Here is a 116,119-nt window from a genome sequence, read left to right as displayed (position 1 = left end):
CTTCTGACCTCCTGAACTGTAAGAGAATTAATTAGTGTTGTTTTAAGTCATTAAGTTTGTGGTAATTTGTTATGGTGACAACAGGGAACTAATACAGCCTCCCCTTGTGTAGACCCCTTCCAAGACCCTGGAAGTATGTTCACATGGTCAGTTGTTTGTGTAAAGCTTGCAAAATTAAAATATTTTCACTATAATTGATTAAGGCTGCTGTCTCTTTGCACTCGGACTTCCCAAGACCCTCTTCTCCTCTGGCTGAGTAGCGTGGAGCGGTTACAGACCTTTTTGGGCTCTAGCTAAGCGGAAATGCAGTTGGATATACTTTGGTTTGTGTTTAGTTGGACATGTTCCTGTGGTTCATGGTCACTTGCATGCAGCATTGCGTTATTGCTGGAGTGTGGTGATGGCTTCCATGAACTCCCCCAATGCCCACTGTGTTAAAGTCCACAGGTGTGGTGGCGTGAAGGAGTCATAGAATATGGTAGCATGCAGTTCATTCCCTTAATCCCAGCAGAGGAAAAGCTGTCTGCACAGTCCCTACATTTTTTCAGATCAAACAAAAGCAGTAATTCATGAAGATGGAGAGATACATTTGAATAGGCTCTCAGATTGTTTGATAAACCAATTAATGAAGAGGAGTGAATCATATGAACACATTGGGAAAAGGTTCAAATCCTTTGCTGATTTGACATAATTTACAGGCATCAATAAAAATATTATAAACTCAACACACAACCACAAGGAGGACATCCATAACAAATCGGTTAATGTCATCGATTTTAAGAGTATTTAATATTTGTGATTAGTCACTGCACAAGCAAATGTGAAATGCCCTGAAATCTTATAATTCTTATATGAAAGAAATTGGATAGTTTTCTCAAATTTGACAATAATCCTAAACATTTACATGACATTTGCAAGAACAAACTGTTAGACTGATTAATAGGCCTTGAATGAATAGACATGAGCTATCCTAGAGAGTGGCTTGGTTGGGTAAGTATGCTCAAATTCAGAAGAAGTGATCACTGTGCAGAGGAAGTCTTGGCTGTAGGTCCAGAGTTGGTAAACTTAAAAAAACAAAAAGTTTCCAGTAAATGAACTTCCCGCCACCCCATCACCCACTATATTTTTAGGGATTTTTTCTTCTTCTTCTTTCTCCCCAGACCCCCCTAGTATATAGTTGTATATTCTAGCTGTAGGTCCTTCTGGTTGTGCTACGTGAGATGCTGCCTCAGCATGGACTGATGAGCAGTGCCACGTCTGGGCCGGGGATCCGAACCAGAGAACCTGTGGGCCGCCAAAGCCAAGCCATGAACTTAATCAACCACTGGGCCACAGGCTGGCCCCTATATTTTTAGTTTTGACTCTATACATGCTGCATTTAGTCTGGGAATCCTAAAAAGTGGGATGTAAATATTGAAACCATTTTTGAAAAAAACTCAAGGTCATATTTTAGAATTAGAGTAGTCAGTCATTAGTTGCGATTACTAATAAATCAACTTGGCTTATACAGAAGACGTAGCGACCACCAACCAACCATTAATTGATGCCTATAGCTCTTAATAACACTGTCCTTGCCTTTGAAGCCTTCCTTTACCTGACGAGGAGGGATGTATATTTAGAAAAGGGCATGAAAAGTGCAAAATGCTCCTGGACTCAGACGGCAGAAACCTCTTTTAGGTCGTTTTTCCCTACTCCCCATGCCGCAGTTTTGCATCAGCCTAATTCAGACCCCACTCGTAGGAGTTTCCGATTCAGAGCTGGCCCAGCCGCCGTGCGGGCCGCCCGCCTCCAGGGGGCGCTCCGCCGCCGCCGCGTGAGGCCGCTCTGGCCCAGCGGGGGCTCCGCTGGTCTCGGTGGCGGGCCCCTCACCTCCGCCCGTCGCCGCCGCCGCCGCCCCCGCTGGGAAGGTACTGCAGCTGTCGCCTCTGCTCGGCCGACTCGAAGGTACCTGGGACGGGCCGGTGGGCGGCCCCAGGGTGGAAAGCGCTTACACCTCCCCTGCAGGCTTTGAAGCACCAGAGAGCCCTGGGCCTGGCCGAGGGGCCTGGGGGGGCGCGGCCGCCCGGGCTCCCCGCACCTACGCAGCGGCCGGAGGGAGCCAGACCGGGCTTCGCGGGTCCGGGGTGGCTTTGTCGCGGGGCTGCGGTGCTCGCGGGGGCTGGGGAAAGGCCAGCGAGGTTCTCGCTTGTGTTTGCGGGGGAAGGCTCTGGTTGTCCGCCGAGGGGGGCCAGCTGGGGTTTGCCGGCCGCAGCCCGCGGGCCTGCGGTGGTGGCGGGCGGCCGCGGTTAATCGGGAGGTCAGAGGGCCAGCCGAAGGCCGCAGCCGGCGTCGGTAGGCCAGGACGAAAGCGTGCTGTCGTGGTGTTAGCACGGACACTGCATGGGCCTTCCTCAGGAACCCGCAGTGTATGCGACAGAAGCTGTTGAGGTGTGCGTGAACGGTCCGGAATGGCGCATGGCCCCGGGTCCCCGTGTTAAAAGACAGCATTTGCCCTTTAATTCACATGCAGTGCGAAGAAGCCAATTGTTTACTCCCCAGATTTTCCACCTCAGTACTCTGCCTCGAGAAAAAGACGTATTCTTAAAAATTCCACAGTGTTCAGAATTGGCTACAGAACATAATGAAGTAAATAAACCAATGAATAGTAACACTTCTCATTCTTTAAAAAATAACGGTGGTGTCAAGGAGCTCCTAGCTTAAAAAGCTGTAGTATCAGTGGTGTAGGGATTGTTATAGTAATAGCTCTCTTCAATACTTAACTACGTGTCAGACATTGTGCTGAGTGCTTTGAATACCTAGGAACTTTAGTTAATCCTGCAGCAACCCTGTGAGGTACCATTTCCATTTTGCTGATAGGGAAACTGAGGCAGAGAGGGTCTAAATAAATTTGTCCCAAGTTAGACAGCTAGCAAAGAGTGAGCTGGAGTTTGAGCCTCCCTTTCCTTATTTCAGTGTCCCTGCTTCTGTTACTTTTCCAAACATGTTGTATAAGGTTTTGTTGTTGTTGTTTATTAAGGTGATTTGTATCCTGAACTGCTTTGTCTCAGGCTTAATTTTCATGGCTATATGCAAGAGTCCTATACCAACTCCTTTTTGGTTTAAAAGGAGTTTAATGGGGAAAATGTTTGCTCATTAGTGATAATAAAGTTAAGCTTGGACTAGGGTCCTCACCACTCCAAGACAGTTTCGTTTGAAACAGAGAGGGGTTTATTTGGTTTTTAATGAGCTTGTTTACTTTTCTTCATTATTTGTGTTTCAATACCACTTTTATTGAGTTCACTTGGCTTTTGCAATATTTTGACAATAGTGCTGAAATGAAAAATTTTTCGACAATGGTTAATATTTTACAGGATGTAGGAAAGGCATTGGAGAGAGACAAAGAGGAATAAAGAGATGTTTGGCATATTAGAGCAAGTTGAGTTACTTTCTATGGAAGATAAAGAATTTTCCCAGTTCCTATCAATGCCAGAAGAGAAATCATATTTCCAATTGTGAAAAGAAGTTGGATGTTATAGTGTCCTAAATCTCTCAGCCTTATCAGGATTTAAAAGTTTGCATAGTCAGCATCCATATAGCACTTGTATATTGAGTGCCTTCCATGGCCAGGTACTGTTCTAAGCTCTAGGAATGCAAGAGTGAACTGTGCAACACAAAATCCGTGTTCTCATAGAGCTGACATTCTGCTGGAGGAAGTCGGGGGGTGAAGACAAAAAACAAAATAATTTTTAAAAATTAAAGTAAAATATATCCAGTCAGATGGTAACAGTTGCTAAGAAGAAAAATAAAGTAGTGAAGGGGGCTAGAGAGCACCAGGGAAGGAGCAGTGTCATGGAGAAGACTCTTGAGTACAGCCTGAAGGAGAGTGGGACAGCCACGCAGCTCTCCAGGCGATGAGAACACCAGGCAAGTAAAGCCTGGGAACTGCCAGTCTTAGTGGAGCGCCAGCAAGGAGGCCAGGGGGTTTGAGGTGGAGAGGGGAGGGCGAGAGATGTTGCAGAGCTAACTGGTCCTGGTAAAGACTTGGGATGTTTTTCTGAGTGAGGAGGGAGATGGTTCAAGGGTTTTGAGCAGAGGAGTTTAGGGGATCTGACTTAACAGTTTTAAAGGATCACTCTGGGTCCTGTGTTCAGAATCCACTGTAGGGACAAGGATGGAAGCAGGGAGATCTGTTAGGAGGTGGCAGTAATCCAAGTGAGAGGATGGCAGCTTAGATCAGGTGGTAGCAATAGAGTAGTAAGAAGTGGTCGTATTCTAGATGTAACTGACAGGATTTGCTGATGGATTTGATGTGGAGTATGAGAGTAAGAGAGTGAAGCACGGCCCCAAGGCTTTTGGCCTGAGCTGTTGGGACCATGGAGTTGCTATTACTGAGATGGGGGAGACTTGAGAGTGGAAAGAAATGGGGTCGTCAGTGGAATGGGAATCAAGAGTTTAGTTTTAGACATGTCAGGTTTGAGATGCCTGTTCACATGGGGTTATGCGAGGCTGGAGTTCAAGGGAAAGGTCCTGACTCAAAATAGAAATTTGGGAGTCATGAGCAAATAGATACTATTTAAAGCCATGAGATTGTATGAGATCTAGTCTAAAGGAATGAGAATTGAACACTGGAATTTTCCATATTCAGAGGTTGGAGAGATTAAGAATCACGAAGGAGACTGAGGAGGAAAAGCCTTTGAAGGTAGGGGTGTGGCATGCTGGAAGTCTAGTGGAGAGGGTTTCAAGAGGAGAAAGTGGTCAACTGTGGCTCTTTCTGCTGATTTGACAAGTCAAGTAAGATGAGGACTGTGAAGTGACCATTAGATTTAGCAATGTGAAGGTCATTGGTGACAATGCAAGGAGAATAGTGGGGGAGAAAAGCCTGATTGGTGTGCTTTAAAGAGAGAATAGGAGGAGAGGAGTTGGAGTCTGCAAGTATGGGCAGCTCTTTAGAAGAGGTTAGCCATAGTTTTTTCATATATAAATTACTTGAAACCACTGTAGTCATTTCCACAGTAAATAATTTTATTTCCAGCTTCAGTTACTTAGCAACTACTGTTGGATTATTTTTATCAATGACTGGTGGAAATAACTATACTACCCCACTGATAATAAAGTATTATTAACCTTGAAAACCAATACACACTGAAGTTTGTCCTTTTTGCATAATTTCAGGGCTCATAAAAGTGCTTGGGTGTGGAGTGTGTTCCTTTGTCACTTATCTTTGTTCTTACCTTAGGCTGAGAAATTAACTTAGAGGTGCTACAGACTGCATTTAAAACGAAAAAACATGCACACGGAAGTTGAGAACCGGGATTTATTTTGAAGTATGCTTTCTCAGTAGTATTAAGGACGGTGCTGCTGTACATCATTTCTATTATAAGAATTAACTTGTAAGTAACACAATAAGACCGTACTCGTCTATTGTTAGTGATAAAATGTTAAGACTAATACTTCATTGAGAGTAAATAATATGAGTTAAATAAGGCAGCATGGTTTAAAAAGGTAGTGAATGTATAAAAGAGTGCAACTTTTTATCTCAAGACACGAGTTTGGGTTCTTGTTTCTGCCCTCAGCAAGTTAATGCTCAACTCCAATACAAAATAATCTCAGGGTCTATAGAATAACTAGATTTTACACCATTTTGACTGTAGATGTAAGCTCTTTCCATGGTCTTGTCATGTACTTTTTCCATAGCAAATTAGCCATCTGTTGCATTGTAAAGATTTAAAGTGATTAAATAAAATATTTTGAAGTTTAGGGTTATAGCTGCTGATTTTTTTTTATCCATTAATTTTATCCAGAAGGTGATAGGTCCTGCAGTGTACAGATCGAAATCTGTTTTTTAGCTGTGGAAAGTATTTTCTTAAGTTTGTGCCTTTCGTTTTGTTCTTGTTTTTTACTCGGAATTTTCATGCTTTGGCTCTGCTCTCTAGTTCTCATAATCATCTCATACATCCTTTTTAACTTTTTTCTTTTGCATATCTTCTCAAGTTAGGCCTTTCCATCACTGATTTGATTTCCAGTGATATTTGTTCTGTTCCTTACTACTTATAATTTGGATTTTAAATTTCTTCTATGTTTTTATTTAACTATAGTCCTTTTTAATCCAGTCTTCTTTGAATACTATTTTTTTCTCTCTCTGACTTAATTTTTTTGTATATTCCTAAAAGCACAGTTTTTTCTGGATTTTTCTATCTTATTGTAAATAATTTTCAGTGGTGTGCTTTTCTCCATGTAGGGCTAATGAACTTCTCTTCTGGTGGACTTTTTCATTGACTCCATGTTGACTTTCTTTTATTATTCATCCTTTAAAAATGAAAGAACTTTTGAGATTGTCACTGTACTATTGAGTTTATCACACCAAATTTGCTCAGTACCATTCTGCTAAAGACTTTCTCTAGATTTCTTTTAAAGAAAGTAATTAGAGAATTGAATTTTGTGTAGACATTCCATAGAGGACTCTATTGTGGTGTTTGTGAAAGATTTACCTAATTAAAATAATTTTTAGTATTATTAGAACTTAAGTTTCTGATTATACCTTTGTAATAAAATCCTTTTTTCCAAACAAGGAAACAGACATAAGAATGATCAACTTAGCTTAAACTTTATGTATAAGAATAAAATCAATGACAGAGAGCTAATTTCCAAATTAAATAGATGCTTGTTCATTTTTCCTTTTTTTCCAGCTTTTATTGAGGTATTATTCCCAAATAAGAATTATATATATTTAAATTGTACAGCATGATTTTTTGAAGGTGTAGAACATGATGATTTAGTATCTTTATACATTGTGAAATGATTATCACAATCAAGTTAATTAACACATCCATTACCTCACCTAGTTACCTTTGTGTGTGTATGTGTGGTAAGAACACTTAAGATCTACTCACCAAATTTCAAGTATACAATACGGTATTATTAACTATAATCACCATGCTGTATATTAGATCTTCACAACTTACTCATCTTATAACTGAAAGTTTGTATGCTTTGACCAGCATCTTCCCATTTCCTCCATCCCTCCAGTCCTTGGCAACCACTGTTCTGCTCTCTGGTTCTATGAATTAAGACTTTTTTTTTTTTTTTTTAAAGATTTTATTTTTTCCTTTTTCTCCCCAAAGCCCCCCGGTACATAGTTGTGTATTCTTCGTTGTGGGTTCTTCTAGTTGTGGCATGTGGGATGCTGCCTCAGCGTGGTCTGATGAGCAGTGCCATGTCCGCGCCCAGGATTCGAACTAACGAAACACTGGGCCGCCTGCAGCAGAGCGCGCGAACTTAACCACTCGGCCACGGGGCCAGCCCCTATGAATTAAGACTTTTTAAAATTCCACATGTAAGTGAGATCATACAGTATGTCTTTCTGTGTTTGGCTTATTTCACTTGGCATAATGTCCTCTGGGTTCATCGATATTGTTGCACATGGCGGGATTTCCTTTTTTTATAGCTGAATAATATCCCATTTATGTATGTGTGTGTATACACACACACACATGTGCGCGCACACACACACACATACATACACACCACATTTTCTTTATTATTTATGTCAGCAAACCCTTAGGTTGTTTCTATATCTTGGCTATTGTGAATACTGCTGCAGTGGACATGCAGATGTCTTTTCAAGATAGTGATTTCATTTCCTGTGGATGTATGCTGTTGACTTTAAAAATAAAACAGCCGGTTACTTTACCAGCAAATTGAATTTATTTGCGAATAGCCAAAGAATCACAATTTGGGATGTGCATGCTATGGCAGGCCTTAGGCAAATCCAACAAACAGCGGAGAGAACATTATTTTCTAGAGAAAAAGGAGGACATTGGGAGGGTTTGTTTTGAATGAAAGTCCATTGGAGAAAAGCAAGAGTTCGAGGTGGTGATAGATTCTCATTGGCTGAATTCCTGGGGTAATCAATTTCTATTTGGGATGCAGTGTACATTTCTTCCTGTAGTTGGTGATTCTTTCCTGTTGACGTCTTTCTGTTGGGGTCTGTAATTGACTATCTTTCCTGTAACTGACCTCCAGTGATATTGCATGGAGGCTTTCCCTTCTGACCGGCTCCATTTTAAATTAGAATTCCCTCTATTAATTTTCTCAATACCTAGAAGTGGAAACTTTTACTTTTTTTAGAAACTGAAGCTTCTCTTTGTTCACCAGGATTGTTAGCACTTCCCCTAAGGCAGTGTATAGAAATCTTAAATAATTTAACCTCTGACTTGCCAGTAATTATTAGAGAAACAAAACAATTCTAAGACCAAAACATTGTTCAATAAACAGTAGATATACACCCATTTGATTGAAGAATGGACATTTTTTTGGTCCCTAGCTCTCTGTCATGTAGCCATAAACAAACATATGCCAAAGAAATACTGATATTTATGTGTATTCAATAAGCTATCCAATAAGCAGTACTTTTTGGCAAATTACAATCAGTTGAAAGATATATGCACGTTATTATTTAGGGAATATACCAAGTTGGTCAGAAACAAATGCAGAATACAAATGGTTTATGTAGCTACCTTTTCCACATGGGGCTTTTGTGAGACTAGATACTCTGCTGTGTTTTACTTTTTAAACTAAGTATATAAAAACTAGCCAGATAGCCTGTATTTTTTTCCTGTAGCATTATAATGTTTTCTTTTCCTGTAGCCTAAGTTTAATTTAAAAAAAAATGTCCTGAGTGTGACATTGTTGGAACAGTTTGTCTACGCATTTTCACTTTGGTGGCAGTTTTAGTCCTAATGTCAGTCAGTTTTTCCAGTAGCCAAATGACACTGCTTATTTCATTTAAATTTCTCTCTGCCCCTTCCCCGTCTTTTGGCTGTGTTTTGCCTGTTGACTGTTAAGCCAATTTTTTTGGAAAACAAAAACTCGTATTGTCTATGAAAGAATTGTCCCACAGCTAGCTTATTTTTATCTCACTTGTTTACTCAGATTATCCTTTTAACTTGTTCTTCAGGTTATCTCTTGGTCAGTTCCTAGAATTTACCCAGCTCTCAATCAGTGTCTAATCTCCTGAGCTGTTTTTTTCATTTAAATGTGAGATTTCTTAGGCCTTACTTCAACTTCTTGAAGAGAGTTGGGTATCATTGCACCCCACACTTCCTTTGACTTGTCTTTTGCTGAAACATGCAACACAAGCAATATTATTTTTCTCCTTAGAAAGAAATGACAGGCGTATATAGCAGTAGGTATCAAGTAGTAATGACGACTTTAGGTTCTGTGTCAAATATTTAAGTATTTGGTTCTAAGTAACAGAAAACCTTATTTAAACTGTATTAATAAAAAAGTGACTTTATTGATGGCTGTATTTGAAAAGGCCAGAGTTAGCACGAGCTTCAGGTGAGGTTTAATCAAGGTTTGGTTCTATTTCTCTGTCTGCCTTTACCCTGTGTGCTTCCTGTATGTGTGTGTGTGTCTATATATCAAAACAACTAAAGGAATTTTATGTATTTTTTTACTTTTGAATTTTTTTAAAGATTTTATTGTTTTCCTTTTTCTCCCCAAAGCCCCCTGGTACATAGTTGTATATTCTTAGTTGTGGGTCCTTCTAGTTGTGGCATGTGGGACGCCGCCTCAGCGTGGTTTGATGAGCACTGCCATGTCCGTGCCCAGGATTCGAACTGACGAAACAGTGGGCCACCTGCAGCGGAGCACACGAGCTTAACCACTTGGCCACGGGGCCAGCCCCTAAAGCAATTTTAGATGTTGTGTTTGCACAACATATTTTCAGAAAAAAAGAGAATGTATCGCTCTAGCATTCCAAGCTAAGAGTCACTGGACTGGTCACATGTCTACCTGTAAATAAACCTCTCTAGGTAGGGGAATGTAATATGTTCCATGGCTTAAAATAAGCAGGGTTGACCACTTCAAAGCAGTGAAGAGTAATAGTGCTGGGTACTAATGGGACAGGAAAAGGCAGGAATAGATTCTAGGTAGGCAACCAGTCATGTCCACTACAGTGGCATCGGGCATCTGAGGGAATAAAAACTCATGATTGGCTTTAGATCAAAATGGTACATTAAGTTCATTTTTTAGCACATGACAATAATCGATAAAATATAAAAAGAGAAAACCAAAAAGATGTAGTCAGAATAATAAATAAGTTAAACGTCTCTATAGAGTGGAAGCACAAGGTGATGAGTGGAGCTGTAGCTGTTCTGGAAGTGAGCAGTGGCAGCCAAGAATTTGGCTCCTGCTGAGTGATGAGGATTAAAAGTACTTCATATAAGACAGAGGACTGGAGTAAGGTTATGGCTTAAAGTCAGGGCCTTGGGGAGAGATTCCCTATGCATTGGAGGCTGAATAAAACTGCTCTTGACTGCTGCTAGAATCTAATGGCTTGAAGCTAGACCTAGCGAAGTGGGAAGACACAGTCTTACAGCCAGAAACTGAACCAGACTTTGGCTCACTGACTGGATCTGTAATAAACCCCACTGTCACTGAGGGAGAAGAGCTCAAACTTACGTTTTATAAGTCCTGGTTCTGGACTGCATTCCCAGGTGGCAAAGGAGAGGCAGCTGTATGAGGGAATAAGCATAGAGGGAGGAGGAATGGAGAGCAAAACCAAACAAATAACCCTTTCTTCTGAAATAAGCTTGCAGCTGAAATTCTAAAATGAATGAAAAAGGCCTAGTGTTCAGAAAAACCCAACCAAGAATATTAGGATTCGTAATAATATTATGAATTCAATCCTGATGTAAATAATTTTAGGAAACCATCCAGCAAAGACTTTTAAGTGTCTTTATGCTCAAATGAAAAAGAACTCACATTTATTAAAAATGAACAGTAAATTATGAAACAGGAAGTAACAGGAACAGATGGATATGAAGAACCAGTTAGAACCCTTAGAAATGAAAAGTACAGAGGTTTAAATGGAAAAAGAACAAGTGTGATAAACTTTAGACTCAATCCAGCCAGTGAGAATAAGTGAATTAGGAGATAGTGCTGAGAACTGCACCTAGAGTGTAGCACAGAAAAGCTTTTTTTTTTTAAGAAAAGGATAAATTGATAATCGAGTTTCCAACATGTCTAATAGGAAGATATGGTGGAGAAGCAATATTTGAAGGTAATAAGTGAGAATTCTCCAAAATTCAAGAAAGACGTGAGTGCTTAGATTAGAAATGCACTCTGAATTCCAAGCAGGATAAATGAATTCTCCTAAATAGACCTCAGTGAAACTGCAGGACATCAAGGATAAAGTGGAAAACTTTAAACCAAAGAAAAAGAAGGTGACATTCTTTTCACAAGAACAACAATTAGACTGAAGCAGACGTCTCCTAGCAGTAATAGATGCTGGGGAACGGTAGAGCAATAGCTTCAAAATGCTGAGGAAAAGTAACTGGCCACTAAAACCTTATAATCATATGAACTGTTATTCAAGAGTAAAGTAAAAATAAAGCCGTTTTCAAATTTACAAGGACTGAAAGAGCTTACTACTCACAGATGCTCACCCAGATACCTGAAGGATGAACTTCAGCTAGAAGAGTGAATCTGGGGGGAGGCAGGGGATTTTTTTTTTAAAAGTGATCCAATTGGTAAAATGTTGATAAATTTAGTTCTTTTTTTAAAGTTTTAGGAGGTACTTTTTTTTTTTTATGGTTGTAGTATTTTGCTTTACACGATCAAAAGCTTTGGATTAAAATTCTAGAAGAAATTTTTATTTACTAAAATATTCTTAAAGTCATTATTTTTAAAGGGTGCCTTCAAAAGGTCTCCTTTTTAAAAAAATTTTTATTGAGTTAATGATAGGTTACAATCTTGTGAAATTTCAGTTGTACATTATTGTCTGTCAGTAGTGTTGTAGGTGCACCCCTTCACCCTTTGTGCCCACCCCCAACCCCACCTTTCCCCTGGTAGCCACTAATCTGTTCTCTTTGTCCACATGTTTAAATTCCTCATATGAGTGGAGTCATACAGAGATTGTCTTTCTCTATCTGGCTTATTTCACTTAACATAATTTCCTCAAGGTCCATCCATGTTGTTGCAAGTGGGATGATTTTGTTCTTTTTTACAGCTGAGTAGTATTCCATCGTATATATATATACCACATCTTCTTTATCCTATCATCTGTTGACGGGCACTTAGGTTGCTTCCACGTCTTAGCTATTGTAAATAATGCTGCAATGAACATTGGGGTGTATGGGACTTTTGGAATTGCTGACTTCAACCTCTTTGGATAGATACCCAGTAGTGGGATAGCTGGATCATATGGTAGTTCTATTTTTAATTTTTTGAGGATCTCCATACTGTTTTCCGTAGTGGCTGCACCAGTTTGCATTCCCACCAGCAGTATATGAGCGTTCCTTTTTCTCCACAACCTCTCCAACATTTGTTACTATTAGTTTTAGTTATTTTTGTCATTCTAATGGGTGTAAGGTGGTATCTTAGTGTAGTTTTGATTTGCATTTCCCTGATGCACAGCGATGATAAACATCTTTTCATGTGCCTATTGGCCATCTGTATATCTGCTTTGGAGAAATTTCTGTTCATGTCTCCTGCCCATTTTTTGATTGGGTTGTTTGATTTTTTTGTTCTTGAGTTGTGTGAGTTCTTTATATATTATGGATCTTCAGCCTTTGTCGGATGTATGACTTGCAAATATTTTTTCCGAGTTAGTGGGTTATTTTTTCGTTTCAATCCTGTTTTCATTTGCCTTGAAGAAGCTCTTTAGTCTCATGAAGTTCTTTTGGTGTTTTTTAAAGGTAAAGCTAAAACTCCAGACAACAATAATGAAATGGAATGTTCTGTGGTAATTATAGCATGCTGTGGTCATTGGGTTCAGAATAAAATTTCTGGATAATTTTAGACTTTAACGAAAATTATTAGTGTGTGTTAAAAATTTTAAAATAAACAGTTAAAGAAAAGAAATATAGTCAATAGTTCCTGAGTCAATACAGTGGAATGAGAATATAGGAAATGTAATAATGCAAGAGATGAGAGGAAAGAAGCACCAAAAAACAAAAGATGACAAACAGAAAACACAAAATAAGATGGTGGAAATAAGTCCAAATAGGTCATAAATCAACAAGACACACACCTAAAACAAACTATACAGAAAGGTTGAAATAGAAATAATCTCCCCAAATTATAACCATTAAAAGCTAGTGTAATAATAATATTATTAATATCAAATGTTGAGGCAAGGAACATTAGTAGGAGTAAAGAAGTACACTAATAAATGGAACAATTCTCTAAGAAGACAGAGCAGTTATGAACTATATGTACCTAAGCGTAGTCTAAAAATGTAACCCCAAATTTGATTAAATTATGAAAAGAATTGACAAATCTATCACGGTGAAAGATTTTAACACTGTTTCAGAAACCGATATATCAGATGGCAAACATTTAGAAGGATATGGAACATTTCCACAAGAAAAAGAAATACTGCAGATATAGTGGAGAGTTATCTTTTAGTCATGAAAGTATATAATGAATGACAATAAATTTGTTTAAAATAACAATAATGATTCATTATATCGGTATCTACAGGTCAGGAATTTGAAAGTGACTTAGCTGGGTGATTCTAGCTCCGAGTCTTTGAGTCAAGCTTTCAGCCAGGGCTGCTGTAGTCTGAAGGCTTAACTGGGTCTGGAGGATCTTTTCCAAGATAGCTCACTGACATGACTGTTGGCAGAAAGCCTCAGTTCCTTTCTGGCCAGTGGCAAGAGGCCTCAGTTGCTCATCACATGGACCTCTCCATAGTACTTCTGGAGTGTCTACATGACATGGCAGCTGCCTTCCTCCAGAGCGAGTGATTCATGAGAGACAGGGAAGAGGCTGCAGTCTTTTATGGCCTATCTTGAAAGCTGCTTCTACCACATTCTATTTGTTAGAGGTGAATTAGTAAGTCCATACTCAAGGGTAGGGGATTTAAACTCCACCTCTTAGAGGAAATTGTATGAGAGAATTTTGGGGCATGTTTTTAAACTACCACACTGTACTTAGGTGTTTTGATTAATTCCTAGAACTAGTAAGAGTTCAGAAAGGTTGCTGATGTGAGTGAACACACATGCATTAGTTTCATTCCTAATATTAGTAATAACCAAATTAAAAGTGTAATAAAGACCCCAATCATAGGGAAATAAAAACAATGAATTATTTAAAAATAAAACTTACAAAAGATGTGCAAGACCTTCATGGAGAAAATTATAAAAATTTATTAAAAGATAGCAAAGAATACCCAGATATTCCATGTTCAAGGATGAGATGATTCAGAGTAGTAAACAAAAATTTCAATAGGATTTCTGTGATACACGGCGAAGTAATCCTAACATTCAGATGGAATAGAAAACAGTAAATAATTGTTAGAATGATTTTAAAGAACAAGATTGGGAGACTTGTCATGCAAGATATCAAGAACTGTTACAAAGCCAAAGTAATTAAGACAGTGTGGTATTGGCAGATATATATTCCATAGACTATTGGAGCAGAATGAAGAGCCAGAAACAGGCACACATTAAACAGAAATTTGTTATGTATTAGAGCCACTTTGAACTGTGTAGTGGCTACAATCACATATGGCTATTCAAATTTTAGATATAAGGTGCCTAGCATTAATAACTGCAATATTGCTTTTCAGCATTCTGGTGTTCTGGTATTTAGTGCTGTTTTAAAGTATTTTTGATAATATATGTTGGTGGGATTTTTTGGTTATTTTTTTAAAACCTTAAGTGTTTATGTCTTGGGACATAATGAGGGAATTATGTGTTCTACTATAAATTCAAACTGAATGAATGGTGTGTGTGTTTTAAAAATGTACTCTTCTGGAATCAATCAGAAATACTAGAGATGAAAAATACAATGGATCAGATAAAACAGAATATGGATTCCCTGAATACCCATGTAGACACCACAGAGGAGCAAATTAGCATAATCGAAGATATAGACAGGCTGAATAGCTCCAGACAGAGGAAGAAAGAGAACTAAGAATTTAAAAAACTGAAGAAAATCTTCCAGAAATAGCTGACTCAATGAGAAAATGCAACTTAAGAATAATTGGAATTCCTTTGTTCACTGCTGGTGGCAGTGCAAACTGGTGCAGCCACTATGGAAAGCAGTTTGGAGTATCCTCAGAAAATTAAGGATAGATCTACCTTATGATCCAGCTATTCCACTGCTGGGTATTTATCCAAAGAACTTGAAAACACAAAGGTATAAAGATACTTGCACCCCTATGTTCATTGTGGCATTATACACAATAGCCAAGCCTTGGAAGCAACCTAGGTGCCCACCAAGGATGAATGGATAAAGAAGATGTGGTATTTATACACGATGGACTACTACTCAGCCATAAGAAATGATGAAATCCGGCCATTTGTGAAAACATGGATGGACCTTGAGGGTATTATGCTGAGTGAAATAAGTCAGAAGGAGAAAGTCAAATCCCGTATGATCTCACTCATAAGTAGAAGATAAAAACGACCAAAAAAAAAACCCACATAGCATTGGAGATGGGACTTGTGGTTACCATTGGGAAGGGGGGAGGGGGGAGGGCAAAAGGGGTGATTGGGGTCACATGTAAGGGGATGCACTATAATTAGTGTTCGGGTGGTGAACATGATGTAATCTATACAGAATTTGAAATATGATGTACATCCGAAAAAAATAAAAATTAAAAAAAAAAAAAAGAATAATTGGAATTCCTGAGGGTGTGGAAAAGGAAAATGGAGCAGAAAGTGTGCTCAGCGAAATAATAGAAGAGAACTTCCCAAATCTAGGGATTGAGAGAGGAATGTGTGTGGAGGAAGCTTTCAGATCTCCTAGATTTGTCAATGTAAAAAGACTTACTGCAAGGCATATAGGAGTAAAATGGCAAAAATGAATGACAAAGAAAGAATGCTCAGGGAAGCAAAGCAGAAGAAAATAACCTACAAAGGAACCTGTATCAGACTTTCAGAGGATTTCTCTACAGAAACCTTACAAGCTAGGAGAGATTAGAGTGACATATTCAAAATTTTAAAGGATAAAAATCTTCAGCCAAGAATACTCCATCCAGCAAAAATATCCTTCAGATATGAGGGAGAAATTAAATCTTTTCCAGACAAACAAAAGCTAAGGGATTTCTTAGTCATAACACTTCCACTACAAGAAATCCTCAAGAAGGCTCTCATACCTGAAATAAGAAAAGAAGGGAGAAAAGGGGTCGCAAAACACAGAGTAGGGAGACAGATAGAATCGGAATAGGATAGCAAATATTCAACTATAGCATTAGGATAAAGGGAAGTAAATCACCAAAGCAAAGACAATCTTATCACTCTAACTACAAACTCACAAGTTGGAATAAGAGATGAAGATAATAATTTAGGAGGGGAGGAGGAAAGGGACTGAAACAGTCTAGGCTAAGTAAGTAAGAGACCACCAGAAAATGGACTATGTTATACACGAGATTCTGAATACAAACTTCAGGGTAGCCACTAAACTAAAAAATACAATAGAGACGCAAGACATAAATAAGGAAAAATCTAAGAAACCCAGCATAAGAAATTGCAGGAGTCAATGGGTAGGCTAAAACACACAGGACGAGAACCAAAGGAAACACAGGAAAACCGGAAAACGAGCAACAGAATGACAGCATTAAGCCCTCATGCATCAATGCTCACCCTCAATGTAAACGGATTGCTCTCCAATAAAAAGACACAGAGTGGCAAAATGGATTAAAGAACAAGATCCAACAATTTGTTGCCTCCAAGAAACACACCTCAGCCCCAAGGACAAACACAGGCTCAGGGTGAAGGGGTGGAGGACAATACTTCAAGCAAATAGCAAGGAAGAAAATGCAGGTGTTGCAATTCTTATATCAGACCAAGTGGATTTCAAAATAAGACAGGTAAAGAGAGACACAGAGGGACAATATATAATGATCAAAGGGACACTTCATCAAGAAGAAATAACGCTTATAAATATCTATGCACCCAACACAGGAGCACCAAAGTTCATAAAGCAACTATTAACAAACCTAAAAGAAGATATCAAAAATAACACAATAATAGTAGGAGACCTCAACACCCCACTCGCATCAATGGACAGATCATCCAGACAGAAAATCAACAAAGAAACAGTGGAGCTAAACGAAAAGCTAAAACAGTTGGACTTAATAGACATGTATAGAACACTCCATCCAAAAACAGCAGAATACACGTTCTTCTCAAGCGTGCATGGAACATTCTCAAGGATAGATCATATGTTGGGAAACAAGGCAAGCCTCTACAAATTTAAAAAAATTGAAATAATAACAAGCATCTTCTCCGATCATAATGCTATAAAGCTAGAAATTAATTACAAGAAAAAGTGAGAAAGGCACAAAGATGTGGAGACTAAACAATATGCTATTGAATAAGCAATGGATCGTTGAAGAAATTAAAGAAGAAATCACAAATACCTGGAGACAAATGAAGACGACAACATGCCATACCAACTCATATGGGATACAGCAAAAGCTGTATTAAGAGGAAAATTCATGCCATACTAACTCATATGGGATACAGCAAAAGTTGTATTAAGAGGAAAATTCATCGCAAAATTCTTAACAAACAAGAAAAATCCCACATAAGCAATCTTAAACTACATCTAACTGAATTAGAGAAAGAACAACAAACAAAGCCCAAAGTCAGCAGGAGAGAAATAATAAAAATCAGAGCAGAAATAAATGCTATTGAAACAAAAAAGGCAGTTAGAAAGGATCAATGAGACAAAGAGCTGGTTCTTTGAGAAGATAAATAAAATCGACAGACTTCTAGCCAGACTTACAAAGAAAAAAAGAGAAAGCTCAAATAAACAAAATCAGAAATGAAAGAGGAGGAATAACAGACTCCGCAGAACTACAACAGATTATAAGAGAATACTACAAAAAACTATATGCCAGCAAAATGGATAACCTAGAGGAAGTGGATAAATTTTTGGACTCCTACAATCTTCCAAAGCTTAGTCAAGAAAAAGCAGACAATTTGAACAGACTAATCACAAGGAAAGAGATTGAAACAGCAATCAAAAGCATCCAAAAGAATGAAACCCCAGGACCAGATGGCTTTCCTGGGGAATTTTACCAAACTTTCAGAGGGGATTTAATACCTATCCTTTTCAATCTATTCCAAAAAATTAGGGAGGATGGAACACTTCTTAACAGATTCTACGAGGCCAACATCATGCTGATACCAAAGCCTGACAAGGACAGCACGAAAAAGAACTACAAAGCAATATCGCTGATGAACATAGATGCAAAAATTCTCAGCAAAGTTTTGGCAACCCGAATTCAGCAATTCATCAAAAGGATCATACATCATGATTAAGTGGGATTCATACCAGGGACACAGGGATGGTTCAACCTCTGCAAATCAATCAACATGATACACCACATCAACAAACTGAGGAATAAAAACCACATGATCATCTCAATAGATGCAGAGAAAACATTTGATAAGATCCAACAGCCGTTTATGATAAAAATGAGGATAGAAGAGAACTACCTCAACATAATAAAGGCCATATATGACAAAATCACAGCCAGCATCATAATCAATGGGCAAAAACTGAAAGCCATCCCCCTGAAAACAGGAACAAGACAAGGATACCCTCTGTCACCACTCTTATTTAACATAGTACTGGAGGTTTTGGCCAGAGCAATCAGGCAAGAAAAAGGAATAAAAGGAATCCAAATAGGGAGGGAAGAAGTGAAACTCTTGCTGTTTGCAGACGACATGATCTTATATATAGAAAACCCTAAAGAATCCATTGGAAAACTTTTAGAAGTAATCAACAACTACAGCAAAGTTGCAGGGTATAAAATCAATTTACATAAATCAGTAGCATTTCTATACTGTAATAACGGACTAACAGAAAAAGAACTCAAGAACACAATACCTAATTCACAATCACAACAAAAAGAATAAAATACCTCAGGGTGAATTTAACTAAGAAAGTGAAAGACCTACACAATAAAAATTACAAGGCTTTTCTGAAAGAAATGGATGATGACAGAAAGAGATGGAAATACATTCCATGTACGTGTATTGGAAGAATAAACATAGTTAAAATGTCCATTCTACCTAAAGCAATCTACAAATTCAACTCCATCCCAATCAGATTCCCAATGACATTCTTTATGGAATTAGAACAAAGAATCCTAAAATTTATATGGGGCAACAAAAGACCCCCAATTGCTAAAGCAATCCTGAGAAAAAAGAACACAGCTGGAGACATCATAATCCCTGACTTCAAAACCTACTGCAAAGCTACAGTAATCAAAACAGCATGGTACTGGTACAAAAACAGGTGCACAGATCAATGGAACAGAATTGAAAGCCCAGAAATAAAACTACACATCTATGGACAGCTAATCTTCGACAAAGGAGCTGAGAGCATACAATGGAGAAAAGAAAGTCTTTTGAACAAATGGTGCTGGGAAAACTGGAAAGCCACATGTAAAAGAATGAAAATTGACCATTCTTTTTCACCATTCACCAAAATAAACTCAAAATGGATCAAAGACCTAAAGGTGAGACCTGAAACCATAAGGCTTCTAGAAGAAAATGTAGGCAGTACACTCTTTGACATCAGTATTAAAAGGATCTTTTCAGACACCATGTCTTCTCAGAAATGGGAAACAATAGAAAGAATAAACAAATGGGACTTCATCAGACTAAAGAGCTTCTTCAAGGCAAATGAAAACAGGATTGAAATGAAAAAACAACCCACTAACTCGGAAAAAATATTTGCAAGTCATACATCCGACAGAGGCTTAATATCCATAATATATAAAGAACTCACACAACTCAACAACAAAAAATCAAACAACCCGATCAAAAAATGGGCAGGAGACATGAACAGAAATTTCTCCAAAGCAGATATACGGATGGCCAATAGGCACATGAAAAGATGTTTATCATCGCTGTGCATCAGGGAAATGCAAATCAAAACTACACTAAGATACCACCTTACACCCATTAGAATGACAAAAATAACTAAAACTAATAGTAACAAATGTTGGAGAGGTTGTGGAGAAAAAGGAACGCTCATACACTGCTGGTGGGAATGCAAACTGGTGCAGCCACTATGGAAAACAGTATGGAGATCCCTCAAAAAATTAAAAATAGAACTACCATATGATCCAGCTATCCCACTACTGGGTATCTATCCAAAGAGGTTGAAGTCAGCAATTCCAAAAGTCCCATACACCCCAATGTTCATTGCAGCATTATTTACAATAGCTAAGACGTGGAAGCAACCTAAGTGCCCGTCAACAGATGATAGGATAAAGAAGATGTGGTATATATATATATACGATGGAATACTACTCAGCTGTAAAAAAGAACAAAATCATCCCATTTGCAACAACATGGATGGACCTTGAGGAAATTATGTTAAGTGAAATAAGCCAGATAGAGAAAGACAATCTCTGTATGACTCCACTCATATGAGGAATTTAAACATGTGGACAAAGAGAACAGATTAGTGGCTACCAGGGGAAAGGTGGGGTGGGTGTGGGCACAAAGGGTGAAGGGGTGCGCCTGCAGCACGACTGACAAAGAATAACGTACAACTGAAAGTTCACAAGATTGTAACCTATTGTTAACTCAATAAAAAATAATAATAAAGTAACCCCCCAAAAAACTAGTGCTAAAATGCAGAACATTACTGGAGCTCTGAGGAGGAAGAGTTGATCCAGCCCCGGCGGTGTGTGCATGCAGGCACGCCTCTCAAGGCCAGTGCTCCAAAGCTATCAATGCCTCAGAAACAAAAACAGCATACCTGAGAGGGAAGGCTGACGCTGGAGCTGGGCAGATGTGGGTTCAGACCCCAGCCCTACCCCTCTTCACCTTGTCATCTTGGACAGTTACTTAACTTCTCACCATTTGTTTCCTTATCTGTAAAATGTGGATAATAATGCCCATTATTGGCTGTTGTGAGAGTTAAATAAGGTCATGCAGGTAAAGCAAGTAGGACAGTGCCTGACACAGAGGAAGCTGTCAGTAAATGGTTGCCATAACAGCTTGTCCTCTGGACTGTAGGATTTGCAGCGTAAGGACCTCTCTCCAGAGACACAAGGTGGCTTCCTGGCAGGCACAGAAGGAGGGCAGAGCACTGACCAGGAAGCTGGAGCTGGGGATGGCAAAGGCCTGTTTGTAGAGGTAGGCACTGCAGAAGAGCAGGAACATGTAGGCCTGGTGCTCCTTCCTGTACTTTTGAAGCACCTCAGAGAGCTCCCGCAACTCGGCCAGGTCTGAGGGTAACCACAGTGACCTGCGGATTTGGAAAAGCAGATGGAAACAGGAGTCCAGATTAGCCTAGTACTTAAGAGAGTCACTTGTGGGTCTTCTTCCCCAAGTAGGTTTATAAATGTGCCCATCATGTGGTCTGCTCTTAACACACACGCGATGGGAGTCCAGGATGATGGATGACCTGATGCAACACAGCAGGAGCGGACGTTAGAGTCCTGGTTTGGAAGTGAGAGACCTGGGTTAGCAACTCAACTGTGCTACCACCCAGGTGTGTGATCTTGGGCTAATCCCTGGGCCTCAGTTTCCTTGTCTGAAAAAGGATGGGCTGGTGTTGGATAATCACTAAGTTCCCTTTTAGCTCTCAGGTTTTATGATCTATTCTTAGGAAGCAAATGGATTAATTTCTAGGCAAGTACTAAATGTCCTAAATTGCCTTCCTTTCAAGGAGCACCCCTCCCCCACAAGCTTTAGGCCAGGACAACTCAAACTTCACACTGGTCCTGAGTTACTAGCAAAACGACTGTTTAAAAAAAAAATGTATTCTTCTGTATTTCTGTAATCTCTAAAGAAGGAAGAAAATTGCCAACGCAAATCTTCTAATACAAAAATAATTTTAACTGGTTCAGAGACTTTCCAAATGAGCAAATGTGAAATTGACAGTATTGAAATTGATTCAGGTATCCCTGATAAAATTAAGAGATGACAAATGGAAATGTTTTCTTTGACACAAACTAAAGCTGTTTATCAATAAGATTGCAGTTTCTGCAAAAATAAAGAAGTAATTAAAAGGCTAGAGAGGCGTCTCAAGAGAAGAAACAGTTTGAAGATGAAGGAGTCAGAAGATGTGGAATTACATTACCATTATGTTGCTTCCAGTTAATATAGAGAGGTTTTCAGTAGCTGGAAAAATTTGCACAAAAATATGCTTACAACTCATTTGCAGTGCTACTGCATTTTGTAAAATAGCACTTTCAAAAAAGATCAAATTCAGGCTGGCCATGTGGCATAGTGGTTAACTTCATGTGCTTCACTGTAGCAGCCCAGGGTTTGCAGGTTTGCATCCCGGGAGCAGACCTAGCACCACTGTCAAGCCACACAGTGCCGGCATCCCGCTTAAAGTAGAGGAAGATGGGCACAAGTGTTAACTCAGCAACAGTCTTCCTCAAGCCAAAAAGAGGAAGATTGGCAACAGATGTTAGCTCAGGGTCAGTCTTCCTCTCACACACACACACACACACACACACACACAAAATCAAATTCATTTTCCATGATTATTTCAATTTTCTTCATTTTTATGTGGTTTATTTTTAGATAATACATTTTATTTTTCTGCCCATTTATATTAGAATGCTTAACACTTATTTTTATAAATTTATGTTTTTATTTGATGTTCTGAAATAATACTATTTTTTCAATTTGAGATGTATTGAACATTTAATTTTACTTGTTAAAACATGAATTCTGATTTTTAAAAAATAAGGTAACCAGTATTTATGCTAATGTTTCCATACTATATAAAATAAGTATTGAAATACCCATGCTGTCATTTTGCTTTAATGTTGTATTTCTGTCTAGCATGTGCATGCTTATGGACGGAGTAGACAAATGTTGTTTTATTTTTTCTAAATAATTCCTACATCTTGGATGTTAAAAGACATTCAAGAAATAGTCGTATGAGCATGATTTCTCTTTAAATGTGGTATCAGTTTTATTAGTGTCCCATTTGGGGCCATACATTTTTAGTCTAATTATGTTCTTTGGCTAGCTTCAATGAGTGTGTTCATTCTTGTTGCCAACATTTAGGCATTTATGCTAACTTCCAGACTCCATTGAAAGACTTGTTTGAATACGACATTTGGACCTTACATTCATTTAACCAAAAAAGTATAGATTGAATACTTAGTATGTAATAGGCACCACTAGACACTGTGGATCATGTTAAATAGGTAAACAAGTTTCCGCTCAAAGAGCTTATGTTCAGCTGGGGGAGATATACAGTAAATGATTAACCAAATAAATGAGAAAATCAAAGATTGTGATAAGAACTAGTAATGAAGTAAACAGGGTGACGTGAGAAGTAACTTGTGGGTATAAGTACATTTTAGCTGAGACCTGCGTGCTGAGAATGAGCCAGTTGAGTGAAGATCTGTCCAGGGGAAGAGCATTACAGCAGAAGGAAGAGTGAGTGCAAAGACTCTGAGGCAGGAAAGAGCTTCAGGGAACATAAAGGAGGTACGTGGGGCTAGAGTATAGAGAACAGGAACAGGGAGAGTGGTTAAAGATAAAGTTAAGGTAAGCAGGAGCAAAATTATTCAGGGCTTTGTAGGCCACGGTAAAGATTTTGAATGTTATTTTAAATGTATTGGATTGCCATTGACTTCTTTAAAGCAGAAGAATGACATGAAATGATTTATATTTTTGAAAGATTTTTTTCTTTGGGGAAAAATGAATTGTATAGGAGTGAAAGTGGAAGTGGAGAACAGGTGGGAGTTTATTCTAGTAGGATAGGCAAAAGGTCATGCTTGGACCATTGGAGGCACTGAAAAGTTTTTTAGCTTGGAAGTGATGTTCACAAAGCAAGGGGTGAGAAAGTGAACATGGCAACTTAATGTAGATTGACTGAGATGGAGGTGACAGGGAAGAGAATGAAACTGAGAGACCAATTAGGAAGGCAGTGGAAAAGTTCATCTATAAGGTTGTTTGGTAGAGTGAGAATTAAGAGTGGAGGCATTGTAAATGGAAAGGAAGAACAGTTGACAGGACTTTGTGTCTGATTCGGTGTCAGGAGAAAAGAACACATCAAGGATGATGACTAGAAGTCTGGGTTACTAGGGAGGTATTAGAACCATTGACAGAAATTTGTAGTAGTGTCTTTGGCGGAGTGTGTGTATGGAGTGTTGAGTTTTAGATGTGATGTTGAGGTGAAGGCAAGATACCCAGATGGGACTGTTTATAGAACTGCCTGTATACTCAAGTGCCAAAGTATAGTACTGATACTATACTTGTGGATTTCTCTGCTCCGCTCACTCTGCCCTTGCAGAGCACCAAACTCTTAAGAGTTGCTCCCATCAACCCCTGACCTGCAGGGTAGAAATCTTTTTACCTGTTGTTATCAAGATGTAGAAATCCTTTCTCCCTTAATTCAGGCTGAACTTTTCTTCTTTAATTGAGGTCATAATAGTTTATAACATTGTAGAATTTCACTTGTACATTGTTATTTGTTCATCACTGTATATATATGTCCCTTTACCCCTTATGCCCACCCGCTAACCCCCTTCCCCTCTGGTAACCACTAATCTGTTCTCTTTGTCCATGTGTTTGTTTATCTTCCACATATGAGTGAAATCATGCAGTGTTTCTCTTTCTCTTTCTGGCTTATTTCACTTAACGTAATACCTTCCAGGATCCTTCTTGTTGCAAATGGGACAGTTTTGTATTTTTTTGTGGCTCAGTAGTATTCCATTGTATATATATACCATATCTTCTTTATCCATGTGTTAGTTGATGGGCACTTGGTTTGCTTCCATATTTTAGCTAGTGTGAATAATCCTGCAATGAACATAGGGGTGCCTAAGACTTTTTGGATTGTTGATTTCAAGTTCTTTGGATAAATACCCAGTAGTGGGATAGCTGGATTGTATGGTACTTCTCTTTTTAACTTTTTGGGAAATCTCCATACTGTTTTCCATAGTGGCTGCACCAGTTTGCATTCCCACCATCAGTGTATGAGAGTTCCCTTTTTCTCCACATCCTCCCCAGCATTTGTTATTTTTTGTCTTGGTAATTATAGCCATTCCAACAGGTGTAAGGTGATATCTCATTGTAGTTTGGATTTGCATTTCCCTAATGATTAGTGATATTGAACATCTTTTTTTGTGCCTATTGGCCATCTGTATATCTTCTTTGGAAAAATGTCTGTTCATATTCTCTGTCCATTTTTTGATTGGGTTGTTTGTTTTTTTGTTGTTGAGTTGTGTGAGTTCTTTATATATTTTGGAGATTAACCCCTTGTTGGATATATGATTTGCAGATATTTTCTCCCAGTTGGTGGGTTGTCTTTTTGTTTTGTTCCTGATTTCCTTTGCCTTGCAGAAGCTCTTTAGTCTGACGAAGTTCCATTTGTTTATTTTTTTCTTTTGTTACCCTTGCCCGAGTAGACATGGTATTCAAAAAGATGTTTCTGAGGCCAATGTCAAAGAGTGTACTGCCTATATTTTTTTTTCTAGGAGTTTTATGGTTTCACTTACCTTCAAGTCTTTAATCCATTTGAGTTAGTTTTTGTGTATGGCAAAAGATAATAGTCTACTTTCATTGTTTTGCATGTGACTGTCCAGTTTTCCCAGCACCATTTATTCATGAGACTTTCCTTTCTCCATTGTATGTTCCTGGCTCCCTTGTTGAAGATTAGCTGTCCATAGATGTGTGGTTTTATTTCTGGGCTTTCAGTTCTGTTCCATTTATCTCTGTGTCTGTTTTTGTACCAGTACCATGCTGTTTTGATTACTGTAGCTTTGTAGTATATTTTGAACTGAGAGATTGTGACGCCTCCAGCTTTGTTCATTTTTCTCAGGGTTGCTTTAGCTGTTCAGGGCCTTTTCTTGCCCCATATTGAATTTTAGGATTCTTTGTTCTATTTCTGTGAAGAATATCATTGGGGTTCTGATAGGGACTGCACTGAATCTGTAGATTGCTTTAGGTAGTATGGACATTTTAACTATGTTTATTCTTCCAATCCATGTGCATGGAATATCATTCCTTTTCTTTATGTTGTCATCAGTTTCTTTCAATAATGTCTTATAGTTTTCATTGTATAGGTCTTTCACCTCCTAGATGTTTTATTCTTTTTGTGGAGATTGTGAATGGGATTGAATTCTTGCGTTCTCTTTCTGTTAGTTTGGTATTAGAATATAGAAATACAGCTGGTTTTTGTAAGTTGATTTTGTACCCTGCAACTTTTCTGTAGTTGTTTATTGTTTCTAATAGTTTTCCAATGGGTTCTTTAGGGTTTTCCTCTGTATAGAATCATGTCATCTAGAAACAGCAGGAATTTCACTTTTTCCTTTCCAATTTGGATACCTTTTATTTCCTTTTCTTGCCTAATTGCTCTGGCCAAAACCTCCAGTACTATGTTGAATAAGAGTGGCAAAAGTGGGCACCCTTGTCTTGTTCCGGTTCTCAGAAGCATGGCTTTCAGTTTTTCCCCGTTGAGTATGATGTTGGCTGTGATTTTGTCATATATGGCCTTTATTATGTTGAGGTAGTTTCCTTCTATAGCCGTTTTATTGAGAGTTTTTAATCCTAAATGGATGTTGGATCTTGTCAAATGCTTTCTCTGCATCTGTTGAGATGATTATGTGATTTTTGTTAATGTGGTGTATCACTTTGATTGATTTTCAGATGTTGAGCCATCCTTGCATCCCTGATATAAATCCCACTTGATCTTAGTGTATGATCCTTTTAATGTATTGCTGTATTCGGTTTGCCAATATTTTGTTAAGGATTTTTGCATCTGTGTTCATTGGTGATATTGGCCTGTAATTTTCCTTCTTAGTGTTTACCTTGTCTGGCTTTGGGATCAGGGTGATGTTGGCCTCATAGAATGAGTTAGGAAGTATTCCATCTTCTTCAATTTTTTGGAATAGTTTGAGAAGTATAGGTATTAAATCTTCTTTGAATGTTTGGTAGAATTCTCTTGAGAAGCCATCTGGTCCTGGACTTTTATTTTGGGGGAGGTTTTTGATTACTGTTTCAATCTCTTTACTTGTGATTGGTCTATTCAGAGTCTCTATTTTCTTCTTCATTCAGTTTTGGGAGGTTGTATGAGTCTAAGAATTTATCCATTTCTTCTAGATTGTCCAATTTGTTGGTATATAGTTTTTCATAGTATTCTCTTGTAATCCTTTGTATTTCTGTAGTATCTATTGTAATTTCTCTTCTTTCATTTCTAATTTCATTTACTTGAGCCATCTCTCTTTTTTTCTTAGTCTGGCTAAGCGTTTGTCAATTTTATTTATCTTCTCAAAGAACCAGCTCTTAGTTTCGTTGATCATTTCTACTGTTATTTTGGTTTCTGTTTCATTTATTTCTGGTCTAATTTTTATTATTTCCTTCCTTCTGCTGACTTTGGGCTTTGTTTGTTGTTCTTCTAGTTCTGTTAGGTGTAGTTTAAGATTACTTATTTGAGATTTTTCTTTTTCATTAAGGCTCTCCTGTATTGCTATGAATGTCTCTCCTAGGACAGCTTTTGCTGTAGCCCATATGAATTGGTATGATGTATTTTCATTTTTCTCTGTCTCCAGATATTTTTTGATTTCTTCTTCAATTTCTTCATTGATCCATTGGTTGTTCAGTAGGATGTTGTTTGGTCTCCACATATTTGTCACTTTCCCAGCTTCTTTTTTGTGGTTGATTTCTAGTTTCATAGCTTTATGGTTGGAAAAGATACTTCATATTATTTCAGTCTTCTTAAATTTATTGAGGCTTGCCTTGTTTCCCAGTTTATAGTCTGTCTCTGAGAATGTTCCATGTGCACTTGAGAAGAATGTGTATTCTGCTGATTTTGGATGTAGTGTTCTATATATCTGTTAAGTCCATCTGGTTTAGCTTTTTCATTTAATTCCACTATTTCCTTGTTGACTTTCTATCTGGATGATCTGTGCGTTGATGTGAGGTGTTGAAGTCCCCTAGTATTACTGTATTGCTGTTAATTTCTCCCTTTAGGTATGTTAATGTTTGCTTTATGTGCTTTGGAGCTCCTGTGTTAGGTGTATAAATATTTATAAGTGTTCTTGGTGGAGTGCCCCTTTTATCATTATATGCTGCTCTTCTTTGTCTCCCATTGTGTTTTTTATCTTGAAGTCTGCTAAGTCTGACGTAAGTATGGCACCACTTGCTTTCTTTTGTTTGCCATTAGCTTGGAGTATCGTCTTCCGTCCTTTCGCTCTGAGCTTGTGTTTGTCTTTAGAGCTGAGATGTCTTTCATGGAGGCAGCATATTGTTGGGTCTTGGTTTTTAATCCATCCAGCCACTCTGTCTTTTGATGAGAGAATTCAATCTGTTTACATTTAGAGTGATTATTGATATATGAGGGCCTAATACTGCCATTTTATCACTTGTTTTCTAGTTGTTCTGTATTTCCCTTGTTTCTCCTGTGTATTTACATCTTCCAATTCAGTTTGGTATTTCTGTTTGACGGTTTTCTCAGTTTTCTCTTTATTTATCATTTTTGTCTCTTTTCTGATTTTTTTGTTTAGTGGTTACCATGAGATTTGTATAAAAGATCTCATAGATGAGGTAGTCCATTTTCTGATATTCTCTGATTTCCTTAGTCTAAGCAGGTTCCATTCCTTTCCTGTTCCCTGTTCAAGAAGTTGTTTTCACATCTTATTACATTATGTATTGTGAGTTCGTGATTAAAATGAAGTGGTTATGGTTGTTTTTGATGCTTTCCTTCCCTTTATCCTTAATGTTATAATTAAGATTTTGCTAACCTGTTCTGATAGAGAGCTGCAATTTTCTGAGTTTGTCTATTTATCCCCTTGCTCAAGGCTTTGTAAACCCTTTCTCTTTTTTTTCAGGTGTGAGGACCTTCTTGATTGTTTCTTGTGGTAATAAACTACCTCAGCTTTTGTTTATCTGCGAAAGTTTTTATTTCTCCATTGTACCTGAAGGATAGTTTTGCTGGATAGAGTATTCTTGGCTGAAAGTTTTTCTCTTTCAGAATTTTGAATATATCAATCTGCTGAAAGCCTGATAGGGATTCCTTTGTAGGTTGTTTTCTTCTGCCTTGCTGCCCTTAATATTTTTCTTTGTCCTTGGCTTTTGCCAGTTTTACTAATATGTGCTCTGAGGAAGGTCTTTTTACATTGATGTAATTAGGAGTTCTGTTAGCTGCATTTACGTTTAATTCCAGCTCCTTCCTCAGCTGTTATTTCTTTGAACAAGCTCTCTGCTCCCTTCTCCCTCCCTTCTCCCTCTGGAATACCTATAATCCTTATGTTGCCTCTCCTAAATGAGTTGACTATTTCTCAGAGAATTCCTTCATTTCTTTTTAGTCTTAGTTCTTTCTCCTTCTCCATCTGCAGCATTTCTATATTTCTGCTCTCTAAATTATTGATTCTGTTCTCCATAATATCAGCTCTATTTTTTAAGGACTCCAGATTTTCCTTTATCTCATTCATTGTGTTTTTTATCTCCAGTATTCTGATTGGCTTTTTAAAATAATTTTACTCTCAGTTGTGAATTCCTTCTGTTCATTAATTTTATTCCTGAGATCATTGAACTGTCCTCCTGAGTTTCTTGTAACTCATTGAGTTTCTTTATGAGGGCTATTTTGAATTCTCTGACATTTAGGTTGTAAATTTCTGTGACTTCCTCATTGATTTCTGGGTACTTGTCATTTTCCTTCTGGTCTAGAGTTTTAATATACCTCTTTATGCTGTTTGCTGGGGTGGACTTGTGATGTCGCATAGCAGTAGTATCTGGTCACAGATTCCACGTGCCACCACTTGGGGTTGGGGGGAAAGAGCTGTGTCTTCTGAGACTTCTGCGACCCCTGGCAGATATGCGTGTCTGTTGGAAGCCCATCTGCCTTTGCCCACTGGCTGCTGCTGCTTTACACATGTATGTTCAGGTGCTCTGGCAGGGATTCCCTGTTGTGGCCAACCAACTGAGCTGGTACACTAGGCAGGGGGGTGGGAAGGGTTACTTTGTTTCATGTGTGTGATCCTGTGCACCCTTGCTCTGCACTCACTCTCTGCCAGCTTGGGCTGCTCAGCTTAGTGTGGATACCCCTCCAACTGCTTAGCTGCCTTGGTGTGGAGCATTCCCACAGGCTGGGAGGCAACTCTCAGAGTACAAGCATTCCCATGGAGGGCTGCCTTTTTTACCTTCTCCTCTCAGTGCCAGCCCCTGGTGAGGTCCCACACCCTAGATTGCTGCTGCTCAGGGAGAGAGAGGAGATCTCCCTACCTCCTTCCACTGCCTCTCAGGGGAGTCCAGTACTCCCACCTTTAGACGTATGGCTGTGTGGATCTCCTAGACATCTGTTGTGTGAATGTCCTCTATTGGTTTATGAATGTCCTTTTCGTTGTATCTTAGGGGAAAGACTAAGGGAAGAGTTTACTCCACCATGATGCTGATGTCACTCTCTCAGGCTGAACCTTTTTAATGGGAACTTTTACTAGGAAACTAAGCAAAAAAACCTAGCATCTTGTATTTATATATTGCATTATAGTTTTCAAACTTCTGTACAAAAATGCTGTGAAGTGGATAGGACAGATATCCCAATTTTTCAAATGATGAAACTGAGGCTCCTGGAGAGCTTAAAATCTTATCCTAGAAAATGGCAATCAGGACCCAAGATACAAATATTTTGATTGGTTATCTAGTCTTCAGTGCCTGTCCTAAAGCATGATTCTTGATAAATTCATAGACCAAAGATCTCTTGATTCAAGTCTTTAAGTCTTATTTCACTGTGTATAGCTTATGATTACACAACTGGTTATTTTTCCTAGCTTCAGCCTTATCTTGATTGAGGGGGAAGTGGTACCTTTGAGAAAGCAGAACCCTGATGCTGAGATTTGATCCAAATCTCAATTCTCTCTAGAAGTTCTTTTTAGTCTTTTCTCCAATTATTAGTCCCTTTAGGCCTTCCTCTCTGACCTTATGCTTATGCTCATTGTCCTTGCTTCTATGCATCCTCCTTCTCTGGATGGAGAAGGTATTTTCTTCCCTGGTGGAAGTGGGAGTGATCTACCTTGAGCCTTAGAAGGAACTAGAAGCTGGCTGAAGAGAGTTAGCAAGAGTTGTGTGAACAGATTTCTGTCTGCTTGAGGTAGCCAAAAAGGGGCTAAAGGAGAAGTTGAGAGATGTAAATGGGAGACATTTCATAAGGTGGAAAAGGTGGAAGATCTAGAGGTAGTTGATGGAAGGGGGAGTTATGGGTTAAGATCTGGATGGTGAAACCAAGTTCTAGTGGAGAAAGTCCAAGTAAGGATGACTGAAGTGAAGTAGAGGCAAAAGTAGTATTTGACATTGAGAAGTTTGAGGAACTCTTGGGCTAATCTTTTTTAAGTGATAAGTTAAACACATGAAACCATCCAATAAAATATCATTAAAAACTAAAATTTGGGCCAGAGAAGATAGAAGGGAAGTGGTATGAAAAGACTGTATATTTGGTAAAAATAGTTTAGATTTATTTGCTTTAGTATCACTGGAAGAGACGTGCTAAAATATCAGTGATATATTTAATAGTTACTTTGAAATTAAAAGTTGCCTTTGTTTTTAATTTCTACTCTTATACTTCTCTACAGTTTAAGATGCTAACCATTTTATATCCTAGACCATTTTCCCAAATTTAAAGCTTGTGAATTCTGAGAATGTAATTTGTTTCATTTACCCAAATATAAGAAATTTATTCTCCTATCTATTGTCTGAAGACAATGAGACAATGAAGTCACTATCTTTTGATAGCATTTTCAAGAACAGTTTTCCTATCATAATTATCTTTGCTTGACAGTGTGGTTCTCTTGAGTACAAGGACAAAAGTTCAAAATAGCAATTGTTCAAACTTGTTAAAAGAGTACTCTTCTTAACAGTTTTATAGTACGTCATCCCAGCCCTGGTGGTCTAGTGGTCAAGATTCAGCCCTCTAATAAATAGTGATATTGAACATCCTTTCGTGTGCATGTTGGTCATCTATGTATCTTCTTTGGAAAAATGTCTGTTCATATCCTCTGCCCATTTTTGGATTCGGTTGTTCGTTTTTTTGTTGTTGAGTTGTATGAGTTCTTTATATATTTTGAAATTAACCCCTTACTTGTAAGAACTGCTATTATTAAAAAGACAGGAAATAACAATTGTTGGAGAGGATGTGGAGAAAATGGAACCTTCATACACTGCTGGTGGGAATACAAACTGGCGCAGCTGCTATGGAAAACAGTATAGAGATTTATCAAAAAATTAAAAATAAAATACCATATGATCCAGCTATTCCACTTCTGGGTATTTATCCGAAGAACGTGAAAAACGCTAATTCAAAAAGATATATGCACCTCAATGTTCATCACAGCATTATGCACAATAGCCAAGACTTGGGAGCAACCCAAGTACCCGTCAGTGGATGAATGGATAAAGATGTGGTATATATATATGATGGAATACTACTCAGCCATAAAAAAAGACAAAATTGTGTCATTTGTGACAACATGGATGGACCTTGAGGATATTGTGCTAAGTGAAATGAATCAGACAGAGAAAGAGAAATACCATATAATTTCCCTCATATGTGGAAGATAAACACACATGTGGATAAGGAGAACAGATTTGTGGTTACCAATAGGGAAAGGGGTGAGGGGAAGGCGAAAGGGGTAAAGGGGAACGTGTATATGATGATGGGTAAAAACTGTACTATTGGTGGTGAAAACAATGTCTGCACAGAAGCTGAAATATAGTAATGCACACTTAAAATTTACACAGTGTTATGAAACAACGTGACCTCAATTAAATAATTAAAAAAGAAAAAAAAAGATTCAGCTCTCTCTTCTCCCCAGCCCAGGTTCATTTCCTGGTCAGGGAACCACACCATTAGTGTGTCATTATCACACTGTGGCAGCTGCATGTTGCTGTGATGCTGGGAGCTATGCCATCAGTATTTCAAATACCACCAGGGTCACCCATGGGAGACAGGTTTCAGCAGAGCTTCCAGAATAAGATAGACTAGGAAGAAGGACCTGGCCACCCCCTTCCGAAAAAATTGGCCGTGAAACCCTATGCATAGCAGCAGAGCATTGTCTGATGTAGCGCTGGAAGATGAGAGCATGTTGCAAACAGACCAGGCAGGGTTCTGCTCTGCTGTCCACAGACTCTAGGAGTTGGAATCCACTCAATAGCAGTAACAACAACATACCCCTATCTACTGGTCATGTAGAAAAAAAAATTTTTGAAATGCAGACATTTATCATATTGTTCCCAGTCTCCTTAGTATTTGTCATAGACCAAATGACAAAATATTAAATAGTTTCGAGATCGAAAATAAGGACCAAAAGGAAAATGAGGTTTGTATTTGCTAAAACTAGCAAGCAATTTTTTTTTTTGAGGAAGATTAGCCCTGAGCTAACTACTGCCAATCCTCCTCTTTTTGTTGAGGAAGACTGGCCCTGAGCTAACATCCATGCCCCTCTTGCTCTACTTTATACGTGGGACGCCTACCACAGCGTGGCATGCCAAGCAGTGCCATGTCCGCACCCGGGATCTGAACCAGGGAATCCTGGGCCACCGAGAAGTGGAATGTGTGAACTTAACCACTGTGCTGCCAGGCCAGCCCCTAGCAAGCAATTTTAATTGACAATGTTAAGAAAAAACTATTGAGAAGACATTTCCTGGAAAGCAGCAGATATGGAAAAGCCATGTAGCTATTAAAACTTGAGATCTTTAGTTGCTTACCCCCCTTTTCCATGTTGGTCACAGTGACCTGCTAGGTCTCTGGGCAGTCAGTAAACATAGTTCCATGTGAAACTGATAATAAGGATTTGCCAGTCCGTATCCCCATTTCTGAAAGATTCCCTAGAATTCTGAGTATATATGTAAACTAAGCCAACTCACAGATCTGCCATTTTCATAGGGGAGGCCGTGTGGGTGCCAGGTCTCAGTCAGAAGGAGGATTGTTGTAATTCATTGCCCCTCCACTTGGAATTATTATTCTACTGAAGAAGCTATTAGGATTGCTAATTCAGCTCTGCTTTAGAATATTGGCATTTCCCACTTCTTGCCCCACATCTTAGGTTCCGAAGTGGCAGCATGAGGAAAGCTCCAGCCAAAAAAATACAACGTCTGCCTGTAATCCTCTGTTTATTTGTATCCTCATAAACTGGGCTAGAAAACCTAGGAGGAAAAAATCCCTGTTCGTCTTTCTTGAACCCAGAGCCATTTCTGAGCATGTAACTCCCTACTTCCTTTTCCCTGGGTATCAAAAGATGGCTCCCCAAAATAGGTTACCCCCAGTCCAAAGGAGGGACAGCAGGAAGAGAACCACAGCCTCCCTTTAAAGCCTCAGACCCTCCTCAACTCTCTTACTAAGACTCTTTACTCACTTCCTACCAAAGGTCTCATCCTTAGTTCTTATTTCCAAGTCCTTTTGTGGCTATGCATAAACATACCATTTTTTTAAGGCCGTTTGGCTAAGTTGGTTCCTTAGTTCTGTCTTAAGACGTTTTTTTCATTGTGTATCCTTCTTACTGCCAGGGTCCCTAGAGGTTGGAATGAGTGGGGCAGGATTTGGGTCTAATAACAATGTGTAAGGAGTTCCTGATTTTAAGGGTCTGCCTAGGCCATCATGTAGAAGTGGAGCTCTAGACTAGAATGATTTTCATAGCTTCACATACAATCAGACCACACCTCAAAGAAGTCTATGAGATCCTCTCTGGGGTTGTATAGCCTAGGGAGGGCACTTGTCCACCCTATGTCACTAGAATGGATGTTTTGTATGAAAGATCCAGTACATGCTTGCACTCATCTAGCACGTAATTTATAGTATGGAAGGGGACAGATTACAACAGAATTGTGAAAAATAAGCTATTGACGATGATGCACCTTATATTGCTGCCATGAATCATAAGTAGAGCTAGAACCTTGGGGTAAGGGGTACTGTGTAAAGTAGCATATAAAGTTGCAGCCTCTCTGGTTCTCAATATCCTTATCTGTAAAATAAGGAGACTGGGTTAGATGATCCCGGATGGCCATTCCAGCTCTAAAAATTTCATGGGAATATTTAAGTTTCTCCTAAGGTTTTAGGTAAAGTCTAGTTTAATTTTTGTGAGCTATTTAAAACATAAAGAATAATTTACGAAAGTTGTAGGTCCTATATTTTTAAATAACATTGAATAAATGAGTAAATAAGAATGTCATTCTTGTAGCACTTTAATTCTGTATAAATGAAGTCGGCTAAGGTAGGTTTAGTGAGGTTTAGATTTCAGAATAGGCCTGGAAATCATCATATCATGCTATTAATCATATTTATGCTATTCATATCAAATCATATTTATGCTATTAATTTGTTTGGTAAACTTTTTTTAAAGGAAAATTGAACTTCATTTCAACTCTGAAATATCACAAATTCAGAATTAGTGAGAATTAGAATGATAAGTAGCTGAAATGAAACAGAAACTTCAGTGATGCTCCTCTTGCTTTATATCTCTCCTAGATGCTAAAGTTGAGCTTGAAACCCAGGTAAACCACAAGGTGGCACCATTAGGCCATATGAACAAAGTGCTGCTATAGCTGGAAAAAATTAGTTTTTAAAAAATGAACTAACTTTATTACAGAAGTAATACTTGTGTATCAAAGACTTCAGGTTGAGCTCCCAGTGCTTATTTAATGTCTTTATTATATAATTACAAATTATAAACTGGAAACTTCCTGTGGGAAGAAGTCCCTGGCCAAGAATTTTAAACATGGTAAAATTACACAGTAAAGATTTTAGAAAATACTGAAAGGTATTAGAATAAAATGAAATACCAAGATAACCAGTATTCCCTTTGTGAACAATTAATTTTGATATATTTTAAGCCAGTTTCTAAAAGTTGAATTGTAACTAAATTTTAGTAATACAAACAAATAATAAAGGAATATAAATATTGCAAGAAATGCATATCATTATTATTGACGACTGGTAACGTGGAAAGATGGTCACAATACAATCGTCTGTCGCTTAACAGCAGGGATATATTCTGAGAAATGCATTGTTAGGCAATTTTGTGCAAACGTCATAGAGTATACTTACAATAAACCTAAATGGTACTGTCTACTACACACCTAGGCTATCTGGTACTAATCTTATGGGACCACTGTCATATATGTGGTCTATTGTTGATTGAAATGTCATTATACCATAAACAGTGTGTGACTATTGTAAATTAAAAAATTTAACATTAGTGTGTATAGTATGAATTAAATATATATATTCTTAGAGAGAAAGAAAGCTGGAGGACCACAGCACCAAAATATTAATAATATTTATTTCTAGTTGGTAGGATTATGGGTAACTTTTATTTTCTTCTCCTTGTTAATATTTTCTTTAAAATTTTACAGTGAACTGTAGAACTAGTCATAAGAAAAATGTTACCTTAAAATCATGTTACATGAATTTAATTGAGTGTACATTCAGCACAAAATTACTGGATTGTCTTATGTCTAGATTTCAAGAAATATTGTGCTAGGCACTATGTGGATCAGATGGATTAGACCCATTTCTTGTCTTCTAAAGACATGGTCTGGCAGGAATTTTTACAAACAATTTTAAACAAGAGAGCTAGGAGGGTGAAAGGGGTGATTAAGCATATGTGTCGTGATGGATTGTAGTTAGTCTTTGGGTGGCGAACCTGATGTAATTTACACAGAATTCGACATATATTACAATATACACCTGCAAGTTATGTAATGTCATAATTCAATATTACTGCAATAAAAAATAAATTTAATAAATAAATACTCTTCACAATGAAAAAAAATTGTAAACAAGCAACAAAGCTTTGTGTGAATCATTTTCTCCTGATTATCTTGATAACTGTATGGAGGCCACGTGGCATATTGGAAATATCATAGACTAACTTTGTATGACCTTAGACTCATTAACCTCTCTGAGCCTTGAAAATTATTAGGACTATTGTATTAGAGAGATACAGCTGCTGAAGATAAGCAAAGTGAAGAAATATATTATTAATGTTTTGGGAGGGATTTAATTATTGTTAAAATTCTTACTTGAGCACAGCTAGATTTCTTACAGATAGGGCTTTTTTCCTTGCCTAAAATTGGTGGATCTGTGTAGTGCTTAGATTTTAAGAACCATAATTTTAAAGTGCTAGCAGTTAGGATTTAATAACTTCATCGAAAGTTCTTGTTTTATTGTTCTTTGAGGTTATTTTATATTTTAGAATAACTGTATCTTTTTAAAAGAGTAAGACTAACCAAGCTAGGTATAGAGAATCCAGATTTTGGGGTTCCATTTACTGTATATCATTCTCACTTTTAGTGCTTTTCTTTAACATTAGAAAATGTAGGCAATGAGATCTGATAATATATCTCTCCGGATATGCCATTTTTTCCTTGCTTTGCTGAAATGTCTTGTGCTTTGATCTCCAATCAAGGTTGCTATGTAGGATAATGTGGTCAGTCCATTTGCACTAGGAATGTAGCACTTAGTCTTGCCTTTCCCAGTCACCTTTGAAAATGAAAAGTAAATCAATACAGTATGTGTGGTTGGTAATACTGGCTATATAAGACCAATTTACAGTTATGGTATAACAAGTATATGTTAAAATAGAACATGTTTTCTCCGTTAGTTCTTAACCGTCAAGAATGCTATCTTAAAGTTGTGTAGATTGACCTGAGATTAACATAAAAGCATATAAAAGAAAAAAATATTAAGTAGAACTTTCCATCAAGTCAGTGACTCACAAGCTTTCACCAAAATCTCCTTAGAGTTTTGTTGTTTGGGTTGAGACAAGCGCTGTTTGGCATTAGGAGCTCTTGTTACTGAGATCTAGGTAACTGCCTCATCCCTCGGATGAGTGACTCTGTCCTCATGAAGTTTCTTGGGCAGTGCCACAGAGCATGGAATTAGGAGTTTTAAATGCTACACTGTGCCAGCCTTCTAAGACCTCACACCTGGAGTCCTGCTTTTAACAGTCCCAGCGAGTTGGCCTCTGAACCAGTCAGTGGGTATTGTCCCTTAGGAACCAGGCCACGGTGAACAACCAGTGGGCTTTCTGGGGCTTGCCTTTTCCCACTATTGACTGTTTTTGTGGTTTTTACTCTGCCAGGAACCAGTTGCCTGTTCTTTCTTGGAGGTCTTTACTTCCCACCAGAGGTCACCCCATTGTTAGAAGCTGCTGTGTTGCCAGAGGATCAGTGTTCTATGCAAGCTGTCTTTAGTACAGCAGAGGACTGGGCTCCCCAGAGCAGTGCCCAGTCTTGGGAGGGTCGTAAGTATTATTGTTGAGGGGCATAAGTCATACAACTACTAAGTAGCCAAAGTGGGGTTCAAACCCAGGCAGTCCAGCTCCTGATACACTCTGAGTGGAGTAGCAAAGCTCTTTTAACAGCTTCTGACAGGGGAAAAACTGCCTGTCTAGAGCACTGTACGCTCCTAAAAGTAGCCCCTCTCAGGAGAGTGAGACTGTATCACATCTCTCTCCTTCCTGCATTCCCCACCTCTAAAAGCAGCCTTCGGTGTGCTTAACTTGCACGCCATTCACAGAACAGACTCAGCCCTCTGTGGATCTTGACAGATACTAGTTCACTGTTCACACTCATGCATTAGTGCCTTTAACTCTGCTTGGAATGGTTCTTATTACACACCCCCTCTGGTAAATGCCAGGGCATCCACCAGAGCTCTACCAAGTGCAGGTCCTATAAGCTCTTCCATAAACAACCTCTCACTCTCCTGGTTGCCTGAGGCACCCAGACAAATGACCCCAAAAAGGACCTTACATTCTTTCTTTTTTTTGCATGGGGAAAATGGGCAGCTTCAGACTCAACAGTCTTTTTGTCAAAATCTTTAGGCCTCCATACCATCTAGCATTTGCACTCCTGGCCATTTATCCCAAAGAAATAAAGACTTATGTTCACGTAAAAATAGGTACCTGAATGTTTTATAAGCTTTGACATAACACCCCAAGACTGGAGACAACCAGGTGTCCTTCAATAGGGGAACACCTAAACTGTGGTATATCTATAGCATGGAGTAACTACTCAGCAATAAAAAATAAACTATTGATACAGACAACACCCTGAATGAATCTTCAGAGAATTATGTTGAATGAAGAAAACCTGTTGCAAAAGGTTATATACTATATGGTCCCATTAATATAACATTCTTGAAATGACAGAATTGTAGAAGTGGAAGACAGAGTAGTGGTTTCCAGGGGTTAAGGAAGGGTAGGGATGGGAGGAAAGTAGATGTGGCTATAAAAAGGCAGTATGAGAGATTCTTGTGGTGATGGAAATGTACTGTATCTTGACTCTATCAGTGTCAGTATCCTGGTTGTGATATTGTACTATAGTTTTGCAAGATGTTACCATTGGACGAAACTGGGTAAAAAGTACACAAGATCTCTGTGTATTATTTCTTACAACTGTATCTGAACCTATAATTATATCAAAATGAAAAGTTTAATTTAAAAAATCTTTAGTCCTCTTTACCCCTTGGGCAATAGTTAATATGTGTCCTGATTTTTATTCACTTTTGTAAGTTCTTATTTAATCTATTAATAAATTTCTAGTGATTAAGGTCTAATTGGGGTCTTGGATATTTTCTTGGCAGATTTCTAGTAATTAGATCTAATGCATTTGTATAATATTAAGTTTGAAATCACATAAATAAATCTGTAAGTTCATTTATTTTCTTAGTGGGCCTTGTCATATGTGGAAGCATTGTCTTTCTTGTGGATTTAAGGGAACATTAGGATCATTGTGGGAGTTGTAACTGTATAATCTATGGTTCTGTCTCCAAACAAAAAGCAAAATTTGTCATTTTCATAGTGTGAACCCTGCTATCTTCAGAATAACCCCTCTGCACCATTTTAACATTGAAGATTAAAGCCATCTCATATACTAGAAAGAGGGTTTAGTTATGAAGACTCAGCTCCAGTGGTCAGGACAAAAAAAGGAAAAGTAGTAGACTTTGAGTGAACTCAGAATTATTCAAGGAAATAGATTAAGAGGCTCAGTGATATGAAGTTTGTCTAAATTGGTATTATAAAATTGCAGAAAACTAGGAAACAGTCAAGGAGGGTAGATGTTTTGTGTATTACCATGTCATCATGATATTTGTTGACACTATTGTGGGATTGGTTCTTACATATATATACATGAGCCATATGTTGACATTTCTGTCAACAATGGCCTGCATGTGTGACAATGGTCTCGTAAGATTAGTGCCATATAGCCTAGGTGTGTAGTAGGCTATACCTGTAAGTACACTCTATGTTCTGTAAGTACACTCTGTGTTCATACAAGGAGGAAATCTCATAACAACACATTTCTCCATATTTCCCCGTTGTTAAGTGATGCATGACTGGTTTGTTAGCCCTGATCTTCACTTCCAGCCTAGCACTGATAGCCCTTATGATACAACTTGACTTACATATTGTAAATGGAGCTTCATAAAAAACTGTTAATTGTTTCCCTTTATAAATTTATTTAAAGGGATTTGATAAGGGTGAGCGTGAGTGACCAGTAAAAGGTTAACCTGAATTTCAGGCTGAGCTATAAATTTGGGATTTAGACTTTATATGCCATCACTAAGTATGTATATCTGGCACATTTCGGGCACACAGTAAATGTTTAACAAATTAATATTGCTTTTTTCTGGTCCATACTGCCTGTCCATGACCCCTGCTTCCACAGTCCCTCAAGAGAGGAATGCAGTGGGGCAGACCGTATTCTTGAAATCTCTCTCAGTGGATAGAGGGGGAGACCTGAGCGGGTCCTAGAGAAAGCTGGAGTCAGCACCGTGGCTCAAGAGGAGCAGGGTCAGGCATGTGGGAAAGGCTGCAGATAGATCTGAGCTAGTTTTTCTTTCACACTGAAGAGAAAAGGAGGTGGGGGGCAATCTCAAGTGGAGATTTAAGTCCTAGCATTCAAGATAGATTAGAAGTGTTTTTTCTTAAATGTATCCTCTCTGGTTTAAATATAAGTATTGGTTGTTTTTACTTTTTTCCCCCGTTGCAAATAGGATTTTATTTCTGAAAATGCTTTTGTGGACTAATCTGAGATCTAGCCACCATTTATAATGTGAAAAATATGCATTCTGAATTCCAGTGACTTAGAGTGAATTTTCAGAGCCCAGTTTGTTCTCTACTGATGGCATATAATTTGATTCTTTTTCTTTTATCTTTCTGACCATGCTTTCTTGTTTGTGGGCAGCAGAGCCACTCCTTATTAAGCCCCTCTCTTCCTTCCTTTTCATTACTTTATTATTCGTCAGTTACTTTAGTAGCCTCACAAGTTGATGCCTCACCCACAGATTTTCTGGAGAGTATCTGCAGGCCCCACTAGCTTGTCTGTGTTCAATAGACGAGCAAGTCCTTTTTCACAGCACATCTTTGTTAAAATTGAATTTTCTGTTTACTGTAGATCCTTGCCGGCACATTTCTGGATATTCTATTGAACCTTCCTAAGAATTCAGAGAAACTGCCAGGTGACCACTGAAAGAAAGATCTAGTCTTAAGGCTTACGTGAGTATTTTCTACTGGTGACTTCCTCACAATATGTGAAAGCTTCATTGAACTGTGGCCTTGCCTTAGGGCAGATTCAGTTCTGTGATTAAGATGAAAAATGTTACCTATCATTGGGCTTATTTAATTTAGGGTAAGGTTGCAGTTTCTCAAGGACACAAAAAAACTTATGAAATACATCACACTTATTCTCACTTAAAAAAATAGACAGGAAAGGCTTGCCTTTTTACTGAGCCAACATTCAAAAGAATCCCAGTCTGCAAACCACAAAAATTCTTACTGTGTTTGAACCAAAAACACCAAGTAGATTGTTTTTCATTATCTATTCTTACAGAATTTAACCAAAACACATTACCTCTTGCAAAGCACTTGATATGTGGTATTTTATTTTTTTAAGAGTTTGTGATAGCTTTGTCTTTTTTTGTGATCCCATCCAGTGAATACTGCAGGGGAAGACAGGAACATTATGCTCAAAAGAGAATTCTTGACTATTTTATTGAGTAATTTCTTCTCATGGGGTAATTTCTTTAAAAAACCTTTTTTAGTGTCACAATCTGAAGTTTCTTTTATCTTGATCTCTGTAATTCTTTATCATAAGCAGATTTTCCCCTTATTTAGAATTATCCTTAACAGTTCCTTCTCAGCCTTTATAACCAATGGATCATTAACGTGTACTCTATGTTCTGTATCCCTCTCTGGTATGCCCGCTTCTCTCTGCCACTGCCTTAGATCAGGCTCTTATCATTTTTGGGCTGGATTTCTACAATGACCTACTCACTGATCTTCCTATCTCCAATCTTGACTCCCTCCAATCTAACTTCTCCATATTGCCACAAAATAATCTTTCTGAAAGACTGATATAATAAGACTATGTGATTTCTTTGGCTTAAAATCCTTCAATGACTCCTTACTAAAATTCAGGTGTAATAAACCTTACCGTGAAGTTGTTAGAACAATTAAATAAAATTCATTAAGAACCCCTAGCGCAATGCCTGACTCAGAACAGGCCTTCAGTATGTGTTAATGTTTCCCCTTTGCACAGAGAACCCATGGCAGCAGCAGATCTCTGTAAGGTAGCCCAGGACTAGAGGGACAGTGGCTCTGCTGGCAAACCCAGGCGAAAAGGAGTAGGGGCCAAGAATTTCACTAAACTTGGCAGGCGTGCTTTCCTGAATCCCCTTGAGGTTAGGCACAAGAGTAGATTGGTCGGCATTCAGTTCCATCAGTGTTCCAGAAAGAGAGACTTTACCTGATAAACCACAAGTCAAACCTGTCTGTAACGAAGCTTTTTTAGAGTAAGGAAGCCATCTCTATAAGCATGTTAGTTTCTGCCTTTGTATTTTCTTGTTTTGGTTTGTTTTTTCTTCAATTTCTTAGTAAAGTTTCTTTTGTCAGGCCTTAGGGTTTTCTTAAATGAACCAAGGGGGAGAGCAAGAGACACGCGCACACATACAGAGACTGAGAGACCACTGGGTCAAGGAGGTATCAATGAAAGAGGTGTGGACGACCTGACTGGTGAAGCTAGGTTACTCAGATGGATGCAATATAAGGGTAGACACAATGGTATTGCTGCTTTTGTCCTGCTTCTGTATTCCCAGATAGACCTTTTTCCCCTCAACTCTCAGTCTTCAGACAACGGGAGTTTGGCAAACAGAGAGAATAGAAGCAATACTGTAAAAAGAGACAATTTGAATTGATTTCATGATATTTCTGACTTTTAAATTGTTTGTTGCTTTCCTTAGCTTTTCTCTTTTTATTAAAATTTGAAGTTTGTGCTATAAACACAACATTCAGTGGGTCCTTATTGAATGTGAATTAAGTTATTTTATTGGGTTTTTTTAATGCTGATTTAGTTAACTTTCAAGCAGGTAGTTCTGTTGACCATATAAAATATCTCAAATACAGTAAGCAGATATATGAAAGAGAATTACTTTGTTTTAAATAAGAGTCTCTACCAGCACTAGCATTTGTGTGTGTGTGTGTAGGTAGTTCTTTGAAGTTTAAGGATCACATATCTGTGTCTTCTGACAATGCAGTGAACTTAAATCTAAGCAGTTATATCATGCTTAACTTTAAAAATCTCTCTTAATTGTTTTACATGATGAAAAGCAAAATAGAACTTTATAGTAATTTAAGTGCAGTTTTGATCCAGCAGCTATGAAGAAAATAAGACATTTTAATGGAAAATAAAATATAATTGATAACTTTGTTGTTTCTGTTTGATGAGCTGATTTATTAGAGGCAGGAGGCTAAGAAGAATAAGAAACAGTGCTTTTCTAAGTGACTTCATTGTCTGGATTTAGTTTGGCTTCACCGAATCTCACACACTTCGTATTTCATTATAGGCATATTCCATCCACCACGTCAGAATAATGTCCTACGTTTTTGTAAATGATTCTTCTCAGACTAATGTGCCCCTGCTACAAGCCTGTATTGATGGAGACTTTAACTATTCCAAGCGGCTTTTGGAAAGTGGCTTTGACCCAAACATTCGTGACAGCAGGGGCAGAACAGGCCTTCACCTCGCAGCAGCCCGAGGGAATGTAGACATCTGCCAGTTGTTGCATAAATTTGGTGCTGATCTTCTGGCCACAGATTATCAAGGAAACACAGCTCTTCATCTCTGTGGCCATGTGGATACTATTCAATTCTTAGTTTCCAATGGACTCAAAATTGATATTTGGTAAGTTCTCTGGTTTTTAAAATTTAGTCGTTTCTTTTCCATAGTCTCTCAACCAATAGTCTAATCTCGGAGTCTTGATATTGTTTTCTTATTGATCAGTTGTAGTGACAAGTTTAGAAAGGCCTTGAGGACAATGTAATCTTGTTAGGGAAGTAAGGGAATAAGGGACTGACTTCTACATTTATGCTGAAGCAGTGTAAGTTTTTCTATGAAAATAGCGTCTAGGTTCTGCTACTAATTAATTGTGTATATTGTAAAATTAGAGAAAAAGAAGAAAAGAACTAATATTTGTTGAAAATCTGTTATGGGCTGGGCACTACGTTTACTTATGTTAGCTCGTTTAATCCTCAGAATGAATAGCCCTTGCAGTAGGTGTTATCTTCATTTTACAGATGAAATAGGAAGAGTTAAATGACTTAACAAAGGTCACACAGCTGGAATTCGAACTGAGTTTTGCCTGATTCCAAAGCTTGTTTGCCTTCTGTCGTATAATATGCCATGCTAGCTTCATAATCTCTGGGGCTCCGAGTCCCTTAAACTGAACATTTTGAAGAAGTTATGGGGTTTTTTGTTTGTTTTGGTGATGCTTTCTCTCTTGAGTGGAAAAGATGTCAGGCCACCTTTAAAACTGAGCTTGACCTTTAAACTACAGTTAGCTATTACCCTAATTTATTGGTGCTATAATGTCCCTAAATCTGAATAGGACAAGTAAATAGTTCTCCTACTACAAAGACAAAATGTGGGAATTGGCTACGGGATTCCATGTTACTCACTCTCTCTCCTTTATTACTATTAAATAGCTAGGTGAATCAAAGGAGCTTGTTTGGTTACTTTTGGGTTTTTGGTTTTTTTTAATTCTTAGACTTTTTTTTTAATATATACTCTTCCAAAAAATATAAATGTCAGATAAGAATGAATCAAGAACTAGACTTTCCAATTAATTTCTGGGAAGATGCCCTGTTTTTCTTCTATTTATTCTCATTTATCCACTCTTTTGCCTATATATATTTTTTTCTTTTTCCCTAGAAGGGAAAAAAAAATAGGTTGACTCAAAATTTAGGATCCAGCTCGACCATTGGTTCTGCTCTGAGTTTTAAATTTTGAATTAATTGAGCCCATGTCTTCCTCACTGAGTTCTACACAAATAGTTACTAACCAGATAATACAGCTGCTATAATGACCTCTTTATTTTTATGAACGCTTTTAGCAATCATCAAGGTGCTACACCATTAGTTCTGGCGAAGCGCAGGGGAGTGAATAAAGATGTCATCCGATTGCTGGAATCTTTGGAAGAACAGGAGGTAAAAGGATTTAACAGAGGAACCCACTCAAAACTGGAGACCATGCAGACAGCTGAGAGTGAAAGGTATTTAAGATACAGTTTTTAAGGGCAAATCACTTTTTTTTTTTTTTTTTACAGGAAAGAGTCGCCCTAAGCTAACATCTGTTGCCAATCTTCCTCCTTTTTTCTTGCTCCTCCCCAAAGCCCCAGTACATAGTTGTGTATAATTGTAAGTTCTTCTGGTTCTTCTCTGTGAGCCACTGCCACAGCATGGCTACTGACAGATGAATGATGCGGTTCTGTGTCTGGGAATTGAACCTGGACCACCAAAGCAGAGTGCGCCGAACTTGAATGGCTAGGCCAGCAGGTCAGGCTCAAAGGAAAGTCACTTTAAGTACCTGGATCTTTAATGATAACTTTGTGCACTTTTGATTTATTTGCTTTCAAGTACAGAGCTTTGATACTTTCTTTGAACTTTATATAGGTCCTTATGGCTCCAGATTACAATTGAGAAGCTATTAACAGTACTATGTGCCCACATGCACGTAATGTTCTGTTAGCCACTGCACAAGGAGATCTGCTGTATTGGCAGTCTGAGGGAGAAGAGGTAGTTAAAAGCTGACTGTGAAGGAAGAAAACAGGAGTTTGAGAATGTTAAGTACAGATCACAAAAAGAATGGAATTCCAAAAAAGGAGGAGAAAAATAAGTAAGGCTAAAACTTGGACAATATTAGAAAAGACCAAAAAGTAGTTTCAAGGGTAGGGAAGTAGAGTGCTGAGGAAAAGTGAAATAGGAGGAGAGAAAGTAATACAAGATTTAACACTTACACAATTCAGTAATATGAAAGTGAGAGTGATTTTCACATGAGCTGGAACAATGAAATTTGGGCTCCTGTAGGTAATTGAAGCTAAGATGTAGTGACTGACAGGGTCTTGAACACCTCATCATTTTTCATCTAGAACCAGTTTAGAACGCAGTTCAGGGAGCTCTGAAAAGGCTCAACAGGTAAAGTCAGTAGGCCAGAATTAGTTGTACTGGGGTGTAGTTTCTTTGACCACCGTGGAGTTTCAGCCTTCCAGATGTTACCAGGTAAGAAGGATGATGAGCTTACTGTCGTCTCCTCCCAAAATTTTCAATGAAATATATTTCAAGGGCCCTCATCAGCTGTTGACCCAGTAGCTGACTGACCAGGAGTTAAAATTAGGATCCTACAGTTCACTGTTGGGATCATTGTTTCTGTGAGTTCAAAATGAAATCCTCTCTATTTTCCATAGTTCACCCATCATTTGATTCCTTTGTGATTGCTGTCTTCTCTCTTCATATGCTGACTGGTGTACTCCTTGGTGACCGTTAAGTCCACTCTCAAACTTTGGACTATTTTGTTTAGATACTTTCAAGCACTTACTACTGTCAAAAGAAAGTAAAGAGTTTTACTTCTAGAATAGTGCATGCTCTTCATGAGTTATCACCGAAAGCTGACAAGTAGATCAAATAAGCCAGAAGTCAGAGATGCATTGGCAAGCCCTTTTTCTCTCTCCTGTGTACTCTGGATCGACAATCAGAATGCCGGAAGCAATTTAATAACATCGAGTTATCTATTATTTGTCAAGAATCATGTTCTTCCAAAATAACTTGAAATTTATTTTCACAAATCTTTTAAACTTCTTTGCCATGAAAAATATCCAAGAATGTATTTTTGCTTGGCATATTTTATGAGCTTGCTTGGTATATTTTGTTAATAGCCAGTCTCTTGGCACCTCTTTATCAGAAATACACTTTTAACTTTATTTGCCTCAGTTGTGATTACTTATTAACTAAGAAATGATTAGTCATTTGAGCAGCTCAGTATGAAATATTTACTCCTGCTTTTTTCAAACACCTGCCATTTCACTTCAGCATGAGAATTTTTTTTTTTTTACAGCATTGTGTAAAGCTAGTTCTTCAAAAATTGAATTAATACTCGTACTACCTGGTTATCCTATCTTACTCCTGCCCCTCAGTGTCATGATAGAAATGCAGTGTTGAAGCCTAAAGGAAGCATCATTGTTCGTTACGGAAATACAAATCAAAACCACAGTGAAATAACCACTTTATACCCAGTAGGGTGGCTATCATAAAAAAGATGGACAATAACAAGTATTGGCAAGGATGTGGAGAAATTGGGACGCTCATATGTTGCTAGTAGGAATGTCAAATAGTGTTGATATTTTGGAACACAGTCTGGCATTTCCTCAAAAACTTACGTGGAATTACCATTTGACCCGACAATTCTCTTTTTAGGTATATACCCAGGAAAATTGAAAACATATGCTCATACAAAAATTTGTACACAAATGTTCGTAGCAACATTGTTCATAATAGCCACAATGTGGAAACCACCCAAAAGTCCATCAACTGATGAATGAATGAACAAAATGTCATCTATTCATCCACTGGAATATTTATTTCACCATAAAAAGGAATGAAATACTCATAACGTGCTACAACATGGATGAACTTTGAAAATATGCTACATAAAAGGAGCAAGTCACAAAAGGCCACACATTATTTGATACCATTTATATGAAATGTCCAGAATTGGCAAATAGAAAGTAAATTTGTGGTTGCCAGGATCTGGAGGAGGGTAGAATAGGTAGTGATTGCTGAAGGGTACAGAGTTTGTAATAGAGGTGATAAAAATGTTCTGAAATTAGATGGTTGAAATAGTTGTACAGCTTTGTGATATACTAAAAACCACTAAATTGTACACTTTAAAAAGATTAGTTTTATGGTATGTGAATTACATCAATTAAAAAAGTAGAAAAAATCTTAAAGGGATTGGCCAGCATGTGGCATTATGGCATAGCTCTCTGACAGTTAGCCTTCTTGAGAGCAGAAAATAAAGCAAAGTTTGCAATGTATTTAGTATTTTCCATTTCCCTTAGGATTTCCTAAGATACAGCATAACTTCATAAGGGCCTATAAATCAAGTTGATGAAAAATATTCCCCCACTCCCCCATATCCTAAGCTTAATTTAGTTGCTTTTTACTTTGTAGGTATGGGATGACAAAGACAGTGTCAGTGACACTTGTACAAAAAAAATATTACACACGTAAGCGCACACACACAGACCATCATGCTAGAATCAGGTATTCACTGGACAGTAGAAAACATTTCATTGGATAAAGTCACCCTAGAAAACTCTAACAGGCAGAGCTTTCTGAGCTCCTGGAGAATGCTCAACTGAATTCTCATTTTATATCTAACATCTTTGATTATGAGAGCATGTCAACTCGACCATAGTCAGTAAATTTCATATAAGTCAAAATTAACCTCTCCTGAACCTCTTTATTTATGTTTTTATGTGTTTAAACCTTCTCACAGGTTCTAATCATATTATTGAACTTGCTTGGATTTTCTTAAATTTCTGTATTGTTGTGGATGCCCACTGAAGATGTCTTCTCTTACTCAGAGAATAAACATCTTTTAATATAAAAAAAATTGTGAGATGTCAAACAGATTGGTCCATTAGGAAGTCAGCTTCCCATGATTAGAGAAGATCCCTGATACTAGTGAGGGCAGAAGGACCTCTCGTCAAGAAGTAAAATAAAGTTGTAAAAAACAAACTGCCGGGGGCTGGCGCCATGGCCGAGTGGTTGGGTTCCTGTGCTCCATCTGTTGCAGCAGCCTGGGGTTTCCCCGATTCGGATCCCGGGTACGGACATGACACTGCTCATCAGGCCACGTTGAGGCCGCGTCCCACATAGCACAACCAGAGGCACTCACAACTGGAATATATAACTATATACTGGGGGGGCTTTAGGGAGAAAAAAAAAGAAAATCGGCAACAGTTGTTAGCTCAGGTGCCAATCTTTAAAAAAAAAAAATGCCAATTTTGCGTGGTGAACCAGACTCTAAGACATTGTTTCATGCTGTTTCTATTGTTTTATGCCCAGATGGTTGGTAGAATATGAGCTGAAGGGGTTTAGGAAGGGTAGTAATAACCTTTTATAAGCATTTGATAGTTGATACATATGATTATGGTCCTCGTGGCTTAATCTAATGATACTGTGTTATTGGAACTGCATGTTGTGACATAATTGTGGGTGCCAATTCCTTAGAGCTTTGACTTCATCACAGTGCAGTCTTCCAGATACCAACATCAGATAGACTGTTTTCTGTTTGTAGCAGTCATATTTCTTGTTGATATAGTTCTGAAAACCAAAATCAGTGTTTTTATGGTATTTGTACTACCTTATTTTCAACTAGACTCAGCCTTTATGCAGAAGAGAAATAAACTTACTTTGTATTATTGTACAAGATAGAACTGAAACCAGTGGGAGGAAACTATTAAGAAGAATGGAAGAATTCCTAATGACTAGACCTGCCCAAATGTACAACAGACAGAGGAGTAAGCATCAATTATTAGAGGATTACAGTTAAAGGAAGGAATTCCTTCATTGGTCAGATTATTGAACTAAATTAATAAAAGTTCTCTTTTCACTTTAAAATTCACACTGTATAAAACGATTTTTTAGATTTGCCCATCTTTGCTTGCTTTTATTAACAAATTCTCAAATTATGAATCTTTATTTTGAATTATTTTAAATTTAAAATGACCAAAATGTGTTTTGGTTTAGTATCTGATGGAAACAACTCATTTGACCTACTTCAAGACTTCTGCTTGAGACCTTTTTATTAGAAAAGGATTTTTGACTTTGGCTCTTCTAGGTACTAAAACCAGAAACATAATCATTATGGTTTAGCAATTTACAGTTTAAGGTAGATTGTCCAGATAAATCAGAATGTAAGTTTTCTTCTTGTAGTTGTGGTGTTGTATGGTTAGTCTTTTCTAAATAATGCAGTTCCTATTGTTTCATGTTTTCGAAATGGGTCAAGTGTGTTGTTTCATGCCCTTTCTGTTCTCTTTACTTCTCTCATAGTGCCATGGAAAGCCATTCTCTCCTCAATCCCAACCTACAGCAAGGTGAAGGAGTCCTCTCCAGCTTCCGAACCACATGGCAGGAGTTTGTAGAGGATCTGGGCTTCTGGAGGGTGTTGCTCTTGATTTTTGTCATTGCTTTACTGTCTCTTGGCATTGCCTACTATGTCAGTGGGGTGCTACCCTTTGTGGAGAACCAGCCTGAACTGGTGCATTAAAGGAGCTCATAGATGAGGCAAATGCTGATTTCCTGGCTTCCAGTATTCTCGGTTTCTCAAAAATTTTCTCTTAGTGCAAGGCAGTGAGGGCTGTACATTTTTTCTTTTTGCGTTTTTACATATTGTAATCCTTTTAGAAGAACAACATGTTCATTTGAACTAACTACATACTGTAGTCAAGTATACTTCATCCTAAAGCTACCTCTGACTCAACCTGACTTCTTAGGAAAACCTACACATAGCCTTGTTGATAAAAACATGGAAATAGCTAAAGAATGAAAGATGAAGGAAGAGACTAGGAAGTTCTTACCCTGTAGAACCTTACCCTAGTACAGGACCAACTGAAGTAAAGTGTTCAAAAAGAAAAATAGTTTCTTATATGATTAGTTTTGGTTGGTAGTTTTGTTTTTGGGGTTTTTTTTTGGCGAGAGCCCCTTTTCTCTTTTTGTTTACGTTCTCTGGGGATAGGGAAGAGAATGAAACATTCAGCCTCAAACTTGAAGTGCTTTTTTCAAATCCAGGATAGCAAATCAGCATTGTTGGGATCTGTTTGGTTCATGTTAATATTTTCACGTCTAGTGACAAACAGAACTTTTGAAAATGAGCTATATTCTCTTCAAAACTGATTGATCTTGTATTTATTTGTTTTTAGGATAATTTTTAATTCTTTTTTGTCACCTGCTTTGCTTGTTGTTAATATCTGAGAAATGAACTCGAGGAATTCATTTTGTTCACTTTTCAATTTCCCCTGGCGTTTATTTCAGAGAATCCTATTCATCAAAAATAGCCAGAAAACTCTTTTTCTACTCAATAGTTAGCAGGGAAAAATAATTCTGATTTTTGACTGTCACTATTAATTCTGTAGCACTATTATTATGATGAAAAATTCAGTTGAATAAGCTAGGTGTGTTGTCACAGTTGTATCATGGTTCTTAATTATTTCATTTTGTGTGCAGTCCTGTTTAGAGGCCCTGTTAGAATTGTCATAACAGTCCCATCCATGTCAGTAATTCTCTGATGGCAAGAATGGATGGAACATGTCTGAGTTAACAGGGCTGAACACTATTGTACTTGGTGTCATAAAATCTTTATGAATGGTAATAATATGTAAATTGAAATCTGGCCCCAAACTGTATTGCAACTTTCAGCAGTATGTTTGAAGGCCTCTTTTGTTAATGATTCTGTTATGTATAAATCATATTCTCAGATTATTAATGAATATGAAGACGATAATTATTCATTGGGTATTGTCAGAAAATCATAGTGAAAGAACTAATGGTTTTGTTTTTTAGAACAAAGGCATCTAAGCTACTACTAGTTGAATTGTTGCTAGAATTAGAAATTATAGTTTAGAATAGAATTAGTATTTCTGTGATTAATTTTGTTTCTTGATATTTTCTCTTTTGTATTTATATATCTAGGATTGAGGACTTTTCTTTCACGTGGCTTTATCCTCTCTTAAAGAGCTGTTTTAACATTTCTGGTTTACCTGGCTGCTTCATTATCAGTTCACAGAATCTTGCTTTTAGGTTAGATACAAACAAAATAAATCATACTTGGTGTAAATACAGCAAAAGACAGCAGAGTATAGAATGGAGAACACTAGAAATCAAAGTATATTCAGAATGAAAGATTTGGAATTAGCTTTACATCTGTTTGTGAATCTTAACAGATATGCAAAATTGGTTAACATATATGTTAATATATTGCATTTTTTAAGATTAATGTTTCCTTTTAAGTGCTGATTTCTTTGTATTCTATTCTCTACTTTCAGTATACAGTAATACTGCCAATAAATGTGTTTATAATCTCTTAATCACAATTCATTTTCTTGGTGTGTCATTGTTTTCCTTTTGTTTTTTTTTTAATGGGTTGCAATTGGCTGTTTAAAAACAAAGAGCTTTTTTTCAAACCTGATGTAATAGGTATATCAAATTTATATACGTTTGCCTTATAAATGCTCTGAAACTAATTTGGGTGAGTTGCTTCTGGATTTAAGAGTGATGATAACTACCATGATTAAGCACGTCTTAGTTGTACAAGTCACTTTTCACGCCTCATCTCATTTCATCCTTACACCAGCCCCAACTACATTTCCCCACTTTATAAGATGAGGAACTGACATAGGGAGGGTTAAATAGCTTGTCCAAGGTCACACAGCTAGGACATAATAGAACCGGGATTCCTGGTTGAGGTTCTATCCTCTATAAGTTTACTGTTTCTTATCCCCCACTATCTGTCGTGAATCTGGCAGTGGAACCATCTCAGCAGCATGTTAATAAATTTTCCACTCGTGTTGCAAAATACCTATCTTTGGCTCCTCCTATAATGCATCATTTTCCCACATCCTCCCAGTGTTACTAACTTTTAAATTCAAGCTGAAACGCCTAGCAGAAAACCTCCCATAGCTAACCGTATCTGACTGCCGACTTCTGTACCTATCATTTCCTCATCACTTACCATACCCAGTAAGCATGTATGTATTTTTTTCATTTGTCTCTTTAATTATAAGCTTCCTGAGAGCAGGGACTTAGTCTGTTTTTACTACTGTGTCTCTCCACAGTACATCCTGTCGAACTCTTTGTACACAAATACTGATAGCATTACTTTTTTGCCTGTAGCTGTATTTTTTTCTTTTCGGTTTAAATAGCTTTCTGCCTTTCACTTTTCCTCCAACACACTGCGTGTGTGTACTGTGCCGGTTACTCTTCCTCCACAATATGCCTACCACTTGGTGGAAGAACTAACTACACAGCCTCACTCTGTGTAGCTCTTTACAGAAGAACATGCAGGCTTTTGAACAGCATAGCTGCTTTTTTTTTACCACTTGGTGTAGAAGTCCAATAACAAAATATTCAATATTTGTTATTGTTTTTTGTTTTTTGTTTTTTAACCAGGCCTCAGTCTTTGACTTGTGAAATTGTTTAGGTACGTATCAAAGTGCTTTCAGCTGCAAGAAGCCAAAATCTAAATTCAAAGTGGCTTAAACCTGAGGAAATTTATTGATTTATGTAACTGGAAGTCCAGAGGTAGAGTAGACCCCAAGGGTGACATAATCCAAATTTAGCTGAGTTCCCCTATGGTTTTGACTCTGCCCTCCTGTTTGTTGGCTTCATCCTTCAGCTAATTCTGAGTTGAGTCTAGAATTTTCAGGCCTCACATCCACTTATAACCAAGTAGAAAAGAAGAGACTGTCTTTCCTGTGGTTGTCTTCTAGGAAACTTTCCTGCAAAGCCCCCAGCAAACTTCTATGTTTCATTAGCCTACATTACATTATGTACCTTATTCTTAAACTGGCCAATGCCATGCACTGGTTGATTATGCCCGGATTAATGAACCAGTCCTTGGCAGGGGTGGGGTGGGTAGAATTAATGTGATTGGCTTGGACCAATGGTTTTAGAAATTCTGGTGATTAGTAGGCAGGGGCCATAGATGTTTTATGTCCCACAGCACGTGGGACAGTTTAGCACAACAAAGAATTTTTCCACATCTCACACGATTCTTAAATATTCTGCTAAACATGAAAGAAAAAAAAGGTTTAGTTATCTGAGCCTAAAACCCACTCCATTTTACAGTTTAAAACAAAGTATTTTTTATACAGTTTTAACATACATGGAATATTCCAAGAGTATAACCACAACATAATTGAGGGAAGATTCCACTTTATTGCATTCAAAGCTTGACCACGAATTGTCCCTGTTTCAAAAAATCTTATTGACAGCAGTGCCACTGATGATAATTGAGTCACCAATACAATTCTCTGTCTAGGTACTGATGACTTCATTGTTTTTTCTAGTGTGGCTGTGCCTGAGCATTTACATATTGAAATATACATTTTATTACCAATTAATTTCCCTTTATTTTGCCTTTATATTACGTGGTTTCTATGAAGTCACTTTATTGATTTTAGCGATTGTTACTCAGTTTTGTCTGGGACTCATATTACGGCTTCTCTTATTTAGTCATCTTGGTGTACCTTCTCCAAGTCGTTTGTCTTGTAGGGTATACCAGGAAGTAGCATTTCTCAAAGTTAATAGAACACTGGTGGAGAAAAAGGGCTGCTGTCTAGTTAAACCACCCTTTAAAATTGTTCAGGCTGAAGCAATTCCAGCTGTGCTAGATGAAGTAAACTTTGGGATCAATCCAATTCCTTTGTGCCCTGAGGTAGATTCCAAGCAATTTTCCAGGGGGGTCTTGGCCTTGCCATGGATGCCTCCTTGGCTTCCCTCAAAGCACAGAGAGCCTGGCGTTCTGTTCAGTCCCTCATCCTTGGACTTTTCACATCACAAAAGGACAGCTCCACAGCCCAAGGCACAGGGGTCTACATTCACCTGGCAACAGAGTTTTGGCCACACTCCAGCCAGATGTCAAGGAATACAATCTGAAGTTCCTTGTTACCTAATATTCATCAAAAACTTAGCTGATAACGATATTTGGAGAATATTGCTTGGAAGGTATTTTAAATCAGTACTGTCCAATCAAACTTTCTGCAGTGATACAAATTTTCTATATCTGCTGTCCAGTGCAGTAGCAGCTTGTCAGTTGTGGCTAAGTAAATTAAATTAGAAATTCAATTCTTCATTAGCACAGTTGTCTAAGCCTAAAACCCAACTCTAATTTACATTTTAAACAAAACTTTCCATATTTCTAGTGTTCAGTAGCCATAAGAGGCTCTTATATTGGACAGCACAGATAGAGGACATTTGTGTTTTTGCAGAAAGTTTGTTTGGACAGCTCTGTTCTAAAATCTGCTTCAAGTTGGGTCCGTGTAGAACTAGATATCGAACTGTTCTTTGACAGTATCCACCCACTTGCTTTTACTGAGTTCTTTGTTGATAAGTGGTAATACTATACAGTGCTTATTAACTCAGTTTATCTTTCCAAGTTGCTATTGTTATCCCCACCTTACAGTTAGGGAAACTAAGGCACCTGAGGTAGGTTGGAATAACAATGCCCAAAGTTGTACAGCTATAAGTGGCAGAGGTAGGATTTGAACTCAGGCAGTCTAAGACTGAAGTCTCTTCTAACCTCTGATGCCTCCTGCTTAGTTGTGATGCCATCATCTTGAAGTAAGAATTGTCTTTGAGGACTTAGCCCTATGCACCTAACCATTGCATCTGTTCTGAGGAAAGTTACTGAGGATGCTGTCGGCACAGTTCTAAAGAAGACCCCTGAGGAGGAACTTTTGCTTCTTACAAGCACAAACAACTGTATTTCTGCTGAGATTTGCTTTCATCTTACATTCTCTATGAATTATGTAACTGATTAGGTAGAATTCGTCTTTCACACTGGATGCTGAGATGCTTAGTGTCAAATTTGGGTTCAACTAGAAGCAGTTGTAGCATAGGTTATTATGGTGATTTGTTAAAACTTCATTCCTGGTTTATTTTAGATCATCTTTAGTTTGATTTTCCTATTTTAAATCTTCACTTTTTATTTATGCTATTCTTTTTTAAAAATTATTATTTGAATCTCTTAAGTTGTTTTTGGATCATGGTGGGGGATGGATGGTTAATTAGACAGTTATTCTCATTAGTATGAATTGATGAGACTACCACAAAACTACCTGTCAGTTTCTGGAAACTAACAGCAGAAAGCACATTGACCTTTTGCAATTGGAAATAATAGTTTGCTGCCTCCTCTTAAAAATGCAGTTATGGTTTCTGGCATGCCTGCAGTTGTCAGTTTACCTTATTTATGTGCCTCTCTTTATTTCAAAAAGGATTTAAGTTCAGCTGAATAAGCAGGTATTATTCTAAACTATGGAAACCAAATGTCCTAGGTTGTTCTATTCTAGCATTCTGGTGAATTATTTGAAGCCTGAAAAATGAGCATTAACAAGTTGCTATAATCACAGAATTTTAGAGATGGAGGGACGTTAAAAGTCATCAAGGGAGAGGAAAAAGACCAAGAGGGACTGAATAACTGTAGTCCCACAATTAAAGGGGCAGAACCATTATGTGAATCCAGATATAGTCTCTTACTCCACTATTGTCCCCTGCAGCTCTCCATCTCACAACCCCCCTATTGCTAGTCTAAATGTTATTCAAAATACAAGTATCTGGTTTTAGAGGCATAAAGATAAAGTTTATTGCCATTGCGTTCTGTGTATTTTAATAGTTATCCAAAGCACTCACCTGTTCAGTAAGCTGATACTGCCATAAGCCAAGAATGTGTTTTCCTGTAACCCCAGTCTCCATTTGTTTATGAACAGGAGGATCACCACAAACCTATCATCTTCTCTTGCTAAACGTTTTCTTCTCTTGATAAAATTTTAAGTGAGAAATCTTTTCACTTCTAAAAACAAAATCCAAATCAAATAATGCACTTTCTCTGTAAAGCACCTTACACCATGGAAATGCTGCAAGGAAGCCAAGCAGAAGGTTCCAGAGTTTCCATAGCAGGCATGGTATTACCACATTTTCAATGGTCAGTTAGAGTAGTTTTTCTTATTAGAATAACTGTTTCTTCAATCCCATTGCTGCATACTTTTAATTCAAGTTAGGAGATTGATGATTGCAGAAACAGTTGTAAACATAAGCTCTGAGGTTATAAAATGCCCTGCGTGGTGGCGGTGAACAAGACCGGTCACTGCCTAGTTCTCCAGTGTGAAGATGGGAGAATAACCCACACTCAGGACAACACTATCATTGTATCTGCTTGAGAGTCACTCATTTAGGTGTATTCAATAGATTCTTCCCCCATTTTTCTTAAAGGTTTGGTTTGGTTTTGTTTTTAATCTGGGTTATTTTTTCATGTCCAAATTAGTCTGAGGATAAATTTAATAGGCTTTGTTTTAGGGTTATTCCAGCTCGAAGGGTGCAATAGTAAATCTCTTGAGATTTAAAAAGATGAATGGATAAATTTTTTATTTGCTGGAATCATTAAAAATTAATGTGTGCATATATTATTTTGTGAATAAATATGTTTCAGCAAATTACAATTGTTATACCTTTCTCTTTTTTACAGTGCCCCTTTATGTGCTTTTAAAATTGTATGGTATGTAGGGACTGGCCCAGTGGCGCAGTGGTTAAGTGCGCACGTTCCACTTTGGCAGCTTGGGGTTCGCCGGTTTGGATCCTGGGTGCGGACATGGCACCTCTTGGCACACCATGCTGTGGTAGGCGTCCCACATACAAAGTAGGGGAAGATGGGCACGGATGTTAGCTCAGGGCCAGTCTTCCTCAGCAAAAAGAGGAGGATTGGCAGCAGTTAGCTCAGGGGTAATCTTCCTCAAAAAAAAAAAAAATACGTTCAGTAAAATTGTATGGTATGCAATGTTAGCTCTGCAGAATACTTATGGTTTTGTATGTGTTCATAAACCAAATTCTTTTTTGGAGATTCAAGAATAATTGTTAGTCTAATTCTCTTGCATCTTCATTCTATAAATTGCAAGTATTTAGAAGTATGGAATTACAGAGTTAGTTATTTCTTCCTATAATTGGGCTATAAGAAGGTTATTCTCTGTCACAATAAAAATTAGTATTCCTTCTCTTTGGGGATTAATTTCTAAATTTGAAGACTCTAGGTCAGAGTTGGCTGGACTGTTTCACTGAAACTTCAGCCCCTAAGAAACAAAAATAGGTTTTGAAATAGTTTTTAGGTCACTGGCACAGAAAGCTGGCAAAAGCTGTAACTTAACTTTGGATAGTCCTAGTTAGTACAATTCCATCAGCACAGGCTGTTCTTTTAGACTGTGATTCAAGTTTAGGGGAAAATAAAATATAAGGACCCCTAAATTCTTTCTCTCTAAGTTTAGGCTTGGGTGATTCTCCTTTAATTTATTAGAGCCCTTGATTTGGGGGAAGGGAGACATATTCAATCAGATATCAGTTCTGTATTTCACCTTTTTGAACTATCCACTTTCGTTTGTTATTTTAAGTTCCAGTTTGGGATGAGACACTGAAAGCTGTGGTTACACTGGAAAACATGTAGACTTGGGGTTGATCCTAGCTTTTCTCAATATGGACTGACTTTGCTCAAATAATTCACATTTTTTGAACCTTTGTCTTCATCTGTAAAACAGAAATAATACCCACCTCACAGACTTATAATTAATTAAAAAATAACTCTCTTATGTAGGTGCTGTGTGAGCACATGTATGTGTACTAGGCCTGTTGTTATCCCTGTAAAGAAAACAAGGCTAAAAGAGTTAAGTACGTTTCCTAAGATCGTGGAATAGACCAAACCAAGGATCTGTCTAATTTCACTGGTTTTGTGTGTGGCCATTAGAACATGGTGCTTCTCCTATTAAATGAGCCACCACATCAGCAAGTAAGTGGTACTTTATAGGGGCTCAATATAAGTTACTTCTTTTCTCTTGGCAGAATAAATTATATGATTTATTGACGGAACTCTAGCTTTTCATGTGCAAATGAGCTACACATTATCACACTATTTCTTATTTGCCAGGGAAGCTTTAAAAGCTGCTTTATTAATTATAACCCCTATCCATGATTTTTCATAGCAGCCTTATAAGAGCGCATAGAACCTTCTAGGCATCATCTGATTGGCTCACCGATTAGGAAGTTTTAAAATGCCACCTACACACCCTGTAGGACTCAAGAGGATGATTTCAACTGAGTTCTATGAGAAAAGATCTGGGTATTGGTAGCCATGTTTGCCAAATTCTGTTCTCTACTAGAATTGCTCTTGATGATAACAGAGAAATAAGAATTATGGAAGCTTGTATTTTCTTTCTAGTCGAGCTTTTTTTCTGTTTAGGAAGCATGAAACTTTTCTCTCATGATTTTTGTATCTGCGATTATGTTGGCACTATCAGATCTCCAGAGCTGTGTTCACATCATCTTGCCTAATTACAAAAATGTTTTAATGGCTGAGCTTAGAAATCCACTATACTTCTTATGATCTTCAAAAAGTATATGTTGGTCACATGAAATGGAAATGCAGTAGATCCTCAATCAACAAACCTTCAGCCCGGTCTGGAAGCAGTGGCCCCAGTCCCCAACACAAAGGAACTGCCCTTTCATCTTTCCCCTTTGACAAACCCTCCACCTTTCCGAGGCCTGCCCCGCCCAAGTCTCAAGCTGCAATCCGGAAGAGAACGACTTGGAGGGCAAGCAGTTAGCTTGTTCTCTGGCCCTGACTCAGAGAATGCTCTAAATAGAAGGGACCAGGAGCTCCCACCCACCAAATTATGATTCTTTTTGTACAGACTAAACATCTGACCCTGCTCAGACTACAACTTCTAGTAAATCAAAAGGCTTATTCTTATTAGAAAGAAATTATTCCAATTCCAAGGTTATGTGACTGAGCCCCTTTTCTCCTGCTGATTGAAATTCTTTATTGTCTTTAATGGAGTCCTAATTACTCAGGCAGTCACCTAACTTTGGTTCACTGGTTATGAACTGCTCAAATAACATTCTCAACTGTGGAATAAATATAGACAGTCAACTTATTTCAAAAGTCAGCCTTTTAAAATATGTATGGATATATGATTTTTCTTGACCATTTAATTTGGATAAAATAAATTGTAACAGAGGGTCAACGCAGTGCTTCTGAGTTGCAAGAATGGATACAAAGAGATGAGATGAAATGCCCCACCTTCAGTACCCTAAGGGAAACACACAAACACACAACTTGGTCTTTCTAGTCACCGTTTACCAGATTCATATGAAAACAAAATAAACAAGGCACAGCTTTTCACAGACACCTTCTGATTGTGACTAGGGGGCAGAATGGTGTGGTGGTTAAACACATGGGCCTTGGAGTCAGACAAACCTGGCTTTGGATCCCAATCCCACAACTATAGTGGAGTGGCCTTGGGCAGGTTTCCTATGCCCTCTCCCCAGCCTCGGGTCCATCATCTGTTAAATGAGAATAGTAACACTAACCGGAGGCTCAAATGAGAACGTATGTAAAATACTCAGTGCACCTGGTATATAGTGACTCTCAATTATTAGTATAATTATATGATTATTTCCCCTTTAGGCCAACCACTGCCTAGAACTGTGACAGCCCCCACACAAGAAGCATTTATTGGCAGAAAGACAGGACAACTTCTGTTCTCTTGTAATTGGTCAGGCCCTCAGGCACTGGCTGATTGGGTTCCCAGATGACTGAATGGCTTTCACTCTTCTTTGAGCTTTCATTAAATAATACCTTAATTAGTAGCTCAAGAGGACGTTGAGCACACACCCTGCCAATCTCCCTGAACCCTCCCTGCAGGAAGCCGATTTGAAGAGCTACAGAACACTTCCTCTGCATGTTAAGAGAGATCTGAGGACAAGAACAAAAGCACGCCTTATGCTTTCTAGGTCCATCTACTTATTCTCTTATTTGGTCCCAGTGCTTCTCTGTAGGGTAGCAGAACTGGGATTTTTCACCCTCCCCTTGTTTACAGAAGAGGAAACTGAGGCTGGGAAGCTTTGCAAGGCAAGACAGAAGCCGAGTCCAGGCCATCTAACCTTCAGGTCAGAGCTCTTTGCACTGGCAGCTCTCATCTGAGCATCAGAGGCTGAGAGAGGAGGGACACAGATGCCAGAGTCCCTGATGGGTAGGGCTGTCCCATTCACAATTTGGAGCATGAAGCAGCATCTCTGAAGCTCTGCCGTTGGAGAGGAAGCAGAGAGACCTTCCCGCAGGGCCCCTACTGTCCAGTTCCTCCCTGCAGGCCGCTCAGGGCACCTGCCACTCTCCTCCCTCCCCATTCCTCAAGCCTAGTTCAGAGGGCCATCCTCTCCTCTGCCAAGGCAAGATGCGACCTCCACAAGGCGAATCACATCCGTTTGATCTCGAACAAAAGGCTGCTATGGTGTCTGAAATGACAGCTCCTTGGCGGTGATGTCCTGCTGCTTTGTTTGTCTGCATGGACTGTGGGGATCTGATTTCAGTTGCGAAGAAAAATGGTCTGGGGAAAAAACTTACTTCATTCGGAAAATTCCGAGAAGCCATAAATACAGTTTGCAGCTGATGAAAGCACATTCACAGGCAGACATGGCTTTGAGATGGGAGAAAGCCCTCCCAAGAGGCTGAGCCCTTCACCCCACCCACTGCCAGGCAGCCTTGCTGCGCAGGCACGTGTATGTGTGCGTGCTTCTGGCAAAATCCCAAGCAATCCCCCTCTCCACTGAGGACACTCTTCATAACCCAGTGGCGAGTTGGCTGGGGACGTGTTTTCCCTGGTTCTCATCCTAAATTGCCTCCAGCCCAGTCCATCCTTGGATCATCCAGCACAATTACACCCACTTCTCTCTTGTAAATGCTTGTGAATCCTTTTTGCTTTTCATATTCTTTTCTTTTTTTCCTACAGTCGGCACAGTGAGAAAGAGGGAGAAAACAGGATGAAATTCTATTTTGCTATTCACAAGAAACTTAAAAGTTTAATTCCCAGGCCAGACCTTCAGCCCTGAGTCAGGAAGGAGTACCCACTGCCAGGAAAGACCAGGGGCAGAGAGCTTAGATCCAGGGGCAAATTTTCAAGAGATCTTGCATCCCCCTGCCCATCTCCCTCTCTCTCTTTTTAAAAAAATAATATAAAAACAATATGGCAAGATTACAGAATTTTGGAAGATAGGATAAAGTCTCCTTAACCCAGCCCCTCCTTCCATCCTTGTATATTCCTGTCGCCAAGTCCCTCAGTCACTGAGCCCCTCATTCTGACTTCTCTGTCCCCCTGGCACCCAGCTTTGTTGGGGTGCCCATCTCCCCAGGACTGGCCTCCGTGAAGTCACAGCTCCACGGTGCTCCCGGTCTCTGGCATCTGGTTTTTCCTGCAACTCACTCACAGCCTCTTGTTCCCATCCCCAAATCAGTTCCAGAGCCAACAGGCCCCTTGCATTTTAGTCCTGAGAACACAAAGACCCTTGGCCTAAGAAGTGAGCTGGTCTCCAAGCAGCACTCCCCTGCCGGGTGCCTGTCCATGCAGATCTGCCCCTGCAGCCCCCAGCTGCCATTCTGAGGGCCCGAGTGGAGGCCATTGCTGCCCTGACTCTGCCCCCAGGCACCTGCCCCTTCCCTCCGTTGGGCTGCTGCTTGTGAGCTTCAGCAACACCTCCCAGTACACAGGGTCAAGGTGGGGACTCTCTAGCAGGGCATGGGAGTGGCCCTGTTTACCGCCCACTTCCCCACTCCTCCTAGTTCCTGGGTCACGGGCCGGTAGTTCAGTAAACATCCGAGGAACCCATGGAGGAGATGTGTGTGTTCTCTGGGAGGGCTTTCAGCCCCTCAGGCAAAGCATCACCATATAGAAGAATAAAAACAAAGCCAAAGCTTCTTTAAAAGTTCCCCTTAACCCAATTAGTCAAATCCTGAAGGGGCCTTTGTCTTAATGGAGTTCAACTGTATCTTGATATTACTTGAAATAGAGGAACCATCAGTTCACATTTAGGAAATGTGGATTTTCAAGGTCATGGGATTTGATTTCTAGATGCAAGTAGTTTTTCCTCATAGATCAGCACCATGCCATAGACATATAATGCAAGCCACTTACGTAATTTTAAAGCTGTTAGTAGCCACATTTTTTTTTAAAGAGAAATTATTTTGAAGATTTTATTTTTCCTTTTTCTCCCCAAAGCCCCCCGGTACATAGCTGTGTATTTTTAGTTGTGGATCCTTCCACTTGTGGCTTGTGGGATGCCGCCTCAGCATGGCTTGATGAGTGGTGCCATGTCCATGCCCAGGATTTGAACTGGCGAAACCCTGGGCCGCCACAGCAGAGCTCGCAAACTTAACCCTTGGCCACGGGGCCAGCCCCCAGTAGCCACGTTTTAAAAAGTAATAAGAAACAGGTGAATTTAACTTTAAAGGTATATTTTATTTAACCCAATATATCCAAAATAGTAACATGTAATCAATATTAAAAATTATTAATGAGATATTTTACATTCTTGTTTGTACTAAGTCTTTGACAGTTTATCCTTTCAACACGTGTCAATTTAGACGGGCCACATTTCAAGTGCTCAGTAGCCTCACGTTGACTAGTGGCTGCTGTGCTGGACAGTGCCATTATAAACAAATGTCATGCAGCCCGGGAAGAGGGGGCTGTGTTCCCTATGAGATGTGACCCTAGAAAGTGGACGGTGGCTCTGAGAACATGACTGTAGCCCAACAAACCAGAGCCCCACATCTGTCTGAGATCCAAGGGCACAACCAAAAACACTCCAGGAAGAGTCTGGCGCTTCTCCCAATTTTCTCAGTCCTGACATGGGGAGGGATCCTTCTAGATCCACCTTTTCTCTGTAATCTCTTGTTTCAGCCTGGTCAGATCTGGGCTGATAGGCCAGAGGTGAGAAGTGTGCTCCCTCTGGAGAAATTGCTTTAATTCATTCAACAAATACTTACTGAGCAGCTTCTATGTGCCAGGCACTGTTCTAGGACTTGGAATACAGCAGTGAACAAAACAGTCAGATTCCTGCCCTTGAGCAGACAGACAATAAAACATAAACAAAATAAATAGCCTGATTGTATAGTATATTAGAAAGTGATGAGTGTGATGGAAACACAGGGAAAAAATAGAGCAAGCTAAGGAAATAGGTGCTGGGGTAGGGAAGGTTGCTGGATTAAATTTCGTGAGCAGGCCTCATTGAGAAGGTGAGATTTGAGCAAGTCTATGTAAACAACTGAAGGGAGGTGAGGAAATTGGCCAGCAGAGCATTCCAGCTAGAACAGCTAGAGCAAAGGCCCTCAGGTGGGCACGAATGTGCCTGACATAACCGAGAAACAGCAAAAAGACCAGTGTGTCTGGAGAGGAATGAGCAAGGGGGAGAGTATTAGGAGATGAAATCACAGAGATAAGGTGGCGCAAGGCTAGATCATGTAGGGCCTTACGGGCCACTGCAAGCCATCGGCTTTTATTCTGGGAGAAATGAAGAGTAGCTATAGAATTCTGAATGACGTGATCTGACTTAAATTTTAACAGCGTCACTCTGGTTGCTCTGTTGAGACTGGACTGTGGGAGGGCAAGAGTGGAAGCTGGAAGACCCAGTTAGGATTCTGTTCCAAAAATCCAGAAGAAAGATGATGGTGGTTGGACCAGAGTAGTGACAGTGGAGATGATGAAGAATAGACGGATTATGGATATATTTTCAAGGCACAGCTAGTGGAGTGTGAGAAAAAGAATAGTCAAGGATGTCTCCTAGGCTTTTGATTTGAGCAAATGGTAAGATGTCAGGGCCATCTATGGAGATAGAAAAGGCTGCAGGTGGGCATATTTATGGGAGAAGATTAGGAGTTAGGGTTTGAGCACGCTGAATTTGAGATGTCTATTCAACATCCAAATAGAAACGTCAAGTAGTCAGTTGGAATTATGAGTCTAGAATTTGGGAGAGAGGTCTGGGCTAAAGATAAAAATTTGAGAGTTCTCAGCACATGGATAGAATTTAAAGCCCTGAGACTCTGTGAAATCATCTAAGGACTGAGCACAGAGAAGAGCATCCAAGGCACTCCAACATTAGGAGGTTGGGAAGATAAGGAGTACCAACAAAGGGGACTGAGAAGTTATCAGAGGTAGAAGGAAAACCAAGAGATTACTGTATTGTGTCCTGGAAGCCAAAGGAAGAAAGCATTTCAAGGAAAAAGGCATGAACTGTATGGAATAGTCCTCTAGGTCAAATAAGATGTGACTGAGAAATGAGAATTGCCCAGTAGATTTAGCAACATGGAGGGCACTGCAGTCTTGATGAGAGCAGTTTCCATGGCATGATGAGAACAAAAGCCTGACTGGTGTGAACTTAAGAGAGAATATGTGGGATGGAATTGGAGACAGTGAGTATACACAATTCCTTCAGGAGTCTTGCACAAGGGTAGCTGGCAGGGTAAGTGGGGTCAAAAGAAAGCTTTTTAAAAAATCAACTTCATTGAGGCATAATTTACATTTAATACATTTGAAGTGTACAGTTCAATGAGTTTTGACAAATGTGTACATCCATGTAACCACAACAATCAATATATATAACACTTCCATTACCCCCAAAAATTCCCTCATGCCCCTTTATGATCAATCCCTCCCACCACCACCACCCCAATCCCTTGCCCCAGGCAACCACTGGTCTGCTTTTTGTCCCTGAGATTAGTTTTTCCTTTCTAGGATTTCATATAAATTGAATCAGACAAGGTGTACTCCTGTGTCTGGCTTCTTTTGCTCAGCATATTTTTGAGATACAGCCATGTTGCTGTATGTATCAGTAGCTCCTTCCTTTATATCGTTGAGTAGTATTCCATTGCATGGATATACCACAATTTGATTACCCATTCACTTGTTGTTGGACATTTGAGTTGTCTCTAGGTTTTGGCTATTATGATTAAAGATGTTTTAAACATTTGTATCAAGTTTTTTTGTGGGGATAAATTTCACTTCTCTTGGATAGATATCTAAGAGTCGAATTATTGGGTTGTATCATAATATATGTTTAATTTTATAAGAAATTACCAAAATGTTTTCCAAAATGACTATATAATATTACATTCTCACCAACAATGTATGAGTTCCAGTTGCTCCACAGATTTATCAACTCTTGATATTACTGTCAATCTTTAAATTGTAATGAAAGGTTTGTTTGTTTATAGAGAGCTCTGGTATACACTTTGCCCAGCTTTTCCTAATGTTACTTTCTTATAAAGCCGTAGTATGTTTATCAAAATTAAGAAATTAACATTGGTACAATACTAATAGCCCAGGTGCAATCTCTAATCAGATTTCACCAATTTTCTCACTAATGTTCTTTTCCTGTTCCAGGATGCCACATTGCTTTTAGTCATCATGTCTCAGTCTTCTCCAATCTGTGATCGTTTCTCTATCTTTCCTTGTTTTTCATGACCTTGACAGTTTTGAAGAATATTGGTCAGGTATTTTATAGAATGTCCCTCAATTTGAATTTATCTGAGGTTTTCTTATGATTCAGCTGGGGATATGGGTTTTGGGGAAACACATCCCAGAGGTGAAGTGCTCTTCTCATTAGATCATGTCGGAGGTACATGATAACAACGTGGTTTATCACTGGTGATGTCACCTTCATCACTTGATTAAGATGGTGACTGCCAGGTTTCTTCCCTATAAAGTTACTGTTTTTCCCGTTCCATTCTCTACACTTTGGAAGCCAGTCACTAGGTTCAGTTCACCATCGGGGAGAAGGGATTAAACTCCACCTCTTGGAGAGGGGAGTAGTTACATGTATTATTTGGAATTCTTCTGCAGGGGAGATTTTCTCCTTCTCTTTTATTTGTTAATTTGTTGAGTCATTTATTATAAAGAAAATATTCTTTTTAAAAGATGGAAAAATACCAGCATATTTGTAAGTTGATGGAAAGGATCCAATAGAGAGCAAAATATTGTGAGAGTTTCTTTAGTTTTTTCACCAAGTGTTGAAAAACTTTTTGACTGTTAGAATTTCTACTAGGCCTTTTCTCATGTCATTTTAAACTTCACTTTAACCCATAATTCAGTTTCCTTAGGCCCTGTTGGAGGTCAGAGGACCTGTTGAGGTCAGGGCAGTTTTCATAGATGGCCCCACCCTTGCTAAGAACTCCGTGGAACTAAGTGTCAGGTCTGGTCATCCAGCAGAAGCCTTGGTGCTTGTGGAAGGGGTCACCTCTCTCCCCAGCCCTCACCCTTCCTACCTTCTCAGCTCCTCAGCCCATAGGAGCCCAGTGCAGGATGGGGAATTCCAAGACTAGGGAAGAGCCCGTGTTTTCCTGTGGGTAGGAAAGAGCCAGACGTCTATCATGGGGAGCTGTAGCAGCTGGAGCCCTCTGGAGGGGACTGTGGGGGCTGATGATAGAATTCTCCTAGGGGAGAATTCTAGGGGAAGGAAACAGCAGATGGAGCTCCTTGGCTCCAACTCAGGATCCAGAACAGTGGGCCCTGTGTTTCTACCATCCACTCATTGGGAAGATGGAGCTCCAAGGACAATGGCCAGGGCTTGAGCCCTGGCTAGGGGCTCAGGGAAGAGGCAAATCTGAGCACCCCAGGGAAGTGGGATGATATGAATGACCTTAGAGGCGCAGGTTAGAAACTCAGGAGTAGAAGAGACAGCTGAAGAGAGGGATGCCCAGAACAGGCCCTGGAAGGGACTTTGGCCGCTGCCAGCCAGCTCACCACCCCAACTTCCACCCGCACCTCCCCAATCTCTACACATAGAGACCTCTCATCTGGTCTCCAAGTGGGGAACTCCAGGCCCACACACTCGGGCCTGCAGAGTGTGAGGGTGGTGGAGAGAGTGGTTGTGACAAAGGTGACATATCCTGGGTGGTGGCAGAAATTATCTCTAGGCATGTATTTTGCAAAGGCTAGCAGTCTCGTGTCTACATAGATGTATATATTTGTAGATGAATCAATCCACGCTCTGCCACGACACCAGAAGAACTATCACCATTAAAGGAAAGTGGTAAATTCCCTCTCATTCAGAGAATACCTCTCTCTTCTCAACCAGCTGCCCACGGGTTTCTCATCAAGATAGTAATTCATTGTACAGGGAAGGGAACTTACCATGTGGAAATTCCCACTTCCTCCTGAGAACAGTACGCACTGTGTTAACCTTGGTGAGTAAGAATCCCCCACCCCACCCCCACACCTCCCAAGGCAGCTTTTCTTTTTGGAAGCTGGCAGTCACACTAGGTCTTACCCAAAATCTTGGCCCAAGTCTGAAAAATGTCCAGGGCACACCTATTGGTCTTCCAAGCACCAATAACCTGATTGATTAGAGCAGATATTATACAGTTTTTCTTGCCCTGAGCCTCCTTCTTCTGACAGCAGAACTTTGGTTTCCCTTTGGGGCAACAGGTCTTCCCCCCTCTCAATTCAAGTGCTTCTATAGGGGCCTGAGGGTCACAAGGCCCAGGCCTGGCCCATCACAGCGGTACATCTCTCTAGCCTCAGGGATGGACACATAACCTAGGCTAAGCCAGTCAGAGTGGACTTGGGCAGGCATTGCTAGCCTTGAGTCCAAGGCAGAGCCTGCCTGAGAACAAGCTGATGCTGAGGAAAGAAAGCTAAGAGATGGACGGTCCTGCAAGCATCCTCGGAGCTCCTGGCTCCAGCTGGTCTTTTCAGTTACAGAACCAAGCAAATTTCTTTCCTTCTTTCTTTCCTTCCTCCCTCCTCCTTCTTCTTCCCCTCTCTCTCCTGTTTGTTTTGACTCAGTCCAGTCTGAGATCAGTTTTTTTCTCTTGCACTGAAATTGCTCTAACAAATACCCTAATGGCATTGCCACCTCACATGCCTGCCCACCTCAACCCCCAACTCTTTGAGAAAGGCTCAAGCTCTCGTTCTTTGAGGTTCATGAGACTACTGAACCATTGCAACCTACAGCTGCTTTCGTCCCCTAAAGTGTAAAATATGAATACATTTTTTAAATTGAATATATGTATCTTTCTATTATATAAATAATACAAAAAATTTTTCTTTAGAGAAGGGGGGAAATTCCTCATCATCCAGCTACTATGAGCATTTTAGCTTATTTCCTTACAAATGTTTCCCCACGCACATTTACATAGTTATAGCCCCAGTGCACACAAAATGTACACTGCTATTATTATCACTATCATCGTCATCACCACACAGGGATTGTCATCACCATCTGTCTCTTTCTGTGGTTTTTCAAAGTCTCCATTTTCAGTGGCTTCCCTTCGTGGAGGTAGAGTTGTTGTGAGATTGGAAAGTAAGTAAATACCTAGAACAGGGTAAACCCACTTGTTTAGGTGGAAGCTGTTACTGTAATTAACCTTTTTTTTTTATCGTTTCCGAGAATCTGGCTTTCATCACCTGGAGTGTTACACTGATGCCTGGGTCGCACCCCTAGAGATTCCGATTCAGTAGATCTGGAGTGGGTTCCAAGAATTTGTATTTCTAAGCAGTTGCCAGGTGATACTAGTGCTTAAGGTCTCAGCATGTAGGACTCACCTGGAGGTTGAAAGGTATTTGCTGTTCAGGTGGTTCATAAGCATATTCAAGTGCAAGAAGCCCAGATATAGAGGAGTCCTAACTTTCAGTTTAATAGTCATTTACTAAATACTAATTCATGCACCTGTGGTTTTTCAGAAGACTACATCTTTCTTGAGGGCCAAGTTTCCGAGGGGGTATGACCTACAGCTTCACACCTAAAGCCCCTGGGAACCCCCAATTTCACTTAACCTAAAAAAGGGAAATGTTAGTGAAGGGTTTCTTTCACTATTCTCTAATAGCCTTCGTTCAGTTGTTTAGAGGTCAAGGGGCAGGCTATGGGGATTGGAGTCTTTCAGTTCAGTTTCATCTTTATTGAGTGTTGGGGACTATGTCGGGGGATGCAATGATGAGTAAAACATGGTTCCTGTCCTCTAGGAGCTGACCGCCAATGGAAAGATGAACACAAAATAAATAAATGCTATGTAACCTGAGAAAGAGCAAGGGGAGAGGAAGGCAGGGTTCCCTGGGAGCCCGGAGAAGGGGCACTCAGCTGGCCCTGAGGGATCGGGAGGCTGAGCTGAGTATGAGTTGGCAGTTAGCCAGGCGAAGGAAGGTGGGAAGGGCATCCATGGCAAAAGGAACAACAAAGGCAAAGGCAAGGAGATGTGAAATCTCCTGGTGTTACTAGGTGTAGGATGGTGCGAAATGGACCTGGAGAGTGGGGTGGGTCAGGCCCCGCAATTTCAGCTGGAAGGACAATGTGACACCTCTCATATCTCTCCCACTATAGGACCATTTGAGGATTTTCATCCAGTCCACTAAGTGGAATGATTGGTTTCTCTGATTGCTCTCAATTTCACCTCAAAGACAACACACTTGGTCAATAATTTCCCAAGCCTGGTTTAGGCCTGGCCACCACAAGGCCCCATCAAGAGCTCCTGCAGCTGGAACCACATGTCTGTCTAAAAGTAAGGACAATGTTACTAGATTGGGTTGCTAGTAAAAGAGAATCAAATAGCAGTGGCTTAAATGAAATAAGGCATATTTTCTCTAGAAAGCAGTCCAGGGTTCATCTAGGGGACCCATGGCCAAACTCAAGCACTTCCAGCATTTCAATCCACCATCCTTTACTGTCTTGCTATTCAAAACATGGCCTGAGACCCAGCAATGTCAGCATCACTGGGATCTTGTTAGAAACACAGAATGGGGCCTACTCCAGACCTACTGATCCATGGTCAGCATCTTAACAATCTCCAAGTGATTTATTTGAATACCCGTAGTTGAAAAAGTTGGCTTTATTGCTCATTGCAGCCAAGGAGACTGCATACCCTGGGGAGCTGTGGACCATCTCAGTAAAACAGTATTTGAAAAGACTTGTAGGACTTGGGTTTTGGTTAGGTGAATTTGTTGGGGTGGGAGTTGTCCAAGGAAGCATGGGTTTGCTCTGGATTGGATGCTGTCAGGAAACAGGACAACTCTATGACTGGGTGTCTTAGTACATCTTTATCTATAAGGAAGGCAGACCAAATGGAGGCTAAAGTTGTAGTAATTGGTAAAGAAGCATCTGTCACTCATATTAGCCAGGAGAGGGAGTTATTTAGTATTTTGTGGTTGTTTTTGTCTGTGCTTAGACAAAGTTATAAGGGGTCTGTTTTGACTCACTTCATCACAGTCGCAGAGTGACCTTGTCTGATGTTGGTGTTCTGTGAAATTGTTTATGTCTAACAAGAGAACATCTAGGTCAACTTCTAGCAAGACTAAGGCCTAGCTGAAAGTGTCAGGCCAGTTTCCAGATGTCAGGGGCTGCTTTTTCCTATCTCAACATTAAAGACTGAGAGTCAATGTTTTAGTTTATGGCTTCCTTTTTCAAGGTTGCCTTGAGGTCCAATATAGTTGCTAGAGCTCCAGTTATCACATTAATTTCCAGGAGCAGGAACAGGGCAGGGGAGGGTGGAGATCACATTTCCCAGCTCCCTCTAAGAAGTTAAGGAAGCCCCATCCAACTCCTTGCATTTATGCCTCACTGGCTGTCCCTAGTTTCAAGAGAATTGGGAAATAGTCTTTTAGCTGAATGTGTTGCTGCCCCTCCCCAAATCAGGCAATTTCAGTAAGGCATAAGGGGAAATTGGGTACAGAGTAGGCTACTGGCAGTCTCTCTCAGACAGGGCAGCCAGGGCTCAGGAATGGGGAAATTCCAGGCCCTGGGGGGTGGTGAGATTTTATCTCCTCCTCCTTATCAATATTTAACATTCCTGCAACCAGAGTTGGCCCGAACCTTCACAGTAAAAAAGAATAAACCTGTCTCCAAGGTTTGCAAGGAATTCTTGTAAGGTAGAATTTGCTTCTCAAGTTTTCCATACCACTGGCTGGGTGAGCAGGAGTGACATAAATATACAAGTCAGAACTGCCCCCACAGCCACAGGTGGGAGAGCTATTGGGACAAGAAAGGAGTGTCTGTGGGAAGAGTTGGTTTGCTCCCTTAGAAGGTTTATTCCATAAACCAGCACAACGGCTGGGAATCCCAAAGGTTACCAGCCTGTGTATGCAGAAGGGTCATACGTGCCTAATTCACAATGACTCACCCCACCACACACATAACCACCAACTCAAGTAGAACTTCACTCCCTTCAAAGTGTCCCCTAGTCATTTTCTGGAAGCCCCCAGAGGGACCTCTCACATGTGCCTCTTAGTAGTGTGCCAGTTACCAGGTTCATTGCCTCATTTAACACAAATGTATTGAGCACCTTCGAGATGCCAGGTCCTGTGCCAGACACCAATGTCAGCGAGAGAGACACATCACTGACTGTATGGAGCTGACACCTTATTGGAGGAAGACGCAAAAATCGGATGGGTATATATAGTTATAAATTGTGGAAATGCTATGATTAAAAAAATCTGCTAGTGACCAACAAAGGTAAGGTCTTCCTTAAAAAGACCCCAAGTATCCCAATGTGTTCCTGCTTCAAGGCGCAAGTGCTGTTCTTTCTGCCAGGAGCAAGTTTTCCCCTGCACATCCCCATGACTCATTCCTCATCCCTTCAGGTCTTTGTTCAAATGTCACCTTCTCAATGACACCTTCCCTGATGCCACTCCCACCCCCTGCACTCTCTAGTTCCCGTCCTTGCTCTGTCTTCTCCACAGTTTTACCATCTAACATCTGATATATTGGTTTATTGATGGTCTCCTCTCTCTTCCACTAAAACTTGGTTCCATAGAGATCGGAGTTTCTGTCTGTTTTGTCACTGCTGTGTCCCCAGTGTCTAAAAACAGTATATGATATGACTTCAGTGACTGTGTGTTGAGTGAATGAGTAAGCACAGGAAGAGGACAGTCAGGAAGGGCCCCTGGGGCCATGATGAAGAGCTGGCCTTTTCCTCTTTGGGAAGTTGGTGAAGCAAGTTCAAAGGTGATTTGATGTATGTTTTATCACTACTCTGGCTATTTTGGGCAGAATGGCTTGGAAAGAGCCAAGTGTGGAATTGGGAGAGGCAAACAATGTGGGAGGCCGTTGCAGTGGCTAAGGCAAAGAAATCGGTGCCTGGATAAATCAGCTGGATACAGTGCTGGTGTAAAGAGAGCAGGTTAAGAGACATTTTGGTGGTGGACTGGACAAGACTCTGAATTGTGCTGAATAGGAAAGGTATGGGAAAGAAGTCAAAACTGACCCTTAGAATTCTGGCCTCTGCCACTTGAGACAGGGCAGATGGGAGGAAGAACAGGAATGGGGGAAGTCAAGAGTTTCCCTTTGGATGTGTTTTCCCCCTCTTGCTCTGCCCCTCAAGCAGCTTGTGGCCAGAGTCTCAGCACTGCCACCATGGAAGGCCTGTGGCTATGCAAGGTAGGGGCTTGAGACCCACCAGGGCAGCCAGTCCTTGAGGAGCCCGAGCAATGCTGGGTTCCATTCAGACGGGGGATGTGCCTACCCCGACCTCTGGGCCACACTTTGCCCAAGCCACTCTGGCCATCGCCCTCTAAGGTCCAGGACCTCAGCCTAGTCCATGCGGATAGCGGGGGAGCAGACACCGCCTGCTCCTGCACTGTCCCATTCCCTCTCTCATCTGCAGCACCCCTTGCTCCAACCCAGCCCACCCAGCTCAACTGACTGAAGAGACTGCACATGCCAGTGTTCCAGGGGTGAAATGCAAATAATGAACAAGCAGTATAGCAAGCGCACCGCCAATCAGAACAGACACCTGGCCCATCAGCTTGGAAGCTGTCCAGATAGCTATCAGCACCCCTAGGCAACCCTCATCCAACACCTACCGTCCACCAGCACACCTGGAAGGAGCAGGGAGAGCTTACCAGAGGCTCAGGCCCTCCCCAGAGCCTTGAACCCTGTGGGGAACAGACACTCCAAGGGCCCAGCCATCAGCCTTCTCCAAGGGCTCTGTCCCCAGTTCCAAGGGGACCAAGAGAGGCCTCTGATGGCCTCGCATGCCACAAAACTGAGTCCAGTCTCCTCAAGGTTTGCATATTCTCACTTTCTCCACTTTCTTTCCTGCCCCTTCCTTCCATTCCCCAGATGTGCTCCAGTCCCATCCCCACCTCTCCGCCCCACTCCACCTCCTCCATAAAGTCACCCCTGGCTCCTTCTTCTTTGTCTGTGTTTCTCCTTTGGGCTCTTTGGCATCTGTGTTGGGTTTTTTTATTTTTTTTGAGGGAGATTAGCCCTGAGCTAACTGCTACCAATCCTCCTCTTTTTGCTGACGAAGACTGGCCTTGAGCTAACATCTGTGCCCATCTTCCTCTACTTTATATGTGGGATACCTACCACAGCATGGCTTGCCACGCGGTGCCGTGTCCCCACCCGGGATCTGAACCGGCAAACCCCGGGCTGCCAAAGCGGAACATGCACACTTAACCACTGCGCCACGGCCGGCCCCCAGCATCTTTATTGTTATTTCAGTGTTTGGGGCTATGTGTTTCATCTCCTGGCTTTTTCATTCCTACAGGCTGGAGAGTATGTCTTATGTTCCTACAGAGCGGTGTGGGCAAGCACAGACTTTGCAGCAGACAGAACGTGCATTCAGGTCCTACCTGCTGCTAAGTGGCCTTGAGCGAGGAACCTAACTTCTCTATGCCTCATCGATAAATGAGGATACTCACGCTTACTTGAGAGGTTCCTGGGAGGGTTAAATAAAACCCTGTTTGCAAAGCACCCAGCTCTGTCTGGTGAGCAGTAGGGACTCCACAGATGTCAGCTGTTATTCTACTATGACGAGTCTCCACAATACTCAACATGACACCAGGCATTCCTTAAGTGCACAGTAAGGGCTCAGTGGCTCAATGGGCTGGATCTCTGTCTTCAGTTGCCTCATGTGAGTTATGCAGTAGGGCATTTGTTTCCATTTTTCTATGAACTTGCCTCATATCTGCAGGACTGGAGAAGTACAAGGCTGATCTTTCATTTCCTCAGAGCCTGAGCTGGCAAAGAGACAGCAGGTCAAGTTCAGGGATAAGTAGAGGAATTGATGCTGGGCCCTACTCAAGGGGTGAAGAGAACTTTTCTCACAAAAATTTTCACTATTCATCCCACTCTTTTCCTCATAGACATCCCTGAAGCAGAGGCAGAAGACAGATTCTAGAACACTCTTTGATGATCTCTCAGGTGCCATGTGCCCTGCAGCAGTGATTGAGGCTCTGTCAGAGAGTGGTGAGCTTCTCTGTGATATGTGGTCATCATGACACCTCCCTATTGACCCTGTCCTGGGATCCAGGTCCTGGACCAGCCATGTTATGTACCAATGTCTCCTGTCATCCGCATGATAACTCCATTCTATAGGTGAGGAAACTGAGGCTTGGCAAAGCTAAGTAACTTACTTAAGGTCACACAGCTGGTAAATAGCAAAACCAAGATGTCCACCCTGTTTGACCTGTCCCAGCCCACATTCCTGCCACTGTGCCACTCCCCTTTGTAATGGGGCAAGCATTGGCCTGGAATTCAAGATTCCAGCTCTGAGCCAAGTGATGGACTTTCCTGATGGACCTCCGCTTTATCACTTTGTAAATGGAAGGAGGAGAGGCCACCCTCCCACTGCCCAGGTAAGAGTTTTTTTGTAGGGGGATTGGTCAGGAAGAGACTAAAGAGTGAAAATAACTTTTTTTAAATTTGTAGCTAACCAGATTCTCTCTTGCAGTAATTTATATCCATTTCCTCTAATCCAGGCAACTCTGAATATGAGAAGAGCAGTCAGCCATTTGAAGAGTGCTATTTAACTCATTACAGAGAACAATCCTTTTGAATCTATGAGAATTTTCTGGAAGTCACATGTCATTTTCACTTTCACCTATTAAAACCGAAGCTTACATTCAGCTTTTTTAAAAGCTTTCCTGTGCAGAGGCGGCCAGCAGCCAGCGGCACAGGCTGGGTCTCCGGCCTGTGCTGAAGGTCAACCCTCTCTGGAATCATAAACCAGCTCAGCAAGCTACAGTCTTGGGCTCAAACCTGAACTTACTTTGAAAGAAAGAAAGACCTGCAAAAAGGTCACAATGAACCAATAGAAAATATTCAATGGCTCTCATTATCTTGACTCAATGTAGGGTTGGGGGGCGATGTAGCACATCCTAAGAGCCCAGCGAGGAATAAACTGAGCCGTGAGGAAATGGAGTTCCTGGGCTGGAGTGGAGCCCAAGGCCTGGATGAGATCCCTTACCACATCTGCTTCCCTCATAAGGGATCCTTAACTCCCAGGCTCTGCCAGGTGGAAGCCAAACCAGCCCTGGGCCAGGAGCCAGAGCAAGGACTTACCTGGAAGGGACATCTGCTAAGCTCTTTGAAACAAATGCAAAAGCTGCTATTTTAATGATCATAAATTCCTATAGCAGGTTCCCCCAGTACCCTGGCTACCATATTAGCAGAATCATTTTTCAATTTACTGGGTACAGAGGAGACTCAGTGCCCACGGCCAAGCAGAGGGTGTGTGTGTGTATGTGTGTGTGTGTGTGTGTATGTGTGTGTGTATGTGTATACACGTCTGCATTTTTCAGGAGTGAGGATATTTGCATAACAGGTATCTTTGCAGATACCAGACAAACAGGAAGTTTCAGAACCTATGCCATTTCCTTTCACTGTGAATCAGCAGCCTCTTTCTTCTCATACAGAAATGATGAAATCACAGGGTATGGCCCCGGAATGTGAAGACCAGGAGAAGAGCACAAAGCCTTCATAGTCACCTTCTTTGGTGGGTGGCTTCCCTGGACACTCACCCATAGCTGCCCTCCTTGGGCCATCGCTCTCCACCTTCCCAGCTTCTTAGAGTGCTTCAAGAGATGTTTGACACCAGCCCTAAACACATTAGCAAACAGCCTCTAGTCACACAACACGTTACCTCAGTGCTGGTGATGAGGCCCAGCCACAAGGCTAGGGGGAACCCCCACCTCCTAGTTCCTGGCCCCAGGTTTGCATCACAGAGAGGCCCTGCCGAGTAATGAGCACGCCCTGATCTTGGCACCAGAATACCTGGTTCAGACCCCTGCTCTATCCAGAGAGACCTTGAGCAAGCTGCTTTCCCTCTGAGCCTTGGTTTCCCTGTTAGTTAAATGGGCTGATAATGGCTCCCTGCAGATCTGGGGCTAATAATGCATGTGAAGGGCGGGGAATTTAAAGCAGCAATAAAAGCACAGGCTCTGGAGTCAGATACCTGTGTTCAAAACCCAGCTCCATTGTGTACTGGCTGTTGGACTTTGGGCAGATTACCTGTTTTCCAAGTCTTAATTTGACCATCTGTAAAATGGAGATGATAAGAATATCTACTTGCCAGTCTATTGAGAGAGTTAAATGATACATCTCTTAGCACTGAGCACAGTGTCTGGCTCAAAGAAAACTCAACAATGTGAACCAGTTTTCCCACCGCCTCCTCCCTCCTTCCCCACCCAAAATTGCAAGATCCATGAGGTAGGGACCACTGCTGATCTTCAGCAGTGAGTGCCCAGCACCTGGTTTGGCCCTAATAAGGCTTGATAACTCAGTTGAGTGAATGAATGGATGTTCCTAGTTCATAGCAGGTGCTGAAGAAATATATCTATATAAAATAAATTTATATGAAAGCCACAGGCCAAATCATGCTGTCTCTGTTTTTGAAATTTCTAAAAGGACGGCAGTATAGAATAATGATTACAAACATCACAGGCTTAGCAGTCAGATCTGGCATGTCCTTTAACTTCTCTCAGCCTCTCTTTCCTGATCTGTAAAATGGGCACAATTGGTAGCAACTCACCCATGCTGGGTTGTTTCAGGGTTAAATGAGATAATGCATGCAAAGCACCTAACATAGCACTCTGCACATAATAAGCATGTGGAAGAAGGTATCAGCTAAATCCCAGTTTCATGACCCTAGAAGAAGATAATACAAAGACTTGACTTTTTTCCCAAGAGGACAAGCCTTGGTACTGGCATCCCTCATGCCTCGTTGCTCTTGGTTCCCTCCTTCCCAACAGTATCCCTCTCCCTCCTTAGGCCTAGTGGTCTGTTCTTGTTGAAGAACTGGAGCTTCTGAGGCCCATCTCCCCCACCTCCTGCAGAGCCCACTCCCCGCTGACCTCACCCTACTGCACAGAAGTACAGGGATGCAGGAGCCTTGTTTCTGCAAGGAAGACAGCACGCTCGCCCAGGCGTTTACTCTGAAGCATGAGTGTTCAGCTCTGTCTTCATGTCGTCTCTGCCACAGTAGTGCTCACTGGCCACTCCTCCAGGAGTAACTCCGGGACACAGTGGACACACAGGCTCAGCACCAAGGTCTAGAGTCAGACAGCCTGACTTTTCATCCAGGCTCTGCTCAGACAAGCTGTTTGATCTCAGGTAAGTCTGCTATCCTTTCTCGACCTCAATTTCCTAATCTATAAAATGGGAACCAATGGTAGTACCCAGGGCTGATATTGAAAACATTTAATAACCAGCTTTGCACTAACCTCTTAAATGAATGTCAGCCAGCACCAGGGTATACTTGCAAATATTATCTCTGCTAATTTCTATTGCAGAGGGTGTTATGGTTTTAGACACATTGTAAACACCCTAAACATTAGCCACTAGTTTTACTATTTTTATGTTCAGCTCATGTCACACAGTTCCTGGCACAGCCCCCAGTGGAGAGACCTTCAGAGAAGTGGTGGCTCTAGACAAACCTTGTCTTCATTCTCTCCCAGGTTAACTAAGGCCCTCCTGCCTCTCTTTGCTCACCACAAAGTCACAAAAATGCTGGGGGTGGGATGGGACCTTGGGCTCATCTGCCTGAAGTGAATCAGAGTGCATCCCTATGTGACCCATGGGTAGGAGCTCTTTTTCCCTGTGAACACTCTTTGCAAATCTTCATCGCAGCAACATAAGAGCCAATACCTGGAGGCCCAGTCACTGAGTGTATATTTACAGTACAAACCAAGCCAGTGTGTGGCTAACATATCACACACTGGCACCCCTTGCATTGTCTGGAAGGAACAATCCAGTAATGTTTATTGTGCATGTACCACCGGACAATTTCTGTGTCAGAGGCCAGAGTTGCTTTCCCTCATGTTATCACTCCTTGGACCAGTTTTTTAAAAAGGGTTCCTAGGGCATTCCAAGCATGGAGGCAGCCCTCCACAGCAGCAGGAGCTTAAGTTCAGTCATCCGCAGTTGTGCTTCCTGCGCCCCAACAATACAAAGCCAAAAATAGCAGGGACGCTGGGCCCAGCTGCCCAGAGACCGGAGGTCATCTCTACCCCCAGGGAGAGACTGCTAGAGTCCACATCTACTAAGAGCCAGGACAGCCAGTCACCCTGGAGGCCTGTGATCCCCTGCCTGGGCTTTGACAGCCTGCTGGGCCCCTGTTGTGAAGATTAAAAGCAGCCATCTCTCTCCGGCAGACCTGGCAGTCCATCTATGTACTGGGCTGCGTATCTATGAAGTGCTTTCTTGTCATCTTGTGAAAAATGCTCCTGCTGGAGTGAGTGTGGAAGCTGGCCAGGGAGGAAGATGACTGCACCTCAGAGCATGGCTCTGGAAATGTAACCTAGGTGATGGCTGCTCCATCAAAGCCAAATAACAGAATACACACCCAAATGGGATTTTCTGATAACTGTTAGATCAGTGAACTTTTTTTTTTAGAACTGCAACCTTTGTGAATAGAACCCAGCAGGAATTCACCCATGAGTTTTCAAGCATCTAGATCTGTCCTTTGCTATGTCGTGACTATGAACAATGCAACATAACATGGTAATCATAAACCTACCATTTCTTGTCTGTAAACTATGCTCATATCTCTAGCAGGTATTTATATGTATTCTCTCCTTTGATGTATTCCTTGCCAAAAACCCATGATAAAAAATGATAGTAACAATTATTATTATAGTAATTATACTTCTAGTTATAATAGATTATTATATTTAATAAAATAGATTTTATTTTAATAAATAAAACATTTATTAAACTTTTTCAACATGCCAGGCATTGTGCTCATTGTCTTATAACTAACATCTCATTTGTTCCTCTAGGAGCCCCATAAAGCAAGAACTGTTATGAGCCCATTTCACAGATGAGTAAGGGGAGACCTGGGACTTCGGCCCAGATCCACTGCACCCAGGGCCTGTGAGCTTCCCCACTGCACCCTCTGGCCTCCCTTCTCAGCCCTGCTGCTTCTCACTCGTCTCCTGCCGGGGGAGACAAGGTCCAGAGGGAGGCAAGGTCCATGGGGCTGAGGAACTCATGGCCAGAGTGTGGGCGGCTGAATCAGCCAAACTCCAGAATGCAAACCCACCTGGCTTTCTGGGGCTGGCATCCCACTGCCTCCCTGTCAGTCAGTGCGGATGCATGGTAACTCTCCCGTTAGCACAAACAAAAAAATCAGGATGACTTCTGAAGCTCTGTGACGGCCCTGGTTTAGCCACTCGAACTATTAAATTTAGGCTTTGGGGACTGAAGTTAGAAGACCGAGGACTGGATAACATTAGCAGAAAGTACAGAGTTCCTGTATACTTCCTCCCTCCCCTCGTCAGTTTCCTCTATTATTAACACCTTGTATTAGGGTGGTACATTTGTTACAATTGATGAACCAATATTGATACATTATTACTAACTAAAGTCCGTAGTTTACATCAAGGTTCACTCTTGGTGTTGTACATTCTATAGGTTTTGACAAATGTCTTCAACACAAAAGTCCTGGTTCACGCCTCCTTCAGAGCAGGGAAATAACTGTATGGCTTTCACAACCAGTTAAAATTCAGTACTGCTGAGTGTACACAAAGATGTCATTTATGTCAAGCTAAATAGTTTAGAATGTCAACAGAATTTGAAAGTAAAATTTTGGAATAATTCTGGAGTATAATCGAATTTGTACGACTATTACGATGTTGTATGATGTTATTAGATTCTTGAATTTTAATATATTCCATTTCTTTTTCTTCCTTGAATGCTGTTTTTCTTATTGAATTATTCCTTCCTCTACTTAGCATGCATACCTCTGCTTTGGAAAATCACACTCATACTTTATTAGCTCAACAGGGCAGGAGGCAGGCCTTATTTGTCTTTGTAACACCTAAGTATTTATTGAATGAATATTTTGGAGAAACGTATCTTGTTTTTTCCCTCCAGTTTGAAAATGTCTTTCCATTGAGTCAGTCTTTACAGATGGAGTACAGATATGTACTCGTGAATATCACTGGAATGTTATTAACATACAGATTTAACATGTATTTAAATGTACTGTTTACTTCCCCGGGTCACAAAGTCTTGGAGGAGATAACAAAGGGCATGAGTTCACTCTCAAGGGTGTGTCCCTGGGGTTCCAAGCCCCCCTGTCTCAGGCCTTTCTCACAAGGTCTTAGATGAGCCTGTTGCTGCTGCTGTCAGGGTCCTTTACACACTGTCCCTTGGGTCCTCGCTAAGGCCAGCTGCTCCTGATCCCTTTAATGGTCTCTGCATTCACACTCACCAGTGGTGCCTCTCGGGAACCAATTTATAGAGGCCCTGGTGCCTTGGACCACTGGTACTGTGCACCTCCGTAAGATGATGGCTCTTCCCTGGGTTTTCAGTTTTATCAAACTCCTCAAAGGAAGAAGAAGGAAGGAAGACTCTTTGTATTTAATTTGTTTGACTGATTTGTTTGATTAACCTCTGGTTCCTTCCACTGAAGAAACAGAGCCTAGTTTTCGGAGAGCATTTTGAATGACTGTCACACTCAAAGTCACTCCTCCTACTGTCCCAGGTGTGACCCAAGAGGAGCCCTGCTAGCTAAGACCTTCCTCCCATCTCATAGAGGGACAGCCCACCCCTCCCTGCTTTGATCAGGAGTCCTAATTCTAGTGTCCCAGGTCTTGACCATCAGTTCAGTGTTCTCTACCTCTTTTCTCCAGAAGCGCTAGGAATGAGCTCTCAAGAAAAGCAAAGTTTCTGTGGCCCTCCCTCCCATTCCAGAATTCCTGTGGTGGGCAAGCTGAATTGGCCCTGCTTTTGTTAGGGTAGGATGAACCACTGTAACAACTAGACCCCAAAATGCATTGACTCAAATACAATAGAAGTGTATTTCTAGCTTGTGTAATGTTCTAGGTTGGATGTTCCAGGTCAGCAGGTGGCTATGCTGCATGGCAATTCAGTGACCCAGGCGCCTCCCAACTGTGGCTGCATCATTCCCAAGGGCCTTGAGCCAGTGTAAGGGGAACAAGAACATAGAGAAAGCATGTTGCTGTCTCTAAAGCTCCTCACACTCCATCGGCTGGAATTCAGTCTTATGGCCCCCCAACCTGCAAGATGGGCTGGGAAATACTACCTAGCTCTCACCCAGCAAGAAGAGGAGATAGATTTTGGTGGAAAGCCCACAGCCCCTACCACAGAACCCATTCTTCTTCTTCCCAAGTCTACCCTCCCTTACCTTCCTGTTCTTGCCTCATCTGTCACCCTTGCTATATGACATATTGAGAATTTTATAATTCAGGAACTAATATAATCGAGAGACAGCCACCTCCTGCTTCTAAGGAGCAGACAATAGAATTTCACAGAGGACTAATTATTGCTGTCTTCATAACACACGCCATATCCCAGTGCTGGTCTGCGTTAGCGTTCTTTGAGTTTTTGTTTGTTTTAAAATGTATTGTCTGTGCTGTTATTCATTATCCCCAGCCCTCACTAATGTGTACCAGCTCCAGGGGAAATATAAACTAAATGTTAGCAAACATCTTCCCTGAGCACAAATGCATTTCAGAGCTTTGAGCTTAATATCAGTCTTATGATGTTAATCTTTGGATAAGTTCTTAGGATCCCATTCAGACACATTTGCCTTAGTTAATAAAAAGCAGGAGCAGACTTGGGGTTATAGCCCTTGACACAAGGGACCTGTAGCTTCTACACCCACTCCAGTTGAGGCTGGTTCCTCCCATCTATCAACAAACAAGAGAAGTCAAGTTGATTTAGCGGGGCTTTGGACATTTATTGGGTGCCCAGTGAGATAATGTGAACTTTTGGCTTAGAGATGGGGGAGGGCCAATGGGAGAAGGGGGGATCAAATGTGGTGGCATCTCCAGAAACTGTAGTGGTCCATGGGAATTGTCTAACTGGAGGTAGCCATCTGCCTTATGGTGAGAGACTCCCCAATTTTTTATCATGTCATATTCCCCTTTCTCTTCCTAATTGTTCTCATTGTGAGTACATCCCAGCCAGAGCCTGCCTTCTGCTGTTAATCCACTGGCTGGCCTCAGCTTGTCTTGACACCTATCCCTCAGGGTCTCAGGGCTTAAGATCTTGCTGGTACTCTTTGGTGTGTGACTTTGGTAAGCCCCCCATTTCCAGGTACAGCCCTCTCCATCTTGACAGTCCCCTGTCGGTATCTCTCCCCTAGTTCCCCATGAGAACCTCCTGCTGCCCCTCCCCCAGGCTGGCCCTCGTGGGAGGCAGTGCCTGGACTGCTTTCTGCATACTGTGACCCAAGGGTTTGGACACCTCTAGGTGCCATCCTCCTCCTCGGCCCCTATCTCCATCTGCAATCTGCAGTGCAGTCAGTCCTTCTAGCCCAAGACCCCCTATAACTGTGCTCCTCCTCCCTGCACAGCCAGAGGGCTCCTATGTGCTGCCTGACATTGGAGCCTGCACAAGCAGTGAGGATCATTCCCACCTCAGAACTTCCTTCCTGCTGTTTTCCCAGCCTGGAATTCCTGATCTGTCCCTTTCCGTCTAGGCTTATCTTGTCCTCACTGCTCCTACTCCCACGTGGAGCCTCCTCTGATGAGCCCACAGGGGATTTCTTGAGCTCTGCCTCATTCAGGACCCCTGGATCAGGGTAGCTATTACCAGGCCCAGGTGAGTAAACCTTAAGCAGAGTCCCCCATTAGGGCAAAAGCTCTAGATTTTCTGTGGGATGAATCTACTGGAATTGTGCTGGAGGCAATAAACTTCCCTTCTCTGTTAGTTAATAGAAGCTTTTAGCCACAAAGGGGAGGGGGCACACTTTGTCCTTGTAGTGGTGGAGAATGTAGAAATACCAGGTGAATCCACTCTCTGGTAGCCGTGGTCAAAAAAGAGTGAGTACTTCCTTGTTTTGTGGATATAGTGTGGCCTTAGGAAGTTTGGGTGAAGTTTTTATCCCAGATGTCTCTAGAGGTGAAAGTGTCTCCAGGTGTGCATCCAGGTGTGGATCTTGGACCACCTGCTTCAGAACCACCAGTGGCACTTGTTAAAATGCAGATTCCCAGTCTTCTCCCCCAAGACCTAGTGAACAGGAACCTCTGAATGTGGGGCCTGGGAATCTGCATCTTTCTCAGGCACTGTCTCCGTTGCTTGGCTGTGGTCTGTGGTCAGCTGTTTGGCACAGGTTGCTGTCACCTTAGCCCTTCCACCACGAGGGCCTTCCAGCATAACCTGGGAGTCCTGGAGCCTCCTGCCTCAGTATCAGAGACCTGATGGACCCACCTCATCGTTCCAGGCCAAGTTTCACCCCTGGTTTTGGCACACTGTCCTATACCATATTGCCTAAGTGGGCATTCTATGAACGTTTGTTGAACTGAACTAGTACCCTTGAGGGCAAGGCCTTGCCTTCTCTGTTTCCTTGGGGTCACCTCCTGGCACATGATAAGTATTCACTCTACCCCTGACAGTAGGTTGACCGAAGAGGTCACAGATCCAGCCACATCTGCAAAAAGAGACAGGAGAGGAAACAGCAGCTTTAGTTTAATGCCATCCTCCCTGCTCCTCAGGATGTTTCTAGAGAAAGAAGCTGTTTTGTTCATGTTCACAATCCACAGATTCTCAGCTGTGCGGCTAACCCTTCACTATTTTTAAAAAAGAAACACTGCAGAACAGGAATTGTACAGGTTATCAGTGCAGTAAGATTCTATTCAGGGGAGTTGGGGAAGTTGTAGCAGAAAGGGGGACCTTGAAGAGTTTGGAAGATTAGGATAGATGGAGAAGAGGTGGGGAGGGTCCCCAGGCTAGGAAACCACCCAGAGGTCAAAATTAGCTTGACATGGATCTGAGGGCAGACAGAAGGCAGCCTACTTCCCTACCAAGCCAGCCCTCTGCAGGCTCCAGGTCCGACATGGGGAGACCCATCTCATGCAGCCTCAGTCTCAGTCTCTTCAACATCACCAGAAGTCCTATTTATCGTTAACCGACAGTGGCATCACCACTGCTCCTTTCAGCAGACAAATGAGGAGGGCCCACTTTTGACACCCCGACTACATTACACCCAGAATAACAATGAGCTGAATCATTAGCTGAATCAGTAGCAATTAGTTGCTACTAATTGCTTAGTCTAAAACTGTTTTCAAGTGCAAGGTGAAGAGAGATTACCAAAAATGAAAATACCGTTTTTGCTTGTACATAGTATCTTTCACAGCACTCCTTGTATAAAAAAAGCAACTATGGCCTTTTAGACCAATGGTGCCTAATGTGGATGGTTACCAAAGATCACCTGGTGAACTTCTAAAAATTATTCCTAGGTCCATCTCAGATCAGTGTTAAATCAGGACTTCTAAGAAGGGAGCTGGGTTATCCATATTTTTAAGACTCCCCGTGATATTTTCATGAACAGTCATGTTTGGAAACAGTGCCCTAGACATTTCAACATGCCTCAACTTTCCTTCGTATATTCCTTTGGTCGAGTACGAATCCTAGGACTCCCTCTTCACTACTCTTTCCACCTAACTCCATTAGTTATTCTTCTTCCCAACCAACGAGAAATTTCAAACTGCAGAAAAGTTGAAAGACCTCTACTGCAGTCACTTGTGTACCCTCTACCTAGATTCTACATTTAACATTTCGTTACATTTGCTTTATCTCATATCTATTCATCCATCTATCCAAACATCCCTCCATCTTATTTTTTTATGCATTTCTAAGAGAGCTACAGATCTCAATATCCCTCACCTGTAAACATTTTAGATTGCGTATCATTAATTAAGTTCAATATTTGTGGATAGTTCTTTTTTTCATATAAAATTTTACAAAAACTAAAATGTGCAAGTCATAAGTGTACCAATCAATGTGTTTTGACAAATGTCTATCCCTGTGTAACCCAAACCCTCATCAAGATACAGAATATTTCCGTTACCTTGCTGACTACCTCTTTCCCTCTCAATCTCCATCCCCATTTTGAGAACAACTACTATTCTGATTTTTTTCACCTTAGATTAGTTTTACCTGTTCCAGAATTTCATATAAATGAAATCGTACAGTATACTCTTTTTGTGTAAGGCTTTTGTCACTCAGCTAAAGAATCATCCTTTTTTGCGTTTATTAGTAGTTAGTTACTTTTTCTTTTTGATTTTGTTCCATTTGCATGAGTATACCATAGTTTGTTCACCCATTCTCTTGTTGATGGACATTTGGGTTGTTTCTCATTTTTAGCTATTATAAATGAAACTGCTATGAACATTCTTGTACAAGGATTTTGTGGGTATGTTTGATTTCTCTTAGATAAGTACTTAGGAGTAGAGTTGCTGAGGAGTAAGGTAGGCATATGTTTAGTATTAGAAGAAACTGTCCAGATCTTTTTTCTAAGGTGTTTGAACCATTTTATACTTGCCAATAATGTATGAGAGTTCTGGTTGCTTGACATCTTACAACATTTAGTGTTTGCAGTCATCTTACTTTCGTCTATTCTGGTAGGTATGTTGTGATATATCACTGTGGTGTTAATTTACATTTCCTTGATAATTAATGATATTGAGCACTTTTTCACATGCTTGTTGGCTTGTGGTGTATCTTCTTTTGTGAAGAGTCTGTTCACACATCTTTTTGCCTATGTTTGATGAAGTTGTCTTTTATTTTTGAGATTCAATATGGTATGTGATTTACTTTGATTGTAATAGCTTTCTTTGGTTTTGATATCAGGGTTATGATAATCTCATAAAATGAGTTCATTTTGTAAAATAATTTGTGTTACTATATCTTTTTCCACCTTTTTACTTACTACCTGGCTCTGACTGTACATTTATAGTGTGCTTGTAGACAGCATAAAATTGAATTCTTGTGCTTTTTTTTTCCAGTCTGACAATCTTTTGACTTTTAAGTGGATGTTTTAGTCAATTTATATTTAATGTAATTAATGTATTGATGTCATTATTTGTTTTTAGTTTGTCCAATCCATTTTTCACTCCTCCGTTCCTCTTTCATGCCCTCTTTGGAGTTAATTATTATTTTTTTTTTTAGAATTACATTTTAATTTGTCTACTGGGTTTTTAGCTATCCCTATTTGCATTAGCTTTTTTTTTAAGTAGGTACTCTAGGGGTTATAATAAATATCCTTAACTTTCAACAATTTACTTAGAGTCAATATTGTACCACTTCACAAAAATGCAAGAATTTTGCAACCATATACAGTAGTCCCCCTCATCCAAGTTTTATGCTTTCCATGGTTTCAGTTACCTGCAGTCAACCACTGTCCAGAGTGGATGATCCTCTTGTTATATCATCAGAAGGTCAATAGTACACTACGTCACAATGCCTATGTCACTCACCTTACTTCACCTCATCACATAAGCATTGCATCATTTCACATCACAAGAAGAAGAAGAGTACAGTACAATAGATATTTTGAGAGAAAGAGAGACAACATTCATGTAACTTTTATTACAGATACTGTTGTAATTGTTTATTTTATTATTATTGTTGTTAATCTCTTACTGTGCCTAATTTATAAATTAAGCTTTATCATAGGTATGTACATATAGGAAAAAATATAGTATATATAGGGTTTGGTACTATCAGCAGTTTCAGGCATCCGTTAAGGGTCTTGGAACATATCACCTGCAGATAAGGGGGACTACTATAGTTTCATTCACTGCCTTCATCTATATGCTGTAGTTGTCATATGTATTACATCTACATGTCTTATATACCTTGTAATACAATGTTATAAATTTTGCTCTAAATACTGATGTGTATTTTAAAGATATTAAGAGAAAAATAGACTTTTACATGTACCCACATATTTAGCATTTCTAGTATCCTTTGTTCCTTCCTGATGATTTGAGTTTCTATCTGATATCATTTCCCTTCAGCATTAAAGAACTTTCTTTAGCACTTTTTGTAATTCAGGTCTGCTGATGATTAATTCTCTTAATTTTTGTTTGTATGAAATCATCTTTATTTTACCTTTGTTTCTTGAAGTGTATTTTCTCTGAATATAGAATTCTGGGTTGACAGGATTTTCTTTTTCTTCCAGCACTTTAAAGAGGATCCATTGATTGTGACCTCCACTGTTTCTTTCATTATAAATGAATCAGCTGTCATTCATATTATCAGTCTCCTGTAAGTAATGTGCCATTTTCCTCTAGCTAATTTTCTCTTTATGTTTGGTTTTCAGCAAAGATAGAATACATGCTGATGTGTAGTTTTCCATGTATTTTTCCTGCTTGGGGTTTGCTTATATTTTTGCATCTGTCTTTTATCAAATTTGGATTAATATTGGCCATTACTTCTTCAAACATTTTTTCATGACCCATTTTCTCCTCTCCTTCAAGAACTTCAATAATATATAATAGGCCTCTTGATACTGTCCCACAGGTCTCTGATCACCTGTTCATTTTTTTAACCTCATTTCTCTCTGCTCTTCAGATTGGATAATTCCTGTTGATATAGCATGAAGTTCACTGATACTTTCTTCTGTTGTCTCCTATCTTATGTTGGGCCTATCCAACAAATTTTTATTTAATTTTGTATTTTTCAGTTCCAGAATTTCAAGGTGTTTATTTTTTAATAGTTTCTATTTATCTGCTAGGATTTGCTTTCTTTTCATTCATTGTGAGCTTATTTTTCTTTACATCCTTAAGCATAATTATAATAGCTGCTTTAAAAACTTTGTCTGCTAATTCCAATATCTGGGCCATCTTGGTGTTTGTCTCCATTGATTGCCTTTTCTCTTGAGTATGGCATACATTCTCTCTTCTTGAAACATCTAATGATTTTGAATTTGATCGTTGCAAATGATACAGTGTATAGACTCTATATTCTGTTATATTCTTTGGTAAAGTGTTGACTTTTATTATTGTTGTTTTAGCAGGCAGCTAACTTGGTTAAACTCAAACTTCAAACTCTATCTCCCCTCCAGCGGGCAGCAGCTACATTCTATGTTTGATTCTTTTAGCCTTAGCTTGGAGTTTGCCCCATACTGTCACTCGGAAGTCAGCCAGAGATTTGAGCAGAGTTTATATGCAGATTTTGGGGCTCTCTCTCTTTGGTTCTATCCTTTTCAGGGTTCTCCTATCACTTTATAGCTGCTGTGGCAGCTCCAAATTCATTTCTTAATTCCTCAAGCCAGTAAAACTTCCAGTTTGCTTCCAAATTATAGTTAACCCTACACACCTGACTGGGATATACCATCAGGTAAAACCATAAAAGTAAAAACTTTTTAAAAGGGAAGCTCACCCAGGGTCATTTTCTCTTTGATGTATCAGCTCTCCTCCAGTTTCTGCTTGATTATGATCATACACTAGTAATTTCACATTGTTGTTTTTTATTCTTTGTCCAGAGTCATCCTTGTCATCCGTGTGACATCTGTGTGAAGGTTCGTCCAATATGAACTCTTATACCATTTTTGGAAAACAGAACTCTATCACTACTACTTGTACTACCTTGAGAGACAGCTGGGAAATCATCTGGATTTTCTTTTTCTAGCAAGGCTGTAAAATGCGGTAGTAGTTAAGATCCTAGACTCTGTGGCTCAATTTCTTGGGTTCAAATTCCGGCTCACACCCACGGTGACTTTGCACAAAATACTTGTCTTCACTTTGCCTCAATCTCCTCACCTTTAAAAATAGGAATAATCCTGGGGCCGGCCCAGTGGCACAGCGGTTAAGTTCACACATTCCACTTTGGCGGCCTGGGGTTTACTGGTTCGGATCCTGGGTCTGGACATGGCACCACTTGGCACGCCATGCTGTAGTAGGCGGTCCATGTATAAAGTAGAGGAAGATGGGCATGGATGTTAGCTCAGGGCCAGTCTTCCTCAGCAAAAAGGGGAGGATTGGTGGCAGATGTTTGCTCAGGGCTAACCTTCCTCAAAAAAAAAAAAAGAAATAGGGATAATCCCAAAGTATCTCCTAAGTTTGTTGTGAGGTTTGAATAAATTGACATGTAAAGAGCTTGGAGGAGTACCTGGTTGATAGCAAATTATAGATAAGACAGTTTTGCTGGGGTTTATTGACCTGTTTTCACTTCTTATCTCAGTAAATTTTTTCATGCACAGGGTTTGGGGCAAAGTTAATTACCACCATTTTACAGACGTGCAGACTGAAGATGCCAAAACTGTAAATAGAAGTCAGAAATTATGGCTGTATTCCTCTTGTTCTTTGCCAGTTTACTCAGCTATCATCTTTTCCTCACCGCCCATTATCCTGACTCCTTCAATGAAATGAGCTTGCCTAAAAAAGTCTATCACATGTCCCATTCACTGGGCTGGGGGGAACCCCAGATCTCTTGTTAAATAAGGACACCATGTTATGAAGCTTTTTTCTTTTATTTATGTTTGAAAGGCTACAACATTCTCATTGCCTAAGAGACAAAGCCCGTTCTCTCAAATGCTTTTCTCCTTGGCCATAGACCCCAGCCTTGAGTTCATATTCTGAACCTATGACTTCTTTTAAGTGGTTAGTTTATTATTAAAAATGTCCTTCAGACTTTATCTAAACCTTGGCTGGTGCAGCTGGAGGTGGCAGGGTGTGAGAGCTGATGTTGTCAATTGTTCAGGCCTATACACCAGGAAGATTCTGGTACCTGTTCCACTCAGAGTTCCCCTCTCCAGTTCCTGCCAAACCACAAATCACCTTTTAAAAAAGCTGCAGTGGTGAGTTTCCCTTTTAAAAATACCTGTCCCCTGATGAGCCTGTGAGAGAATGCTGATTTTGAAATGGGCTTAGTTTCATCCAGATTACAAAGTTTGGCCTGAAGGCTGTATGGGATATATTTTTTTAAACATTTGAATTCAAATGCTTTTGGGCAGGACAGGCACCACCAATCTCTATTATGCTTTGACTGGTTCCAGCATGCATTTAGGTTGCAACCCTTCTAGCAAGTTCTATCCAGGAGCATCTAGAAGAGTAGAAGAAATCCTGGATTTTGACTCAGCCATTGGCACTTGAGTAAGGGGTCCAGAGACCAGAAAACATCAACAGTAGTAGATTCATATCTGAATATTATCACCAAAGATATAGAAACATGCTTTCAAGGCCCCAAGTCCTAGCCCACCAGTTCTAGGCTCAGCTGCTATCACAAGTTATTTAGGTTCGTCTTATGGTTATACAAGAAATAGTTGGAAAAATCCACCTGCACAGCCTAATTTTATATCTCAAAAACTCAAACCTAATGTGGTATTATTTGTAGGCAATATCACAAGCAACTCGGATACTCCTGTACAAGTCAGGAATGACTCAGTATTTAATTGAATGAAATGAAGCTGATCTGGGTCCTTGGAACTTCAGAGGAGAGCTTGGAAATGCAACAGGAGCTGCTAGAGCTACAGACCCAGTAATGAATGTTGCCTGCGGCCTCCCCTACAGCCTCTCTGCCTCTGGTCTTACACCACTTCCCCCTCCTCAATTGAGACTCTATATCACTAGCCACAGGGAGCTTCCTCAGTTACCATTTGATAGTCTGAGTCTCTTTCCTGCTCAAAATGCCTTTAATGACTCCCAGTGCCCTCAGAAGAAACCCCAATTCAATGACTTGGCTTATAGGGTCAGAATCTTGACCTGAAGTGCCTCCTCAGCCTGAATTCTCACTACACCACTCTCTCCACTCCCTACATCTTATGCTCCAGCTACAGAGTCATAGGATGTGCTGTGCCCATGCTGTTTCCTCCACTCCCTGTCCCCAAGTCCTGTCCCCACTGTATTTGTTTCCTGTTGCTGCTATAACAAATTCCCACAAACTTAGTGACTTAAAACAAAACAAGTTTATTCTCTTAGACTTCTGGAGACCAGGAGTCTGAAATCAGTTTCCCTGGGCTAAAGTCAAGGTGTCGGCCACGCTGGTTCCTTCTGGACGCTTTGAGGAAAGAATCCATTTTCATGCCTTTTCAGCTTCTAGGGCCTCCTGTCTTGCATGGCTTGTGACCCATCCTCTGTCTTCAAAGCACATCGCTCCAGTCTCTGCTTCTGTGGTCAACTTGCTTTCTCCTCTGCCGAAGTCAAATCTCCCTCTTATAAGGACACTTACAATTACATTTGGGGCACTCAGATGACCCAGGATAACCTTTCATCTCAGGACCCTGAATTTAGTCACACCTGCAAAGACCCCTTTTCCATATAAGGTGACATTCACAGGTTCTGTTGATTAGCATGTGGACCTCTTTGAGGACCCAACAACCTAGCAAACCCCTAGCTGCCCTCCAGGCTCTACTCAGACTTTATTTTTCTCCCCTGAGAGGCCTCCCTGATCCCCAAGTCTGTGTTCAGGGACCAGACTCCCTAGTGTAGCAAGTTGCACACCAGATTGTAATTGCCTTTTTGTCTCCCTTCTCTCAACTATCAGCTGCTTGAGGGCTGGGATCTCATCCACCCTCTTCCTCTCGATACCCCCAAGGTCTGGCACATGATATATGCTCAAGATATGTTTGCAGGGATAAAAGTGCTCTTCTGGCTGACAACTCCAGGATGAATAGCCCTGATGAAGTGTGCACAGAGGTCTCCTGGTCAAGGTGATAAAGGGGCCTGAAGAAAGCAGGGCTGTAGCCAGGTGTGCTGGCTGGATAGGTCACATTATGCCCTGGAGGTGCGTCCCTTGTGTTTAGACTCTAGAGCTTTGCATCAGGTGTACAACAGCCCACCAGCAATAGACTGGGCTCCTCAGGTCACATGCACTGCTCACTGCAACTTTCCTATTGCCCTCACCCAAGGGACATGACCCTTGGGAACAAGTGCTCAGAGTCCAACTTCACTGCACCACCGTGGTGATCTGTGACTGGCTCATTTAGACATTGATTAACTTTTCAGGGAAACACAATCATTAGTAAATTCCATCCACCTATCAGGGAAGGTATAAACATAAGCAAACATTAACCTAGACACATGGGTTTACAGCCCACAGCTGCCCCTGGGCACGTTGGTGGTGCCAGCTTGTCCCTGGATCCAGGTAGCTACTCGGTTAAAGGGAGTGAAGCTGACAGTAAAATGCTTTCAATTTATGTCAACAGATACAGGAATGTGACCCCTGGAATGTGGACTTAAACATCACCAAGGTTTATGTATGAGCAAGAAACACAAACTCACATACCCCTCAAGGCACTATTATCTCATGGCTGCACGTGTTTATTCCTGACAAGGCTAACCTAGTTTTAATCACTTAGTCAAAACTTATGCCACTAAAAATGTCCTGCAGAATAGGGGTGCAAAGGGAAAGAAGTCTTGGTAAGCTGAAACCTTACTAGAGCAGGCATCCTGCCCTTCGCTCTTGCAGGCAGCAAGCTCAACTGTTTACTGCTACACTCTTCGGCTGTGTGGTGGAGGTAGAGTGGGTGGGAGAACTTCTGTGAGTTTCCTCTGGATGGTTAAGGGTGCAGATAGGCTGGGGAGTCTGGTCACCCCTCAAAAAGCATACACCTCTTTGAGACTGCAAATGCCAGGATAGCGTAGGACCGACCACCCCACTCTGTGGAGTCCACCAAGCCACTTCTGCCATCTACACCCCGTCAGGAATCTGCGTGCTGGTGGCTGGACATTTTGGAACTCACAGTCAAAACACTGGTCCTACTGGAAGCCCTAAAATCTTCATTCCAGTCTGATCCCTCAGCTTATGGGCCCTGTCTATAGAGTCTTTGGCTCTTTCTAGACAGTTCAGAAGACATTCTTTCTCCTTATTTTGCTCAAGAAGCTCCTTTCCACCCTTGATTTTCCTTCCTCTCTTCCCTCTGCTCTGCATCTTTAAATCACTCCCTCACTCTGTTACCTCCTCCATTTAGAGTCCTGTGCTTGTGAGCATCCTGGGCAAGGGAGAAAGACAGCCACAAGAGAGGGCCTTGGAATGAATAAGAATTGTACTTTTGATTCTGACATGTCACATAACTAGCGTCAATTATAAAACTGAAATTTCTCTTTTCTCTATCATCAACCCTAAATTGACAGGCAGCTTATGGTCATGATTAGAGCATGGGTTTTGGAGCCAGACAGATCCAGGTTAGTGGCAGTTCTGCCATTTATAAGCTGTATGCCCTTGAGCAAGCTAGTCCATGTTACAACTCCTTAGTTTCCCCATCTGTAAAATGGAATAACAGTGATACCTACCTCACAGAGTTTTTATGAAAACTAAATGAGATTGTGAATGTAAAAGATTTAACAATTCCTTATGTATACAGCAAGTGATGAATAAACGTTAGGTGGTGTTATTATTAGCAATGATAGGATTGTGGGTAATATAGGAGCATAGTATACAAACTTTGGTTAGATACTGCTGGTGAATCAACCACCATGTCATCTCTATCTTATATTCATGGTAGATGAAGGTATATATGGCAGTTGGAAAACTTTTCCAAGAGCACAGGCAAGATAAGGTCATGTAGGATGGAATTCTGAAAGCCCACTCCCAAATACCTCCTGGATCTCTAAGTGAATGAGGAAAATCATATCTTGATCCTGCATATTTTTTTTGTTCAGAATCTGGCCCAAAGAAAAGTATTTCAACAGAAACTGTCACAAATAGGCTTAGCGCCCCAGAGGAGGAATGTTGAGCCACCCCGTAAGGAGGGGCTGGGTCATCCAGCTTCTTATTATAGGTCTGAGAAAAAACGAAAATGATTGAGAGATAGCTTTTACTCACTGAGCCAGCAGCCTCATGGGGTCAAAAGCTACTTCCCCCAGGTATCAGGCCAGAACCTTTAAAGAGGGAAGTACCCAGGGCTGAAGTAACCACAAACAGATCCAACTGGTTTTTGTGGTGGGTAATGTTTGTTTGACATTACGTCCAGATGTCTAGATTGCGAGACACATATGTTGGCATGAGAAAGTGTTTATAAAATTCTTAGTTAAACTTCATACTGGGTTAGGTACTGGGGTAAATCAAACTGAAACCAAATTGCAGGCCCCACCCTTGTAAGGAAGGGCTGGAACTGGTCCCAGGTTTCAAAAAAGTGGACAAGAAACCAAAAGAAAAGAATCATATGAGCAAGAAGGACTTGCCCAACATTCTCAGCTGTTTTCCAATTCCAGGAAAAATGCTAAGTTGTGGACATGGCAAAGTAATCAGGGGCTTCCTTAAGATCTGGTTTCCTAGGTGAGCCCAGGACACTGAGAAAGCCCCCTCCCAGGGAACCTCGGCTCCTTTCCATTGCTGGGCACTTAGTGAGATACCCTGCTTAGCAACCTTCCTGGGGTAGGGGGGAAAGTGAACACTCCACCCCCCCAAAAAACTGGCTCAACTGTGCTGGGTTGCTTTTTCTTGGCTTTTCTACCAAGCTTAAGCATTAATATCCTCTATTTGGCAATGTCTTCCTTTTCTGGCAAAGAAATGGAAATGATTCTAATGGTTTTTTCCTTTTATTTTTTTACCCCAGTGTGGCTATAAACTCAGGTTTGTATTTTTAGGTTTCCCTTTGGGTAGCAGGATAGAACACAATTAGTCCAGGCCAGGAGCTCCAGTGTAGAATCAGCTCGACATTTGCTTCCTTTCTGTGGGATGTTCTCAGTGTACTGTCCTAAGAAGGGAAATGTCCATAAATGTAATTCTTGTGAAAAAGGAAGGAGGCATAGGTAAGAGACTTTCAGATAGAGGTCTCAATCAGCTAACTTAATCTCAACAAAGTCCAGCTTACATTTGGGCCTCAGAACAATGACAAAAGGTTTCTTCACAAACGTACCTGAAAAGTCATTTATTCACACTTACTATGACTGAGAGGCTGTTATCTTTAAAATAGTCTATAAATTTCATTCCCTTGATGGATAAGGGGTGAAGGGATTGGAAAATAGACAGAGGAATCCACCTCACCCCACACCCCTCCACTTCCCACCAGTGTTTAAATTATTCAGGCAAATTTTCTTCAGCAAACTGAAGATAAATTTGAAATATATGGAATAACTGGTGACAAAGTTTTTCCTCCTGGCAAATTAAAGCAAATAATTTTGCTGTCAAACTTTTATCACTGAAGTCACTTGGCAGTCCAGAACAACATTTCCAACAGAGAAATTGCAAAAGTGGATGCTTGGAGTGAGGTTAGAAAACAGAATTTTTGACTGAAAAGATAAGATAGAAAATTGAGTCTTTGCATTCTGTTGAATGAGCACACAGAGAATTTTCTAAAGATACTTGGTTTTAGAAGGTTGCATTTGTGTAGACAGGGCGTGCCAGGATATAAGACTAGAGAAAAACATCCGAGAAACAGTGAGTCTTGCTGGGTTGTATGTTTTCATTGTGCCTCCCATTGGGCCTCATGTAGGTGCTGTGAGACTCAGAGTGGGGACTGGATATTTGGGGATGACAATAATCATTGAGCATTTGCCCCCATACCCAGATATTAGAGGAGCCCCAGAAACCCTCTGGTCTATCAGATACAGAACACTCAATAGTTAGGGCTGCAGGGTGTGGTGTCAGCTGGACTGGGTTGGAATCTTGGTACCACCATCCACTAGCAAGTAATTTAATATCTCACATTCTTCATCTGTCAAATTGAGATTATTATATGACTTACATCCTTCAATGGCTTTGAAGTATAAATCAGGTGATACATGCAAACGTTTTAGTATGGTAACAACCACAGACTGAAAATGCATTTGACGTGAGACTGTGTAATCACTTGAAGGCCATATGCAAGAGGGTCACATTATTGGGCGTCTTGAGTTTCATTCATGTAGACATTGAAGACCAGTTTCAAACTGGCTTAAGACTAAAGATGCAATGTGCACGGTTGTCCATTCATTTTTTTTTTTAAAGGTTAGGTGCTTTGCAGATAGTAGAGATTTTGGAGGGCTTCCTAGAGTAAAAATATTACAAGTGTCAATAAATTTTAATTAGTAGGTGGTACCAAAAATATCACAAAGAAGTAACCCATCATTTTCCACTAAGGCCTTACACTGGGCCTCCCCCGTCATGGCTATAGGCTTCTAGAATAGACGGATAGAAATATTTTTGTGCATGTGAAACTTGCAAGACATACCAAATTTCCAAAATTTTATATTGTTTATTCCTACCACAGTAGTTTTAGATTATTATCTTGGAGGAAGTGTTTGCAGTGTAAATAAATTCATTCATTTATTCATAATTTATTTAGTAATGATTTATTAAGCACCTCACTATGCGCCAGGAATGGTTCTAGGCACTGGGATTACTCCATCAGAGAACGCATCCCTGTCCTTGTGGAGTTTATAAATACTTCTAATTGGAGACAAGCAGAAATTGCCTACCTGATTGGGCATTTCTTTGAATTCTATAGTGGGCTAGTGGTTAATTACCTAAGCAAGAAGATCTCAAAGGCTCTGTGAATGGAATGATGGCCAGCCATTTGGAACCTGAATGGAACCCCCCAAAGTGGCTTCCTTGGGGACAGCCATCCTGGAGGATACTCTCTCTCCAGGAGCAAGGACTTGTACCTTTCTCATGACAGGCTGGCTCTTAGAAGCCAGGCTGAGGGCGACTGACATGGTCACATGAGATTTACAGACCACTCCTTCCCCAGTCCATTTCCTGCAGAGTGGCTATTAGCTTGGCAATGTGAGAGGATAAGTCCAAGAGGAAAGAATGGGGGGCCTGAAACTTATAGGCAGAAACAAAATTTGAGGAACGAGATTTGAGAAAAGAGACTCTTGAAGTTCTGGCTGAGACTCCTGCTGCTGCTGTGGCCAGTGATCTTGGGGCTCAGAATGTCTGTAAGATGGAGTATAGAGTTAGTAGTTGGTTGCCGAATCCTTCAGGGCCCTCCACTCTAAGCCACAGAGGCTGATTCTGGTAATCAAGCAGAAAGGAGTTTATGAAGAGGCAATTGGCCAGCTCACAGTATCAGTGGGGCCCTGAGTAACCAATCTCATAGAATGACTTCCAAGTCCAGGCTCCAGAACTGCCCTGATGAAGAAGCTGCTGCCTCATGGCTGCCCCAACAAGGAAAAAGGCTACCAGCACTGCCGCTCCACTGATGCCATTTCGGTCCCATTGCTTCTAAAAGAAACCTCTGCTGCCCACCTTGCCAGCCAAATGGGCTCCACCTAGAGCCCTTTTCCTTAGATTTCTCACTTCCAAGCCAAATGTAACTCTGATTGGTGGAACGCTGTTCATATGCCTGTGCTGTAATTGCAGAGGAATTTGAGAACTAATTTTCTGGATTCTTCATGGTGAAAGTAGGACTCATAAGGCTGGAAGTTTCCCAAATAGAGCAAAGGGTTAAAAAGTTGCCAAACAGCCAGGAAATATGCAATTGTCTGTTTCCCTCAACCCTTAGCTAACCCAAGGCCAAGATACGCCACCCACCAATATTAATCACAACCTTATCTATAATGAGATTCTTCCACCTGACACAATTCAGCTCTCCCTCATGCAAGCTAAAAAGACTCCTCTTCTGCCTGAAATGGGTATAACTCAAGCTCAAACTCAAACAGTAGTGGTCTCTCAGAAGTAAAAAAACTAAAAATAACTGAAACACTCTCATCTTTTACTGGAGAAAACTGGCAAGCAGTGTTTATGGTATAAAATCTTCAAGGGACGTTTGTTTGGTGGCTAAGGAATTATCAAGTACTCAACGGTTACCTCTCCTTTCTGGATAGCTTCTCCCTCAGCCTCATGCAGGAGAGAGGAGCTATCCCAGAATCATCTCTACAGCCTCCTCTCAAGAGATAGAGGCTTTGGATTCTGGGTGTCACATATCTGGGAACAGGGCTGCCCCCTCATAAGGGCTCAAGACACAGCTGTTCTGGGGGCATGTTGATGGACTCTGCGCTGTGAGCGTTGACTTTTCTGTGTTGGGCAGCCCTTAGCCAGATTGTGAAGTTCCCTTTCAGAACTCACAATCTCCCAGTTCTTCTCCACATCCATTTCCTCCTAAGCCGCTCTGTAGAGAAAGACCATAGTTGTCATTCTTATCGGTTTACCTTGGAATCCTGGCAGCCCTTGAAGGTCCCTCAGAGAGGGTGTCCTGTGACCTACAGGTGGAGGCTCAGAGTTTGAGAATGCTCCCCACAGCTTCTCAGGAACTGGCAGTGGAACTAGTACTAGAATCCAGTTCTCTGCTCTTCCATGATGGCTCCACTTGTTCAGGGTTTTTGCATTTAATAGAAGACAGAGATTTAAGCCAAAGGACTGAGTCTCCTCTTGTGAAATGTTGGTCACCTTTGAGCTCTCATGCTGAGGATTGCTGAGTAAACACACAATGTTTCCCAGGAAGCCACATGGAGATAATGACACAGTGAGCAGGGCAGGCAGCCCCTTGGCATCTGTACCTGGGTGAACCCCAGATGCCCTCCGCTCACAGGCAGTTAAGACCATGGGGCCAGAGGAGGAAGGAGCCCATCTGAGGTCCTTCAGGCACTTCGATTTCCAGGCCTTCCCACGTCATGGCTGTGAAGCCATGCTTCTCTTTCATTCCTCACACCCTCTTTCCCACTGGCCAAGTTCAGCTTTTGTTACCATGTCAGCTTAGCAAGCGTGCTAGAGGAGGAGAATTCGTGGGATTTCAAGTTTCCTCCTGTGTGAAATGCCAGAGTTGCCCTCTATGATCTTTAAGGCTTCTCTGGGGCAGACTCTGCAACCCTGTGAGAAGGCTGGCAGAGGAGGGATTACCGTTGAGGAGCTGCTTACGCACAGGCCCCGGAGAACGCTTCAGTCGGGGCATAGAAGCCTGGGGGCTGGGAGCGAAGCTGAACTCTAATCAGAAAGCGCAATGGGACCAACAGTCAAGGATCTGAGGCCGACAGCCACGACATTCAGGTAGCAGTGATGGTTTATTCATCACAATAGGAGGAGGATGTTCGGAGACTCTTTGGGCTTAGAGACGTCAGGCTTCATCTGTCTGCATTCATCTTTGTTCATTTGATATTTGGAGAGCTAAGAACAAAGCATGGGGCTGCTGTCTCACCTTGGGAATCCACTAGCCTACTGCCCCAGATGTACTCCTCAATCCCATCACTCAGCTGAACAAATGCTGCAAGTGTTTACTTAAATTTTCAAGTAAGCTTCTGAACTAATATCAATCTATGCCAAAACGTATTATGACCCTGTTTAAGCTGTGGCCCATACAGTCCAGCCTCAGAGTAAGACAGTGATACATGAAAGACGGTACAGCCAACTAAAAGCAATTCTATTTAGCTTAAATCCTTTATTTGTACTCTTGGACATCATAAAGCAGATAGATGTGTGGGCGACACTGCTAACAGTCCTTCTTTTCTCTTCCATCTGTTTCCTTCTTACGTCATGCGTGCTCTTGCTTCTCTTTCCTCTGAAATATTGGGGGAAACCCTCTCCACTACTAGTCTGGTACATTTTACCCTTCTACCCTCTTCACTTTCTGCATTACTAAAGCTTCCAAGAGCTAGTTTGGCAAAACGGGGGTTGGGAGGTGGAGGTTGGGGCGTCGTATGGCAAGTATTTCTTGGAACAGGATCAAGTATCTCCTGAAGCAGATAAATGTTCATTCAACACACATTTGGGTCCACTTCCTGTGGACCCACCTGCTTTCTCCTTTTACAAAATGCTTATAAATTTCTAAATTTGTTGTAGCACCTCAGGTAAAGAAGAGAAAGTGGGATGACATCTGTGGAACAGAGGTAGAAGAAAACAAATACCTGTGAAAGAAAATTGTTGTGATTTATAGGTGGAAGTTATCAGTGTGAAGAGAAGAAAGGAGGCGAGAAAAGAGTAGCAATGATACTGATTGGTTGCAGTCAGTCTGCAACGAGTATCTGCTGAAGCAGGCTCAATAAATAATAACAATAATAGTATTAATATTTACTGTGTTGATTATGTGCCAGGTACTTTACACAGAATGTTCCATTTATTCCTCATAACAACTCTGCAAGGTAATATCCCTCTGCTGCAGAGAGAGGATTTACAGCTCACAGAGGTTCAACCATTTGCCCAAGGACTCACATGTTAGTAAGTGCTGGAGTTGAGATTTGAACCTGAGCATTCTGACTCAGAGACCATGCTTTTAATTTCTACTCATGCTTTGCTGTTTCCCTTTGGGAGGGTGGAGAGAGAGACACACACACAGAGACTCAAACAAGACCACAGACACGTGGGCAGGACTGGTGTTTTCTTCACAGAAAGATAGGAGCTGGGGAAAATCCCACTAATGCTGAGACCCATTGCTTAGGAAATGCTGCGCGGGCACTGTCTTAGTCAGCGCAGGCTAACTGCTGGGGAAAACAACCCCAATGTAGGAACAGCTGAACACAAAAATTTATTTCCTGCTCACGCAAATTCTAATCAGATGGTCCTGGTCACACGGCTTTCTTGGGCTTCTCCTCCACACAGTGACGCAGAGACCCAGGCCCCTGCCCCTTAGCGATAGAAGGCAGGAGAGAGTGAGGGAAGACATGCTGGCTACTTAACCACCCCAGCCAGAAAGTGCCACATCACTTCATATTTCACTGGCCAGAATTAGTCACCTGGGGTGGGTTGGGGGGCTCAGAAATGTAGTCTCTGGCTGGTCAGCTGCTTCCCAATAGCATCTCTACACTCTGGAGGGAGACCACGACTCTTCAGGGGTCAACTAGCCATTTCTGTCACAAGCCAATTTGAGGGAATGAGTGGAGAGTGATAGGAGAGCCTGGCAAATGCTGCCGAATGGTCCTGAATTTCGGCCTCATCTGGGCTGCCCTGGAAGTGGGATGCTCCAGAGCCTTAGGCTGGGCACTTCTCCTAAGGAGTGCATCCAGGAGGTCAAGCCCGTTCCCCAGGCATCTGTGCCCTCCTGAGTCTTGGCCTAGGCACTTAGATTGGGGTTTGCTCTGGCATGCAGCCCAATGTCACTGAATTTGACCCCAAAAGGATCCTTGCCAGAGAACTGGTTTCTGAGAGCAAGACCATCCTTCCTGTGGGTTTAGTTAGAATCAGTTATGTCTGGTCACATGACTACTGAGGTTTTTAATAAGCTCCTATTGACGGGCCACTTTGGGAGTCCAGGCAAGACATATTGAATCCTGGGATCTAAATCCACAGACTAAAGACATTTACAGAAGGAATTTGAAAATATGCGCCTGTCAGAAGGGAAAGGGGCCAGAAAAAGGGTGGACAGATTCTGAGCAAAAAAACACCAGACTGTCCTCAGAGATATATTTCAAATTCCAAGTTTTTATGTCTTTTTTTTTCCAAATTGTCATTAATTATGGATTGTGTGTCCCTTGGAAGTTTGTTAATATTATTAGTTTTGGAAAGGCTTTTCCTGCTTCTTTTCCATATGCGGCTGTTTATTTAGTCAGCTGGTTCTCATTTCTGAGTGTAGGTTCAGTGGTCCAGCTAAAGGATAATGGGCCGAACTGTCTCAAACGAAACTTGAAGAAATAAATAACTTGGCTATTTGTTTTCAGGAATGGATGAATACAGTATTGAGTCCATCGGGACTACCTGGCCCCTCTTTAGGAAAATGCCCCTAGATGGAAATAATAGTGGATTTGAAAACTTTCGAGTTGCAGAGTTTCTGAAACGCCAGCACTCTTTCCGTACATCTGACACTTTGTACTTGGAAAATGGTCTATAACTGCTCTTCAAAATACCCCTCAGAGGAAAACTGCAAAATTTCCCTTAGTTTCCAGATGAGGAAACAGGCTCTGGAAAGACAGACGTCTCTCCCAAGGTCACAGGGAAAGCACAGGACTTAGAGATCCCAAGTCCCAATTCTCACCCCATTTCTCACTCCTTTGTTCAATCCTGCCTTCGAGCAGCCACTTTTCCAACCAAACAGCCAAAACGACTAAACGGTGTACTTGCACAGGCCTTATAAGTTGCTGTGAGAACTTTTAGAACAATTGTAGGAATTTCCCCCTGAAATTAGTGCTCAGTGCCTTAGTCAGTGTTGTGTATAAACTGTCACATTAAAAAGCCTCCCCAAAGCAAAGTTTTTCCTTTACTTGAAACCCTTCCTTACGTACCAGCTCATGCCACCTGCTTGCTGTCCCCTCTCTCTCCCTCCTTCCTCTGCTATGACACCTCCCTACAGCTCTCTCATTTTAGCACTCCAGTGTCAGTGTCCTCAGTTGTCTTCCTGATGCCTCCTTCCCTCCACAGAGCATTTTCCGGGCGACCTGTTCCCCTCCTTGCATAAACACAGCCAGTTTGAGTGGACAGGGCTCAGACAGAGAGTAGGAGACCAAACTCCTGAGTGCGCCAGCGTCCAGGTGTGGGCCGTGGTGAGCCGAAATAGGCTCAGCTGCTCCAGCAGGTCAGCAGGGCACTGCAGAGTTGAGCGTGGCAGGAGGTCAAGACCTTGAACATGGGAGCAGGTGGAACGCTGAACCAGAGCTGGCGTCAGAGGCAGCCATAGAGCAGACATAGCTGTGGTGTCATGGAAAAGGGTGCTCTGGACATGTAGTCAGAAATCCTGCCTTCAAAGTTTGCCTCTGACAACTGCCAGCTGTGTGACTTTGGACAAATGGCTTAACTTCTCTGAATCTCAATTTCCTCATCTATAAAATGGAGGCTACAACAATATTAGCAAATACTTATGTAGCTCTTAATACATCCCAGATGTTGTTCTAAGCACATTACACATCTGAATTTGTTTAGTTCTGATACTGGCACTCTGGAGTGTGTACTATCATTAGGCTTATCGTACAGCTATGGAAATGGAGGCACAGAGAAGTTTACCAACTTCCCCAAGACCTCATGGCTTGCCATGGCCAAGCTGGGATTTGAACCCCAGCAGGCAGACTGACTCCGTTATCTCAGAGTGTTGCGGTGATGTCATCTTTGTAAAGCTGCTAGTTTAGTGCCCAGCACAGGATAAACACTTGAGAACAATTTAGAAATAAAAGAGGTTTGACATGGGGGGCAGGCAGGGCACGTCCGGCAAAGGGAAGAGGCTGAGTGGCACATGTGGAAAGCCAGCCTGGACAGAAGGATAAGAAGTAAGCCACACAGACAGACCAGGTGGGAGCCAGGGTTTGAACTAGGCCCAAGGCCTCAGCTTAGCTGTCTCTTCTTCCAGGAAGCCTTCCCTGATCTTACACAACTGACTTAGGGGCCCCCCCTCTCTAGTGGATCCTTCGGCATGGGACCCAGGCTCCCATGGCTGCAGTCACTCCCCACTGTGGACTCAGCAGCAGCTTTGGCCTGCTCATCTGTGTGCCCAGGGCCTAGAGGCCAACCCGACACACGACAGGTCTCTAGAGGTCCGCTTGCATGAATGAATGAATGAACAGATCAGCACAAAGGGCACCAGGGCAAGCAGACTGACAACAGTATTCCTGCCTCTCGTCCAAGCATTTAGATTCTCACAGCAGCGAGTCCCGCTTAGAAGCCTGTCCGGGCTTCATTCCCACTCCAGGAGTGGTAGGTCAGGTCTGCAGGGTCTGCTGGGTCTGTGGGGCATGTGACTGGGCCTGCAATCAGGCAGCAGACAGCTACTAACAGCTAGGCTGCATCAGAGCCCAAAGGCGGACCTGGGGGCAGGCACACCTCCACCTTCGGGCTTCTCTGCCACCTCTGGCCCAGACCCCAGCAGTCCCCAGGGACTGACTGAAGCAGCTGGGTATGGCATTGGGAAATCACCCTTCTGGAGCAGGCCCCTCATTCTTTCAGGATCCCCAAGGCTTTCCCAAGGGAGTTTAAATATGTCTAGGGAGAGTGTACCACAGAAATGCTCCTCTCAGCAGACATTGTTAGTAACAGCTTTTCTTACCAAGGCTCATCCCTAACCAGGCAGGCACTGGGGTCACCTCCCCCAGCTTCAACCGGGCCACTCTGGACCTTCTTTCCTCCTTGAAGCTCTTCCTGTTCCTTCCAAGCCTGGGGGCAGGGCGAGCAGCTCTCGCAGGGAAGTCTCCATGGGAACCTCTAGGGGAATTCCGAGTCCCATGGATTGCCTGCCATCTGAAGTTGGCCTCTGTCACTGTTGCTGAAGAACGCTGACACACAGATTGGGAGGCTCAGCACAAAACGCTGTGGTTTTCTTTCTCCAGCATGGTCGCCCTGGCCAACCTCCAGTACTCAGAAATGTCTTATTGTGTAAGCTAGAAACAGGCAGGCCAAGATGTAATAGGTTTTGGTACAAAATATAAAATCAATGTATAATCACCTACCAGGCCCAACATCAGTTTTGATGGTTTTACTTTGCAGCTTCCATCAGGCCAAAGCAAGGTAGGCAAAGCCATAGTTGACAGGGCCCTGGAAAAAGTCTGGGCTTGGGACTTCAACCTGTCCTGTTTGCACCTCCTGTTCTGGATGCAAGATAGAGCAGGAAACACAGGTCAAAGCAGTCATTGTGCCGGAGAGACCAGGTGACTCTTGTTGGCAAAGATAAAGGGCTTTCTGCTAATCTTTTCTCTGGAAAATGCAGTGCAGGGAACGTTCCGGGAAGCCTTCAGATATCCCGCAACAATAAAAGTTCTCCGTAAATGTAATTGTTGTTGTGAGAGATAAGAAACCATGCAGCCAGAGGCTGACTGAGGCTGGCCCAGCAGGCTGGGTTGTTGGTGAAAGTGCGGCACATCTCTGTACTGAGTGGATCAGGCCAGGCTCTGGATCGCCTGAGGGGGCCTCCTGGGCCTGATTTGATGGGAGGCAGAGCATCACGACACTACGAAGACTTAGAGCCCATCCCTAGTTCTACTCCCAAGACCTCTGCAAGTCACTGACCCAAGTAAATGGAGATGGTACTATCTGCTCTACCTCTCAGGGTTGTCTCGAGGTTTAAATGAAGTAACGGAGTGTGTGTATCTGTGCTGGCTACTAAGCTGTTGTTTCTTGCCTCTAAACACCCCTCTGCTCTGTGCTGTTGGGGCTGGGACTCTGCTGCCACCTGTTAGATACTCCCAATAGTGACTAGCAGTTGCAGAACTAGAGTGAGGCAAGCAAGTCACTTCGGATATAAAATGTAAGGGGGCGCTTATTCTGAGCTGCGGAGCCTGCACCCACACGACCCTGCTGAAATGCTGCAGAGATTCAGACTAAGTGCCATCCCTCACTGCGTGCAATGTACAAACACGTACCTCGGTCTCACTTATGGAGGGCCAACCTCCTGAACGTTCTCGGGTAGTCGTTTTAACCATTTAGGTTCCTTTCTTTTCACTCCAGTGACAATAGGCCTGTTGCTTTTGATCAGCATTCAGGGCTTCGGTATGGCTGCAGAAATTCCTGAGGCAGGTGGGGCTGGGGAAGTCCTTGCTACCTATCTCTGGAGGAGAGAGCCTAGGCTTAATGAAAGGAGGACAAGATGATTCAGTGGCCTGGATTCCGTGTTGTCAGTGTTGTCCATGTGCCCACCCCCAGCCTATACTGGCCTGCCAGAGGAAAAAATGTAGAGTAAAAGACAGAGGAGCAGTCAGTGAGGACAGGTTTGGAAGAAGGAATGGAAAGGAGCCCAAATTGCTAAGAAGGAAATAGAGTGACCTGGAGTTCAGACAAGTCATCCACGAAGAGCAATCAGCCATTTGTGTGGGCATTGTTATTCCCCGGTTCTAATGAAACCATGATTCCATCTGGTTTAAGGATAACAAAGTCTATGGTGTTTAATGATTTTGTTCCCATAATAACACTAAATGAATGAACAACATCTCTAGCTCTGCTTGGAGAAAAACACAAACCATTCTAATGAAGTGATGTTTGAAAATGAAACTCACTCTCTCATTCACCTCTGCCTCCCCCACCCCAGGCCTGCTGCTCTAACCAGTGTTGACAGAGCAAATGCCGAATCATCGAGCTGTTGATATTATGCTCTGGGGCTTCTTGGTTGCAATTGCCATGTGATCTGTGTGTCTGTATTCCATCTGAGGCCCATCGGGCTAGCCAAATCCCATAGACGGCAGCCTAGAGCTAGAGAACAGAGCAGGCAGTGGATTTATTTTTCCATGCAATAAAATGATAGAAACAGACCAAACACCGTAGCTTTCAGAAAGATTCCTTATCTTACATTGTTTAACATGTAATTTAGAAATGTACTCTTTTGGTCAGTAGTATTGTATTAGTTTGCTAGGGCTACTATAACAAAATATCACAGACTAGGTGCTTTAAACAACAGAAATTTAATTTTCACAATTCTGAAGGCTAGAAGTCCAAAATGAAAGTGTCAGCGTGGTTGGTTTCTTCTGAGGTCTCTCTCCTTGGCTTGCAGATGGCCACCTTCTCCCTGTGTCACCACGTGGCCTTTCCTCTGTGGGTGTCCATATCCTAACCTCCACTTCTTATGAGGACACCAGTCATATTGGACTAGGGCCCAGCCATATGATCTCATTTTACCTTAATTACCTCTTTGAAGGCCCTATTTCCAAATACACTCGCATTTTCAGGTACTAGGGGTTAGGACTTAAACATACAAATTGGGGGGGGAGGGGGGGTACAATTCAGCCCATAATAAGTACTAGTGATGATAATGCAATAATAGCTAACATTTCCTGCAGGGTTGCTAAGTATTTGGAATTGTACTGAAAACTCAACTTGAATCTAATCCTTAAAAATAGTTTTATATGTTAGGTACCATCATGCTTCTCATTTACAGATTAGTGACAAAGGCTTTAAGAGGTTATGTGACTTGCCCAAGTTAACATTACTAGGCAGTATAGAATCAGAGGATGAAGTATAACATAATGTGAAGTCAGGTCTGTCCAACTCCAAAGAGCTTCAAGTTTCAGAGGATCCTACAACTATTTCCCTTTCCAGCAAATTAGTGAAAACAGTTTCCTAACCCTTAGCACAAGTACATTGAAAAGAATAAGGTGAAATGAGAAATAATGCCTCGGGCATTTCAAATTTTAAAGGAAGAATATAATATATGGATGATAACGAGTTTCACAATTGAGAAGCATTTTTAAGACAGAGCAATGAATAATTAAACTTTATTTGTTGATGTTCTTGGCATTGCTTTAGAAAACAGATGATGATTATCTATTTTGGAGAAAACCCCAGATCTCAAGAACACGCTTTGTACTATGAAATTTGAACCTTACACAATGACAGGAACAAGAGCTAAGTTGAGGAGGTAAGAAACATCCATGTTTATTTCTCTCTACTTTAAATATAAAATCATGTAATTTTATTGATAGATTAGACCTTTCTCAAAATTATCTTGTCCAACTCTTTCATTATCCTTATCTATCTCAAGATTCCTATTTATTTAAAACAGTTTATCAATGATCCAACTGTGACACTTTTAACATAATATCTATTTTCCCTATTCTTTCGTCTCTGCCCTGCTACCTGACCCATCCTAGCTAGATATTAGCCAGCTAATCTTAACAGGAAATAGAATGAGTAACTATGATCCGAAATGATTCTTTAACTCAATATTTCAAACATTTCAGATAAACCTAAATTGGGCTTCCTCCAAAACGTTAAAAATACTCAGCAAATGTCGCTGGTATTGAATTAACTAGTTAATGTTAGCTGTAGTTCTGGAATTAGCAGCAATGAATATGCCACTATCATTACAAAAAAAGTATGCATCCAGCATCTTCTGGACATGGTTTTGTCAAAGTTACTATAATAAGCAAGATGCAAAGATTTAGTTTGTGCCCTTAAAGAGGAATAGAGACAGTATTTTAAGATCAGTAATCTACTTTGTATATATTTTGGTTAAAGACCCAAACTGGCATAAATTGAAATTAACCTGCTAACCTTGGATTTATCCACAAAAAGTATCTAAAGACTGAAATAGGGAAAAAACACATAATTCCTAACGCAGGCTCCAATCTGATCTGAACATAAATCCATTTAACTTTGAGTTCCTGAATACATAATGCACAGGAGCTAATAAAAACATTTGATCTGGGGCCACCCCTGAGGCCTAATGGTTAAGTTTGGCGTGCTCTGCTTCAGTGGCTGGGCCTAGGCTCCCAGACGCAGACCTACACCACTCGTCAGACACCATGCTGTGGCAGTGACCCACAGAAACTAGAGGAAGAGGGCACAGATGTTAGCTCAGGCTGAATCTTCCTCAGCAAAAAAAATAAAATAGAATAAAAAATTTGATAGAAGGATTAAGTAACCAAAGTCAGTAGTGGCTACACTGAGACTTTAACTGCAACAAACCCTCTGAGGAAAAATAGTATCTTCATAATAAAATCAATGTTGCTTTTTAAAATCATAAATAATGCAAAGCAGGACCAATGTCAACAACAATTTTACCACAAAGATATACAGGCTTATAATTTTATACAAGCACAATAGCATTCTATGCCCAGTTTGGTAGGCAGGGGTGTGTTGCAGTTGGCTCTCTTTTCAGGAGTACATAGGAGATGTCCCGCACATCCTGTCCTCACCCTCCAGCATGGAGAACCCACCTCCTCAACCACCGCTCATCTCCAGACCTTTTCTCCCGTCCTTCAACTTCTCCCTCTACACCCTACAGTTCCCAAACCCTCGTTATATTTTGCCCCACAACATTTGGGGTCACCTTATTATCTCCTTCTTGTCACACTGTAAGCTCTAGGAAGGTAAGTGACAAATGTTTTGTTAATTTTTCTAGCTACAGAGTCTAGTGTAGTAGTCATTCCATAAATGTTTAACAAATGAATAAATTATAAATTAGTCTTTTTTTTATCGTGTCTAATCCCTCCAATCTGTTGTTGGTAGAATACACCTTTATGTCAATACATGATTTCTTTCCATGGTAATAACATTTTTAATGATAAATATATTTTAAAAATGCATTGTCTTTGTTGATAGAATGATCACTGTACACATTCAGCCTCTTTGCTGAATATTAAACTGGCTTGTCAGAATAAGACTCGAACTAAAATTAGATATTTTCAATAATCTAGAGTGACCGATTCTCTGTAGTACCTAAAGAAATATACTCAATGCACAAATATTCTTTTTAACTTTTCCCAGAAGAGAATTTTAGAGGACACTGAACAATTATTCTTGCATCTGGCTGTGTGACTCAGATTTTAGGAGCGATATGACAGAGTGAGAGCAAGACTCTGGAAATCCCCCAAAATGAATACTTGTGGTCCAGCCCATGTTGAAATTCTGCAGCATGGTGTAGACCTGTTGCTAGGCACTCCTGATGCTGAGACCAGACTCTCTGCCTCAACAGAGCTGTGCTCCAGCCCAAGTAAACAACCCTGCTGCTGTAAGCAGTCAGAGAGCTGTCAACAAAATATTTTCACGCAGCTCTGAAAACCTACCATTTCCAAACTTGGAGGGTACGCAGTGCTCTCCTGCTAAGAGGAATCTGCTGCTTAATGTAAGAGGAGACATACTTAAAAACTAGGAGGTCACAGACCACATGATTCTCAGGGCCAAATGTTTAGCAAACAGGATCACCATTTTGTGCTTGAGTAGTTGTTTTTCTGTTGAGCCCAAGTGAGGAATATTAAATGCAGGTGTCCACATTTGCATATGTACCTCCCACACTGCAGTTCTGTTTGCCAGTGGCATTGGCCTGTTGGGCTGTTTCTGTTAAGCAAGGGAAATCTTTGCATTGACTAGACCTAACCGGGATGCTGTGCTCAAATTGCCTGCTTTCGACTTAGAGTCTTCCCCAGGACTTGAAATCCTAACCTTATGGCAGAACCTTCTGAGGGAAAGAGAGTGAAGGGAGCAAAACCAGACCCCTTTCATACCCTTCTCTCTCTGCCAATATCCCAGTAGATAGATTTTAGGTGTAGCATTCCTTGAGATGGTGAGTTAGAGTTCCCTTAAGCTGTTTTTGAGCAATTCTCCAAGAAACCAGGAAGCTCTCATTCTTCCTATCCTATCTCACATGCACACACACACACGTACACGATACATATGTATTTTCTTTGACTATGCAGTTTTTATTAATGTTTTCTCCTAAAATAAGTTAGTACTTTATGTTGCTCAGATTGTGTTAGCATTCAGTGGGTATTCTGTAGTAACTGGAGGTCAGTAAACACCTAGCAGAGTGCTATGCTGTGGTTTTAAAATGTGTCCATAAATTCTTTGACATGCCTCCCTTCAAAAGGTAAAACCTAATTCCTCTCCTCTTGAGCATGGGCCAGATTTAGTGACTTGCTTTAGGGAATAGAATGTGGCAGAAATGATGCTATATGACTCTGAGTTAATAAAAATGATAGCTTCTGTCTGGCTTACTCTTGGATTGCTTTCTTTGGTGGAAACCAACCACAGGTTCAAAGACACTTAAGTGGCCCTATGGAGAGGCCCAGGAGGAGAGGGGCTGGACCTTGTCCCAGGAGCCAGCATCAACTGAGCTTCAATTCAAGCATCAGTTGAGTGAGCTTTCTTGGAAGTGGACCTTCCAGTCTGTCAAGCCTTCAGATGACTGCAATCCCAGCTGACATCATGACTGTAATCTCTTAGGATATCTTGAACCAAAACCACCCGATCAAACTAGTCTCATATTCCTGACCCACAGAAATTGTGAGAGACAGTAAATGTAAGTTTTGAGGTAACGTGTTACACAGCAATAGATACACATTGAGACTCCTCCCTCCTGTGCCCATGACAAACAGCACCAATTGATCATGGAACTCTTGTCCCCTGAGCTGGACATGGCTTTGCAACCCTCCACACATTGCATTAGGCAGCCACTACCATAAGAGGTTAAACCCATTTGCCAACACACGTCTAGGGGACCAACTAGAACTGTTGAACATTCAAGCTAACACTTTAGAAAGTGTCATTTTACTATTAATTGTAAATGAAGACTCATTTTAGCAACCCTTCCATTGCAATGTAGATGCTGTTTACATATTATTTACAACTGTGAACAGGTAAAAGTGTGGTCTATGGAGATTGATCTTTTGTTTGATTCTGGTCTGTTTCCTATGGCCTTTTCAACTTATTCTACAAAAAGCAGGTATTACCCACCAGCTCAAGATTTAGTCAAAGTGGATTTTGTGTGTGTAACCCAGTTCTCCTGGCCACAGTAGTACAGAGGTAAAAACAAGGTCACTCTCATAAGTATAGCTGAGTGATGTCAGCAAAAGGGAGGAGTACATAGCTGCAAACTCTTGTTTCTCCACAGAAACACCAAAAAAACAAGCTGAAACTGTCAGAACCAACCTTGTCAGAACTCTAAAAATTGCCAAAGGTTCACAGCAACCAAGTAAATGCTGAATCAAGAAAAAAGCAACTTGGAAATAGTAAGAAAGTTTTGTGGCATTTTTACTTTCCCTTACTTCACCTCCTCCCCAATATGAAGGCAGTTTTGAAGACATAGCAGCCTATATTCCCAGTATGGGACCCTGGTCCTGGGTTCCAGAAGGAGCAGAGCAGATCTTGTTCACACATTATTGTGTGTGTCTGTCCTAACCTGTCTGGGTTACCTGAAGATGCTTGTCTCAGTTTTGTCCAACTCAGACCTCAGGCCAGAAAAGCAGTCGGCATTGCTCAGAAATGTTGCTAGGTGAACTAACAACACACAGAAGTCTGGGGCAAAAGATTATGGTCCAGATATATAATAGATTGGCTAAGGCCCAGGAGGAAAAGCTGGGTCAAATCCTTTGGGAGATTAGGACTTTAAAAGTACCTGGATATACAGGGGAATTTAAAAAGCCATGCGCATGATCAAGACAAGACTCATGCTCACAAAAGACCTAAGAAGACACTAAGCTTTCATCTTGTGCCAATCCCTAGGCTCAGAGCAAGCCTGACTAAGTGTTGGAGTGCCCCAGCAGAGAGCTTAATTTGTGAAGATCAAGAGAGGTGTTTGCTTTTTGTGTTTTTCTTTTCCAATTTTTTTGTTTTGTTTTGTTTTACATTAACTTCTGGCATTGAAGGACATTTCTGTCAAACATTAGCTAAACATAAGCAAATGGAACAGAGACTTCAGTGACCACACATGACCAGGAATAATCTTTATGAAGATATTTGGAAAGTCACTAAACAATTATAGCCTTCAACAATCAGAAAAAACACAATAACAAAAAACAGTAAATCTTAGGGAAAGGGAAGAGATTCTGACTTTCAGATTTATGACATTATAATATTCATATGTCCAGTTTTCAACCAAAAAATCACAAGGCATACAAAGACACAGGAAAGTTTGACTAATTCAAAGGAACAAATTAAATGGACAGAAACTACCCCTGAGGATGTGTAGCTATCAGACTTACTAGACAAAGACTTTAAAACAACTGTCTTAAAAATGCTCAAAGAAATAAAGGAAAATATGGACATAGAACTAAAGGAAATCAGGAAAACAATGTATGAAAAAAATGAGACTATTGTAAAAAGGAACCAAACAGATATTCAGTAGCTGAAAAATACAATAACTGAAATGAAAAATTCACTACAAGTGTTCAACATTAGATTTGAGGATGCAGAAGAAAGAGTCAGCAAACTTGAAGGTAAGACAGTTGAAAGTATTCAGTCTGAGGAGCAGAAAGAAAAAAAATGAAAAGTGAACAGAGCCTAAGGGAATTGTGGGATACCATAAAGTGAACCAACATGTGCTTTATGGGAGTCTCAGAAGGAGAATTGAGAGAGAAAGGAGCAGAAAGAATATTTATAGATTAATGATGAAAAACTTCCCGAATCTGATTAAAGGTATAAATCTACATACCTAAGAGAAAAAGAGAGAATCCTGAAAGTAGCAGGAGAGAAGTGACTCATCATATACAAGGGATCCTGAATAAGATTAATAGTTGATTTCTCATCAGAAAACATGGAGGCCAGAAGGCAGTGAGATGATGTATTTAAATTGTTGAAAGAAAAAAAAAACTGTCAACTGAGAATTCTATATTACTGATGCCCTTCAACATTGTACTAGAAGTTCTAGCTAGAGTTACTAGGCAAAAAAAGAAATAAAAGTCATCCAAATTGGAAAGGAAGAGGTAAAACTATCTCTATTTGCAGATGACGTGATCCTATACATAGAAAATCCCAAAGAATCCACAGAAAGAAAGCTACTCTAGAGCTAATAAACAAATTTAGCGAAGTTGCAGGGTACAAAATCAACACAAAAAAAGTTGGACTCTTAAAATTAAAAATTAACTTAAAGAACTACACTTAGGAGCTAAAACTGTAAAACTCAGAAGAAAACATTGGGGAAAATCTTCATGACTTACTGCCACTGAATTGTACACTGAAAAGTGGTTAAAATGGCAAATTTTATCTTATTTATTTATATACATATTTTTTTAACCACAATTTTAAAAAAATGAATTTAAAAAAAGTATAGCTGAGATAGAGGAAGGGGATTTTTGCTCTCCCTCAGCACATTCCCCTAAAGCATTGCCTATTCAGCATTTTTTAAAAGGTAACTTGTTGACATAGCAATTGTTAAGGCCACAAGGAAAACCCAATAGAGGAAAACAGGACAGGTTCACTTGCTTACCCACCAACCAACAGGGCAGGCCTCACCCACTCAGGAGACCTCGCCCCACATGGCCCAGCCCCCAGATTACACCCCAGGTGACCATTCAGAAACACTCTGAGGTCTTCAACAAATTTTTTGTAAATAGAACTCACATCCCCAGAAAAATGTCCTCCATGTGCCTAGCTAATCCCCTCAGGTACCACATGGCTGCTGTTTTCCTCCTGTCCTTTTCCCCCCACAATAAAGTCTGCCCTGTAGGCTACTACATGAAGACACCACCACTAAGACATCTTCTCAGTTCTGGGTGCCCAGTTCTTTAGACTCCAGCAGACACCTCTTCGGTGGTGGGGAAGGGAAAATCCCTTTTATTCCCCTTGTGTACAGAAGGTTAAAAGGTTACAAACTAGACTGCTTAAAGCTCTCAAAGTCTGCAGAGATTTTAGGAAATGGCTTTTTGGTCTTGTTACTCCCTTCGCTAGAATTCAGGCAGGAGTCCATGGGGCCTAGGACAGCGGACCCTGGGTAGAAGGGAGGGGCATCAGTCTATGTGACAGACAGGGCTGTGCTTGATAACACCTGTCCCCTCCAGCTTTGACCGACTGCCCTTGATCTGACTTGGGAACTTCAATTCTCTTTCTTTAGCACAAATTCTATCCCAGGAGTAGCCTCAGACCCTCATGCAAATATAGCCATAGTGGGCTGCACCTCCAGTTCCCACACTTGCTTGGACATGCCTGCTTCCTAGGGGGCACTCTGCTTATTATTAATCATTAAGGTTCATGTTAGTTTTCTGTGTGCCAGGCACAGGAGTGAAAGTTTTAGACATGCTAATCTCTTTACTTCTTTTTTAATTAAAAAAAAATCTGATGATGTTTATGATATCTACGTTTCAGAAAATGTACAATGTACCAAAAATTATATATAAGATCATTAAAACTTGCCCTCAATCTTGTTGCTAAATATTTCGTTTAATCCTCACAACAATTGCAGTGAGGAAGATCGATTTTTTTCTATTATCCAGGCAAGAAAACCTTGGCTCAGAGGACCTTGCCCGAGGTCACAGCTAGGAAATTGATTTGCACTGGGAGAGCCCGAGCTCCTTCCCATGGGCCACACTGCCTCCTCGAGCTGAGACTCGAGCTGCATAAGTTAGTGCAGGGCTTCCCCGCATGCTCAGAAGTTTCTTTTACAATATTCTATACTCAGTCCTTGCTGAACTGATGATCCCTAAAAGAAGGAAGGGGACCCCAACTGTTGATAGCCACAAAAACAGCTGCTAACAACTGTGGACCTGGGGCAAGATGATTTCCTAATCTCGTTTTTTTTTGTATTGCAAAATGATTACCTCCATAGTGTTAGCCAACACCTCCATAATGTCATATAATTACCATTTCTTTTTTGCGATAAGAACATTTAAGGTCTACTCTTTCAGCAGCTTTTAAGTATACAATACAGTATTGTTAACAAGCACTTCCTAATCCTAACTGTGAGGGTTGGACTAGTCCCTGGACCAATAGAGATGACATGTAACAGGCCTAAAGAAATGCTTGGTACTAACATATTCTTGAAAATTTTGGTTGCACAAATAGAAGGATGTCCCTTGCAGGTCAAACATCCCATGACTGTTCTACCTTTTGGTGTTTGAATAGCAATTATACGTGGATCACTAATAGTAGGATCAAACTGAAGTGGGAAGCATCCCATCCACATGGTCAGACACCCTGAAAATTATAGGGGAACACACCACCAGGGCTGTCGTTAAGGTAGGAGTGTTAGCCCTGAGAGGGACAGTGATTTTGCTTCTTCTAAATTCTGCAATCATTTTTGTTTTTGCCATTTTGGTGTCTATCTCACCAAAGTCAGTTTTAGGTTTTTTCCAACTCTACTGTACTCAAGAGGCTTGGAAGTTCTCTCTGAATCACAGGCGTGATCTTCCTGCTCTGCCAGGAAGACTCTGAGTTACCTTCATGATAAATTCCTTCCCCGACTAA

The 116,119-nt window shown here is 40.9% G+C and overlaps 1 protein-coding gene and 3 long non-coding RNA genes across 12 annotated transcripts; 3 read left to right on the top strand and 1 right to left on the bottom strand.

Annotated features, from left to right (window-relative positions):
- Positions 1–1,753: 1,753 nt before the first annotated feature.
- ANKRD46 (ankyrin repeat domain 46) lies at positions 1,754–52,353 on the top strand. Of its 7 annotated transcripts, none has more exons than XM_008531808.2 (6): positions 1,754–1,944; positions 5,216–5,369; positions 41,325–41,425; positions 43,771–44,108; positions 45,316–45,474; positions 50,315–52,353. In XM_008531808.2, the coding sequence occupies exons 4-6, from the start codon at positions 43,798–43,800 to the stop codon at positions 50,529–50,531; spliced, it is 687 nt and encodes a 228-aa protein (XP_008530030.1). In that variant the 5' UTR covers positions 1,754–1,944; positions 5,216–5,369; positions 41,325–41,425; positions 43,771–43,797; the 3' UTR covers positions 50,532–52,353. The 7 variants fall into 7 exon arrangements, with proteins under 7 accessions (XP_008530030.1, XP_008530029.1, XP_008530033.1 ...); XM_008531809.2 differs by lacking the exon at positions 1,754–1,944 and adding an exon at positions 4,545–4,678; XM_008531807.2 differs by lacking the exon at positions 5,216–5,369.
- Positions 52,354–74,302: 21,949 nt separating this feature from the next.
- On the top strand, positions 74,303–75,831 carry LOC139085255 (uncharacterized). Its single transcript, XR_011543468.1, has 2 exons — positions 74,303–75,411; positions 75,535–75,831. It is a non-coding gene; the product is annotated as an uncharacterized lncRNA (long non-coding RNA).
- Positions 75,832–77,889: 2,058 nt separating this feature from the next.
- LOC103558679 (uncharacterized) lies at positions 77,890–115,075 on the top strand. Of its 3 annotated transcripts, XR_546812.2 has the most exons (5): positions 77,890–78,166; positions 87,990–88,075; positions 89,295–89,330; positions 107,750–107,861; positions 110,975–115,075. It is a non-coding gene; the product is annotated as an uncharacterized lncRNA (long non-coding RNA). The 3 variants fall into 3 exon arrangements; XR_011543467.1 differs by lacking the exon at positions 89,295–89,330 and having other exon boundaries at positions 78,053–78,166; XR_011543466.1 differs by lacking the exons at positions 77,890–78,166; positions 87,990–88,075; positions 89,295–89,330 and adding an exon at positions 99,186–99,658.
- LOC139085256 (uncharacterized) lies at positions 91,697–99,065 on the bottom strand. The gene is made up of 2 exons (XR_011543469.1): positions 98,824–99,065; positions 91,697–96,719 (listed from the first exon to the last, which is right to left on the bottom strand). It is a non-coding gene; the product is annotated as an uncharacterized lncRNA (long non-coding RNA).
- Positions 115,076–116,119: the final 1,044 nt, after the last annotated feature.

This window comes from Equus przewalskii, chromosome 8 (genome assembly GCF_037783145.1).
Source record: "Equus przewalskii isolate Varuska chromosome 8, EquPr2, whole genome shotgun sequence".
Taxonomy (NCBI): domain Eukaryota; kingdom Metazoa; phylum Chordata; class Mammalia; order Perissodactyla; family Equidae; genus Equus; species Equus przewalskii.
The sequence above is the reverse complement of the archived record's forward strand: the minus strand, read 5'-3'. Positions and strand labels throughout refer to the sequence as shown.

Bases quoted from the DNA above. Each gene is read 5' to 3' on its own strand.
- ANKRD46 (XM_008531807.2), top strand. From the start codon at position 43,798: ATGTCCTACGTTTTTGTAAATGATTCTTCTCAGACTAATGTGCCCCTG. The intron at 44,109-45,315 runs GTAAGTTCTCTG...GAACGCTTTTAG, and splicing joins GGACTCAAAATTGATATTTG to CAATCATCAAGGTGCTACAC. The intron at 45,475-50,314 runs GTATTTAAGATA...CTTCTCTCATAG, and splicing joins CAGACAGCTGAGAGTGAAAG to TGCCATGGAAAGCCATTCTC.